At 35.8% G+C, this 144,179-nt stretch overlaps 2 protein-coding genes across 2 annotated transcripts; both read left to right on the forward strand.

The window, feature by feature from the left end:
* Positions 1–5,895: 5,895 nt before the first annotated feature.
* LOC149531768 (pentatricopeptide repeat-containing protein At1g59720, chloroplastic/mitochondrial-like) lies at positions 5,896–6,545 on the forward strand. The gene is made up of 2 exons (XM_089808393.1): positions 5,896–6,087; positions 6,228–6,545. The coding sequence occupies exons 1-2, from the start codon at positions 5,896–5,898 to the stop codon at positions 6,543–6,545; spliced, it is 510 nt and encodes a 169-aa protein (XP_089664519.1).
* An 18,683-nt stretch (positions 6,546–25,228) lies between these two features.
* On the forward strand, positions 25,229–91,778 carry LOC149531769 (exocyst complex component EXO70A1-like). Its single transcript, XM_089810534.1, has 12 exons — positions 25,229–25,515; positions 28,468–28,563; positions 30,589–30,794; positions 31,358–31,606; positions 38,366–38,504; positions 38,637–38,849; positions 61,796–62,001; positions 79,261–79,461; positions 79,627–79,726; positions 90,716–90,825; positions 91,179–91,325; positions 91,473–91,778. The coding sequence occupies exons 1-12, from the start codon at positions 25,315–25,317 to the stop codon at positions 91,588–91,590; spliced, it is 1,986 nt and encodes a 661-aa protein (XP_089666660.1). The 5' UTR covers positions 25,229–25,314; the 3' UTR covers positions 91,591–91,778.
* Positions 91,779–144,179: the final 52,401 nt, after the last annotated feature.

Here is a 144,179-nt window from a genome sequence, read left to right on the forward strand (position 1 = left end):
GATAGCATGAAGATGCAAACATCAACAAAAATAAATAAACAAATCCATATTTTAGACCTCAAAACATTAGTTAATCTTTTATACCATCTTCTAGAAGGAAAAGTTTGTCCATTGAAACCCCTATTTAGGCTTTTCAATGAGCTATTTTGTAGAGTAATTTAGTTTCTCCAATTTAGGTAGCTTTCTACCACCATATTCTATAAGAGTATTGCAAACCAGTCCACCACAAAGATAAAATTGTTCCATAGTAGCTTTGAGTTATTAGGGAAAAAGAGAGAGATAGACTAACTTCCACAATCTCATAAGCCAAAACTAAACAAATGAAGCAGAGATATAGAACAACTTTTAATGGCTCTATAAATGACTCTTAAATTGAAGTTTGCTATTGTTGGTTCCCATGAGAGAATCGACCTCTCTCTTATTCATGACCCTAAATTTGATTCACATAATTTCTCATTATTTTATTGGAGCTCTAATGGACAACTTTGTTGGATTTTAACATGTAGTTGTTTATCAACTCTTCACATTTCATCACTAGTCTAATAACATTTTATGTTAGAAAGTAAAGTTTGCCAATACAAGTGAGAGGAGGGGGTTAATCAACTGTATGTTTAGGCAAACTTTAACTTAACTTATCAAATCCAACTTTAAAAAAAATAAAATATGAATGATGCCAAGAGATAGAACATACACAATGACACAAAGATTTGTTAAGTAGGGAAACCCTTGATCAAAGGGAAAGCTCTGATGGGGATGGTACCCACAATATGATGTACTAATATGGAAATTCCTTGTAAGAGGATATGACCCTATTAGGAGAAAATTCAATACAATTAGTACACATGAGCCCTTTTTAGAAGACTTTGAATCCATGTCTAAAGATTCTAGCTTTGTTAGGAGAAATAAAGAAGATAACCGAATCCACTATTCAAATTGCTTCAAAACTATTACACAAAATGGATCTCTAGAATAACATGTATCCAAGTAATGAATTGACCAATACAATAACCTCTTTGCTAGTATATTTCCTTTAAAGTTCTCAAATCTGTATCAACATCACCTACTACTTTGTTCTAATCAAATTTGCATCCTCAACATTTGAAGATCAATTACACAATCAAAAAAACCACACTTACACTTACAACTCAAGGAAACAACCTTTCCTTTACATCTTGTCCTAATAACTAATTGATTCGATCTATGAGAGATTTCCCAATATACAATGAGTAATAAGGATCTCAATAAGATATTATAATTAAGTTCCACACACTACAACATACTTTACAACTTCCCAAATAAATTCTATCATAAGAGTCGGTTGCTAGTGAACGTATTGATGTGACACTTTGACTACCTTCATAGAATAATATCCAACATATGCTAGCATGAATATAGAATCATGGACATGTCTTAAACCATGATCTAAGATTGCTTCGCTGGATTCCACCTTGCTTATCAGTTACAACTGAGTTACTAGAAAACTATTTCGTGCATACTGGCCTACAACCAATCTCCACTAAATCAACTGAAACTCATTCAATACTTCATATTAACATGCACTAACATAGATGTAGCATATGAACACATCCATGAACATAAATCTAAGCCTGCATAACTTAACTCTTCGTACCCAAACCTCACTAATCAAATCTACCTTTGTGATGTACTAAAACTCTGTTTGTCACATGCCCAAACACGTGTATGTTGACATCAATGACAATCAAGTCATGAGTGTAACACATAAGCATCCAATCCAAGTGCCAACCACTCAACAATCTCCTCCTTTTGCATAGATGACAACATATGATGAAAAAGCATCAACCTAAAAAGAAAGTTTGCTCTTTGAACAATGTCCCGAAAACATAACTATCATCAATATTCTATAATACTCTCCTCCATAGGTCTTATTCCCCCTCATACACTATCCCCCATTCTTATACCATCCATATATGAGTTTTTCATGTATTACTCTTCCCTGTTGAAATCAATGACAAAGGTGTCAATATGCCAATCTAAGAATCTGAAGTGATCTCGTTATTTACCCGTCAAACAAATTTGCAAATAACAAGTGTCAACATACATTGTTGTACCAAAAAATTAGATAATATTTCTTGAATAACTCTGCCCAAAACAACTACTCCCCCATGGGAGAAGCATCAAGCATCCAATCTACAATGAACAATGCTATGGTTGTATTGGGTTGATGTTGTCATTGCATTAATTACTGTAAAATAGGTGGGGAAATTACCTAGAGCATACCTCTAAGGTACTCAACAGTATCCTTAGCCAAATGTTTTGAAAGATATTTATTATTTGTTCCTTTGTACAGACATACTCCAATTTGATTTCCTTTTCTACAACTTTCTCTCTTAGAAAATGATACTTTATAGCAATATGTTTTGTCTTTGAATGTAAAACTAGATTCTTTGACATGCTTATTGTACTTGTGTTGTTACAGTGAATAATAATAGGCTATGAAAACTCAGTACCTATACCCTTCAATATTTACTTCATTCATATGATCTTATTACAATTGTGTATTGCTGCTACATACTCTACTTTTGTTGTAGATTGTGAAATACAATCAAGTTTCTTGCTTAGCCAAGAAACCAATCTTCCTCCCAAGAAGAATGTACCCCCACTAGTACTCTTTCTCTCATCCTCATTACCTTCTCAATCTACATCAATGTATACACATAGAGTGAAATCATTCAACCTATCATACCATAATCCATACTTTGATATACCCTTCAAGTATCTGGATATTCTTTTTACTGCTATTAAGTGAGTTTCTTTAGGGTCTATCTAAAATCTTGCAACAATACCAACTACATTTGTTATATCTAGGCTTGTTTGAGTTAGATATTGCAGTCCTCCTATCATTGATTTGTACCTTGTCTGCATTGCACTAGGAGACTCATCCTTACTTGACAATTTGCATCTTGTAACCATAGGTGTGCCAACTGGCTTACAATTTTCCAATCCACATCTTACCAATATATCCTTAAGATAATTGATCCGTGATATGAAAATTTCATCCTTACTCTAATTTATTTTCAATCCCAAGAAAGATTTCATTTCACCAATCATACTCATTTCAAATTCATTCTTCATTTCTTCAGACAATTTCTCACTAGCGTCATCATCGCCTCCAAAGATAACACCATCAACAAATACTACAATGATCAATAAACCACTTAAATACTCCCTGGAGTACATGTTACTATCTACATTACCTTTCTTGAATCCAAAGCTTATCAAGTGCTTGTCCAATCTTGGATACCATGCTCTAGGAGCTTGTTTCAGTCCATACAATGCTTTCTTCAATATGCAAATACCAAATTCCAACATACACTGTTGTGCCGAAACATTACATAAGAGTTCTTGAATAATTTTGTCCAAAACCACACTTACACTTACACTCAACATTTTATACTTCTATGTTCAACTAATGTTAGAAGGTTTACTGTGCAAATTTGAATGAACATTTATAAAGTTTTTAATGGTACTATTATTGTCTCATAACATTTTAGCAAAATGTTAAAGGTTAATGTATGAAATAAAATTAAAATGCTACAAACCACCAAAGATAAACCATTGAGTCTAACCTATAATACCAAATAATGAATGGATTGAACTGATTTAAAGAAACATATCAATTATTTGATAGTAAAAGCTTTGCTGCTAAATATTTTATGAAAAAAATAAATACTGGCACAAAATGAATAAGCAGAGAAAAAGCGCATCAAGAAAGTGATTTAATGAAATGATAGATCTCAAAATACCTTCAAAGTTAAAGTGGTCTAGAGAAAAAACTACATGCATGATCTATTGAATCCATTATAATATAACATTCATCAATTGAATTGAATTCGCCCCTACACTGGAAAATAATCCAAAATATATTGCAAATACAAATGTTCAATAAATCCTCTATTGAAGCTTTGATAATTCTACCTCTCTTTACCACCACACACCCAAGAGTCTTTGCGGCCACTGAAGTACTCGTAAAGATCACAATGAGGCATCTCCCTCCATTCAAATCATTTTTCTGATAACAAAATTTTCATTTTCGTACATTTTCATTAAAGATTCAACAAATTGTAGAGCTTGGATGTCATCATATTGTCTTTCATAGGAAACTAATAATTTTTCATGACAAGAGCTTGTTGAACTAAGTATGTTAATAGAGGTGTAGGGTCATAAAAGGGTGGTCATATTTAGATGAACCCACTTTAAATATTTTTGAACATTGCAACATTCACATAAAATTTGAACTCCGACATTGAACAATACTCTCAACATGTTAACCCATCAATTGTACTTAGAAACACTTGCATAACACCATACCCCCAATGTAAGAATTCCATAATATTAAATCACAAAAATATAGAGAAAATATATTACTAATGTAATAAAAGAAGTGTGTCTATGCATATTTGTTCTAAATTAGGAAATTGGTTTAGGATCTTTATTTTACGCTCAAAAGTCATGTTCAAAAAATGACCAAAGATATAAAAAGTGCATCAATATTTAGGGCACATTATCTTAATGGAACACGATGGTCCCAATAAAATAAATAGGTTTAAAATCTCCCAAGGATAGAAGATGTCTCTATTCCAAAGAAAAGTGACTATTTGTAATCAGAAGTGTGTGCAAATGCAAAAGATTTGGAAACTCAACATGTCAAGAGATTATAGATAATAAGTAAAAATGACTTTTCCATACAAACCCAATAAATCATAGGAGGTTAAGTGATTAATACACAAAATACGAGGCTTGAAACACTACAAGTTTTATGATATTTGCAGCCAACCATGAGCACAATGTAGTTATCCCATATTTCCCCAATATTTTCCTTCTTAGGGCTCTTGCAAACCAAAGAAATATCAAAGTTGCAATTTGAGTGATATAATGACGAAAATCCATTTATTGGATTATTTTCCCATATGCTACCTATATTTGCTCAACATAACATTAGCCAAATGCTTGGCCAATTACTCCTCCATAGCAACCTTGTATTACAAATCTTCAAGCTCATGCTTCCTCTACCAAGACCTTATGCAAATGAGGGCTTCATTGGATTAAACTCAGCTAAGGTTTCTCAAAGTTAAAGGGAGCTCTAAAAATATTTTTGCAAAACATAGAAAATTCTATTGGAATCAACTAAGAGACATAATGAAAGTGGCTCTAGGCGGAGCTTTACTCATTGTCTTGCTATGCATGATTTTCTCCCACATGAAGAAAGAAAAAGTCACCATTAATAAACCCTGAACAAGACCACAAAGGAAAATGGAATTGTTGCTCGGCTATAGAATTTTGTTTCAATTTCGTGAGCCATGGCTAATATTTAAAACTTGCCCGATTTTAAACCTTAAATTGGCCATTCTATCTTTGAATTTGGCGAGTCTTTAAGCCTCCATGTCTCCTACTCATTAGCAGTTCCGCACAGCACTTGAGATCATTGAAATCCAACTTCTGAGCCTCGAGTTATAAAAGGTTAATGATCGCCACCCAAACACGTGTTTCTTAACCTTTAACTTCTCAATAGGTTAGTGTTAACCACTAAAAACATGTTTTTCCTAACCTCCCAATAGGTTAATGATAGCGTTCAAAAATACGTTTTTCTTAACCTCTTAAAAGGTTAATGATAACCTCCAAAAACATGTTTTTCTTAACCTCTTCAATGTGGGTGCCCAGATAGAAGGCATATTGAAGGTTACAGAAGAAAAGTAACATACTGGTGGATTTTGGAAATCTGTTTACCAACAGTATGGAATTGAATTATATTTATTAGGAGGAAAAAAAAAAAAAGTAATTCAGTTCGTTGGATTTAGTAATTTTGCTTCTTCAGAAGTAAGAGAAGAGGATACAAAACTCCATGAAAGTACCAAGATGAGCTTCGTCACTGCCGACGTAATTGCTGGTCTCTTGCACGGCTGCCCTAGAAAGATATCTTCGGCCGAAGGAAAACAAGTGCATGCCCAAGTCATCAAAACAGGTCTGTCCCTGGGCAATCATCTTCTCCACATGTATGCAAAATGTCAGTGTGTCGAGGATGCTCGCCTAGTGTTCGACAGAATGCAGGTTACGTGAAATGTGGGGTTCTGGGAGTTGCACGTGAACTATTTAACAAAATGCCTGAATGGGACACAGTTTCTTGGAATGCTATGATTGCAGGATATGCTAGAAATGGACTAGTGGATCAAGCCTTAATGCTCTACTAGGAAAGGTGGAGTTTAGGTTTCGAACAGGATAAGTATTTGACTGCCAGTGTGATCAGTGCTTGCACGGGATTGATCGATTTGGAACAGGGAAAGAGAATTCATGCTTCTGCTATTAAAATTGAACTCGCATCAGATTATTTTGTGGAGAGTGCCCTTGTTGATATGTATGTGAAATGTCGGTGTGTAGAGGATGCTCAACAGGTTTTCGAAAAAATGTCTGAACAAGATGTAGTGGCTTCGACAGCCATGATTTATGGCTATTCATGTTGTGGAAATGTCGTGGATGCACGTCGATTGTTCGACAAAATGCTCAAATGAAATGTGCAGCTTTGGGGTGGTATGACCTGGGAGTTCATGAATTATACCCAGGTGGAAGTCAAGCAATTTCACAGAGAGAAGGATTCTAATCGAGACATGTGTCTTAATTCCAAATTGATATTTTCATATGCTAAATGCGGCAGAATCAAGGAAGACGAGCCACGTTCTATGAAGAAAAGAACATTTTTAAAGAAGCAATCAAACACGTGCCACCTCATACCACGTTTGTAACTGATTCTCAAACTACGGCTTTCCTCCAGGATGGAAAACGTTTTCTGAACTAGAAGAAGTGGAGCTGCCAACATTCGTTGTGGATAATGGGCAATTCATAACCAACTCACCTTCATTATGAAAACTACGACCATGATAACATAATAATCGTTATCATATATTACCCTAGACAAAGTTCGTTTTCTTCTTCAAGTGCTGCGAACCTGTTCAAAGAGATTTATGTTCTTATCCACGCAAATAAGATAAATGATCTTGTTAAAGATCTCTCGTATATCGCATTGGGTGAATACAAATGCTTTCCACTTCTCCTTTGATTACTGCACACCACTGATAACGTGACTTCATATAATGCATTCACAATAGATTTTCATATTACCACAAAATGCACAAGGGAATGCGTTATTGTCTTTAAATTAGCAGGGCAAAGATAGTCTAAAGCAAAGCAAACTGAGCCTGCGTTTTCTTGAAGTATTTGTGTCGCCTGTTCATTCTATCACCCGATCTCAACCTTGAAAATGTCAATGGGAAAGGCTTCTTTAAGAGCTTTCATGATAGAAAGTTTTACATACTTGAGATTGCTCTTAATCTATTTGATACAATGCTCGAAATAAATGATAACGTTGGTGCCATAGCTTGATTGGTGGAAGGTGGCTGTCCAGTTCATAATTCAAAATGGGAGGAAAGCATGAGAGGACTGCGGCTTTGAGATGCTTTGGAAGCTTCACTCATTAAGTCACCCAAGTTTGAATCAACATTCTCATGTTCTTTGTAACTTGGCATATTTGAGAAAAGGATTGGAAATCAAACCATGAAGTACAAGTATCAGAGGCCGAATTATGCTCCTATTTTAAGAAGTACGCTTCCAGATATCGGTGATACCATTTTAGGAAATGTTTGCCTTCAAGACTTCTGGTCATCTCTTGTGAATGAAGAAAAGACTCCATTAGCTAGAAAGATATTGGAAAGTGGCTTGGCTCAAGCAGGCGGACATCCCATTTCTGTACAGTGCCTAGAATTAGTGTTGGAATGCATGAAGGCTTATCATCCCAACACTAGAGAAGTTCTTTCACCGAACAATAAAGCAATTGTCCGTCTGGACCCTGCCTCTATTGCTATCATTTTTCGATTGCCCACTAGAATGCAATATGCCAGCATTAATCTAAAAACTGCCAAGGAATCTTTTACTGCCAATCAAACTCAATGTTTAAATACTGTGGCAAGATCATGGTTCTTCCAACCAAGAAGAGGAAAGTCTCAACTAGGCAAATCCATTCACAGATCATCACTAAAAGAAGATGTGGCGAATATGGTAACTTTGTTGAGCAGGATTGTTGGTCTTCGGGATTCACACGAGTTCGAAGATTGGATGTTTCTATTCATTAATATGGTCTGCGAAGGAAAACAATACATTGATTGGGCTGAAATTATCAGCGACTCACTACATAGACAGCTCATGGGACTTCAAGAAAATGACTACTTTTATATGACTTCATACCTTTTCTATGCTATTGCAAGTACCAAAAGTTGGCCAGGACTTAGCCGGCAGGGCATTTATGATGACACAACCATCATTTATAATCATCTTCATCAAATTCAGTATGATAATAGCCTACACCATTTCAGAAGAGTGAATGATGCGTTCACCATGCTAACTGTAAGGGAAATTCAGGGGAATATTGGACTCAGGATTTCACCAGAAGCAGCGATGAAAGTACAAAAATATGGAAGTGTTTTTATACAATTTTCAAAGTTTACTTATATCCGGCTAGCTGCCTATGATGGATGTCCGTTGATGTTACCTAGATTTGTTGATGATAAATTAGTCTTAATTGAAATGTGCAGGCAAATTAGTCAAATCAATAAACTTTGCAAGAACAGGAGGATAGATGAAATAGCTTTTCCTATCGGCATCGAATATTATAGTTGTGACACTACATCAGATGCCAGGAACATTGAAAGATCTATTGCCACAATAAATTTGCACTCTTACACGATGCGTTTCCCTTATGATAGTAAGGGCTATGCGGTGAATGAATTAAAGTTAAATTCCAGTCTTGGTCACTTCCCAGCTCTAGAAGACTTTTGGGAGGATTGTGAAAATGACTTCGAAGTCAGGAAGAGAGATTGGATGTGGCTTACAGTATGACAGGTAATAGACTTCAAGTTGGACATTGATGTGACGGGCATAGATGACGATGAGGTTTCTTTGGTTGATCCTTACTATTACGAGAAAATTGAATTGCTAGAGCTCCCTCCTATTGATTGGTCAATTCCTGAATTGAAAAACTTGAAAGAGAGGTCTTCCTATGTTCTTAAAAGAACAAGAGACTAGATCAGTAAAGTCAGAGCTGAAAAAGCAATCGGTAAATCTCAAAATAAAGAGAAGAGAAATAATATAGGGGAATCGTCTCGAATGGCGATAGAGGCAACTTCTAGTGAGACGACACAAAAACTGGATACCGGTGCTCAAGATTGGGAAGAAGATCTGAATCAGCCGAATAAGTTTACAGTCACAAGAAAAAGGACAAGAATGAAAGGTAGAATGAATCAAGAATGGAATGAATCCAGTGAAAAAGATCAAAGAACTCCTCAAATTGTTGAATCGCATGTCCCTGTTACATCCCCTCATGATACAGTGATTCCTAATTTGAGTCTCCCTCCTCTTGATATGTCAATAATAGACATCACACAGTTAGATAACCCATTATCTAATTCAGAAGACTTAATGATGGTTGCTGAAAATGTAACAGGTGATGTACAAGCTTCAAAAATTACACATTCGTGGTTCCAGGATAGTCTTCAGAAGAGGAAGAAAGTTGTACAAATGGTTCCACCTCCATTTGATATGATCTCTAGCATTCTTCAGAAGCCTCCTAAGGCGAAAAAGACCAAGGTAATGTCCAAGTTAGCTATTGATAAAACTTCAGGCAATTTGTGTGTGGAATTAGCCAAGCCTATAATTGAAAAGAATGTTGATGAAGCATCTGAATCAGATGTCCTTCTAGAAAAGGTTGACCTTGGTCCTTCTAATGCAGAAAGAGAGTTTCAAAATTTTGAACTGATTGCCACTCAGATGTTGCAAAGGGTGAAGAAAGAGAAAAGAGCCAAAGAGCAACTCAAAGAACAAGTTCAGATGATGACAGCTTATATTAATTCAATCAGCAACACTTCTAATACCCAAGTCGTGGTCACTCCACTGGTTCTAACAGGTCTTGATGGTATTTTAGATCATACTGTTGTTCAAAGAATCGGCCAACAAAAGTCACATAGTATGATGATCGAGGCTTGGATAAACAGGATGATAGAAGATGCTTCAAAACTTATAACTGGAGTGAAAGAGATATATGGGAAAGCCATCACGCAGATATAGGAAATTTCTGAGGAGCTAGAAAATAGCAAAGAACATAAATCCAACTGGCAAAAAGTAGCTGATGAATTAAAAGAAATGGCCAAGCTGGATGCGAACACCCTACTTCTTGAGAAAATTATTGCTGATCCAAGTGACAATCAAATACGTGTCTGGAGTAAAAGTGTTGGTTGGAAGGTGATAAACATTAGCAAAGGGATCACTGAGTTCGAAAAGCTAATAGCTTCTTTGGAGCAACTAAAAATAAAGAGTAGAGACGAATTAATCTCTACTATCACAGGTGGGGTGCCAGTAAGTGATCTTCAGCATGTTGATTGTTGGTTTCTCCTTGATTCTTTTAGTGTTCAGATTCATTCAGAAATAGAGAACCGTGTATCAGATGCTGAAACTATGATGAAGCTTAGCCTGGTTGCAGTCACACTGGGAGATTGTAACATTTCAGCCTATCAACGGGAGTCAGAAGAAATTCAAGATAGATACTTCACAGCCAAACTCAGGATGGAAAACGTGTTCATTCCAAACTATGAATCCATGATGATCATCCTAGGTGCTTACAGGGCTTTTCGAAATAGATCAATTGTGTCCGGGTAGATAGAGTTAGTAGCTAGAAGAATCAGTGATTGTATATGTAAACATCTTTAGGAACTCTAGCCAAAGTTTTGTTTTTACAAGTTTCCTTGTATAGGTTAATTTTCTTGAGGTTAATTAACCTTCCAAAATTACGTATTTTGGAGGTGGTTATTAACCACGAAGAGGTAGTTATTAACCTCTATGTCTATATAAGGACACCTTTTGGCTTTGTAAGGTGACTTTTTGGTTGGAAAAATAAGGGAACACTATGCTGAAATTTTGATCTAGGGATAAATTTTGGAAAGTATGTACACTTTTTATCTCTGAATTGAAAAATCTCTATTACTTTTCTTGGTGCAAGGAAATGAAATGAGATCTGCTTTGGGTTTCTTATTTTAAAATCCAAATTGTTATACGTTGTAGTGGATATTCTCATGGTACTATGCGAATGTTTACGGATGATAATGAATGTGCTTAATAATACAGGTTGCTTTCAAGCGTAGTTCTTGAGCACCTCTGTTATTGATCTTGTTAACCACCGAAGGTTGTGAGGGCGTATGGTGCATTCGTCTTCCACGACTTTCTCTTGAACTTTGAAGTTTTAGATTCTTTAATCGAAAAACCTTTTAAAAATTATATCATACGAGGGAGCTGCCCCTCAAAACGCAAAGGAAGGCCGCATACCAAGGGCCTATCCAACTGTTGTGAATGGTTTGCCACACATTCCATTGGGCAATTCTACTATAAGAAATCTGTTTACCAACAGATTTTTGGTGACTCTACTGGGGAGACTGAACATATAGATTGGCAATCGCCTATAATGACGTGCAATGGTGCTTCCGCATGAGAACGTTTTTCCTGTTCTCCAACCGAACCTTGGCTTTCAAGACACCGAGGAAGATATCATCTCAAACTTGAATATTTTAGCTTGGAGGTGTAGATGAAGTGTACAGGAATATCATCAAGTTAATCGAGTTCTTGAAGAAGAAGAGGAATTCGGAGAAATCTTGAGAAGAGCCCCTATTGGTCAGGACATTGTAGTTATTGAAAGAATAGTGGTCATTCCAAGAAGAAACAGACAGAATCTTGGTCATATTCAAGGACAAATAAATAATAACAACTAAGCTGGCGGTTAAACCATACACCCGGGTTGATAGACAAAAGGGTTTGGTAAACGAAGATTTTGAAGCCCTTCGAAAGTTAGATTTTAAGCCAGTTACTCCTAAGAAGAAAAAAAATGTCAAGTCTGTTAGTAGGTCTTCTTCACCAACCAAGGCTACTGTTTCTCCTGTGGCTTTTCAAGCTTTGATTCTGCCAGGTACTCTTGTGCCTTTAGCTATAAATTTGCAACCCTTGAATATCATTCTTCCGACTATGGCACATCAAGCACCGCAGCCACCAGTCCCATGGGGAGCTGCTATCGGCCCTCTAGATTTAGAGAACCAATTACATGACATGCCCGTTGGTTCCCGAAAAATTCTTCCCAAGTTTTCTGGTGACGGAAAAGTCACTACTGATCAGCATATAAGTGCATTCTTTACAGCAAGTGGTGTTCTTGCAATCCAACATGAAGATGTTTCTGTTCATCTTTTTGTTGAAACACTCACCGAATCCGCAGCTGAATGGTTTGGACAGTTGCCAGCTGGATCAATTACGTCATGGGTAACTTTGATTCAAGCTTTCGAGAGGAGATTTAAGACTGCTGAAGATGAACATTTGCTCCTTTCCCAGTTGACTTCAATGAAGAAGGAAATTCATGAGCCCATGCGAGAATTCATTGCTCGTTTTAATCAGACGGTGAATCGAATTCCTGTCAACAAAAGACCCACTGAAGAAAATCAAATGACTTTCTTCATCAGTGCTCAACCTTCTGATGTAAGCTTTCAAATACGAAGGACAAGACCCGTTAATCTAGCGGCTGTGCAAACCTTGGCTATCGAGGTGGAAGGTGACTTGCTTAGTTCAGGAAAATGGAGTCGTGATCTACAAAAGGGAAAAGGTCAACAAGCTCCTGTCACTGCCACTGATCCTTTATACCAAAAACTGGCTAATGATATGTTACAACTCAAAAATCAGTTGCCTTATAATCCTCCACCTTTGTATCAAGATATTCCAAGGAGGAATTATATGCCATATCAACAAAATAGACAGACTAAGTGGCTACCCCAATCAACACCAAGATTAGCCATTGAACATCCCTCATCATCTGGTAAACAGGCTGCTATGTGTGATTTTCACCTAACAACAGATCATGATGGTGCAAGCTGTCCTGAGATGGCTAGATTCGTGCAAATGCATTTGACTGCGAAGAAGATAGAAGAATATGTGGCTCCTGAAGATGTAACAGAACCCACTATTGGCACCTCTTCTATTAACTTTTTGGAATATGAATCTGATGGTGACCAAACTGAAGATATCAACAATCATTCTTGCAATGCGGCTACACCAAGTTGGAGACAGAGATTGGAAGAAAAGTGGAGTAAACAAGCAAAATAAAAAGCTTCTGATGAGACTGCTAAGAGGATTCTGTCTCGTAAGCATACTCCAGAAGAGCCATCACAAACAAAGGAGATAGATAAGGGTAAAACTCCTCCTATCATTGAAGACTCTTTCGATTTTATTGATCATTGTAAGAAGACCAAAGTACAAATTTCTCAATTGGATTACCTAAAAGCCAACCCTCAGCAATTAGAAAGGTTGATCCAATGTGTTGGCAAAGGGAAACGTTCACCTGAATTCACTATCAACCATGAATCAGGAGTTTCTCTAAAAGCGAAAGATAATTTGGAAGGACCCATGACTGAGAAAGAATCTTTTGTCGCAGCATCTTTGTCAGACAAACCTGAGCCTTTCTATGTTTCTCTTTATATAGCGAGATGCAAGTTAAGTAATTGTATCATTGATTCTGGTGCATCTGACAATGTTATGCCTTCAAAGGTGGCACATGCCTTGGGTCTTTCTCTGAATAAACCTTCTGGAAAAGTGTATTCTATGGAGGCAAAACAAGTCCCGCTAGTTGGCCAGTTGAAAGATGCTCAAGTAGCACTTGCAGCACATCCTAAGAAGAAGTTAAAACTAAATATCTTGGTTGCTGATATTCCTGCTAGTTATGGGATGCTTTTGAGTAGAATTTTTTGCAAAGATCTTGGTGGTGAAATCAAGATGGACATGTCTCATGCTCTTATCCTGATTGGAAATAAGAAGGTTAAACTTGACCCTGAACCCAAAGCTAAATATACAGTGTTGAAATCAGATGATCCCAGAGCTGAAATATTATATGTTGATACTGGGCATGGAACGTACATGATGACGTCCAATGAAGAAGATGTAACTAAGCCTCTCATGCCTGATATAACCAATGAATTATGGTCAATGGAGTTCGACGGAAGTTCTTCTTCTTTTGGTTCAAGTGCTGGGATAGTGTTGACATCACTGAAAGGAAAGAGATTTCCAAAAGCTTATAAGCTAGCTTTTGAGACCACCAATAATACCACAGAATATGAAGCTCTCCTACTTGGTCTCGAGTATACAAAAGAAAAGGGAATCAAGCAACTCAAGGTATCAAGAGATGCAGAATTAATTGTAAATTAGGTGTGAAGACAATATCAAACAAAGAATGCAAAATTGAAGGCATATAGGAATAGAGTGTGGGATGAGATTGAGCATTTTGATGCTTTTTCTTTATTTTCTATCCCTCGCGAACAAAATTCTAAAGCAGATTGTCTTGCAGTCTCTGCATCTCTACTTATCCCTCATCCTGAGTTCAACAGAGATGTTTATACGGTAGAGATGATTCATAGACCCAGTGTGCCTGATAATGATCGACACTGGCAAGTTTTTGATGATGATGGGCAAATAATTGCATTTCTTGAGGGAAGGCCTCCATTTTCAGACCTGAAATTTGAAGGATCGCATAATCATGATGGAAAATTAGGAGATGATCCTGAGGTTATTCAATTAGAAAGTAATGTTATCCCGAGAGGATTAGTCACCCTAGAGAGTCTTTTTGATAGAGAAGATAAAAAGAAAGAGAAAGCTACAAACACTAAGCCTTCTAATTGTTCGGGTGATGAGAAAGTAAATATTGGTTCTGAGGAAAACCCAAAGATGGTTCTAATAGGGAAAGATTTGACATCTCAAGAGAGAGAAGAACTTACAAAGTTATTGAATGCTTACCAAGACGTTTTTGCTTGGGGTTATGAAGATCTAAAGGAATTCATGAATGGGAAATTTAAACATCAGATTCCCTTGAAACCTGGCTCGACTCCCTTTCGGCAAAAGCAAAGACAATTCAATCCCAAGGTAGCGGATGCTATTTTCAATGAAGTTGATAAGATGCTTAAATCAAAGATTATTTATCCCATTCACCACTCAACATGGGTAGCCAATATTGTTCCTGTTAGGAAGAAGAATGGTGAGATAAGAATATGTGTTGACTTCCGCAATTTGAATCAGGCGTCACCTAAGGATAATTATGGACTCCCTATCATGGATCATATTTTGCAGTTGGTATCTGGCTTAGAACTCATGTCAATGCTAGATGGCTTCTCTGGTTATAACCAGATCAGTGTTGCACCAGAAGATCAACACAAAACAGCTTTTACCACTCCATGGAGTACTTTTGCCTACAATCGTATGCCTTTTGGTTTGATAAATGCTGGGGCCACCTTCCAAAGGGCCATGGATCATTCATTCGAGGATTTCAAGAATAAGATAATTGTAATGTATCTTGATGATCTTACAGTGTTTTCAAAATAAAGAAGAGATCATGTGCATCACCTAGAAGCCATCTTACATCAATGTCGAACTCAAGGCATCTCACTGAATCCGAAGAAGTCTGTATTTGGGGTGACAGAAGGTAAACTACTGGGGCATATCGTCTCCAAAGAGGGTATTCAAATAGATCCTGAATGGGTGAAAGCTATCCAACAATTGTCACTTCCCATGAGTAAACCAGGAGTCAAATCTTTCTTTGGGCAGATAAACTTTATAAGAAGGTTCATACCAGACTTCTCTGAAATAACAAAGTCAATTGTGGATATGATGAAAGGGAATACAAATTTTAAGTGGACAAAAGAAGGTAAGGCTTATTTTGAACAAATCAAGGCTGAGATTGCAAATGCCCCTACCCTTTCTTATCCAAATTTTTTTAAAGATTTTCATTTGTATTGTTATGCATCTGAGAACACTTTATCTGCTATACTTACACAACCTGACAAAGACAATACTGAGGCCCCAATAGCATTCATGAGTATACCTCTTAAGAAACATGAATTGAAATACTCTTTGATCAAGAAGAATGCTTATGCTCTAGTTAGAGCAGTGAAACAATTCAGGTTTTACATTTTGAACTCTCACTCTAAGGTGTTTGTTCCTGATTCAGTAGTGAAAACTATTCTGACACAACAAGAAATTGGTGTGAACAAAAGGGCCTCCTGGATAGCTAAAGTACAAGAATATGATCTCGATATCAAACCTACAAAGCTTGTCAGGGGAAAAGGTTTGTGTAAGGCAATTGCAGAAGGATCTTCTAAAGGTGAAGAAGGGACAAAGGAAGAAACGCCTTTAGTTTTATTCATTAGCAATGTTGATGATTGGTTTTCAAATATTGCCTATTTTCTGACATATGGAGAATGTCCTACTCATTTGTCACCTAAAGAGAAGAGGACCTTAAAATTGAAATCTGCAAAATACATTCTCTGGGGTGATGCTTTATACAAGAAAGGGATAGATGGCACTTTTCTGAGATGTGTTGATTCTGAACAAAGAAAGGAGTTGCTCCAGTTATTTCATAACAAAGCATGTGGAGGTCATTACTCGGCATCGATAACGGCTTACAGAATTTTGAGAAATTGTTTTTACTGGCTCAGGATGTTCAAAGATGCAGAAGAATGGGTGAAGAAGTGTGATTCTTGTCAATACTTCAAAGGAAGAGTCCAATTGGCTGCACTGCCCTTGAAGCCAGTGGTGATCGAAGAACCCTTTCAACAATGGGGTTTGGATTTCATAGGTCCTATTCATCCTTCATCCACTGCTGGACACACTCACATTTTGATGGCAACTGACTATTTTACCAAGTGGGTGGAAGCGATCCCAGTCAAACAAACAACCTCAGAAGTGGTGTGCAATTTTATCAAACAAAACATTCTGGTTAGGTTTGGTGTCCCGAATAAAATTGTTATTGACAATGCTACCAACTTCTCTTCCCAAGAGATATCATCATTCTGCTATCAATACGGGATTATTCTCTCTCATTCCTCTGATTATTTTGCACAAGGAAATGGTCAAGCAGAATCAAGCAATAAAAATATTATGACCATTGTGCGAAAACTTATAGATGTTAATCAAAGATCCTGGCACAAGCACCTGTACGATGCACTGTGGGTAGATCGTACTACTAAAAAGAGAGCAACAGGATTTTCTCCCTTCGAGATCCTGTATGGAACTGAGCCAACTCCTCCTCTTCCTTTGGAGCTATCCACCTTGAAATTACAGAGTGCCATTGAGAATCTTGAATTCAAAGATGCTCTTGAAAAATGAACTTTGTATTTGACAAAGTTGGAAGAAGAAAGAGAGATGGTTGTAGATAGAATTCAGGAACATCAATCTCATGTCAAGAAGTTATTTGATAAAAAGGCTAAGCAGAGGATGTTTCAAGAAGGTGATCTTGTCTTGCTTTGGGATAAGCGCAGAGAGCCAAAAGGATTACATGGAAAATTTGACTCCTTATGGAGAGGCTCGTTCCAGATCAAAGAGGTATGCAGAAAGAACTCTTTTATTTTGTCATACCTGAGCGATACCCCATTGCCCTTACCTTATAATGGGCAACACCTAAAACATTATCATCAGTAGAAGGTGTTTGTACACCTTTTTGTATATAGGTTGTCCCATTTTTGGTGTGCTCCTATTGGTTGGTGTTGTTTTGGTCTTTCTTTCTGTTGTCTTGCTTTTGGTGTTCGTTCCCTCTTTTGTAAATCGGTCCCTCAATTCACTCTATTTTACAACTCAATGGATAAGGCACCACTTTATTCATTCTGGATTCGAGCTTAGTCCTTGTCAGTCCTTGTCCCCAGTTAGAGCCAGCGGTTGCCCGGTTATAGAATTTTGTTTCAATTTCGTGAGCCATGGCTAATATTTAAAACTTGCCCGATTTTAAACCTTAAATTGTCCATTCTATCTTTGAATTTGGCGAGTCTTTAAGCCTCCATTTCTCCTGCTCATTAGCAGTTCCGCACAACACTTGAGATCATTGAAATCCAACTTTTGAGCCTTGAGTTATAAAAGGTTAATGATCGCCACCCAAACACGTGTTTCTTAACCTTTAACTTCTCAATAGGTTAGTGTTAACCACTAAAAACATGTTTTTCCTAACCTCCCAATAGGTTAATGATAGCGTTCAAAAATACGTTTTTCTTAACCTCTCAAAAGGTTAATGATAACCTCCAAAAACATGTTTTTCTTAACCTCTTCAACGTGGGTGCCCAGATAGAAGGCATATTGAAGGTTACAGAAGAAAAGTAACATACTGGTGGATTTTGGAAATCTGTTTACCAACAGTATGGAATTGAATTATATTTATTAGGAGGAAAAAAAAAAAAGTAATTCAGTTCGTTGGATTTAGTAATTTTGCTTCTTCAGAAGTAAGAGAAGAGGATACAAAACTCCATGAAAGTACCAAGACGAGCTTCGTCACTGCCGACGTAATTGCTGGTCTCTTGTAGGGATGCACTAGAAAGATATCTTCGGCCGAAGGAAAACAAGTGCATGCCCAAGTCGTCAAAACAGGTCTGTCCCTGGGCAATCATCTTCTCCACATGTATGCGAAATGTCAATGTGTCGAGGATGCTCGCCTAGTGTTCGACAGAATGCAGGTTACGTGAAATGTGGGGTTCTGGGAGTTGCACGTGAACTGTTTAACAAAATGCCTGAACGGGACACGGTTTCTTGGAATGCTATGATTGTAGGATATGCTAGAAATGGACTGGCGGATCAAGCCTTGATGCTCTACTAGGAAAGGTGGAGTTTGGGTTTCGAACAGGATAAGTATTTGATTGCCAGTGTGATCAGTACTTGCGCGGGATTGATTGATTTGGAACAGGGAAAGAGAATTCATGCTTCTGCTATTAAAATTGAACTCGCAACATATGCTTTTGTGGAGAGTGCCCTTGTTGATATGTATGCGAAATGTTGGTGTGTAGAGGATGCTCAACAGGTTTTCGAAAAAATGTTTGAATGAGATGTAGTGGCTTGGACAGCCATGATTTTCGGCTATTCATGTTGTGGAAACGTCGTGGATGCACGCCGATTGTTTGACAAAATGCTCAAATGAAATGTGCAGCTTTGGGGTGGTATGACCTGGGAGTTCATGAATTATACCCAGGTGGAAGTCAAGCGATTTCACAGAGAGAAGGATTTTAATCGAGACATGTGTCTTAATTCCAAATTGATATTTTCATATGCTAAATGCGGCAGAATCAAGGAAGATGAGCCACGTTCTATGAAGAAAAGAACATTTTTAAAGAAGTAATCAAGCGCGTGCCACCTCATACCATGTTTGTAACTGATTCTCAAACTGCGGCTTTCCTCCAGGATGGAAAACATTTTCTGAACTGGAAGAAGTGGAGCTGCCGACATTTGTTGTGGATAATGGGCAATTCATAACCAACTCGCCTTCATTATGAAAACTACGACCATGATAACATAATAACCGTTATCATATATTACCCTAGACAAAGTTCGTTTTCTTCTTCAAGTGCTGCGAACCTCTTCAAAGAGATTTCTGTTCTTATCCATGCAAATAAGATAAATGATCTTGTTAAAGATCTCTCGTATATTGCATTGGGTGAATACAAATGCTTTCCACTTCTCCTTTGATTGCTGCACACCACTGATAACGTGACTTCATATAATGCATTCACAATAGATTTTCATATTACCGCAAAATGCACAAGGGAATGCGTTATTGTCTTTAAATTAGTAGGGAAAAGATAGTCTAAAGCAAAGCAAACTGAGCTTGCGGTTTCTTGAAGTATTTGTGTCGCCTGTTCATTCTATCACGCGATCTCAACCTTGAAAATGCCGATGGGAAAGGCTTCTTTAATAGCTTTCATGACAGAATGTTTTACATACTTGAGATTGCTCTTAATCTATTTGATACAATGCCCGAAATAAATGATAACGTTGGTGCCATAGCTTGATTGGTGGAAGGTGGTTGTCCAGTTCATAATTCAAAACGGGAGGAAAGCATGACAGGACTGCGGCTTTGAGATGCTTTGGAAGCTTCACTCATTAAGTCACCCAAGTTTGAATCAACATTCTCATGTTCTTTGTAACTTGGCATATTTGAGAAAGGATTGGAAATCAAACCATGAAGTACAAGTATCAGAGGCCGGATTATGCTCCTGTTTTAAGAAGTACGCTTCCAAATATCGGTGATACCATTTTAGGAAATGTTTGCCTTCAAGACTTCTGGTCATCTCTTGTGAATGAAGAAAAGACTCCATTAGCTAGGAAGATATTGGAAAGTGGCTTGGCTCAAGCAGGCGAACATCCCATTTATGTACAGTGCCCAGAATTAGTGTTGGAATGCATGAAGGCTTATCATCCCAACACTAGAGAAGTTCTTTCATCGAACAATGAAGCAATTGTCCCTCTGGACCCTGCCTCTATTGCTATCATTTTTCGATTGCCCACTAGGATGCAATATGCCAGCATTAATCTGAAAACTGCCAAGGAATCTTTTACTGCCAATCAAACTCAATGTTTAAATACTGTGGCAAGATCATGGTTCTTCCAACCAATAAGAGGAAAGTCTCAACTAGGAAAATCCATTCACAGATCATCACTGAAAGAAGATGTGGCGAATATGGTAACTTTGTTGAGCAGGATCGTTTGTCTTCGAGATTCACACGAGTTCGAAGGTTGGATGTTTCTATTCATTAATATGGTCTGCGAAGGAAAACAATACATTGATTGGGCTGAAATTATCATCGACTCACTGCATAGACAGTTCATGGGACTTCAAGAAAATGACTACTTTTATATGACTTCATATCTTTTCTATGCTATTGCAAGTACCAAAAGTTGGCCAGGACTTAATCGGCAGGGCATTTATGATGACACAACCATCATTTATAATCATCTTCCTCAAATTCAGTATGATAATAGCCTACACCATTTCAGAAGAGTGAATGATGCGTTCACCATGCTAACTGTAAGGGAAATTCAGGGGAACATTGGACTCAGGATTTCACCAGAAGCAGCGATGAAAGTACAAAAATATGGAAGTGTTTTTATACAATTTATGAAGTTTACTTATATCCGGCTAGCTGCCTATGATGGATGTCCGTTGATGTTACCTAGATTTGTTGATGATAAATTAGTCTTAATTGAAATGTGCAGGCAAATTAGTCAAATCAATAAACTTTGCAGGAACAGGAGGACAGATGAAATAGCTTTTCCTATCGGCATCGGATATTATAGTTGTGACACTACATCAGATGCCAGGAACATTGAAAGATCTATTGCCGCAATAAATTTGCACCCTTACACGATGTGTTTCCCTTATGATAGTAAGGGCTATGCGGTGAATGAATTAAAGTTAGATTCCAGTCTTGGTCACTTCCCGGCTCTAGAAGACTTTTGGGAGGATTGTGAAAATGACTTCGAAGTCAAGAAGAGAGATTGGATGCGGCTTACAGTATGACAGGTAATAGACTTCAAGTTGGACATTGATGTGACGGGCATAGATGACGATGAGGTTTCTTTGGTCGATCCTTACTATTACGAGAAAATTGAATTGCTAGAGCTCCCTACTATTGATTGGTCAATTCCTGAATTGAAAAACTTGAAGGAGAGGTCTTCCTATGTTCTTAAAAGAACAAGAGACTGGATTAGTAAAGTCAGAGCCGAAAAAGCAACCGGTAAATCTCAAAATAAAGAGAAGAGAAATAATATAGGGGAATCGTCTCAAATGGCGATAGAGGCAACTTCTAGTGAGACGACACAAAAACTGGATACCGGTGCTCAAGATTGGGAAGAAGATCTGAATCAGCCGAATAAGTTTACGATCACAAGAAAAAGGACAAGAATGAAAGGTAGAATGAATCAAGAATGGAATGAATCCAGTGAAAAAGATCAAAGAACTCCTCAAATTGTTGAATCGCATGTCCCTGTTACATCCCCTCATGATACAGTGATTCCTAATTTGAGTCTCCCTCCTCCTGATATGTCAATAATAGACATCACATAGTTAGATAACCCATTATCTAATTCAGAAGACTTAATGATGGTTGCTGAAAATGTAACAGGTGATGTACAAGCTTCAAAAATTACACATTCGTGGTTCTAGGATAGTCTTCAGAAGAGGAAGAAAGTTGTACAAATGGTTCCACCTCCATTTGATATGATCTCTAGCATTCTTCAGAAGCCTCCTAAGGCAAAAAAGACCAAGGTAATGTCCAGGTTAGCTATTGATAAAACTTCAGGCAATTTGTGTGTGGAATTAGCCAAGCCTATAGTTGAAAAGAATGTTGATGAAGCATCTGAATCAGATTTCATTCTAGAAAAGGTTGACCTTGGTCCTTCTAATGTGGAAAGAGAGTTTCAAAATTTTGAACTGATTGCCACTCAGATGTTGCAAAGGGCGAAGAAAGAGAAAAGAGCCAAAGAGCAACTCAAAGAAAAAGTTCAGATGATGACAGCTTATATTAATTCAATCAACAACATTTCTAATACCCAAGTCGTGGTCACTCCACCGGTTCTAACAGGTCTTGATGGTATTTTAGATCATACTATTGTTCAAAGAATCGACCAACAAAATTCACATAGTATGATGATCGAGGCTTGGATAAACAGGATGATAGAAGATGCTTCAAAACTTATAACTGGAGTGAAAGAGATATATGGGAAAGCCATCACGCAGATACAGGAAATTTCTGAGGAGCTGGAAAATAGCAAAGAACATAAATCCAACTGGCAAAAAGTAGCTGATGAATTAAAAGAAATGGCCAAGCTGGATGCGAACACCCTACTTCTTGAGAAAATTATTGCTGATCCAAGTGACAATCAAATACGTGTCTGGAGTAAAAGTGTTGGTTGGAAGGTGATAAACATTAGCAAAGGGATCACTGAGTTCGAAAAGCTAATAGCTTCTTTGGAGCAACTGAAAATAAAGAGTAGAGACGAATTAATCTCTACTATCACAGGTGGGGTGCCAGTAAGTGATCTTCAACATGTTGATTGTTGATTTCTCCTTGATTCTTTCAGTGTTCAGATTCATTCAAAAATAGAGAACCGTGTATCAGATGCTGAAACTATGATGAAGCTTAGCCTGGTTGCAGTCACGCTGAGAGATTGTAACATTTCAGCCTATCAATGGGAGTCAGAAGAAATTCAAGATAGATACTTCACAGCCAAACTCAGGATGGAAAACATGTTCATTCCAAACTATGAATCCATGATGATCATCCTAGGTGCTTACAAGGCTTTTCGAAATAGATCAATTGTGTCCGGGTAGATAGAGTTAGTAGCTAGAAGAATCAGTGATTCTATATGTAAACATCTTTAGGAACTCTAGCTAAAGTTTTGTTTTTACAAGTTTCCTTGTATAGGTTAATTTTCTTGAGGTTAATTAACCTTCCAAAATTACGCATTTTGGAGGTGGTTATTAACCACGAAGAGGTAGTTATTAACCTCTATGTCTATATAAGTACACCTTTTGGCTTTGTAAGGGGACTTTTTGGTTGGAAAAATAAGGGAACACTATGCTGAAATTTTGATCTAGGGATAAATTTTGGAAAGTATGTACACTTTTTATCTCTGAATTGAAAAATCTCTATTACTTTTCTTGGTGCAAGGAAATGAAATGAGATCTGCTTTGGGTTTCTTATTTTAAAATCCAAATTGTTATACGTTGTAGTGGACATTCTCATGGTACTATGCGAATGTTTACGGATGATAATGAATGTGCTTAATAATACAGGTTGCTTTCAAGCGTAGTTCTTGAGCACCTCTGTTATCGATCTTGTTAACCATCGAAGGTTGTGAGGGCGTATGGTGCATTCGTCTTCCACGACTTTCTCTTGAGCTTTGAAGTTTTAGATTCTTTAAACGAAAAACCTTTTAAAAATTATATCATACGAGGGAGCTGCCCCTCAAAACGCAGAGGAAGGCCGCATACCAAGGGCCTATCCAACTGTTGTGAACGGTTTGCCACACATTCCGTTGGGCAATTCTACTGTGACAAATCTGTTTACCAACAGGAATACAAAGACATTTGCCTTATGGAAGAGTTGCCAATTGTCAAGCTTCATGCAACATGCCCACATTTCCCGTATTTTTGCTCAAATTTCCTTAGCCAAAAAATAAAAAGACCATTCGGAAAAATGAAGAAACTCAATGAGAAAATATAAAAGAAAATACAATAATTTCGTTTAATGAGAAATTTTGGATCAACCATAATTTAAATTAGGAATTTAAGATTGTATACATTTATCAAAGCAAAAACCAATCTAAAATAGCGAATCAAAAACATTAGGCCCCGTTTGTTTGATGGAATTAACCTGGAATAGGGAAACGGGAATAGGAAAATTGGAATAAATCTATTCCAATTTTGGCCCAAAATGAGAATAAATCAAATTCCAAAAAAAAATTAGAATTCGATTTATTCTCATTTTGGGCCAAAATTGGAATAGATTTATTCCAATTTTCCTATTCCCATTTCCCTATTCCAGGTTAATTCCAACAAACAAACGGAGCCTTAGTTCCCACGGAAACATGAACTAAAAAATCAACAACAAGAAATCTAAGAAAATCTTTAAACTCTCCTTGTTTTAGTGTTACAGACACTAGTGCAATCCTCCATTTATTCATCAAAGGATCCTTAACCAATAAGAATGTTCCCCTATATTAAAAAAAACAAATAGATCATTGTCTCAAGATAATGCCGACTTTTCCACCAAACCTATTTAAAATAAAAAAAGAAGCATGCAACTAATTCTTTGTTTGCTTTAATATAAGCAAACAACATACAACGAATTTTGCTTACGAAGCAAGGAATCTAGGGAAGGTTTGCATATTCTAAAATCTAATCTTCACTAGAGCTTTCGATGAAACAATTTTGACTAGGTAACAAATCCTGAAAACATTATGACCGTATTTCTGTCTTTTAATTTAATAAAATCCTAGATAAATCTTTGCTAATTATTTTTAACATTAAAAAAATTAAAATCAACGCACACAGTCTCGTCCGTGTTTTCTTCATTAAACAGCGGGTGCTTTGCAATTTCCAATTTTCAATAAATCATTTATACCTTCATCAAAATTACAATGACATAAACATAGTAACAAACTTCAAGTAATCACCTTTTAATAAAATAAAAATTAAAAAAAGGTCAAAAAATCCAGACATCGAAAGAGTCCAGCCAAAGAGTGGCAAATGGACGGCGGCTCCACGTGGACAAATGACAGCGACGCGGTCCCTTCTCATAAATTGCTGTGTACCGCAATGGCAGCTGCTGCTATATGCCGGCAGAGGGAGAAAATAATGGTGTCGCAGGTTGGGCGTAGATGAAGAGCTAAGAGTATACATAAGCATTTCGTATGTGTCGTTTCTCTGAGGGTTGTGTAAATTTCATTCCAGAAATGGGGGCTCCCCTGGCAATGGAGGGCCTGGCGCAGCGAGCGCAGATGATGAGGGAAAGCTTGTACAAGAGCGAGAAGAACACGGAGAAAATAGTTTCGATCCTCGGATCTTTCGATCACCGCCTCTCCACGCTCGAAACAGCCATGCGCCCTACACAGGTCAGGAATACATGACTCTTATTTAACCCTTCTCGACCACATCTTTGTAATTTAGAGGGGCAGAAATGCCACAGATCGGAGATTTTGATAGGTTAGTAATGTCCGAGTTCTTGTGGACGATCCGCTCAGTAATTTGTTTTTTGTGATGATGAGTAAGGTAGTTTGCTTCAAATGCATAGCTCAAGGAATTATAACTCGAACTTGACCCTTTGAAATCGAGAAGCTTTTGATCGGTGCTTCTTGAGGGCGAATGTTTTCAAAAAATAAATTTCTCGTGGATCATCTGGTCTTTAATTTTGTTTTCCCGATGATGAGTGAGTTAGCTCAAACAACCGGTCAAAAACAATCATGCCAGGTCAACATAATGTTGCTCAAGCGTGGTCCTCAATCAAATCGTGATAATTTAGAGAAATAGGAAAATAAATTTGGATTGGAGCATTTCGCGGGCAGATATTCAAAATCATTAGGTTTTCGCAGTTCATATCAGCGAGTTGTAAAGCCTATGCACAAAAGTATGTTACAAACTTTATGTCGAAGTTTCTGATCGCACTCCATGATCAGTCATCAGAAGGAGTCAGGGAAGATTCGGGGATTGCTCGTTACAAATTTATCTGACGTTATTCCTATTTCACACCATTTGTTATTATTATCTTTGTTCGTACCAAGTTCCACTCTATAATCGCATTTACCTAGGTAACCTACGCTTCTTGGAATCTTGAATATCATTTAGGTGAACCTGCTGCATGCAATCTTCACTTTCTTGCCTGGGTAATCTTCTTAATGGATCTTCATGGTATAGCTTGGGACCGTGGGTTATGCTAAGGTATGAACTTATTAATCCTGGGAGGTACAGAGCCAGGCACCCCTGGTTTCTGGGATGTGTTTGGGTCCCAGGTTAGAATGAATTGATATAAGGAGAGGAAACGATAACATCATGCTCAAGAAAGCATTGTTAATTTTACCTCAACAGCATTTGTATTTTCTGCAATTATAACAATATCAACAGCATCTACGGTGAAGTAGTTTAGGATTTAAAGTGAGTTTGGCTTGGTGGCTGCTAAATTATTGGGATTACGTGAGGGAAGGGGTCATTGCCCCGCATTTGTGGTGCTTATGGGAATCCGTGCCCTATGACAGCTATGATTTTCTCGTCAAAATTAAATTATTTGATTTATATATCTATCTGATTTACATTATCTGCAGCATGCTTATGGCTTGTTTCGTGTTTTAAAAAAAAAACTTTCCTTGTATATTCTCACACATCTGTACTGAACCCACAATTTTTTTGTCAAATCACCATGCCTGAACCTGTTCCATAAAGAGCAACTTGGGTGGAGATGGGAGAGGACAGGGAAATGTGGAAGCCAATAAGTGAATGCCTAGTAATATCTATAAAATGGCAAAATCCTAAATATAATTTTTTGTTAGAAAAGTAGCACGAGGGCAGGAATGGAATTGGGAATGAAGCCAAGGGATGGGGATGCGTCACTTGGGACATGATTGTAGCCCATAATTGCTCCCTGGAGTCAAGGAACACCTGATTTGAACCTGGGTAGCAGACTTAGAAATGTCTTTCATTATGATGAGCCATAGGTACTTGATCTAGAAAAATCTTGATGACAAACTGCCACTTAGCACTAATTCTTCCTTTCTATCTAACCCTACTTTTAGTCAAGCCTCTTCTCCACTAGCTACTGAAATCTTCCCTCTTCAAAGTAGCTGCTTCCGTTTTCTTGTAAAAGTGGGGAGATCCAGTATATCATGTTTTGTAGAATCCATAACCTTTTTATGAGACCATCTGCAGCTCAAAAATTGGATCTGCAACAATGTTCTTTGGACCCATCTCATGGATACCAGGATTTAGGTTTGAGTTACATTCTGGTATACATTGTTCATGGGGTCGTGAGCAGCTAGATTGATTGACTTTCTTAGTAATTGCTTTCTTTGGCACTGTTGATGTAATTGAATTTCTGCTCCTTAACAAGCACTATGTTTTAGGAAGCAGTTTTTAAGTCATTTCATTCTTTGGTCCTTCCACTTTTCCTTTCTAAGATACTGGTCAGCATACCTTAGGCACAGTGCTTGTTGTTGTCATTCAATGTAACCAGACACAGTCTAGGCCAAATCTATTTGCCAAGACCACTCAAATTCAATTTGGATTTGGTACAAAAAACTGCATATTTTAAGTACTAAAATGCGGGGAAATGTTTATTGTTTTTTCTAAGATCATGAGCACAATCTGTCAATCTACTTATAATTGCCTACATATAGGTCTAAGGATTTTGCAGCTGAAAGTTAACATGAACAGAATTAATAGTTCAAGTTCAAGACAAAAAAGTTCTCTACAAAGTATAAACAACACTCATAAAAAAATAGGAACTAAGGAGGACAGATGCATCAACTAATACCAATGTAGCACTTAATTGAACCAACAACTGTGCCTTTAATGTTGTTGTCAATGTGTGCATACCAGAATTGGCAATACAAATACAAGTACTGCATATAATGGTTGTTTTGATAAGAAATGCATAATCTATTTGCTTGTTTGTACAATGCTTCATTGTAAGGGTCAATGGTTCAGGAATGTAAGAGTCGTTGTAGTTCCTGAGGTCATCATGCTTTCCATTGCTATCCGTTCCCTAATGAAGTAAATTATATGTTTTACAGTAAAACAAACAAACAAAGAAATAAATTATTGTTCGCCTCTGACACACATTTGACATATAATTTTTTTTAGAGATTGGTTACAATTTTTACATATATTCTACTATTATTTCTGGTGGACAATACTTGCACACTTATGTTTCCAAGATTTTCTTTGTCGTGTAAATTACTTTATTTGATTTTTATTGTCATCAGTGAGCACATGTTATGCATTTTTGGAAGGTATACTTTAGCAATTTTGCTCATTTACTAGTGATGTCATTTTAAGTGTTGCATTTCATTGCACAGGTGCGCACACATGCTATTAGAAAAGCACATGAGAACATTGACAAGACATTGAAGGCGGCCGATGTGATATTAACACAGTTTGATATATCTCGCCAGGTGAGTTCATATTGTATAAATATAAAACTGTGATCTTCTAGTGTTTCTTGTAATCATTTGGCAAAAGTAATGTTTTTTTTATTGTGTTGCCTAGTGGTAAAGTTGCTTTAAATTTTTTGGAAACTTCATATTGGAATGTTTAACGTCACATTCCTGCAATCGGAGTATGAATGGATCTCTTTTCAATGGCCCGTATGATATATTATCAATGCACATAGAGAAACAAAGCTCTTTATATATTATTCATGAGGAACTCTTTTCTGAGCCATATTACATACGATATTCCTAGAAGTGTTGAGTTGAAATCAGTTATGTGCATGGAGTTCTCTTTGTTGCGGGATGACATGATATGAATACATACATAGAAAAAAACTAATATATTATGTTACTAGGATTTTTTTCTACAATCTATTTAAGTATAATGTTGCTTGAAGTGGTGTATTGAAATCAAGTATTTAATAATTATTTTTGGAAACTTGATTTTAAAGTATCAGAGTTAATTTCACTCTCTTGCTATTGGAGTATGCATATAGCTTTCTTAATTGGCACATGATGATGAGGTATGGGAACACATGGAAAACAAAGCTCTCCATACATAATGTACTAGGACCTTTTTCGTAACTATGGTAATTATAACGTTCCTAGATTGAAATCAGTAGTTTATTTTCACATTTGTCAAACATTGTGAACAAAATGTAGAATATCAGTTTTAGGTACCTTTGTTGACAACATACAACATGTGGTTTGTAAGCCAGTGTGCTATGCATGCCCTTGATGTAGCATATGGTGTTTGATAAATAACTAGGTCTAATCAATTAATTGAATTTGTTTGATATGCCTACTAGGGACTCTTTTGAAGGGTCAATTGTTAAATAAGACATGGCATGATTATCCCATTGATTCATGCCATTCCTTTAATACTTTGTTTTTCAACATCATTTATTGCCAGTCATTTTCTTGACAATTTGATGTCTTATATGTTGGATCATAATTTGAGTTGTGCAAAGTACTGGTTTTGATGGAACATAAAGTGACCCACACTGTATTGACTATAGTGGTAACGAGATTTTTTGTATAGGGTGTTGCTCTAGCAGCACCTCATAATTGTCTCTCAAGGAATCTGCAATACCACAAAGTTAACTTATGGAAGGTGCTGCCCAGCTGATACTCATTTAAGGAAGTTAACTCCACCATTGGATCACTCTTAGGAAAATACATGAAAGTAAAAAAGAATTGATGCTTGATATCAATACCATGTGAAGATTATCTGGTTTCTGCAAGGTATTGTTACCACCACATTACAAAATCTGCAAGGTGACACTGTGCAATGTTAATTTTGATAGAATCATTAGGTTCCTCTTGAAAAAGTATGTGATTTAGAATGTATAGAATGACTGGACTATGAAATTTTCACTAGATACAATCCCTCATCTGGATGGCGAGAGCCACATGAGCCCAAAAGGGATGGTAATTGGCTCTTGTGTCTATTAGCATATTGTTACACTTCCAAGACAGTTTTTGTATATGCTTTGACACTTTTAAATGCTCAACAGTTATAAGATTCGCCTTTCAATATTATGCTGAACATCTTATTAGCTTTCACATTCTTCAATAAGCAATTTTAATAGTATAAAACAAAAAAATTGCACATCTATTGTTATCTCTCTATATGATAGGATTACTGTGTTGCTTGGCCAACTGACATAGATAAATGCCTTTCAATATTATGCTGAACATCTTTATTAGCTTTCACATTCTTCAATAAGCAATTTTAATATTATAAAACAAAAAAATTGCACATCTATTGTTATCTCTCTATATGATAGGATTACTGGGTTGCTTGGGCTCCTGATATAGATGCCCTTATCATTTAACATTGCTACTCCAGATATTTTTTCCATGTTATTGCATAATTTGCTGTATGATTTTTCTTCACTTGATTGTTATCTCTAACATGTTATTGTGAACTCTTATACACGTGGAGTTTTGGCTCATATGTTAACAATTTACTTCCTTGTTGTATAGGTGGAAGCCAAGATTATGAGAGGTCCTATGGAAGATCTTGAAAGTTATCTAGCTGCAGTTGATCAACTGCGTGATAATGTTGAATTTTTCAACTGCAACAAGAGCTTCAAGAGTAGTGATGGAGTTCTCACAAATGCAAACAGTTTACTTGCTAAGGCAATGCTAAAGCTTGAAGAAGAGTTTAAGCAACTTCTATCTGCTTACAGGTTGTATTCTCACTAGTTGTACTTCTAGGTTTTTTTTTCTTATGTTTATATTGGCTTTTCTACTCCTTTTGTCACATCTTTGAGTTGTTACATGTTTGCCAGGTGAAGTGATAATGATAGATTTCTGGCTATTCTATTTTCTTTATTTATACTTGTAGAATTTGCTGATTTGTCATTCCTACTAGTGCAATTGAACTATTCTGAATGTGGAGATTAAGTATATCAGGTCATGCTTTGGTGGCATGGAACAAGCTATGTAAATTTGAAATATATGGAGTTTGATTTTATTGGATGTCTAATGCACAATGCTTGCTGGATATACTGTAATATGAAAAGTATTTGAAAGATGTGCCATTTTAAACTGAAGAGCTCACAATGTATGTGTAAAACCAACATATAAGTAGAAGAAACATCACATAAGGAAAGGGACATTTATGACTTTAGGTTGTGAATATCTAAATCTAAATTCTTGCTATAAAAAAGTTGAGATATAGTTATGTTCTTTTTTTTTTAATCATGTGCTGACTTGAAGCGTGATTGTATATGTTGAACTCTTATCACAGCAAAGTCGTTGAACCAGAACGCTTGTTTGAATGCCTTCCAAATTCCTTGAGGCCTTCAACAGGTTCTCCTGGGAATCTTGGCGATCACAATGTTAAGAAAAATCATACTGAACAAATTGCAAGAGGCACAGAGGGATCTGCATATACGCTTCCCACATTGATTCCTCCTAGAATAATCCCACAGCTACATGATTTGGCCCAACGGATGGACGAGGCAGGACATGGTCAGCAGTGCTTAAAAATTTACAGGTAAGTCAAGCTGGACTTTTTATTTGTGTTTTCTATCCCTTTTTCCTTCTCAGTCTCTTCATGTTACCTGTTTTATCTGTCATATGCCCTCAAAATCTGAGGGCATAGTTTGGAAATGTTTGGTGCAACTCTTGCTTGCTTTACACCTATTTTGGAGTGATGCCAATATCTTTTATCATGATGATCTTTGTAAACAGTGGCTTAATTTTTATATAAATCATAACTAATATAGATTGGAAGTCAAGTGTGCATTATTTTGGCATAAGACAATAAAATGTAATTACGTTGATTTGACTTTGCAGGTAGAATTGTGTATGGGATAAGATTGAATGCTTCTTTTGTATAAACTTTGCAAAACTACTTCATGGTTCTAAAAGAACATAAGTCGTGACATTTTGTTTTCCTCTGCGTCAAGTGAGAATGTTGCTAAATGTCTTTTAAGCTCTAGCACCTGTCAGTAACTTCTTTGCTAGATCACATGCAACAATTGGTGAAGGAGACATACAAAGCTGGCATTGGAGTACCTGAGGTTCAGAGTATCTGGCTCTGGGTCTATGCACAAGAAGATTCCTAAATGATGAAGGATGCAGCGATAAATGTTGCAGATAAATCTAGCACTAGGCCAAAGACTCACAACAAGTCTTGTGAGGAAGTAAGCTTGGCTCTAATGTACATATTTATATAGAGTTCTGAATTATAAATCATGTAGCTAGCTCTTGAGTCACCACCTTGGAAAGATGCCGTAGATGTCTGATGCAAAATATGAGGCATTGCTTAGGAACAACACTTGGGAATTTATTGATATTCTAGCAGAGAGGAAAATTTATTGGGTGCAAATAGGCACGGGTAGATGAGTTGGCTTGAGGTTGTGGGTAGTTCCCCATGTTCTCGGGTTCAACTCTCTCCCAATATTGCATAGTGAGACATCTTGCAGGTGGCTGATTTCACCCTTGGGGGACTAATCTTGCCGTAGCTCGCATCGGCCGCTGGTTCATCCCTGGGCCAGGTCGTGGGGACACCCCCATGTAAAATAAAATAAAAACTATAAGGCATAAAATAGGATTGAAAAGTACAAAAGCGAACTTGTGGCTAAGGTTTATGCTTAAAAGCAAGGTACTGACTATGACGAAACTTTTTCATACATAGCAAAGATCAAAAGTATTTGAATGGTTCTGGCAAATGGCAACACACTTTTGTTGGCAAGTTCTCAGATGAATGCCAAGATTGCCTTTCTTAATGGAGATCCCAAAAAAAAGTCTACGTGACTCAACTTGAGGGGTGTTGCTGTATCTGCATAAGTAGAGTTGTGAAATCGTTCCAGTGTTTGAAGTAGGGCTCATTTAGCTTGATACATCAAGATATATGAGCTTCTTCTTTGATATAGATTAATGGGGACCCCATACGAATCTCATTTTTACCTCAAAGAGCAAAGGGGGCAGGTTTTAATAGTGGCTATATATCTAGTTACCATAAGGAGTTCTTTGCAGATGATTGCAACAACAAAAAATGATCTGAAAATGATAGTTCGACACGTTAGATCTTGGGTTCCTACATTTTTATCTTGGACTTCAAGTGTGAAAATAGAAGATTCATAGTTTTCTCCCATATGAAACATGCCAATACATTGTTTGAGAAATTCTTGATGGAAGATTGCAAGATTACGTCAATCCCCATGTAGAGAAGAGTGATCTTTTGCACAATGATCCATCACCTCAAGTGGATGCTACTCTTTATTATCATATTAATTGTCTCATATAAATGACTTGACCAAGTCTAATATTAGCAATGCTATGAACTATCTCATTAGGTTTATGAAGGAACCTAAGTTTGTCAATCTGAAAACAGGAAAGTGTGTTTTGTGATACATTTGTAGTATAGTGGAATATGGCATGAAATATAAACTAATTTGAAATATTTCTTTGTAAGGATACATGGATGTGGACTGTGCAAGTCCTGTGGATGATAGGAAGTCTATTTCTGGTTTTGTCTTCTTTATGGGATCTAGTTTGATATCATGGGGGAGCAAAAGCAAACCATTGTTGCTGGCTCTTTCAAAGAGGCAAAATAATGTTCTGCAAGTGGAGTTGTTTGTAAGGTGATATGGTTATGTCACATTTTCGCAAGCATTGGTGTTGTTGAAACACATTTCCTACAGCTTTGTTTGGCGACAATCAAATTCTGTTGAAGCTTGATTGGATACAACTAGTCATGAATATACTAGACCCATTGAGGCTTAGGGCTACATCATTTGGGAACATGTCCATGTTAGAAATATGGATATCAAAACTTAGCCTTAAACATGCATAAACAATTAAACTAAATGGTAATAATAAGCATCCCACAAAGAAATTCATAACACCTTATACCTTATCAACACGTTACCAAAACTTAATATTAATATCTGCTAGGTGAGGGTTAACATCTAGGATGTGGTCCCTTCATTCCTAAGTCCTTGAATTGACAAGTCAAGTCAATTCCTTAGCCAAAATGACCATGCTGTCCCATGTACTCTGTCTCTGTAATATCAAACAGTCAACTGGTTTTTCCTCCATAACTTGTGCCAACTGCAAAACTAACATGAGCAGCCTTAGATATGTCATGTAGTCTCTCCATACTACTATATTCCAAAATTGTAGGTCTGCAGGTGCTTCCAGTGAAGTTCGCTGACGAAATCTTTATGACTGCGCACTGTTTTCCTGGTTAGACAATTTGCTTCACTAAAATATATCAAATCATATATTTACCATAAGCAACCTTAACCTTGTATAATGTTGCCATTAATGGCAACGTCCATGATCTTACCTCAGCCTACTTGTCAACAGTCCAATAGCAGAATATCCAACTCTGGTATTGTTCCACTCAAAAGCAATGTGCAGACTTTTTTACCAAATCTCTTGCGGCAATGAAGTTTCAAGCTTTTCACAATTTTTTTAATTTTTTCTCTTGAGCATATGATGTAATAAGGGGTAATTTTTGCAATATAACAATATGCTATTACATCACTGTAACATATCGTGTATTAAATAGTTAATAATAACAATAATCAGGCATTCTATTTAACGTAAATTAGTTGGATGGGTAGATGATCAGTTTCCTCTTTGGAATTGTTTACTATCTATCTATCTATCTATCTATACTTCCTCTCAATAATATGCTGCTCTGTGCTCCCTGAAATTAATTTAGTAAAATAAAAACTTAGAAATGTAGAGGATCTTACTCAAGAAATCAGTAAGATATATATACTTTTTGGCCCCTGTGCTATGTAGGCATTGTGTCTTATTCTTATTAAATGAGATCAGATTGTTGTTCCTCAAAATTTAGTTCTTATGATTTCTATTACAAATTTCTAACTACATTCAATGCACAAATCTAATTCTTGATATATTCTACTATCAGCGACACCATTGCACCTCCTTTTGGTACAAGTGCTAGTTTAGTAAAATCAAAACTTAGTAACGTAGAGGATCTTACTCAAGAAATCAGTGAGATATCTATAGTTTTTGGCCCCTGTGCTATGTAGGCATTGTGTCTTATTCTTATTAAATGGTTTAATTTTTTATTATATGATAATTTTTTATTAAATGGTACAAGTGCCAGTTTAGTAAAATCAAAACTTAGTAATGTAGAGGATCTTTTTGGCCCCTGTGCTATGTAGGCATTGTGTCTTATTCTTATTAAATGGTTTAATTTTTTATTATATGATAATTCATTCTCTAGCTGATTGTGGGAAATACTTCACATGTTGGATATACCATTTAACAGAATAAAAAATATCTCCTACAAATGAGAATGCTTGCATTATAAATCTCCATAAATGATCTTCATCTAGATCAAATTAACATGTAAATTATCTACAATAATTTGAGAAGCTTGGTCCATGTGATTGATAACTAAAAAAAGATGGTCCACTCTTGTTTCATTTAGAATGACAATTAATGGATTGTTGTTTTCTCAAATCGTTGCAAATGTAGTTGTATTGCCTTCTTGGTATATACTTTACAAATGACAGCCATGTCGCTATATTAGATGAATATGGATAGACATGTCCTTTCCAACGACATGTCTATTCATTAGTATTTAATATAATAGTTTGTTATTTAACACACACATATATAATATTCTCATATATATATCTTTAGCGAGTTTTATTCAACTAAAACTACACTAACACTCCCTCTTAGTTAGGGAGGATAAACACAGGACCATATATTAGTTCAATGTAATATCTTTGATTAGAGGATACTTAACATTTTGATATCATATTTTATATCATAAGTATTGGTCGCTAGAATATCAACAAATGATATTCACCAAATACTCTGAGTAACGATATTGGGAATAATGGCCTTTTGAATGTCATCTCATATGACATTTACCATGTATTGTTTGAGCAATGGCCTCTTGAATGTCAAGTTGCAAGATATTCACCAAGTACTATGAGTAATAGCCTTTTGAATGTCATCTCATATGATATTAACCAAGTACTGTCAGTAATAGTCTCCTGAATGTCATCTCATAAGATATTAACCAAGTACTCTATGTAATGGCCTCCTGAACATCAATTTGCTTAACATTCACCATGTACTCAAAATGTTCATAAGGTATGTGCACATGCATTCTCATAATGCTTACTATATGAACATCCACTAGGCAAAGTATAATCTATCATGATCTGCATAGACATCATAAGATATTCATCATAATAGAAAATTAAGTTATTGTAAGGTTGTTACCTTTCAATAACTTTTGCAAATACAAGTGATGATCATTTGGAAGCCGTCAATTCCTCATGATGTACACAGGGGGCAGGCTCATTAAATCATGATACACATGATACCAAATGTTTACATGAAGTCAAAACTCCCTCCGATTCTGATATGATCAAGATCTTCAAAGATCAATTGAAACATATCCTCTATCTGCATCTTCAGACGAATGCATTACACTCCCTTTGAACATCAATCTTCTGAGCCTCTTATCCAAACTTGTCTTTAATTTAACAAAGCGTTAGACTCCCTCTGAATCTGATATTAATCATTTTTCCTTTCCACTTGTATGTGGGGTCTACCTTGTCTGAGTGTTCTTTGCCTAGGGGTTGACCATTCACCACTTGGCGGCTAAATTAGCTTTAACTATCGTTGGCATTTGCTCGACCTTGTCAATAACACGTGATTGATTTCAACTTACCAAATGAGACCAACATTTTATTGAATTCTCACTTTTGGCGTGCATGGACTTGTCAGCCGATTAACTCCATTATAGAGGCCAAGATGATTATGTAGATGATCATCCTTATGGTGATGTTGATCTGCAAACCCATGACTTCAATTTGGATTCCAATTCCTTCCCTAGCTTAGTTTGCATATGCCACTCACCGTTGACAGACATAGCCAACCTCTATATGCCACGACTAATTTATTTTTGTCTTATACTTCTTATTGTGCCAACGTGGATTTAATTTAATATTTGGGCACCCTTTTAATATCTTGGTTTTATAATATCAAATATAATTTGTTTTTGTAGTAATCATCCTTATGTCCTATGTCTTTTTCTGCGCCATTTCCTACTTGACATATGAAAGACCTTGCAAGTCTTTGGTGGTAGATTCCTTGCTAATACCTTCTCGCTTCCTTGCATTGAGTTCTTTTCAACTGATTGCGCAGGGTCCAAAGATTTGTCACACATCTTTGACTTATTCCTGCACTTCAACGTGGACCCTCCTTTTCAGGCATTATCTGTTTTGCCCGCTAGTGAATCTGGGCTCCATGTTGTACCAATTCGGGTGCCATGTGTACGTGTCGGAACTTCCGGAATATATTTGTTTTATTTTGCTCCATAGTCTCACAAAAATATTAATAATCCTTCGAGGTCTTTTTCAACAGGAGGTAATGGTTGTACCGCTTGAAACCTTTCTGCATGTCAATGATCTTCCCGTCAATGAGGATTTCTTCTTATTCGATATGATTTTTACTTATCTAATTTCCCGTGCGTATCGGGTTGTCTATGTTGACATGTATTTATTCATATCATTTTCAATATCACCTTTTCGATGCATTCCAATAGCAGTTTGTAGTTTATGGTTTATATGACTGCTGAAGATCCAATACTGGAAGCTTGATCGACTGGTGTTGATGAAGTCAGATCAAAATCTGCTGCTCACAATGTCTTGCGTGGCCTGGCTATTATTCATGCTGCAGATATCATTCTCGTCCCATAGTCATCATTTTCACTGCATACAACATTATCCTTACAGGAATCAGCTATTACCATGGCCACCAAACATATTAGCATTACTGTAATGCACAACAATTTCATATTTTCCTTTTCCATTAGTTTTCTCTTTCTTTTCTATGTTATTCTATTCATTTGCAGTCTGGCTCTGTACCATGTTGTTTTCTCAGATTGCCGCAAATGTAGTTGTATTGCCTTCTTGGTATATACTTTCCAAATGACAGCCATCTCTCTTAGATTAGATGAATATGTACAGGACATGTCTATTCATTAGTATTCAATATAATAGTTTGTTATTTAACACACACATATATTTGTATATATATAAATATCACATACATATTATATATTTGTTATGTATATGTAATATATCTAATTAAATGTATATCTCATATATATATATATATATCTTCAGTGAGTTTTATCTGACTGAAACTACACTAGCATTAACATGAATGTTTACATAATGTGTTTTTTAAGTGCTTGCCCGCTTTGAAATTTCTTTCTTAGAAGAAGTTGCTTATTCAGGGACACAAGAGCTTCTGTTCTGGAGCAAAGCCTTAGAAAACTTGGAGTAGAAAAGCTGAGTAAAGATGATGTGCAAAAGATGCAATGGGAAGTGCTAGAGGGGAAGATTGGTAATTGGATCCACTTTATGCGCATAGCTGTAAGTTGCTTTCCCATGTTGTGACATTTGAAGATCGAAATTTGGCTGTGAGAGATTTGTTTTTAGTGTTTTTGTTTTTTTCATAATACTAATAAATACTAATGTCTTTTGGTTAATATGAATTTCATACAGGTAAAGCTGTTATTTGCAGGGGAGCGGAAAGTTTGTGACCAAATATTTGAAGATTTAGATCCTTTGAAAGATCAGTGCTTTGCTGAAGTAACAACAAACAGTGTAATAACATTGTTGAGTTTTGGAGATGCCATTGCAAAAAGTAAGAGGTCGCCGGAAAAGTTATTTGTACTGCTTGACATGTATGAAACAATGCGAGAGCTATTACCAGAGGTATCATTACCAAAGCATCTTTTGTGTTTTACCTTTCTGGTACGAAACATATGCATATTTGGAATCAATATCTTTTTAGAAGCGAACTGTTATTGTAGTTATACATAAGCATTTTTTATTGTTTATAATCTGTACTTTCAATTATTAAGTGTTTTACATATGAGTATGCTTTTGTCAATTAATTATGATTATGAAGTATATGCAGCCTGTAGGTGTGTCATATACTCTGTTTGATTTATTATATGTCATTTAATATTTTGTCCCATTATTTGTTTTGCTTCAAATCTTGAATTGTGTGAAGACATATATTAAAAGTGTCATATGCCTAATTTTAGTAATTTCATTAACCCGTTTTAACTGAAACTTGGCTTAATCTGACTGTGTATCAAGCAATTTGAAATATACAATTCCTATTAGCTCACATTTCTCATTATTGTGAATCCCATTGTTTAGAATCCCTACTATACACATTGTTCAAGCAACCATTGACATTCCTTGGAATTGTTGTTCCATTCTTTTTCACATTTGTCTCAATCATGGTTGCTTGAATTGTTGTACCTTTGGATTGATAAAGTTTTGGATTACCCTTCTTTTAAGGTCGTATACTTGTGTTTATGCTAAAATTGATAGTTGACATTGGATATAAGCTGAATTTGAAGCTGCCTCTTTGTCTTTTGACAATTCCTTTTCTATTCTTTTTACCAAGGTGTAAAATATAAATTAATGACATTGACATGATTTAACACCGCGTCTTTGATGAATTTTTTTTCATTAATTGAAACAGTCTTTGGGTCTAATGTTTCTTCTGAAAATCCATTTTAAAAATAAAATCTTTTCTGCTTTGGCCAAATTAAAAATGATAACATCTGTTTTTGTATTTGAAAATGATCACGAAACCGCTGAAATGGTTGTCACAAAAATATGCCGTACAAATCCTCATCTCAGGCTTGGAAAATTAGCAATCATGGGAAATTGGCTCAAGAAAATTGCTAAAAATAAAGCCTCAAACCTTTGTGAAAGCATGTTAGCACTTGAATGCAGAGATATTTATGGTGTCAATCTGTATAAGACAAGCTGAAAACTGCCTGGTGTTCACATGAAGTTGTAAAAAATTGCAAAAAGCTCTTGGAGAACAGTTTAGCAACAACTTCTATTTATCGGTGAATCTTGGCATGAATCATTGTCTTTTCTTCCAATGCTTTACATGCCAAAGTACTTTAAATAAAATGAATTCTTCCTTCTCTGATTTGTAATGTTCCGCAACCACACCATTTCCTCATGGCACTTTTCATTTTCTTTTTATTTAAATTTCAACTTCAGTTTTGTTTATTAGTTTTATTTTTTCTTTTGAGTGGTAAGGAGTGATCAAGTGAGCATTTGGAAGTGGTCGACTGTACCATCAAATAGGTGAGATGTAACATACCAAAACTAATTTCCTAGAAGAATTAACAAATTGTTAATTTTGATTAATGGAAAGTTTTCAGAATTAAATTTTATCTTAACCATAAAGTAACTGCTATCCTTTTCACATGAACAGGAATAACTGATTTTATCAAGAACCTTCATCTGGTGATGCTCTAACCATGGTCATCACTGAAAATAGGGGAAGAAGTGTTGATAAAGGCAACAATTATAACCAGAGACAATCTACATCTGTGAAGAGATCGGAGTCGAGAGGCAGAAATGGCGAATGTTGGTTTTGTGGTAAGGTTGGCCACTCAAAGAGAAATTGCCGGTCTTACAAGAACACACAAAAGGTGCAAAATAGCAAAGCCAAATACAATCTATGAGAAGGATTATAGTATTTTAATCCTTTCAACATTTGACACCACTTCAAATTCTCGGGTGTTAGATTCTGGAGCTTCTTTTCATGCCACATCTTGTAGGGAATGTTTTACAAACTACCAAGAAGGGCAGTTTGGGAAAGTGTTTCTAGGAGATAATAAGGCATGTGAGATAGTCGACAAAGGTGAAGTTATTTTGCAGTTAAAAGGAGGCCAATGGTTGTTGAAAATTGTTCGTCATGTTCCCAAATTGAAAAGAAATCTGATTTCTGTTAGTCAGCTTTATACACAAGGCTACCATACCTTCTTTTTTGTGGATTCTTGGAAGGTAACCAAAGGCTCCATGGCTATTGCCAAGGGCAATAAGATTGGTAGCTTGTACCTTTTGGAGAGTTGTATTGATATGGGAACTCCTATTACTGTTGTTACATCCCAATTTTTGACCTAATTTAAAATGCTCATATAGCCGTTGAGGTTCACATAAAGTCAGTTGACAATTTAAATTGTTATGATCTCGCGAAATGGTAAGATGGTTAGTCGTTATAATTTCATATGAAGATAACATACTAGTTGATTATTTATCATGAATTCATGGAATTGAAAAGGTGGTTAGCCGTTAAGATTATTTATGATTAATAACTTGTTATGGTAATATGATTTAACTGCGGTGAATTTCCTTGTAGGAAGCACGTCAAAGGGGTGGAAGCATTGTTAGAAAAGAATTGGGCACAAGAGCATCACCATCACTGGGCAAATGGGTGTGAATCGTGAATCACCATGGTTGAGGACCTACTGACTTGAACATCAGGATACAATTGATAAACTGCATGAGCTATTAAATAAATAATTTAAAACATAAAATAATTTCATTAAAATATAATACGTACTTCCAAAGGATTTTAAATGATCTTTCACCATATTATTATAATATATATCTATGTACGTACACATAGAAATAAAAATGAAGTGACACCATCATATTATTTTCTTATAAAAAAATGATGCCGCCTTACTAATATATTTACATGTACGTATATAAATATAAATCATAACAATTTTCAGATTATAACGTTCCAACTCTTTTTCCATCTTTTATTCTTTTCCTTGTTTGAAATCGATTGAACACTTGGCGTTCTTATTTGACAAATATTCTTTAAGTTACGGAAGCCAAAGAGTCTTCTTTAAACCTTTTGATATCATGAGTCGAGAAAGAGGCAGGGAGATTATTTTCCAAGTATCCGACTTCTTACATTCACTCGACCACGATTTCCTAGCAATCAATATCCTTGCAGTATACTACATAGTAACGATGGTAGTGATCCCCTTCCATGATTTCTTGTTATACTAATGATCTACTGGAAATCGTGAACAATAATTACATTGAGAAATGCATTCAAGATCTCTCTTGTTTAACGTCCGATTTTTATATTCTTTCCAGGCACCAGACTTCCATATTTTCATGCACCTGACTTCTCCATATTAACAACCACGTCTATCTTGGCACCTGATAGCTTTGTCAATTAGTAATCTTTGCATTGTTTTTCCAACCACAATTTCTGGTTATTCAGAAGATCTGTAGAAAATGTGAGCAACATTCATACTGGAAACAGGCATTCAAGGCGGGTTGTTGAACTTTCAGCAAGACTCCATTCTTCTTTCAAAATATATTAGGTTATGTGATTAACCTATAACCAGACATTACAATATGATTTCCTTGATTCATTTGTTACAGCAAATTCAAATTGCATAGCAGTAAGCTACAACTTAAATCATGATGCAAAATATTTTGGTTGATATCATAGGTTAGACCGTCCTTAAATTAGAGTTCTTTATGGCAAATAAATGCCAAGTAACCATGTTATGAATTCATGATTTATTATGCCATTGGAGATTAAAATTCAAATGATATCTTCTACAAGTCTTAAAGAACACTTTAATCAAATCATAGATTGTGATAAGCTGGAACATATATTAATTATGGAACATTTGAGAATCAACAAAAAGAACTGGTTGTTTTGAGATTCGAACACCTGGGACTCACCTGACTGTATAGCCAAGGAAAAGGGTGAAGAGGGGAGAGAAAGGGACCTGCAATAACAAGAAAACATAATCAGATGTGATATAACAATGTTTATTATTTTTAGAAGGAATCATTTAATAGCTCATGCATGGTCATGTTTATTGTATTCTCCTACTGTCAAGTTGAGTGATGTGATTAGATACCAAGATGCTCAGTGGATGACAAGGTGTTCCATGTCTATTCCGGGTAGGGAGGGCCTTTCTCGTTAGAGATTGTGTGGGGATAAGTTATGGTCGGAAGTTGGGTGGTTAAGCCTCTGACAATGTTTTCCCCTCTCCACAAAATGTCAGATGTGCATCAGATAAAGATAAGTTGAGCAATTCAAACAATTGTCAGAGGCAAGTATTTTTACTTTTATGATGTATGCTCAAGTAGAAGGTAAGATTAATTGAGTTGTATCATCGTTACCGTTATTTCTTTAAATGAAAGCAACTCTTATCGTCAATATAATTGGCAACTGGTTAGATCGGTTGATCTTCTAACTGAATGTGGAATATATTTATTTGTGAGAGAGATTTATTTGCTGGATTGTTATTTCAATCTTTCATTTTTAAGAATAATTATTATGAGTATATTTTCTAATCTTATTGCCACAGTTAAGCAAATCGGAAGGAAAGGAATAATACAGTGGTATTTGAAGCCCTAAATGATATAGTGATATATGATGCCCTAAATTATCCAATGATAATTGATGCCCTAAATGATATAGTAGTATTTGAAGCCCTAAATAATACAGTGGTATTTAAAGCCCTAAATGATACAGTGGTATTGACGCCCCAAATGATACAGTGGTATCTAATGCCCTACACGATCCAATGTTTATTGATGTCCTAATTAACACGGAGGTATGTGATGCCTTAAATGATCCGACGATGATAGAAGCCTTAATTAACACGGAGGTATGTGATGCCCTAAATGATCCAATGATGATAGAAACCCAAATTGATGCTGTGGTATGTGATGCCCTAATTGATATAGTGGTAATTATTGATAATCGTCATTTGATTTTGATATAGTGGTATTTCTGGACTAACTTGGGTGATTGTAGAAGCATCCCTAGATTGATTTTGATCTCGAATTCCATGGTATGTAGATTTTAATTTCCATAGTAAATTCATTGATGGTGTTTTCAATTCTTAGTTATGAAATTTTGTTTAACTGATTTTAACCGTAAATCTCATTCACATGAACATGACTGATATAACTGTCTTCCTATGAAAATGAAGTAATATCTGTATTTCTTTGATATGTTAGTTGTTAATTAAGACCCAGGAAAAAGTGGATGTTACAATTGTTGTGGGTAGTGATGCGACGCTTTGGCATCAAAGGCTAGGCCACATGAGTAAGAAGGGACTTGAGATTATGCTCGAACGAGATCAACTCTTGGATCTTCAATCAAAAAATTTGTAGTTTTGCGACTTTTGTCTCTATAGCAAACAAAGACGGGTCAACTTCTTGAAGGATGAACATGACAAGAAGACCAAGCCATTGGAACCGGTGCACTCAAATGCCTTTGTTCCTACAGAGGTAGCTTTTTTAGGAGGTGCGAGCTACTTTGTTGCTTTCCTTGATGATTGTACTAGAAAAATGTGGTTTTATATGATTTCTAGAAAATCTAAAGTATTTTCAAAATTTAATGTTTTCCAAGCCCTTGTTGAAAACCAAAACAGTCACAAAATTAAATGCTTGAAAACAGATAGTGAAGGTGAATTTTGTTCCTTGGAGTTTGATAGTTTTTGTGCCGATAATGGCATTTGGAGGGTACAAGTTGTTTTGTTCACCCCTCAAGAAAATGGGGCAGCAGAGAGGCTCAAATTTCAATAGAACAATTCTTGAGAAAGCTAGGTGCATGCTTTCTAGTGCCAGTTTAGGTAAAGAATATTGCATTATATTTGGTTATCTAGAGTCCATCTCGCTTAGATTTTGGAATTTCAGAAGAGGAATCATTGGGAATAAGAATCTCCTACACACATTGTCGAGTTTTTGGTTGTCAAGCCTTTGCTCATGTTCCTAAGGAGAAGAGGAGCAAACTGGATCCAAAATCACAACAATGCATACTTCTTGGGCTAAGTTACTGATTCGGATGTAGAATCAAAAGCAGATACGGGATGCGGGTTTCTTTTTTTCCTGGGTAGGGATGCGTTTGGAAATGTCTATATATATATGTGCAAAGAATTTAAGAAACTTATAAATACAAGAGCTTACAGTTAGAAACTTAGAAATATACAAACATACATCATTTGATAGTATCATTAATCATATGATACTTCACCATTTATCAAGATTCAAGTTATTTCATATGTCAATTAAATAGTTCAAGCTTCAAATAAAACTTCATAGGCACAAATATTTATGTTCTAGACTGTAGACTCCATGTCCAAACTACAAAATAAAAAAACATAGTTCATGATTCAATGTTCACTAATTAGAATCATAAGGATTCTCAAAATAATCTAGATCCTCCTCATCTCCAACCGTTGCAAGGTCCATATCATTTGAGCCAAGAATGGTTCCACTTGTGCACTAGATGCACCATGTGTCATGCACCTATCATCACCATCACCCATCATCATAGTAAGATCATGAAGTGTTGCATCCAAGTTTGCACATTCAGGGAGTACATCCTAAAGTTTGGCTGCCCCATCCATGTATTCATCATCCATACGTGACAAAAGACACAAGTTGGTATGAATGTAGACCAAGTCCTCAACTTTCTTTGACCCTAACCGGTTGTGCTTCACTGAATGGATATAGGAGTATGTACTCCAATTCCTTTCAGCAGCAGAAGAACTTGCAACCTGCATTGTGTTCACAAAATTAATTTTTGAAATTAAACATACAAACGAGAAGTAAATGACAATATGACAGATGTTAAACACTAGATTGTACATAGTAGAATACAAGTTGTAATCTAAAAACAAAAGTCAAAACATGTGAGAGGATTTTAATTGCAAGAGGTTGTAGATGCATATGGCTGACCATACATGTACCACCATGTGATTGCTCCCATTTTATTTTGGTCATTAATTGCAAATGGAGTATGCTTTGCTCCGGAAGCAAAAAAGCCAAACTCTAGCCTCACCTTTTTCATGCATCTCATCATCTTGGAATATTCATGCAAAAGCTTTGGAACACTCGTTAGCAACCTCTTCATCAACATATGGTGCAATTCTATCTAGCATAGAAAGTACCGCCTTGTTATAATACCTCGGAGATAAAGCATATGCAAGGGGGTGCAATGGGGTAGTCATCTTTTCCCAAAGATGAATAATTATTGCTTTCACCTTATTGCATAAGGCTTGACATTTTGTAGGGCCACTCTCATGTGCTTGCATATAATGTTTTACTTTCTCAACCATGGTGTCCATGCCATCATATGCATCTCCCAAGCAAGGTGTATTTGTATCGGCAAAGCGAAGCATAGTCATGATGGGCTTGGGGATATCCAATACATATTGCACACAAACCCACCAACGTTCATCCAAGATCATAGCTCTAATCTTTAGGGCTCGTTTTGTATTTGAAGCCTTCCACGCACCCCATTGAGGATAAATGACCATTTGGCTCAAAGCATCTTTCACCTTGAGAAGTCGTCTCATAACAATAGTTTGAGATGCAAAACGGGTCTCAGCAACTTAAGCAAGTAAACAATATGTCAATTGACAATAAAATTATAATATAAACTAAAATACAAATCCATGAAAATTGATAGTTGCAAAAAATTAATTTACCTTCACCAATGCCAATTGTGAATATGTTCTAAAAATGTATTGTGACATGTTGTGATTAGTCACAAACATTTGGATGTCCTCTCCCTCTTCGTATATTTGCTTCACCCAATCTTTTTGAGTGCCAAATTGTTGCATAATGAAGTTGAGGGAGTGTATAGTGCATGGTGTCCAAAAAATATGGTCATACTGACCCTCAACCAAGGCACCAACTCTCTTGCAATTTTTGGCATTGTTTATAACAACCTGGGCCACACTCTCACTATCCACCATACCTATGGCCCCAATGGGAATATTAGAGATGAATTGTGAATCCTTTAATTGCCTTTAGAAACATTGCCCCTTTGGGGGACATTGCAATCACTTAATTAATGACATGTTTTTTGTATCTTTCCAATCATCAGACACAATTGTCACACCCGAAGTTTTCTAAGAATTTCTAATGGGTTGAAGTGCTTTTTCTATAGAATCTCTCTCCTTTTGCAACAATGTGGTACACATTTTTTCATACCCAAGACTTGAGTAATCATCTGGTGCTTCTTTGATGGCTCTTACCATTTCCTTCCAGTATGGTGATATTACTAGGTTGAAAGGAAGGCCATTAGCATAGAGGCAATGTGCAATGGCTTCATCAACACATTCTTGTCTCCATTTTAAATGTAGAGTGCAATGCGCCTCTTTTTTGAGCTGCTGCAAAATTTTCTACTTCATCATCCTCTTCTGATACAGATACTTGCATGAATGGATGTTTGGAAGATACAATTGGTTCCATTTCAGTGGTTGGTTGCATTTTGTTCTTTGAGGAAGGAGGTTGATAATAACTCTTTTTGATGTTTTAACCAAATGATTAGCAGTCTCTTGTTCTTTTACAAACGAAGCTCTTTGTGCATTAGACAACCCCTTCCCATCCACACCTTTGCACATTCCAAAACCTTTTCCAGCAGGGCCCATTAAATGAAGTTTTACCCGAGAATAAGAGCTATTGAAAGGCTTTTCCTTTGTTACTTTGACAATAATTACAACTCCAAATATAGGAGCCACCACCTGCAACTTGTGATATCCTTGTTGTATGTCTCCATAGAGGAGACCTTAAATCAATATTGAAATTATCCCCTCCTTTTCCTGCCACTGAACTCTTATTGTCTTCCCACTGAACTTTGACTACTGGTGGCAGCCATTTTTGCACAATACAATGTAGTTTCAATCTATAATAAGAAATTAAATAAATTTAAATCAATAAAAAACTATGAATATCAAGCATACAAGTAAAAAACAATGATACAAAACCTTTAAAATAGATGCCTAAACTTGTTTCCCAATTTCTTTCCTTTTTTCTTTTCTGAAACAAACTTGAAAAATTTCTTCGCAAACTTAAAAAAATTCATCAAAATCTCTAAAAAAAACATTGAAATGCTCAAGAATGGGATAAAATTCTTACCACTTAGTGTTTTAATGAACTTGTGGAAGCCCACTCTTGCCCTACGATATCCTCTTCGAAAATAATCAAGTTGCCTTCAAAATGCCTAAATGGAAGCCAAATGAGAAGAGCAAACCCAGCTGCAAACAAAATGATGGTTGAATCGTTGAAAGGCCTCTATTAGCACCGTTTTAGGGTTTGACAAACAAAAATAATATTATAAGCCTAAAAGGCACTTTTTTTTTTGAAAAAAACTTGAAAAATTTCTTCACAAACTAAAAAAAATTCATCAAAATCTCCAAAAAAAACATTGAAACACTCAAGAATGGGATAAAATGCTCACCTCTTAGTGTTTTAATGAACTTATGGAAGCCAACTCTTGCCCTACAATTGTTCCTCTTCAAAAATAATCTAGTTGCCTTCAAAATGCCAAAATGGAAGCAAAATGAGAAGAGCAATCCCAGCTGCAAACAAAATGATGGTTGGATGGTTGAAAGGCCTCTATTAGCGTTGTTTTAGGGTTTGGTAATCAAAAATGATATTATAAGCCTAAAAGGCACATGTTTTAAATGAAATTTAAGTCAAAAAAAGTTTTTTTTGTATTCTATTGGCATGCCTGCGGAGGCATCCAGATGCCATCCTCAGGCATCCAGATGCGGAGGGAAGCCTGCAGGTTGATAAGAAGATTATTTGAAGTGCACATGTGGTTTTCAATGAGATTGTGTTTCCAAATTTGAAGGAAGAAACATATGTCAAAGAATATATCCCATTATTTGATAGTGCAAACAATGACAAGAGTTCACCACTCATCTCCTTTCAAGATCACATAACCTCACCCACCTCTGTTTTAGTCTCAATTCCCATTTCATTTCCATCCTCTTTCAACTGTGCATCTTTAAGTGAGAATGACATCGCCAATACAAGCAATCGCCACAATACAGAAATTGGATTCTTTCCTGATGAAGCGACTGCACAAGAAGGGGGGCTAAGCATAATAATTGTCCCTGTAACTATGATGAAAATTTTGACTCGTAGAATGGACAGAATTACAACAGTTAATAATTCTTTGCCACATTGTCATTATTGTCAACAACCTCTGCTTGCTGGTTCTCCATTCTCTACATAGTATCTTCCAACGACAGTTCAAAGTTGGTTTTGCCAACCCATTTCCCCGTAGCATCATGGCAAAATGCATCGACAACTAGGAGCACAATGGACAACAATTCCCACTGTGCCAAGCATCCACTACTCTGTTTCATGATAGTAGTGAGGATGTACGAAGACCTGCCACGGTGAAACAATCTGTGGTGAATTCCATATGGTCAATGCACATGTCACATAACGATGGGGAAAGCAGTTCACATGTTATGGCCATTCAATTGCTAGGCAATGCTCACTAACGTGGGTCAACTAGTTTAGAAGGAGAAAATGTGAAAGTACCCAACACTGCTCTACCTCATACACAAGATGCCAATCATACATTGTTGGGGAAAGTGATTGCTCTTTGAATCATTCACAATCACTAATCTCTGAACAGGCCACTTCTTCAATTGAAATAGACGGAGTACCCACGTAGGATATTGTTACATCCCAATTTTTGACCTAGCTTGAAATATAGCCGTTGAGGTACGCATGAAGTCAGTGGGTAGTTTAATTTGATATAATTTGGCGAAATGGTAAGATAGTTGGTCATTATAATTTCAACTAAAGATGACATGTTAGTTGATTGTTAATTGCTAATTCATGGAATTATGAAAGGTCAACTGTTATGATTATTTATGATTATATAATTTATAATTTAATTATGGAGAAATTCCTTGTATCTCGTGAGCATGTCGAAGGGGTGGAAGCATTGTCAAAAAGGAATTAGGCAGGGCATCACCATTCACTGGGCAGAAGGGTAGAGGACCTAGTGACTTGGAACAAGATACGTCTGAGTAACCACATGAGTTATTTAATTAATTAATTTAACTAAAATAAATTGAGTTAGAATAAAAACATATTTCAAAGGATTTTAATATATCTTTCATCATATTATTTTAATGAATATTTATAAACGTTCATATAAGATTTTAATAACGTTCGAATTATAATAACATTTCAAATTATAACTTTCCAACTATATTCTTTCCGATTTAATATTCTTTGTTTTTAAATGATAGCGCTTTGCATAATTAATCAATTTAATATTTGGCATTCAAATAGTCTTATAACTTTCCAACTTCTTATTTTTTCTTTCTTCATAGTCGATTCAATAATTGGAATTCAAATGGTTTTCTTATAACTGATGGAAGCCGAAAGGTCTGGCTCATATCTTTAACATGAACCATCAAACGTAACTCGACACCATTTTCCCTAGCCTTTGGCGTCCATTACTGTTCTCAATCTTGCAAGCCATATCACATTCGAAACCTTCAGCTAGCTGACAAAATCCAGTGCAGAGGAAACAACAAGTAAATACAGAGCATATGGCTGAGTTTATTGCCGTGGGTTGGAGAACTATTTCAAGAACTCGAGTCACATAATCATAGGGCCATGTCATGTAAGACATCTTTTGTATTCCATAAAAACGTTTTCACTTCCTTTCCTTGTTTGATAATAAATATGCAATCATCCCTATAAGCAGACCTCATGGCGAATATTTTGTTTCTTTTGTGTCATCGAATTGTGCATAGAGCCAATCGTAATTCATTTTGCCTTTATTTCTTGCTATGATGTAAGACCCAAAAGAAGTCGTCCATAGTAATTCTTTCAAATTCATTATAACCTGTTGAAGATCAGTCAATTATCTTAACCATATTTTCTATTCAAATCAGTTAACTGATTGACATCCGAATAGGCAACTTCTTTGAATTTTTCTTAGAAGACTATCTTCTTTGTTAGCATATATTATGCAATTTGAAGTAATGTTTAAAACATAGATGAGTTAATAAATCAGAGTACCAATGAATTCACCAGGCTAAGAGCTAGAATATGGTGAAGAAGGTACAAGATATATCAGATCTTTGTTAAAAAGAAGTCATTTCCATATGTCTATGAGATAAGGGATAGTGCTCTCAAGAAGAACCAGTAAATAATTTAGAAAGCAATTTTATTCTTTGCTAAGCCATAGACCCAGGTCAGACACACTATAGCTGTGAATATAAAACGTATTTGTGTTCTTATGAAAAAAAAAAAGTATTATGAATCTTAGATTGAAGCCAAGAAAAAAACATTGTACGGATTCCATAACCTTACATCGTTTGGATATTAGACTTAAACAATCAAAATTCTGGAATCTTTAAAGAATATGTTTATGTAATCATAGATTGTGAAATGCTAGATGCATGTAATCTTCTTGTATAGTTGATAGAACCATCTGCTCTGAGAATTCCAATTACCTGAAACTCACCCGGCTATATAGCGAAGAAGATGGGTGACGAGGTGAGAGAAAGGAATCATCAATAATATGAATCAGAATTAGTTATGACATTTCAATATTTATCATTTAATATGAATTAATTAATAGCTCATGTATATTCTTGTTAATGTGATCTCCTGCTGCCAAGTCGTATAGTGAGTTAATTACTAGGAAGCCTAGAGGATGGCATGATGACTCCTGCCTATTCCGGGTAGGGAGGGCCTTTCTCGTTAGAGATCGTGTGGGGATATGTTGTGGTCTGAGGTTGGGTGGTTAAGCCCCTGACAATGTTTCACCTCTCTCAAGATGTCGGATTTGTGTTAGACAAATATAAGCTATGCATTCAATTGTTTATCGAAAACAGGTATTATCATTTTTAGTTATGTGGAGGTAAGATTAAATCAAGTTAATTTATTGTTACCGATATAGAATCGTGGATTGTTTTTCATATCAAATATAAGTATATCTCTAATCTTGAGTTACTGTCACAGTTAAGCAATCAGAAGGAAAGGAATTTGAAGCCCTAAATTGAATCCGTGGTCGTGGAAGCCCTAATTGAATTCCGTGGTCGTGGAAGCCCTAAATTGAATCCATTGTTGTGGAAGCCCTAAATTGAATCTGTGGTAGCGGAAGCCCTAAGTGATATAGCAGTATCAGAAGCCCTAAATGAACTGATGGTAAATGATGCCTTAATTGATACAGTGGTAAGCGATGCCCTAATTTAAATATAGTGGTATTTAGTTGAAATTATCATTTGATTTTGAGATAGCGGTTTTTAGATGTTAGTCATCATGTGAAATTGTTATAGCGTATTTGTGGACTAACTCGGGTGGTTGCAGAAGCATCACTAGTTTGATTTCAGTCTCAGTTTTCCAAGATATGTGGTTTTCAACTTCTGTAGTGATTTTAATTGATGATATTTCAAGTTTTTAGTTAAGAAATTTTGTATAACTGATTTTAACGGTAAATCTTATTCACATGAACCTGAATGATATAACTGTCTCCCTATGATACAAAGTAATAACTGAGTTCTTTTAGTATATTAGACGTTAATTTAGACTCGGGAAATTGGGATGTTACAGATACTCATAATAACCAAGGTGCACATAAACAGAGTACCCAAACTAGTAGTAATGGTGTCAATCAATAGAATACTCTTGCAAAGGCTCAAAGAGCCACCCAAAATTTTGAGACTAATCAAGAACCAAGGAGGTCTTCTAGACAAAGAAGAATGCTTGCAAAATATTCAAACTACGAATTATATTTCTCTTAGGAGGTTGAGCCTAAAATTTTGATTTCTAATGAAACCGAGCTTGCAACATATAAGGATGCTTGCAAGGATGTTGATTGTCAAAATGGAAGGAGGCAATGTAGGATAAAATGGAGTCTCTTCAAACAAATGGGACTTGGGACTTGGTCACTCTTCCACCAAATCAAAGACCACTTAAGAACAAGTGGATGTATCAATTGAAAGGAGGAGAAGGAGGCAGTAAATGCTACAAGGCCAAACTAGTAGTGAAAGGGCTTGATTAGAAAGAGGGGATTAATTTCAATGATCTTCTCACTGAGCGTTAAGGTGACAACAATCCAAACAATTATGGGATTGACAGCCCTATTCGATCTTGAACTGGAGCAATTTGATGTCAAGACAACATTCTTACATGGTGATGTGGATGAGGACCTGTATATGGAGAAGCCTCAAGGATTCATCAAATAGGGATAGGAACACTTTTATTGTAGATTGAGGTGGACTTTGTGTGGGCTCAAGCAAGCCCCAAGACAATGGTATATAAAATTTGATCGCTTCATGATTGAACAAAACTTCATAAGATACAAATCAGATCCATATGTTTATTAGAAGCAAATTCCTAATGGTGAGCTCATCATTCTTCTACTCTATGTTGATGCCATGTTGGTAGCTAGTACAAGTAGAAGGATTGTTCGTGAGTTAAGGCTCAATTGGCAAGTAGGTTTATTAAGGACTTAGGGGGCAGCTAAGAAGATTCTTGGCATGAAATCACTAGGGTTAGCCGAAAAGAGGAGATCATGTCGTCACAAAAGGAATACATTGGCAAAGTAGTAGATAGCTTTTGTATGGCTGATGCCAAGGTTGTTTCTACTCCTCTTGGTGCCCATTTTCATTTATCTTCTGATTTGTGTCCTTAAACACAAGAGGATAATGAATTTATGGAATGTATTCCCTATAAATCTGCAGTTGGTAGTATTATGTATGCTATGGTGTAGGTTCATGAGCAAACCCAAGAAGCCTTATTGAAAAGTAGTTAAATAGATATTAAGATATCTTAGAGGCACTTCTGATTATGCTTTATGTTTTGGTGGCAATACCCTACAATTGCAAGGTGTCACTGACTTTGATCTTGCTAGAAATTAGACAACAATTTTCTACTACTAGCTATGCTTTCATGTTTGTTGGAGGAACCCTTAGTTGGGTCTCGAGGCTGCAACATTCCATTGCTCTTTCTTTTGGTGAGGCTGAGTATTTGGCTCTTTTTGAAGGTGGTAGGGACATTATCTGGTGACGATGATTGTTTAGTGATTTGAAATGTAAGCAAAGCGATTACATTTTGTTTGGTGATAGTCGCAATGCCATTTTTATGGCTCATAATCATTCCTCTCAATGTTGTTCTAAACATATTGACATACATGCTCACTTTGTTTGTCATGTGGTTGAAGAAGGCAATTTGAGAGTTGCCAAGATAGACACAAAGGTCAATTTGGCATATATCTTGACTGAGATTGTTCCCAAAGAGAAGCTCAAGTGTGCCATGATTTCTTTTGGGCTTGTTAAGAAGAAGGGAAACACCATTTAGAGCTGGGGATTGTTTGATCAGTTGTGACATCCCGTTGGGCTTCAATGGGCGATTGTTGAGACAAGTTAAGGCCAATGAACACCTTATGCTTTCCTTCTAATTGACAATCCTTAACTTATTTTGTTGTTGGATGTCTTTATATAGCTGCTGCTATATCATTGTACTTATCCTTTTGTTCATGTATTATAATTCCTCTACTCACTGTGGATGTAGCCATATTAGTAGTGAACCACGATAAATCCCGTTGTCTTATTTTCTCATGTATATATTTCTGTTTTTCACTACTTTGGTTTTCATTCTTTTGTTAGGTTAACTACCACGAAATTGGTGATATGTAACATTAGAAGTGTGTGTCTTCAAGGTGTTTGTCACTTCACTGTTGGTCTTGAGTGGAGAAACATGCACTTGGAGATGTAATGTCACTTGAAAAGAATGCTTGGGAGTGTCACATGCCAACACATGCACTAGGAGTTCACTTGCCACATGAAACCTTGAGAGTAACTAGAGAGCTATGAGCTTTTGGATGCATTGGCACTTTTTTTATGATGGTAAAATTTCTTTCTTTTGGTCACCCACGTTTAAAATAAGTACGTGGAATCACTTTGTCATTTTTTGACATCCATAAGTGTACACTTCAAGGTCTTAACCAAAATGCAGACTTAGTCAATATTCATATCTGCCAAAGTGCACTTAGGATTCTTTTGCTATCTTTCCATGCTTCGACACATAGTTACACCGCCCTGGGGGATGAGAGGATGACAAAATGAGGGGACACGTTTCCGGGATGGGGGGACAAAGAGGCCTTAATTTGGGGATAGTGGGGGGACGGTAGTTGGGGATATGGGGTGGTTGTATATACTATACATGTGGTACTTAAAATGCTAGTTATGAAAATATGTATTGCAATATAAGATATAAACATGTAAAAGAGTAAATACTTGAACATTGCATTGAATTGGAACATCAAACATTGAACATAAGTTGTCAAATAAGAAAATAGTCAACACTGGGGCTTCCCCATCCTTGACGGAGGTGGCAGAATTTGGTGGCGCCGTTGGGGACTCTGTTCCTCTGTTTCAATAGGCAACATAATGTAGGTTACAATTGATGTAGGAGCATCTTGGGTGAAGACAATCTTGCATTATTCAAAAACATTTCTGGCTTGTCTTGTCAATAAGGGCTATCTCAATGCAAAGTTGCTATTTTAGGAAGCTTATATTTTTAGTAAGTTGGTCATTAGAGCTCAAAATGTTCTCATTTCTTGCTTGGAGGTTCACTTTGGACATATCAGCCTACCAACAAAGTTTCATTGCAAGATCAAGGCTAGTTATAAAGACATTGAAGTTTTTCATTATTGGTAGCAGGGTCCAAAAACTTTGAACTCAATTTTGAAGGCTTTTGAGGCTCAAAAAGGGGTCAAAGCTCGACTGATTAGAGTTTGCGCAAGATAGGCGCCGTAGAGCAGTTTGTGGCATTTCTAAAATGAGATCAAAATAGCCGATTAGAGCAACGACGAGTTGCGATCTCTGGTAGTTGGCCTACTTGAAATCGAAGAAAATGAAATTCTTTCAAAATTTCATTGGAGTTTTGAAAGTTGTTGGGGCCTACTCTAATGTAATATATTACAATTAATAATATTTTAGGGATGGTCGGTCTCAATGTTTAAGGTTAAAATTTCTAGAACCTTCTTGGGCGGTTAAAAATTGCCTATATAATGAAAGGCCCGTAGGGTTATCTGGACAATTTTGGGGATGTATATGGTGGCTTTGGCTTGCAAAATATTCTTCTTACAAGTTGCTATTATTTCTCTATTTTGTTGTGTGTGTTGGTGTTGATAAGGGGAGTAGCCTTCATCAAGTGGTATAAAGATGTCAAGTTAGCACATTTTGAGGATAGTGATAGAGGAGAAGTCCTAGTTACCAAAAGAGGCTTGCTAAGCGATGAGAATGAACTTGAGCAATGGAAGAATTTGTTCTGCACTAGGAACAAGTGTAAGGTAAAGTTCAAGATGGGGAACCATTTGATGAGGTACTGTGAGATATTATGCCTATGGATGTTTGCCATTTGTTGTGGGGGAGGCTTTGATAATTTGATCGCTGTGTGCTACATGATGGGTATGCAAATACCAATTCTTTGACAAAGGATGGAGTTCAATATAAGCTGAAGACTTTATAGAGTTGTAGAGTATGTTAGATGGCAAAACGAGCCAAGCAGAATACATAGTTATATCAGTCATTATCTATACCTAGAGAGGGCACGATTCAATTTTTGTGGTGGTGGCCATGTTTTCAAAGATGACACATTTCATTCCTTGCAAAAAGACTAATGATGCTGTTCATGTAGCAAAATTATTTTTCAAATAAGTTGTGAGACTATATGATCTACCGAAGAGCATAGTTTTAGACGGAGACACCAAGTTTGTTAGGTATTTTTGGAGAACATTGTGGAAGAAGTTAAAGATATATTTGAAGTTTAGCTCGACACATCATCCACAAACTAATGGACATACATGAGTGGTAAAAGGAGTTTGAGGAATTTGTTGCGATGTTTGGTTGGAGATAAACAAAATGAATACGATTTGATTTACCACAAACATAATTTGTGTACAATAATTTTGTTAATAGGAGCACTGGTAAACCGCCATTCTAGATAGTTTATGAAAGTAGTACCAGAAATGCTTCTGAATTAAGGAAGTTGGACAAAGGGGAGACAATTAGTGTCGAAGTTGAAGACTCAACAAAACACTTGAAGAATTTGCATGAGGAGGTGAGGAGGCACATTGATAAAAATGAGTACACAGTACAAGACTAAGGCGAATGTGAAAAAGGAGGCATAAGGAATTTCAGATTTGAGATGAAGTCATGTTTCATTTAAGGAAGTAAAGATTTCCAGTGCAAACATACAATAGTTTGAAGATGAAGAAGTTTGGACCATGCAATATACTGAAGAAGCATGATTTTGGAAATGCTTATGTAGTAGAGTTGTCCACTGAATTGAATATTTCACCATTGTTTAACATTTAAGATTTGACAAAGTATAATGAAGGAGGTGTTGAAGATGAGGTCATAAAAGCACAGTTGAATATTTCATCAAGTACTTCAACTATATGTTCATTTTATTGTTTGCTACCGTAATTGGTACAACCAATTGATCAATGATGTCTAGACATGTCTTGTATGCTAACTTTCCAATCACACATCCTAAATGTAAGAATGGTCTAAGTTATGGTTAATTTGGTGAACACAAGTAGATGGTTCATAGTGCAAGAAAAGTAGCAAGAACAAAGAAGATAATTTGATCAGTGTACTCTACTTGGTTACAATCATGTTGTTTAATTGAAGATATAGAATTTTGATAGTATTGGTGAGTTTTTGGATTCAGCACCATTGCTGGGAAATTGATAAATGACGTTATTGGATTCCGATGATTGACAAAGAAAGCAATGAAAAACAATGAAGGACAATCAGTTAGATTGTTGATTGGTGATGTCATTTTAGTTTGTGGAATTGATCAGTATTGAAAGGATACATGGTGATGTATCAATGTTGATGTGGAAATATAGTTATTCTACTGGTTGAGCTGATCTAAGATTCATGAGGAGGTGCATGAACCTAGGGAAATGTAACACATTTTGACTTTCTTGTCAAATTGATGTGTGATTGGATTATATTGTCTATGCATGGTGGAGATCGTTTCCAACTTGTTTGGAGGGCTTGTAAGGAGGGAAATTTGATTTTTCTTACAAAGTGGTAAGGCAGTGGAAAACCCTAATTAGGGGAATATATTAATAATAGATTATGTATGAAAGGAAAAAAAAAGTGTAGAAGAGGAGAAAAAGAAATCATGTGTGTGGTTGTAACAGATTGAGAATTAGGGAGAGTGATTTAGGATAGGAGTTAGTTTTCTTGTAAAAAGGGAGTACGAGCTTAACTGGATCTGTTCAAGAAAGACACTGTTGATATCTGTTAGATCACTCTACTTGTTGCTACCTAATAGTTGCAACAAGCTAAATCCCTTAATAGGGTCACGCTTTATTGTGTGAGTAGGATCTTTAACAGGATTTGAAGGTTTAGCAGGGTGACATAGTTGCTCATGTTTTAAATCTCTTAGTAGACTAGTCTTTAACAAGACTTTATAGGTCCTAACAGGGCTAAGATATTTCTAACATGGTATGCCTTTAACAAGGTGATTGTAATTGGTCCTAACATACCATATTTCATAGAGCTCAGTGGAATATTGGGGGTTCCATCCGCACCGTTTTCCTTCTAACAAGGGTTTCCATGATACCGAATATCTTGGGGTCTTGTGTCAAATTGTGTGGATGTTGGATGTGTGAGTAGGATCTTTAACAGGATTTGAAGGTTTAGCAGGGTGACATAGTTGCTCATGTTTTAAATCTCTTAGTAGACTAGTCTTTAACAAGACTTTATAGGTCCTAACAGGGCTAAGATATTTCTAACATGGTATGCCTTTAACAAGGTGATTGTAATTGGTCCTAACATACCATATTTCATAGAGCTCAGTGGAATATTGGGGGTTCCATCCGCACCGTTTTCCTTCTAACAAGGGTTTCCATGATACCGAATATCTTGGGGTCTTGTGTCAAATTGTGTGGATGTTGGATGTTGTAGTGTTTTATATTATTTTCAATTTGCATGTTGGTTATTTTGGAAGCTTTAAGTTTAGTTATCAAAATTGTTGGTTCACTAATTCACCCTCCATCTTATTGCCTATTCAACCTAATAGTTGGAGCTTAGATTGTTCTAATTTCTTCCTTGGAGGTTCATTGTGGATATATTTGTTATAGTGGGGTTGCCGTTGCACCAAAAGATCGATTTGTCAATGCCCAATACGACTCAACTTATAGTACATAGGAGGCCATTAAGCCCTTGTCATGAATCCGGAGGGGAGCGCTGAACAAATTTCTAACAATCAACCCCTCAATGTTACCCAAGGGTCTGAGGATTCAAATATGTGACCAAGCTCTGTTACCACTTGTCAGCGTGGGGTTGCTTTTGCACCAAAAGGCCGATCTGTCAATGCCTAATAGAACCACTCAATTTATAGTACATAGGAGGCGATTAAGCCCTTGTCACGAATCCCAAGGGACCGCTGAACAAATCTCTAACAATATCAGCTTGTCACTAAAGTTTTATTGCAAGATCAAGTCTAGTTTTAAAGATATTGAATTTTTTTTGGTATTTGGTAGTAGAGTACTAAAACTTTGAACTCAATTTTGAAGGCCGTAGAGGCTACAACATGGGATCGATCTCGACTGATTGAAGCTTTCGCGAGCAAGCGCTACTTTTCGTGGCCTAAAATGGGGTCATAATAGCCAATTAGAGCAACTAGCGATGAGTTGTGATCTCTTGAAATTGTGATACTTGAAATCGAAGAATATGAAATTCCTTCCAAATTTCTTTTTGAGTTCTGAAAGATGTTGGGGCCTACTTTAATGCATAAATTATGAATAATAATATTTTAGCGATGCTCGACCTTAAAGCTTAGGGTTAAAATTTCTTGAACCTTCTTGGGCAGTTAAAATTTGCCTATATAATGAAGGCTTGTAGGGTTATTTAGGATAGTTTTGGGGGATGTATACGGTGGCTCTAGCTTGGAAAATATTGTAAGGAAAACACCCATGTGGCTTTGCATGTCATATTTCTTAATATTGTAATTCCATTTGATTGGAGAAAACAAGAGGCCAATTTTGAATTTTTTGTTCTTGCAAATTTTTGTTATTTCTCTATTCTATTATGAGTGTTTGTGTTGATAAGGGGAGTACCCTTCATCAACAACAATATCAAAGCTCAATATTTAGGCATTGAGCAATGACTGATTTTGAACTATAGATTAGGGCTTAGACCACATATCCAGTTTGAGAAAGATTTTAGTCATATATTTTTCCTTATTAAAATTCTATGTGTATGCTTGCAAAGCCAAGCATAAATTCAAGAATATTGATTCGGAATCTTTAGCCAATTTTGTAGACGAGTCTCAAAGCATGAACTCCAAACATCAAACAAAACCTAAAGACCAAGAGGCAATCCAAGATTGGCAAGTGGTGGAGTTTACAAAATGACAAAACTGAGAAAGAATGTTGCTCTTGGAAAGTATTGCTTTTGTAAATCCAGTCACATATTCTATTGAAATGATACTAGACAAAGGCAAACAATTCATTTGAGCCTATAGCTATTGTAGCAATCGCTTAAGATGCCATCCTCTTTTAAATCAGTTTATGTAAAAGTAGAAAGATTACTTTATTCCAAGACTTGTCCTTGTAGATTATGCTAGTTAGAAGGATCCAATTTCATGTATAGCTATTTGGAGATTAAAATTAATAGTGATGCCTCACCCTTAACTACACACATTTTGTTCATCAGTGTCACTTGGTGTACACGATCAGTGCTTTTCCAGGATGGAGCCACTTTGTTGTTGTCTACCTACGTAATGTATCCATTTCTTAGTAGAACATAAGAAGGATATTTGATTCACATTGAACAAGTTCTTCACTTTTTGTGGTAGTACAAGTTGTATACAAATCTTGAAGTGCTCGTTAACAATAGGTGATACCATGTTAAAATTCAGTAAATGATTGGTAAATTCTATATTTTAGGGTCTGAAATGTAATTGTTTAACTTAATCTTCAATCAAATATGCAATTCTGAGTGCTCTAACATGTGTACACATATTTCTCAAAGAACAAAAAGTAAATCAACAAAACTGAAATAATAATTCAGTAGTAGTTGAAATAAATATTAAGGTAATATAACCCATAAACTTGATCCTCCTAATCAGAACAGAGCACCTTATTTGTAGAAAATATGCTAGCTGATTAGAGAAAATACAATAAAGTAATGCTTAAATATAGTACAAGATTAGTGCCTGAAAGAAACTATTACTTCTGTCTAAATATAATGTATTTCTGCATATAATATCATTAACTCTGGCTACTGAAAAGAGTCCTCAAATCTGTACTTAAAACCAAATACATAAACGAACCTGGATTTTGGTTGAGTGCATACCTAAATGTTTAGTTCAGTCCATGGGAGGAGAGAAGAGTGCATCTTGATATGGATTCCATTTGATTCCCAGGCATTCCTTCGTAAGCTTGATGTCATCCTTGCCTTCCTCCAACATAGCATTAGTCATCTTTTGTGAGTCATCACTGAGTGGTCTTGGTTGGTTGCTGAGTCATCAATCTGTAATATGACCATTGACAATTATTGTTTTTTGAAACTTTTTACACATACAATATTCTCCATGCTTCATTCACTTTTTCATAAGTTAATGCTCTCTCCCCCACCTCTCTCTCTCTCTCTCTATATATATATATATATATATATATATATACACACACACACACACACACACACAGAGATATATAGTATAGTTACCTAGATACATGGGACTATGGGGATATGGATGCTGTTCAAATCGTGGTACACGATTAAATGAATAACAATACCATGAGAAGTTTCTTCAATTTGGACTTGCTTGTGTATCTATTTTTAATGATTATGTATATTGATTGATTTTAATTTATAAGCCACTGTGTCATTCTCTTTTTATTGCCATTTCTTATGCAGATCAATATCTAATTTAATTGTTACCATTAATGCTTTCATTCATGGCTAGAATTTGATTGTGCATCATAGGAAAGTCCAGTAATGTAGGATGTTCAACTTTGTGATTGCTTCTGGCAGATTGAAGCAATATTTGGAGGCAAGGCTTCTGCTGAAATGCGGGAGGCAGCCTTAAGCTTGACAAAGAGATTAGCCCAAACTGCCGAAGAAACTTTTGGTGATTTTGAAGATGCGGTTGAGAAAGATGCCACAAAAACGTCTATATTGGATGGAACGGTTCATCCTTTGACAAGTTATGTTATCAATTATGTGAAGTTCTTATTCGAGTAAGTGCTATAAGAGTTTTTTCATTTCTTACCTTCAGAAATTATTTATATGTTTTGATGGTATAGTTACAATTTAAAAAGTTATTATCTGTGTTTTTTATCCCTTTATTTTTCTTGTTTAATTCAAAATATTCTGATTGATATGTGTGTTTGAAATTCAACGTCTTTGAAAGCAGATTGATATGATTTAGAGTTATTTTGTGAATCTTTGATTATTTTGTAAGTGCTTGCATCTAAAACTAGAGGAATACAGTTTGGTAACATATAAAAGCATTTTTCATTTGGAAACTGCACTTGGTTTAAAACTGGGTCTAAATATGATGTTTTTTAAGTTTTTGCTAATCAGTGGTACATCATCCTTTTTGGTGGGTAATTGGGCGAGATTATATTATACTTAATTGAAATGATGTTTCTTAAAGTGAAGAGGTGATAGTTTTGACTAATTTGGTTTACTATAAAAAATATGCACGCTAGAAAATGTATGCCAGAAATTGTTCCTACAATATGGCTGATTACATAAATGAGGTACTAGTTCAAGCCAGACTTTTTGGTATTGTTTTTTTTTTCTTATTTAGTTTTGTAGACTGGGATTAAGCCTATTTTGTACATGTTTGGGATTATAAAGGGTATTCATTGCATCTATATATTATGAGCAAATTATTTGTTGCATTGCTCTTGAAATCCAATAGGGGATTATTCATGAAGGTTTTTAACAGTATAATTTCAGGAGTTTCTTGTCTTTATGCTTAAGTATGCTTCATTGTATTAACAAGGATTGTGTTGTACATATTTATTAAAGTAGATGTATGCAAGAATCTTTGGGATGCCTTATCAGGATTGTTACATAGGAGAAACTGCTTTGACAGATGATTGATATTCACTTGTTTTTAATGTTTATGTTGACAGTCATTACAGAGGTTTGTGAGGATTTACATGTCTTGCCCACTTTCCATAGCCAATCTTACAGATCTATCATCTAGCTAATAGCTTTTCCTATAAGTAGTCCCATCAAATGTTCATAATTCTCATAGAGACTTATGTAATTTGTCTTTCCAATATTTCTGGAAAGACATTTATTTGCTAAAATATGTCACTACAAAGGCTTGATTTCCCTCTCGAATTTTTTAAGGTCATCTTTTACCCATACCAATTGTAGTCACTTTAGTGATTTGATTCTTGTGGAAATTGATGTACAGGGAGCTACAATCTGCACGTGCACTCATCACAGTATAGTTTTGGTGTACATTGTTTAGCATATAAGCATCCTTATTCAAGAGAGGGTTGGAGATTTGGTGTTGCATTTGGAATACTGAGCACTCGATTCTACATGTTGTAGTGGCATAAAACTCAAATCAAGAGGTAGCAAACCACTTGTTGAAGGGGGGAACGCACATCATTTCAAATTTTAATAAACAACATAATCATCCCCTTGATATTGGAACTCTTCTGAATCAACATGGTGTGTTGTTCAATAATGTATCTCTAGGATTGCTACCATGTAGAGGTTTCAAAAATGCCTTAAGTTATGTGAGATCAAGCTACCAACATATATTTGTTTGTAAGGAATATGGTCAACCTTTAGATGCTCTGCTGGATACATTGAGTATTTGGCATATTATTCAAGGTGAGTAATGCTTGAGCTACTTTCCAATTCAAGGTGGATTAGGTATTCAATGTTCAAATGTGACATTTGGTTTTGATGAATTTAATGGAATGTTAATATGTGAAAAGACATGGAAGGCTTTGTAAACAGGCCCAATTGTAAACAGAGACCCCCTCTGTTTTTTGGTTTGCTAGCTTACTTTTGTCTAGCTTGGCATGTATTGATGTAATTCTTATGATAGGGACTTCTTATCAACAGTTGTAAATTTCACCATTTTTGCTTCTCAAACTGAAATTGTGTATCCCATATAAGGGATTTATGTAATCCTTCTTTAAAAGTGATGACCTCAATTTATTGCAACTAAAATTATTCATCTTTGTTTTACTCCAGCAAACTATGCTTGATTGCATTCATCACAAATTTAGGGTTTGTCAATTTTTTGGCTCATAACCAATGATGGAGAGGGGGGTGCAAGTATTTTTTTAAGATTAATTTTTAATGCATTTGGGCATTTTTATTTAATGAAGTTTTTTTTTTTTGCAATATAACCACCCATTTTTGGGGGAAAATCTCGCTAAAAGCGTAATGATTCTTTTCCAAAAACTTTGTGTGTTTTATCGACTAGTTTTAAAAACTCATTGAGTACTTTGCGCGTTTTCCATCTATGATTGCCATGGCTCTAGTGAAAATATCTACTTCTTTTCTTTGTTGGTTTCAAGTCTACTTTGGATTTTAATTTTAATCTCTACCTAAGATTTTGCCCTCTATTCCAATTCTAGTGACTATTAGCCACACAAACTAACAACTAAACAAGCTCTTTCTTTCTTTTGCAATTTTCCCTCTAGATCAAGTTCTAAGTGTTATAGTCAATGTATTTAGCCATGTTCCATGATGTTTTTGGGATGAGGACCATAGGGAGGTAGGGGATGCGTTTCACAGATGATTATCTAGGGTAAGATTTTATAATAATGAATAGTAAAATAGCAACACCAACATAACATGGCAATATTAAAATGATGTTGGATGATGATGTTTGCAAAAGCCTACACGCTAACAATGTTCTAAAAAGTGTTCGTACTTTACGACATTTTTGGGGGGACAAAATAAACACACACACACACACACCAAGATTTTCACCTTTAATCGCTTTTGCAATTGAAAATTATTTGTGTGAAAGGGGCATTTTACGTAACAAGTTCATTTCATATGTCCTAATCACACATGTTTACATAGGTTACACATAGGTTTTAGGAATCTTTCTACTAGTCTTACACTTGTTATGTGATCTTGCTTGCCACATTTATTTCTTGATTCTCAGGTTCTCATGTTAGTTGTGAGAAGTCATAAGATTAAGACACATGTCATAATCTTATGCAATTCTATGTTCCTTGATAGAATGACATTATTCTTTTATTGCTATCTCTTGTGTGTTTCTATGAAGTGCCTAGATCTTGGGTGGCTATAATCTTCAACCAATCTTGTGTGGTATAGAGCATTCTATACGAATATGTTATCATAGCTTGTGGGATCGCTTCTTATTAGTCTTATTTGAGAGATCTAGTTAGCCAATCTTGGTGGATCTTGAAAAGTTGAGTATGCTCTTCTCTTGTATTGAATGATGTTATGGAGAATTAAAAAAACTTAATAGAAATATTGATATGGGGCTTTCCTTTTTATGGCTTTGCATTGCATGTCAAAATTAGAGCTTCTAGTCAAAATTTGTGCTCAATATTAGGATCAAAGGATATGAGAAAGTTTTTTGATTCTTTAAAATTGAACATTGGATGAAGGGTTTGAAATCAAGAGGTGGTTATCAAATTCAAAAGTTCTAGCTATTTTAGAGTATTTTCATCAAAATTGGCCCATCATGTTTAGAAGGCCCAAAAACCCTAAGATCGATTGTCAAATCATCATAATTAGAGTAGGACACTCAAAGCTAAGTAAGATTTTTTCCTCCATTCTTAAGATTGTTTGGCCATCATAATCGAAGGCTTAGGCCAAAATATAAAAGTTCAGGTAAAATAATTTATTTTTTGTTGCGTACATAGGCCTATGCTACAATGGAGTTGATAGTAGGTAAAATGTGTCATGCAACACAATTTAATTTGCTGGGGGACTTGTCTCGTCTAGTAACCCCACCATACTAGTGACCTCATGCCAAATTTCCAACGATAGAGAATCTTGTCAAAAATAATATCCTAGTACCATGTAGTAGACGAATATTCTAGAGAATAATGGGACAATAGGGATTAATCCATATTAATGTTAGTAGACTAAATTGTATTTGTCCCCTTCAATTTGCATTTTGGTTTTGAATGATTAAATTTCAAACAACCATAACAAAATCTTTTGACCTCCTTGTGAGCATTTTTTTTTAGTCGGTAATAAGATATTTGATTAATATACTAACAGAGTTACACAGAGTGGCTAATATAAACATAGTCTTCACACCACTATCACCTTACACTATTACTTCAAGTACAATCTTCACTTTTCAAGCAAATATGCTTCGCCTTCTATCCTCAATGCATGAGGTTCTTACAAAAACAAATAAGATCTATATTTTAACTTTCACCCTAGTTTCGTCTTGAAACAAAAAACTACATTGGCCTTGCCGATTTCCTAAGAACTTTTCGCCTTAGGGACGCCTTGCTTCATCCTTCCTAGCTCTAGGGTTTTCTTCTTGGTCTGTTCCATACCCTTGCTCATTCCCCTCTGTGGGCTTATCAAATGCTTATCCGAGGTTGGCCATGGCTGTCAAAACTCACGTTTCCATTCTGTCATTCCCTTTCATCCGCTGAATTCTTTATCCCATGATTACTTTACTAGAATCTTTACACACCCAAAAATTCTATCATCCATCTTGGAAATCTGTAAGACTATTTCTATTTAGGCAAAAAGCAAAAATTCGATCATTTTTCCATTCCCCCTTACACCGTCACTAGAAAGACTAACTTCACCACCATTCGCCTTTTATTACAGCCTGCAGTGCGACGACGTCGCGGGTGGGGAACTTGAAAACCTCTAACCCTTCTTCTTGCCCTCTCCTGGAAAGAGCAAATCTCCTCCTCCAGCTTGAGCCATTGTACTCTGTTTTTTCCCTTATAAGCTTCCTTATTCACATTGTTTGGCCACTAGAGGAAACCAAATTTCCCTTTTTCCTTCCCCTCTGCTTCATCCTCAAAACATTCACTATAATTAAAGCCCATCCCCGACATGCCCACTCTAATAGGGATTCCAAACCTACAATCAGGTATTTTGGAAACAATGATGTCATCACCCATTCAACCTTTGCGTCTAAAAAGGCTAACTCCAACCCCCATGCCATAACCACTGTTGCAATATCCACATTTATTTTCCAATGATGGGTTGAATTCTGAAACAACTCCCATGCTATTCCCTTCACCGCCTCCACTCTTTGTGTCGGGCAAAGAAGCAACAGGTTTTGGATGGGGCCATAAAGTGCTTTTTGTTGTCTAGTCATCTGAAAAGTAAAGGTAGCCTCCATTTCTTTCACTCTGTCGCTTTCCTTGCCAACGCTTTCCAAATAGTTCTGCACTTTCTAATTAAGACCTTTTCGACTGCAATGATTTATAACCAAGTCACCTACCAACTTGCTTAGATCGCATGTTTTGATCTGACACTTTATCCGTCACTCAACACTTCTTCGTCCTTTTCAGTTAAAACATCCCTTTTCATAATGAAGGCATTTATTACATAATTTCTATATCTCCTAATCATTTGTCAAATCTGACAGTTCATCTCAGTCGTCGCCTCCATTTATTCCTTTATTAATAACTTTTCTTGTTAAATTTATTAAATTCAACTACACACCTCATCCCAATGGCTGCAACATTCAAAACACCCTTTGTTTACCTCCAATAATTGCTGCCCATTTTGATAGTTAATCATCTTCACCATTTGATTCCGTGTAAACATGACATATTTTGAAATTTTCCAAAGATTCCAACTGCTTATTTACAGCTATCAATTTTTTTTCTAAATGCCATGCCAAGATCTGATTTCTTCTAATCGCCTCCACCACCACCATCGAATCTCCTTCCACAATCACTCTACCACCTCCCACTTTCTCTGCACACTGAATTGCTAATAAAGCTGCTTGGAACTCCACTTCATTATTAGTTCCATCGAATAATTGATTTGCCCCAAAGGCTAGAGTTTCCCCATTATGAACCCGAACTATAAAGCCCGCCCCTGATTTACCAAGATTACCTATTGCTGCACCATCAAAATTCACCTTGATCCAGCTCTCCTCCGGTGCTACCCACACTGACTTTTGTCTTTGTTCTTTCTTTGACTTATCCCTACTTAGAGTTCGAGCTTGTCTAATTTTAATCCCTGGCCATTCTTTTTGAATAGCTCTATCATCTTTCGTAAAAACACATTTCATTTGATCCTTTTTGAACACTACAACACTGGCCACTTCTTCTATGGAATGGTCAATCCTTTTCAAGAGTTTTTCCACAGGGTCCAACAACTCTTGAAAGATTCTCCTATTTCTTTCTCTCCAGACCTCCCAAATTACAGTTGATGGACTAATCCTTCACACACTTTCAAGCATATTTTTCTTTCCCATTTGTGGCCAAGGTGAAAAGAAATCCTTTAGAGAATTTCTCCAAGGCTCTTGCCAACCCACCTTAACTTGCGCATGTCTCCGACATTTGTCTACTACTTCACAATGGAACAACATATGATCTACTGATTCTTTTTCCTTCACACACATTACACATTGCGTTAGACCGTGAAACCCTAATCTCTTCCTTCTTTCCCTTGTCAGAATTTGACCTTGAATAGCTAACCAAGAAAAGGTCCCTGCTTTAGGCAAAATCTCCTTATGCCAACATAAATCTCCAGCTTCAAAACTATCTTCCATTCTATGTGACAGTAATTCATAGCCTAACCTAATAGAATATTCACCTGAAGAAGAAGCACACCATCTAATCTTGTCACTTCTTTCTATTAAGAAGACTTTTCTCTTAGAGAAAACATTTTTTAGAAAATGTTGTTGTTGGAGAGAAAGTCCCTCCACCCTCCTATCCTTCTAGACCCAAGATTTACCCAATAGTCCATCTGACTCTATCATGTAGTCTCTAACCTTACAGCCCCACAAGTTACACAATATATGTTTAAGATTCTCCCTTGCGAGCATTTTTTTATTTGGGGTAGAAATTTGAGCTTTTTATATGGTGCAATTGCTTGTTTTGCTTTGGGACATAGTTTTCCAAAAAATGCTAATTGTCACAAGTGTTCTTGAGCAATTCTCCTTTGGGGAGTATTAGGGGCTTTGTTCTTGCTCCCGTGGTAACATTTAGGAAGCCATTTTCTTTAAAGTGCATGAATTTTTTTATGTTGTCAGATTGCTCCCATTTTTTGATAGAATTGTACTTTGAGCTTGTGGCCTCATTTTGCATTTGTATGTACAAATATCCTTCCTATCTATTAAATTGGTCATGGTGGATTGCGAAAGAATGTTGAGCTTGTATCAAATTTTTTCATAATCCAAATATGCTAAACAAAGAGATAATTGTAGTTAGGGAGATTGATCACCAGTCTCGAGTCTAGACCTTACATTTTGTTCCTATTGTTCCTTTGACTGATGTACACACTATGGTATCTTGTGTGGACTTATTTGTGGACATTTAGTATTGTTGTTTGAATCTTGGAATGCTCTCGTCTTTTGGGGCTACTTGAGATGTGGCTTGATATTCCATCTCCTTTAGTCATGTACTGTTGCATCTTACTCTTGTGTTGCTATGGTTTTGGCTGCTTGTGATTCAATGCAGTATGAGTATGACTTTCATAGTCTTCCAGTTATGGCTACATGGGATGTTGTACATTCCAATTTGAGAGACACCATTGGTTGCATTCATCATCTCATTGATGGAGATGATCCTTCTTTAGTTGCTGTGAGGGAACACGTTGACCCTCTTGTTTATTCTCTACATGATCATTCCTTGCAGCTTGACATGAGTGTGGATACTTATGAGTAACGCTTGGACAAGGTGAGATATTTTTGTCTTTGAGATATTTCCACATTTGTTTTTAGGAGATCTGGGATTTTCATCTTCATAAGTGTGCCCTAGAGTGCCTGTTTGGATGGTGGCAACTTTCATCGTTGACATGGAGACACTTAAGCATACTTAAAGACATCACGTATCATCTATCTTCCCCTAAGGTATGGGATGACACCCTACACACCATCTTAGTTTTTTTTTTCCCTTCCTAAGGGGTGAAACATTATTCAATGAGATCGGATCATCTTCAACATTCAATGTCGAGCATCTACTATGTTTGCAAAGGACTTTACTTAAAGTGGGGGTAGGGGGATTGTATGGTTTCTTTTCTTTTCTCACATGGGGGGACGTTTTCCTTGCGTGGGGTTTTCTTTATCTCATTGTTCATTGAGAGCATTTTTTTTTCATATCTTTTGAGGATGAGTTTTATCCCTCTAGATTTTCTCCTTTTCTTTGTTTGTTAGGTTTTGCATTCCAACATGGGTATCTAACACAACCTAGTAGCTGGGACCCATCTTGCATCTTTGCATTTGTGTATGTTCTCCCTAAGTTGCACTCAAGGGGGTCTCTTGGTGTGAAAGGGATATTGCCTAACAAGTTCATCATGTAGGTCCTAGTTGCACATGTTAAGTTTATTGAGGGTACACACACAGGTCTTACAACTCTTTGTAGAAGTCTTAGTTGTCATGTGGTCTTATGTTATCAAAGGGATATTTAGCCTAGCGCTTAGTTCTTAATTGCACATGCTACTTAAGTTTACTTAGGGTACACACAGGTCCTAGGAATATTTCTAGGAGTCTAGTTGTCATGTGATCTTATGTTATCACATTTACTTCTTGCTTTCTAGGTTGTCATGTTAGCTGTCCCAAGTCAAATGACTAATACATGTCATCATTGTATGCAATCCTATGTTCACCTTGGCCTATGGAACCAAGGGCTTCTCTTTGTTATCTCATTTACTTTTTTTATAGAATAGCATTTTTCTTTCATTGTTGATCTCTCTTGCGCTTTCATGAAGTGCCTAGATCTTGGGTGGCTATAATCCTCAGCCAATCTTGCATGGTATAAAGTATTCTAGACCAACTCTTGCAACAAGGATAAATTTAATACATATCAATAATATTGAATTGATAAGTAGGAGATGATTTCCACAGCTAGTCAAATTGTGATGTGAATATCAGGATTTAACTGTGTGATTTTTGAGTCAAACTCGATGACTCATGTTTCATGAGTAGTAATTCAACATGAATCCATCTCTCATGAGAATAAATGGAACACTTAGCACTCATTGGATCTAGTTTGACTCAAAAATCACACAGTTAAATCCTGATATTCACATCACAATAATATTGAAGTTTGTTTTTGGACAATGAAATCAGAAAATCCAAATTATAACAGTTTTATTTATATAACTTATATCATTAACTTTGAATCTGAATCATGATATATTTATTGCAGTTATGCTATAGTTTGTGGTGTCCTGTCATGGTTAATATAATTTCTTTTATATTGCCTTTATATGCTGTCATGATATATTTATCGTTGCTGTTATAATGCTGTCATTATTTAACAGTCTTTTTTTAATGTTATGAATGATTTTCTTAAACATCATTTAAAATTGTTTTCCAACAGGATTCACTTGGCCATCCCCAGGGATGGTCAAGGTGTAATGTCCCCAATGAGGACTCTTACTCAATTTGCCCTAGAATTCCCAATGGGGTTTAAATTATGCTTGGGGATGTAATTGTCAACTTGATATTTGATTGAGAGCTGCAACCAGGTTAGTTAACCAAATAAACATATAATTGAATAATCTTAAAATAGAAATCTAGCTTTTAATAATATTCAAAATGTGCATGTGGGATTCCCTTAAAGCTTTCCCCAATAATCTATCGCCATTATGAAGCACCATGGGAGATCATATAAGGCACCTTGAGTTTGTCCATCAAGCCCAGGAACAGAGAATGACACCTGCCATTCAGCCTCCCAGCCCCACCCAGGTTTACCCAAACCGAATGCCTTATGCTTCTTGCTTTCCTCATATCCCCTACTTCCCCTCCATAATGGAATTGTAGATTGGATGAAAGTTTAAAGTAATCTTCATCCTCATTAGACATGCCTACTTCATTATTACTTATGCATACACATAACAATCGATCATCTACAGACATTTATACTTTTTAAATGAAGACGGAATAATTTAGCTAAATCATTTTACAATATATTATAGTCGTACCAAAATCTGACTAGCATGTAAACTGCTATTTGATATATTGATTTCTGAGTTTCTTAATCTTTATTAGGTCTAATGCTGATTGTGTCTTCTTCGATGTCCTGCCTCCAGCACTGAGTGGTGCTTCATCTCTCCAATGAGGAGCACGAGGTTGTGTCACTTCATCTAAATGGATCTCTTCTAAACAGTTGGCTCCTGACTCTTTCTCTTATGGGTTTCATCAGTTAAGCATATCTAATCACTGATTTGCTAGAGCAAAACATTTGTTGAATCATCACCCCTCTTAATTAATCTGTCATTGCCTTTAGGCTTTAGTTTGTCTTGTCTAGTATAGTCTTTGTTACTAATAGCAGTTGCTCGTCATACTGTGATAACTACTATTGCTGCTCATAATCATGTCAGAACAAGTACCACTCTGTCATTTATGCAGTAATAAAATCACTGCTTGCAATAATCACGTGCCCTTGTATTGTATTCATAGTGTGTATATCATCTTAAGCATCGTAGTTAATAGGATAGAACTAATATTTTATCTCTACTTGCCTTGGCATGATTACGTTATAGAAAATTGTGAAGTCTTACAGAGTAAGACAATTTCTCGAGTTTGTTTGATGATTAATGAGTTATAGCTAGGGTCGTGATACATGGGATATTGAAATGTCCTTTTCTGCATTAAGGATGACCACAGATCTAAATATGATGTATTTATTGCTATTATACATAGTTACACTGCCCTACGGGATAGGGGGATGGCGGGACGAGGGGAAAAGTTTCCGAGACAAGGGAGAGAGGGGCCTTGATTTGGGGACTGTGGGGAGGGGGAGTAGGGGTGTATATACTATACATACGGTACTTAAAATGCTAATTATGAAAAGATGTACTACAATTATACAATATAAGATATAAAGATGTAAAAAACTTAAACATTGAACATTGCATTGAAGTTTTGAACTGGAACATCATGATTCATGATCAAATGACAAACATTGAACATTGGACATCAGCAAATGAAAGAGCGTCAAATTATATAATTTTAAATTTATAATATATATTAGTCTTCAGATCAATAGTATGAGTATCTAGATTCTACTATTTAATAGTAATCAATGATCACATAAATCATGTCATAAAGATGATTACAATAAGTATCATGTGCCATGAATCATGATATCAAGATAAGTATATAATGCAAACAAAAACTACAAGTCTCCAAGAGTCCAAATCAAAATGCCAAATGGATGATCAATGATCATCCCCTAGAGACTGGAAGTTGAAACTCATAATTAGTGGAACTATCAGTCTCTCCAAGATCAAGAGCCGAAAAGGGAACACTAACTAGCCCTGTGGCTGGATCTAAAGCATCCTCATCAATTTGCGATGGCTCCTCATTCTCTACATCCCTTCGTGATGTTGGGCTCCTTGTACACACGTGTCTTGCTGTCATCAATATGCAAAACACTGTGTTTGAGAGATAAGTTTATTCCTCTTAAGAGAGTGGATGAAGCTATATGTAGACCAATTCCTCTCAGAAGCTGAGGAACTAGAAACCTGAGATGAAAATTAATTGGCCAATGTGAGACTCGGGAATTAGAAGTTGAACAATGATCATTGAAAACTTAAATAAGTTCAAGTTGAGGAACTAAGTACCTGGGACAGCAAACAAATAGCTAGTGTTGTGGTTGTAGATTTTGCTCCATAAGCTGACCACCACAAAATGGGATCGTCTTGTGCCATAGTCTTGATAATCGCGTTTGTCGCTTGATTGTAACCCCTAAGAGTAGCAAATTTGGTCCACTCAGTGCGAACCTTAGCTGCTGTCTCAAGGTCATACATCCTATCTACGCACTTGAAGAACCCTTCCTTCACCTGAAAAAATTAAAAAGTACAAATTATTAGCAAATAGAAGAATCAAGATGCTAATAATGTAAATGATTTTAATTTATAAAATGATACGAGTCTAAGAAAGTCTTAAAGATGATTAAAATGAGTAGTGTTATATAATAAGTTAATAATATAAATCACCTCATCATCGTGAAGTGGTGTAACTCTACCAGGCCTAGTCACGTACCGCTTCGGATTTGATGCATAGGCAACCATGTGTAAGGGTGTGTTAAGTTTGTCCCATTTATGCTGAATAATAGGCCAAATGTGATCATTGTAGAAGGTTAATGTGGGGTCCTTATCTCACACAACTGCCCTCATTTGCCCAAGCATAGAATCAATGCACTCATACACCTCTCCAAGTGTAGGTGCATCCCCATCACCATACTTGAATCCCTCGAAGATTGGTCTAATGATAGAGGCAATGTATTTGGCATCGCTCCAAAATACATCACTCTTAACTATTTCCTTCACTCTCATCCTCTGCTCTGACTTGGAACCATCCCACATATTCCATTCATTTGTCATAACCATTAGTTGTAGTGGTTCTTGCAACTCAAGCATTCTCTCCAAGTGAATGAAATAGGATGCATACCGTGTCTCAATTGGCTTTAGGAACTCCTCCTTGGTGAAGCTCCTAAATAGTGCATGTGAGGTGTGGTGGTTGCAGATATACATTTGCACATCTCTAGCATCACTCACCACTCCCTTTACCCAACTAATCTTCCCCATGTCGTTTAGAGCATTGTTCATAGCATGCACACAACAAGGAGTCCACCAAATATGTCGATATGTGGCCTCAACAAGCCTCCTTGCAGCTCTGCATATAGGAGCTGCATCTGTCACTACTTGGACCACATTTTGTGGCCCAATCTCCTCAATGGCTTCCCAAAGAATCTGAAACTGAAAATCAGCATCTTTTCGATGCCTTGAACAATCAACTGCCCTAAGAAAGAATGGGCCCTCTGTGCATGTGACTATGACATTGATGAGTGGATGGTGTCTAATGTCTGTCCACCCTTCCATGATAATTGTGCACCTTGAATCCTACCAAATAGCCCTCGTGCTCTCCATGGACTCACTAACCTTGGAATACTCATCATCCAAGATTTTAGTCCTCAATTTGTGCTCACTTGGTGGCACATATGATGGTAACCTTGCTTTTGCTGCATTCTGAAATGCCTCCTTAAAATAAGGAGACCGAGCAATACGAACTGGAATGCCATTGGCAAATAACATGCTCCCAATGCATGCATCTAACTTCTCTCTTGTCTGGGCTGCAAACAAATCTGCTATAGTGTTGTTGTTACTAGATTGTGCCCTGCGTTTTCCCTTGCTCGACTGGGCTGTTGCTACACCATAGAGCTATAAGTAGAGGAAGGTACGGAGGCTGCCCCTAACAATGTAGTAGCTGAAGCTCTATACTGTGGTCTAGAAGAAGACATGTGTCGGTGTTGTTGCTCGTGTATTTGTTGCTCATGCACTTGCTGTATAGTATGAACCTGCTGCCTACCAGCCAAGGTAGTAGGCACTGGAATGCCCAAGTCATTTGGAACTCCCCAAACCTTGTTGAATTCAATTCTCAAGTTCAAGTTTTTGGATTCACTCAAAAACTTACATGGTCCAACACCTTTACCTATCCAAAAGAGGAGGTGTGCATTCGCTCTAGTGATGCTACCATACCATTCATCACCACAAATATTGCATCTCCCCTTGTGCCACCTGATGCTGATCCGCTTGTTATTCTAGTGGCAACTTGTTTTAGAGGAGATTTTGTATCCAACTTACCCCTAGTCCACTGTGCCAAAGATGGGGAGGGGCAATTGATAGATGGAGTACTAGGTAGTTGAAATTCACTACCCATGGAAGTGGAACTAGTTTGGGCCCCTTGCTGATTTGGCCTAGACCCAATGTCACTAAGAGAATCATAGTGGGAGCTCATTTTGACACTGCATTTCACAAAATGAAAAAAATAAAATTAATTAACAAACTTTCAGCTTATGCCCTACTTTAAATTTTCTAAAATTTGAAACTAAATAACAAGAATTTGCAAAATGAAACATCAAGAATCTTAATCTATTATTTATAAATGATTCAATGAATGAATGATAACTATAACAAAATGAAACAACTCACATTTAGAACTAAAAACATTGAGCAATAATTTATAAACATGCATTTGAAAATAAAAAAAGAAGTTAAAAGACCTCTTTTGCTTGAAAAACTCCGTTAACAAGATGCTAAACCCTCGTCTTCTACTTTATACTCCTAGGCTCTCCTTTTTCACTTGCAAACACTTTCTACACTCTTGCACAAACCCTTATCTCAGCTCTTCACTCTTCTTCTTGCTGTTGCAAACAATGAGAAATGCAAATGTGAATAAAAATGAAGAATAAAAGGCATTTGAACAAAGGAGGAAGGAATGGGCCCCACATCCCATTATAACAAAAATAGAACCAAAAAAATTAAAATAATGCCTTATTTAAATTTTTTTTTAATGTCCCCCATCTTGTTGCCGCGGGAGACGTCTCAGTGTCCCCCCACACTTAAAGGGGACCACGTCCCCCCTCACCCACATGGGATGTGGAGACGTCTTGCCATCTCTAGTGGAGGTGGTGCTCTAGGTGGCGTTGCCTGAGATTTCGACCCCTTGTTTGGAGACGTCTCACCGTGTCCAACGGAGGTGGCGCTTTGAGTGGCGCCGCCCGAGATGCCGTCCCCCTATCTCGGGTGCAGCTTGGTTTTGGTGGGGGGATGTGTCACCATGTTACACTGCTATTATACGACAGTTATTGGTGTCATTTTTCGTGGTTAATTTAGTTTCTGTTATAGTGATGTCATGGTATATTTATTTCTGCTGTTATAATGCTGTCTTCGTAGACTTCACTGCCTTATTTTAATGTTATAAATGATTCTTTTTTCTTTCGAACATTATAAAAATTGCTTTCCAACTAGAGACAGACGGTCAAGTTTTATCTCTAGCTGCCTCGAGGATGATCGAGCGTCCCCAATGTGTTTCATGTCGTCCCCAATTTCAAGGACACGTTCTCAGACATTTCCACATGTTCTTAGTTTAAGGGAGACAGTTTGGGGACATCCCACCATCCCTAGAATGCTTTACGGGAAGGAGATTTGAAGGGTTGGGATGTACCCCGGTTTAACAGAGTTAATTGGTTATGTTTTCTTACATTCTCCCTTAACAAGTCAACATAACACATTATTAGCACTTGTACCTATAGAAGGTTCAAGAATATGTTGATAGGTAAAACGTAAATGTATTTTAGCATTGTATAATTTGTTAGATAATAATTAAAATCTATTATATTGATTATTGTAAGGTCAATATTGTGAATATGTTATTATTATTATATCTGTTAATATACTAATAATAATAAACTCATAAAATATAATATATTAAAATTATAATATACGTATAACAATTATATAGGATTGTTCATGATTATTACTATATTATCATTATGGTATTATTATATTTTAATAAATTTTGCATTATTATTATATCATCTTATTTTATATTATACTTGATCATAATCTTTGTAATCAATACAGGAACATTACCCAAAAATCAATTTTAAAAATTTTATAATACCTTAGTTACCGATTCGGGCATTCATGATTTCTTTTCCCATTAGGATTTGTGAGTATATATATAAAATTTATAGATATAGATATCTATGCATTAAATATATATATATATATATATATATATATATTTCAAGTTTGGCCTGTGGGTCCTTGGGGATTCATGACAGATTCGTGAGGATCTGAGTGGATTTGTGATAGATTCGTGCAGGATCCTTGTTTTGGACAGTGGATTCGTCCGGATTGGCGGTCGATGGATCCACAGTCCAAAACAAGGATCCTGTCCTAATCTGGACGAATCCTGCCACAAATCCGGATCTGGATAGATTCGAATCCGAATCCAACGTCCTGGGCACGAATCCGGTAACTAAGATACATCCTCTATCATATTTTGCAATTCAGCAGTTCTTTTATAAAACAAACCTTATAATGTAAAGAAATATATCTCTATATTCTTCGCAGTTTCATATGGTCCAGAAGACCACCTGTTGTATGACCATAGATTTATTTTTATTTTCCTTTTCACTTGTGCATCTTGCTTGCTGCTTCATTGGAGTAATAAATTTGATTTTCTAATGTCATTGTGATGTTTTTAGATTTCCATGTGACAATATCCACTTTTACTTTAGAGTGGAGCTGATATTAATCCAAGTTTTACGTGGTTCATTTATGGAACTAAATTTTTGCTCCATAGTATTTCCAGCAGTTTAACGGTGAGTTAAAACTTGTTTCAGGGAGATGGAAGATTGTATTACAATTATTGAATGAAATGTCCACAATAAAAGACTATAAGCTAATTAGTAGTCCTAAAATATATGAGTTTTTGAATTTTTCCATGTAAGAAGTCTTCCTGCAGGTACATAATAAGTAATATCTGTGAGAAGTTGGGTTAAGTGCTAATAGGTATAACAGACAAATTTAACATTGTTAGTTTGAGTTAACGCAATCAAGTCTTTAGGAAAAATTATGCCACTCAGAGGAAGCAACAAGAAAAGTGATGGGCATCTGAATTTCCACATTAACCAATCCTTCAGACATCATGTTGCAGTGCTTCTTCTCCGGCACAGTGCCTTTTATCATATCTTCTCAGTCCATTATCATCTCTTCTCAGTCCATTGACATTGTACCCCTAATTTCATCAATAGGAGGTGCTTTGCAACCTAAAATGGAGCCAAGAATTCTATGAAAAGTTTGATATTATTTAATTCAACAATGAACCCCGAAAAGTTGAAATTTGAAAAGATGGCAAATTTTGAATTATTTTATGTGCATTTTCAATAGTATGTCTAGGAAGAATAACTTTTTAGAAACTGCTTTTTTGTTGCTGCCTTATACTAGTCCCAAATCCAGCTTTAGGGGAGATTAGAATTGGGGGCTAAAATGAAACATTTTCCAACTCCCTAGGGTTGCTAGTAGAGGAATGAAGACGGAATTGCCAAATGACATTTATTATGTTTGTTAATATGGGAAATTTTTCCTTTTGCCAAGGAAGAGAAATGTAATTAAAATGATCACCTTTTTTTTAATCGGTGACCCAATTATCTGGGGGATTTAAGATTTATTGAAGATTCAACCGTGTGTTAAATAAAATTTATTTAAAACAGAAGCAGTGGATACTTAGTTGTTAAATTGCAAAAGTTTGGACCTTAAATATTTAAGAAAATTATATTAATCACGTCTCAGCAGTTGAGATATTAATAAAGTTTGTGGACATAAAAAGTCAACAAGCAATTGAACTACAAGTGTAATTTAAGCTTTAAGTTGAATTCCAGCTGTGAAGGATTATTTTGCATTTTTTTTTCTTCTAAATATTGTGTATTGGGAATCATATTTATGTTTATCTTGGAAGTAACATTTTGTGATCTTGTGGAAGCTACATGTTGTCACATTTCTGTATTTTGCAGTTACCAATCCACATTAAAGCAACTTTTTCAAGAAAATGAGAATGGAGGTCAGTCAAATTCTCAGTTAGCAGCTGCCACAATGCGAATAATGTCTGCACTTCAGACCAATCTGGATGGGAAATCAAAGCAGTATAAGGATCCTGCACTAACACAACTCTTTCTTATGAACAATATTCACTATATGGTTAGATCTGTAAGAAGGTGAGTGGATATCAAATTTCTGCAAATAATAGTAAGATCTTTATTGATTGAATATGTTTAATTTATTTTGTTGCAATTTAAGCTCATTGAAATGAATAGCACGTTGGGTGTTTTGATGCTTTGTTCTGTGGAAGCATTTAAAGTTTGTTTCCCTCTATTATAAAGGTCAGAAGCAAAGGATTTGCTGGGTGATGACTGGGTACAGAGACACCGTCGAATAGTACAGCAGCATGCCAACCAATATAGAAGAATTGCTTGGGGAAAGGTATGTTTCTGTGAATCAGGGTAGAAATTTCATATGATTTCTATACAATTTAAGCCTTTACATAGTTCATTATTTATAAATTCACAGGAAAAAGTAAGTACAGCAATGAATAGCTATGACAACTTTGGAATGTAGCTGGATTAGATTGTTAACTAATTAAACATGTATACAAACCTGCATTGTGGAACGCATTCAGATAAAAGTAGACATGAACAGGAGTGTGATTAAATAATAGCATTGTATTTTTTTTACAAATAGGAATCAGGTTTCTGTATTCAATTATTCTTGTTTTTAAAGAGAAGTGAGGTGATCTTAGGACATTTAGATGTCCTTGGAAGGAACTGGATGGAGACAATTCTATAAGTCATTGCTCTATAAAATTGCATTGTCCTAGACTCTAGACATATATTTTATTTTAGATCCACCAACTCCGCATGTAACATATTATTTTGAATCTGTTTAACATTGTAGGATGGTATGAATAAAATTATAAATAGTTTAGTTTTCTTGGCAGTTTTTCAATCCTTTTCTCAATATATATATTGTGCAAAACAGTGCATTAATTTTTTAGGAAGAAAGGCATCTTATATTACATCAAAGAAAAGAAATTATACCAACTAAAAGGAAAGGAACACAAAAGAGGTCTCTACATCTTACCTTATTTACATTACATGCTGTGTCTTATGCAGTTGCTTTATACTGCATTTTTTAAAGTGATTTCTTTGTGTATGTACTATTGTACCATGTTCTTATCAGATTTCACATATATATGAGTCAAGCCTTTTAGCCTTTGAAAATATAATGTGCTTGTAGCTTGTCATATTAATTGTTTGGAAAGATGCCATAGATAACGGTTACACTGCTAATAGAAATTCATAATAACTATTGAGGAACGATCGCTGCAGATTTAATAGCACTGCCTGTAGTTTCTGTGTGATCCAAAGGCAGCGATCTTTCTTGCATTTATACTGAGGATGAGCCAAGGAGAGACATGTCCCTTCATGGGACATGTCTATTGATTATTATGTGACTAATATAATGACAATTATTTATGACTGTGTATGTGTGTGTGTGTGCGCGTGTGTGCGCACATAATATCTCTTAGATCATTATATTAATTTCTTCAGCATTACATAATAATTATATTTTAGATATATATATTATATATGTTAAGTATATAAATCATATCTCACATATACTAAATATATATATGTATCTTCAATTGTTTTATCTCATAGGATTTATCTGACAAAAGCTATAGAAACATCAACGCCCCCTCTTGGCTAAAGAGGATAAACACATGATTTGATATTACCTCAATGTAATATCAAGAATGGCATGATTATGGATATCTTTGATCAGAAGATATTCTTTATAATGATATCATCTCATGATATCAGAAGTAATGGCCTCAGAATATCAAGTCGCATGATATTCACCAAATACTCAAAATGTTCATTAGGTATGTGCACACATATCACTCTATGATACTTACCATGGGAACATTATAATCATGGTTTGCTTACAAATGTTAATCTACCATGAGATATATAATTATACAATACATCACATATACATCAACCATATGATATCCATCATAATAGAAGGTTAGACTATTGTAAGATTGTCAGCTTACTATAGTAACCACAAGCAAACATCAATGAAAGATCATCACCTTCCATGATGTTTCTACAGAGTCATGTCATAAATCACATGACATCTACCATGAACATTTCCAAAAGTTGGAACAAAGGCTTTCACCTCAAACTCTCTCTCATAGAGAAGGCTGCATTAAAGTACATCTTAGGTGATCATTGATGTTGAGGGTCCCTCTCACTAAAGGCTCCGATCCATAACTCCAAGCTTGTCTTCAAGAATATACGAACTTCACTTTGGCAGAAGACTTAGAGAAAATATCAGTTGTGAGATCTTCAGTGATAATGTTCTTTGAATGAATAGTAGTCCAAGTATCCATCTATGGTTTAGGCATTAGCATAAAGACCTTTTAGTCTACACATATGGAACTTCATCTCATGAATCACAATCCTATAACTTCTACATTTATTGATCACTGGAGAATCTATCTCGACATGGTCTACTCCCTCTAGATAAATATGATCAAGATTTTTCAGAAGTCAACTGAAACATATCCTCCATCTGCTCCCTCTCTTTCCAAGGTTGCCTCTAATGAAATGTCAGGCTCCCTCTTGATATAGAAGGATACTCATAATCTCAATCATCAAAGATATTTGCTTCAAGAGCCTCACTTTATCTAGCATGATCATCAAATGACTAATGAATCCTAGATCAAAACTTCTTTGGAGCTACTATCATAAGATTGAGTCTTGCACAATTTTTGGTAGCATGCCTAATATACCATTCTTCTTTCCCCGCAAGAACATCTCCAAATACAAAGGAAAATATCACGGCAAATAGCTCTTTATAGTATGTATAGAAACACAAATAAGAGAGAGGCTACAACGAGTAGATAAATGTATTACTCAAGAATAATAAATACTTATCTGCACATCAGCATCTTTGATACAAGTTGCTCCAATGAAGGTCCATATGCAACAAATCCGAAAGTGCCTCCAAACAAGCATTTGTCAAACAATGAGAATGAAAAATTGATTATTATTCCCCCTACAATGTAAAATTCCTACTTCATTTTATATAGTTTTCAGTCACTATCAATTCCAAGGAGAGACAATCAATCATTTTCCACTCATTTCTGCAGCTGTATTAATGGCAGTAGTAGTTCTTGTATAATCCATAGTAATGTCCCCTCTCTCGTCTATCTTAAAAAGTTGGGACAAATACTTTGCAAGGTCAAGTACAAGATTATTTTGCTTTTGTATCTCACTATTATAATAGATTTGAGCTCTAACATCACTTAATGAGATAACCATTCATCTATGAGTGTCCACCAATCCTGATACTCGACTCATTACACACCGGATATAATACTCCTTTCTTATAATGCACACTCATGACTCTCATCGCAGTTATATGGCATGCTTCTATTTTCACACACCAACACCGACTTCAAATATTATATAAATACAACTCTATATCAAAATCAGTTGCTTACATCAGTTACAACTGTCCATGTCAGTTAGGAAGTTTCAATTTCAAGAGTTGCTGGACGGAATCATAAATGTCAGACTACAAGTTCTTTGAGAGTAGCTATTAGAGCATTCTTTATTTTATTTCCGTTTACAGATTAAGACTTCCATTAAACTGATCTTGTCCACTTTGCAGATTGTGATGCATAGATTGAAATATATATGACTAAGCTCAATACAAACCCAAATTGAATGCGTAGATATAGATTGAAGAAGTGTATATTCATTCTATTTGTTTGCCACCTTGCGGGAGTATGTAGTAGATAGCTATGACTGTAATATACTTTTGAATTGTAATGTCTCCTCAATGTATATAGCTTATCTATTCCCTTCTTTGTATTCCATGACTTTCTCTTCTTCCCAGTCGATAGTTGATAATCTACTTTATCATTGATTGAGATATTTTCGATATTGCCTAACCTTACACCACCTTGTTTCTTTCAATCATTACTGGCACTACTATAAACTTTCAATTTGCGGTACAATCACAATGCAAATACCATAATAAATATTAAATATTCTATTGGAAGCAACCAATTTATTATCTTTACTACCCTAATGGATGTGACCAGATTCTAGTTCATGACAAGTAATGCCAACTCAACTGATTATATACATTGTCGTGATCTTCCCATGAACTATGCAAAGGCGTGTTGGAGTAACAAGATCACTGCAAGTGTAATTGCATTGCCATGTTTTTGGTATATGTTTTTCAAATGCAGCTATCAATATATTTATATGGAGAAAGAGTTATGAATAGACATGTCTCTTCAAGGGCATGTCTTTTCATAATATTAAGTATTATAATTATATATACAAATAATATATTATCTCTTTCTCTAATATATATATATCTTCACTGGAGTTTATTAGACCCAAGCTACAAAACATTAACACTCCCTTTTAGCTAGGGAGAATAAACACAAGACATATATTACACAATTGGTAATAGTAGGAATGACAAATTTTAAGGATATCTCAAAAGTTTTCCACCATTTGATATTGCATTCAATATCATGAGTATTGGTCTTCTAGAATATCAATACCTGATATTGACCAAGTACTCAAATAAGATTTGATATCACATTTGATATCAAGTGTATTGGCCTCCTAGAATATCAATGATATTCACCAAGTACCCAAAAGGTTTTAACATCACATCTGATATCAAGAGTATTGGTCTCCCAAAATATCAATGATATTCACCAGTTACTCAAAATAAGGTTTGATATCACATCTGATATCAAGAGTATTGGCCTCCTACGATATCAATGATATTCACCAAATACGCTTTGAGTAATAGCCTTCTAGAATGTTGAGATGCAAGACATTCACCATATACTCAATTTGTTTGATCTCATAATACAAGTTATTGTAAGATTGTCACCTTACAATAACTTCTGCAAATACAAGTGACATCATTTGGAAGTCGTCACTTCCTCATGATGTACACAGGGGTAGGCCTGTTAAATCACAGTCATGAGATATATTCATGCATTACAGTCCTATTGACTGCTACAATTTATTGATCACTAGAGGATTCATATACGATCGAGATCAGCGAAGGTTGAATGAACATCTGCTCCCTCTCTTTTCAAGGCTGCCTTTGATGAACTGTCATACTCCCTGTGAATCTAATATAAATCATCATTTTTCTGCAATAAAATTCTCAGAGGAAAAGATCAAGGCAAATAGCTCTTATAGTAATAAAAATAACTTAAAAATGATTCTCAATAATAATATTATTGCATTTAACTATAAGAACATTAGAATTTTGATTCTTATACTCAATTCATGATGAGTTAATTCTATTCTAAGCTTCACCTTCTGTATATAGTGATGATCTTTTTAAGTAGAGTTGATCAAATGAGTAACAATACACGTCTCCCATACTGACACTAAGAGATGCATTCAACTCCATTGTTTCGGCCAAATGAGAATGTATCCATCTCTTATATTGACACTAGAAGCTTATAGTCATCGCTCTAATATTATCTTCTACATTCTTACGTCTCCATTACTAATTACGCATCTTCTCTTTATCAAAAAAACCCCTTATCTTCTACGTATGATAACTATAAGAATAAGGTGGAGTTGAGTCACGTTGATAGGCGGGTCCCCAACGTACCCAGGGCCTATGCATTTAATGTCCTTTTATGTCAGTGACTCTCCTATCACCTTGGCTAGGGGTATTGCCCCTATTCCACGTTGGCGGTGATGTGTTTGGCAATGGTTTTTATAGAGTATGATATGCTTCTTCTGCACCTTTGAAAACTCTCACTTCTTTCCAACCTACAGTGTTATCCATCATGCAAGGCAGTCTGGTTCATTGCTCTCCGTTCACTATTCTCTCACCAGATATGTATCGATTACCCTCCATGTCTCTGTTCCTTTGGGTTGATTCACTGCAACATGGTTATGATTGGTATGATAACGATGCTTTGCCCCAACACTTTTCCCAAACCCAAACAAATTAAAAATCTCATAAATCCCCAATGCCACCATTACAACCTCCATTCCGGAAGAGTAATGAAACATCTTCACCTTGCGGGCACAACTCCATTCCTCAAGGTGTTTCCCAGTGGCCGCTACAAAATTCTCTAGTGAATAGTATTTCACAATCCATACCGGGCATTTGCGACCAGCAAGGGCGCAGTCATGGAGGCATTACAAAAGGCATAGTCCATGAAATACACAGCCTGGCAGGTGTACATCATATTCGGGACTGCTTCCCAAAAGGAATGACAAACAATGTGGCAGCAAGGAGTAGGAATGAAATATGTTTGAATTCATGAAGGAAAGGTTTGACTTGGAACCCACATTCGATTTGAATCCAAAAAGGTTTGGCTGGTATCTGATCATGGTAAAACTTGTGACCCAATTTGCCTTCTTCGAGTAGTAACTCAAACTCTCTAGTTCAAACTTCAGCGAGGCTAGATATGGTCATGCAAATGTAGAAGGGATGACCTAATTTCACATCACGTTTGCAAGCTTCTATTTTTTAAATACTTGTTTACATTTGCAGGTGGCTCTAATACTATGTTGAGTAACAGGATCGCTGCAAGTGTAATTGCATTGCCATGTTTTTGGTATATGTTTTTTAAATGCAGCTATAAATATATTTAGATGGAGAAAGAGTTATGAATAGACATGTTTCTTCAGGGACATGTCTATTCATAATATTAAGCATTATAAATATATATGCATATTATATATTATCTCTTTCACTAATATATAAATAATAACAAAATACATATATCTATATATATACATCTCATATATATTAACTATATATACATATCTTCACGAGAGTTTATCAGACCGAAGCTACAAAACATTAACAAGACGTTTCATATTTCTTATTCCTTATAAATGTATATAATTTATATATCTTACTTTTCCTTCTGAGCCATATGTCTCACATGCTCTAGAGCCATGAATTGATTTCTCGTGAACTGAAAAGCAAGATGATCTATATATAATGTATATTATGGTTTTTTGATGAAACAAAGGATTGTTTCAATATAATCTTGATATTACAATTTGGTATTTCACTCTCAATAATATTTCTGTGACTATTTAATTGAACGGCTAGGATGCTCAGATTCTTCCTAGTGCCGACTGTTCTTCCTTGCAGATTTTTTCCATTCATGTCAATACTGGCCTCCAAATCACCTATTGTTATCTCAGTTATATGTTGGCCCTGTTGGTGGTATTACCTAGCAGAAAAAGATGACACCATGTATGAAACTGCTGATTAAGATGATGGTGAGGAAGTTGTTTATGTTCCTGTGAAAGACGATTCTGAAGAAGATGAAAGGTATGAATATGAAAGAGCTCTTATTGGAATCGATCGTTTTTGCTACTGACTGGACCATCTCTCTTCCATGTTTTTTTTGGGTCCATGCTCCTAGTCAAGGTAGGATGCTGTTCCTGTTCTGGAATGTAATATTCTGATTTTCTTCATATTTCTCCCATCATTATCGATGCTACGCTCTTTCCAAATTGTTTGTTGTCTTCTCTGTCCAAATCGGCTCCTCCAAGAAATATTCTATCATATATAACACTTCATCCTTGGTTGATTAGCAGCAAACATAATTTCCGCAATTTCTAATACAGAGACTTTCCAATTGTATTCTCCAATGGCCATTTCAACATAATTCTGAAGTCTCATAGGCCTGGTAAAAACCTGCTTTGATACCATGTTGAGGAATGATTGCTGCAGATGTAATAGCATTGCCTGAGTTTCTGTGTGTTCCAAAGGCAGCGATTTCTCTTGCATTTATATTGAGGAAGAGCCAAGGAGAGACAGGTGCCTTCATGGGACATGTCTATTGATTATTATGTGATTAATATAATGAGAATTATTATTTTAATTTCTCTCTTGCATCATTATATCAATTTCTCCAGCATTACATAATAATTATACTTTATGTATCTATATATTATGTGTATAGTATATAAATCTGATCTCATATTTACTAAATATATATATGTATCTTCAATAGTTTTGTGTCATAGGATTATCTGACAGAAGCTGCAAAAGCATCAACAATAATAGTGAATTGGTCAATTTTGGAATATTTAACTTGAAAGAAGTAAAAACCCTAGATGTTATTTTGAAGTTCTGAGATTTATCACACTGCACCATACCATATCACACTGTACCATACCATATACTTTACCATACCTTGGCCAATGCACCTTTAATCTCTTTTGCAACTGATGTTAATGACTCTTACCATATTGAAAATTACACAGTTTTGAGACTTTGGATGAAAGTTTGAACTATGAAATGAAATTCAAATTATTAATGTTAGTGTTAATTGTTACATAACTTTTATCATTAGTTATGAATCTGAATCACTTTTCTCATTAGCTATGAATCTGAATCATGTTTTCCTTTTTGCTGCCATACAGCTGACACTTTTGTCATTATTAATTTTATTGCTATTTTACTGTCATGAAATATTTATTTTTATACTTCTATCTCATTTTATTTGACAGTCTTTTTTAATTTTATGAATGATTTTGTTCTCTAAAATATTTAGAAACTTGTCTTACGGGGACAGTCAATTGCCTCTGCAGTGCTTCATATTACTGTAACATATTTTTGAAATGTTTTGAAAATTGCTGGGACGGACAAGGCACATAACCTGCCTTGCTGCTGTGCCTGAACTGCCATTAGTGATGGGGACAGCGGTTTGAGGGCCAGGACACCTGCATGAAACACAGCTTAAATATTTTTATATACCCCCATCCCTTGTGGTCTCTAAAAAATGGCTTCCCAGCACCACTATACTAGCAAGGAATAATTTATGTGACAACTTCTGATGGAAATTAAATGTTACCTATATGTGCCGTCATAGGCACACATATGGTACCAAGTTCAAATCACAATAAAAAAAAAAAAAAAAAAAGATCATTCTGAGATTCTCAATAAATACCGACTAACAGCTGTGCAAGTTTTCCTGCAATAACTCTCATTCCAAAGGACATCTGTTGCTGACAAATATTTACAAAAGGCTATTATCTGCCACTGAAAAGCAATGTTAGGTATGAAATATTACCTTTGGTCAATGAACTATAATCAGTTGAATAAACTATACAAAGCACACATAGACAAGTTAAGTAACCTCCTCTTTGGATAATCTACTCTTTTAGGAGGAGATACAGAAGGTGGTCAAAACATTAAAAAGTAAGAGTAGGCCAGAGATGCCCAACTGTGGAGATCTAGGCTTAATCTGTATCTTTGAGCGAAGGTCAGATATATGTGCAGTAATAAGGCAGATAAATATCCATCTTACTATCTGAGATATTGTCCAAGGTTGGGGATATTAATCAATAAATTTCTAATTAGGGCCCTTGGGATTATAATTTTGAATCAACATCCTTTTCGTGCTAGCTTTCTCTTGTTGCAACCTGCTATGATGAGCAAATCTAAGAAGGGGTTGTATATGAGGGATGCTGATCTTAAAGCTTCCAGCTTGGCCTTGGTTACTGGTATCCAAATAGCTATAAACTTAAATAATTTTGCACAATCTTGGTCTTGGTTACGGGTAATTGACATCCAAACAACTACAAACTTCAATAATCTTACAGAATCTTGGTCTTGGTTGTGCAGTGGTAAAATGGAAGTGCACTTTAATAGGATGTAGGTCTCCACTTTACGGGGCACTGAGCCATTCAAAATATACGCGTGAGCGAAAGAGGAGGATTTCCAAGTATGGTTCCACTTATGATCCAAATTAGATTAGCTAATACCCAAAAGGGAGAAGAGTGTTAATACTAAATCTGGGTTGTAAAGAGGAATGCAATATAAAGAAATACACTCTCTTAGACCCATAATAGGATAACGTGAATGCAAAATTGAACTAATTGCTTAAAGAATGTAAATCTAGATGCTATGTAAAGTCAATCAGCCCAATTAAGATGCAAATCTAGGGTAAAGATATGAAAGGAAATAAAATATGAAAGACTTATTGTAAAATGCATAGAGGAAGATGTATTTAAGCTTAATAACTTTCGATGATCTGAATCTTTTTCTGAACTTCTGATCAGAGATCTCAAAATAAAATAATGAAAGGAACAAAACCCAGAAATCTCCCTGGAATCCAGGACTAAAGGACTAGGTTGACTTGGAAAGACATCCTACAACCAAGTTGACGGAGTCAAAGACTCTGAAACTGACGACTCTAGAAAGCTTGCGAACTATAGGTTCCAGATCTGCAATTCTTTTTGCTCCCAACCTGCAAATCAACACAGAAAATAAAGGTTTGGGGTTTGGGTTTGATGAGGGCCCTTGGTCAAGCCCTAGGTTAAGGAATTAACCGTAATTGAGAAATGTAAATGTAATGACTGTAAAACAAGAAAAATGTTGAGATTCACATTGCTTTAATGTATGTAAATGTGTTATATTGTAGATCTTGAGTTCGGTATGAAGGATGTAGGATATTTCCACAATTGCAATGGATCTATCATAAACATATCATGGAGCCATGGATGTAAATGTGTATGAATGAACAAGATAATAAATGCTTCAATGTAGATTTCCTCCCTTGATGACCAACAATAAGCTAGATCTTGAAGAGGAAATGCTCTCAAAGAATCTGTGAATGCATGAAGAAAACTTGCTTGCTTGCTTGAGTGCTTGAACTCCTTGTCTTGAATGCTTGAACGCCTTGAGGATGAGATGTCATGAATGAGATGAGATATGAAAATGAAGCCCCCAAGCTTCCTTATATACTAGTTTTCGGGCGGCAAAACAACCAAGGCTGACCGGTGAGTATAATTAACTAATTAGCAAACTCGAGGACTTTTGGGCCCCAAACCCCTCAAACACTGGGGACTAGGTCGGCCTGGTCCTGGAGAACAGGTCAGACATGCCACAGAAAGTGCCATGAGAGGGTAGAAAGATAACAGACTGATATGGTCAAAAGGGTAGTGAGATAATACCTAGAAGACCATGTCAGAAAGAGAGAGATAAGAATAAGAGTGAAATGCAAGAGGAGAAGAGAAAAAGAGACATTGAGCACAGGTCCATCCATGGTCCAAGCGAGGAATTATGGAAAAGGGTACTAAAAAGTCTTAAAATGCAAGTGCGTCCATTTTAAGACAATACATTGGTTACTGGTAATTGGTATCTAAACAACTATATACCTCTAGAATCTTACACAATCTTGTTTGTTGGTAATTGCTAACCAAACAAGAAGGAAATTCAATATTCTTATACAATCTTGGTCTTTTTTGGAAGTAGATTTGATATCCAAACTATGAATTTGTTTTATGTTTTAAACAAGTTAACACAGTTCTGTGTAGTTTTAAGAGTCGGATTGGTTATGTTTACTAATTGATTTTTTTGCAGATTTTGCAAGCCCTTACCGTGCAAGGCTTGACTTCTTCTGGTAGTGGTGGACCTGGATCGGCTGATGGCAGCACTAGTAGTGGTGTTTCCAGAGCTCTATTGAAAGAAAGGTTCGTTATCAATTTTTGTTGGTCTTTCTAGGTGAATCATTTCAATGTTGCTTAGTAAATCGAATGTCATGAATATTTCATGTTCAAGATTTTGTCAGTTCTTTTCCTGGATACAAATTCCTAAGCTGATTCGTTCCATACACTTTGTTAATTTGTATTTTCTTGATTTGTAGAGGATTATTTTTCTCTTTCCTTTGAAAGCAAAACTCATTAAGAATGAATGAACAGGGCTACTGGATAAGTTCCAGAGGAACAGCCAATGGTTCCAGCATAATTTTGTCTGATTGGGTTGATGAAGTGTGTTTTGTTTGTGATGCAGTAACATGAATTGTCTTTTATTTTAATTTGTACAGATTCCGAGCTTTTAATGTACAATTTGAAGAGCTTCACTCACGGCAAATACAATGGACTGTTCCTGATAGTGAGTTGCGAGAGTCCCTACGTTTAGCAGTGGCTGAAATTATCTTACCAGCTTATCGCTCATTCATCAAGCGTTTTGGGTATGTTACTTTATGTTTGTGGCTAAGTCTATTAAATAAAATAGTTACTGGTTTTGTCTGAATTTGAGAGTTTGAAAACTATAATATTATGCACATTTAGATTAGCTAGATTGAAAAACTTATGATTCCATCTCAACTTTGGTTCAGGTCTTTGATAGACACTGGGAAAACTCCTCAGAAATACATAAAATATACTCCGGAGGATTTAGAGCGGATGCTAAGTGAATTATTTGAGGGAAAACCAAGGGCTGAACTAAGGCGATAGGTGGAACAGCAGTTTGTACATTTTTTGAATAAATTTTCATGTAAATTAATGTGCAATTAGACATTACTTGTACTATTTCCAGTTCAGGAGCTATGCTTGTAACACTAATTGATTATTTCGAGGTGGTTCTTTCCTCTGCTGTTATAAATAAAATCAATTCTGAGGAATTTGATCGTTTTTCATCAAAATTTGAGCATCACTATATCTAATTTGATCAATATTGTCTACCACATCTTGACGAATGCAACTTGATTGTATTTAATAATTTATTAAAAAAAATGTTGCAATGTCTACGACAAGATAATTTTTTTGAAGCTTTTGTAATATTGATCTTTGAAATAAATTGTTTTTCTAAAAGCTTCTCGTTAAAATGCTGTAGACTGCAATCAGAATCTTGAAAGTAAAATGTCAAGAGCACCGATTACTCTCTCTGGAGGGCTTTTTCTTACAAAATCTGGAATTTGACTATGAATCTAACTTCTCCTGGTTGGATTACTGCTTGTGGTTTGCCTTTTGTATGACTTGTACATTAACTTGATAAAATTTTAAATTAAGTACCATTCACAAAACAATGTGAGCAGAAGAAAATAAAAGCAGCCAGAAATGAACAAATGATTCTAATGACATTCGCAAGACTGACTTGTCGAAGGGACCAATGGATCAGTCTTCAGACTGTTTTCATATTCCTTTCAATGCCTGATCTCTTGCTTTGAATGTTGTCTAGAAAACTACCAGTTTGGTTGATCTTATCTTCGACAAATAAATAATGCATGTTGTCAGCCTCAAGATGGTTTCATACTGAACATGGATATTCTAAATTATAGAATATTGACAAGAAATATAGCATGTACTTACTAAAGACTGAGGGTTGTTCCCTATCAAACATTTGATGACACTATACATCTTACGAGCTTTTACAGTAATTAGAGCTGTCATTATTTTATTTCTAGGTGGTGGAAATGGGCAAAATAGAGCTTGACAAGCCACTTGTTAAATCTTAGTTTGCAAGAACATCCATATTTGTATGGCTTATGCTAAAAATAATTTATTAGAATATTATGTTTCTTTAAGTGGTCATCTTACTTAGTGTTCAGTTTATTATGTAGTTTCTATTATTGTCTTTAGTTTATGATTGTTTTTTAAGAAACATCATTTTTGTATATCTATATAAAGAACTTCATCTCCTCTGTTTAATAACACAACATTGATAACATGGTGTCAGAGTGGGTTGATGAGAGTTCATAAAATTTGGCCGCTTTTAAAAGAAAAAATTGAGCCTCTTTTGATCTGAATATTTTTTCCAGAATTTTGCTTCTTATTTTTAATTTTAAGTTTTTTTTTGTAAGTACTAATTTTTATTGATTCGAAAAGAAAAAATTTCATCTGCCAAAACAAGGCCTTAAGCCTAGATAATTCATTGCATAACCCATTCATAGCTGCCACCTAACATCTATCCCCCAACACATCATCAACCTTACACTATACAGAGACAAGCGACCAAACATAGCCCTACTAAGAAAAATGGGTATGCAGGTCATACAAAGTAACCATCATTCCATTATTGTTTGAACCAGCAATTTTGAGGTCGTAGAGCCCTCTTCATTGCATTAATGGCTCCGACTTCTCTTGGAGGTAGCATTAAACACAACTCATACTTCAGTAAAGCATTTACGCACAAAGATGTTCATGTGTCTGCTTCTTCCCTCGAGTTGAATCCGTTTGACAAACCCTCAACCCATGATGTTTGAACATCCAAAGTTGTAGCATTGAAGAACTCCAACCACGGACAACAATTTGTAATGCAAGAATAAGGAGCTAATCGAAGGTCCTTTAAGCAAGCACTCCAAGGTTCCAGAGATATCCCTTCTGGAGAATTTTTTTATCACGATACAGCCAAACACTGCCATTGCCGTCGCTGCCTAAAGGGACCGAATTGGATGTAAGAATGTAGCATGCACTAATCTCGTCATTAAGCCTAATGATCAACTGCAATTAGAGTTAGGGAGAAAGATAAACTTAGGAATTGTGCAATTTTTCTTTGGTAAGAGGGCAGTTATCTGCAACCTCAGCAGTTATTCAGGATTCTCCCTCTAGCAGTTGGGAATCGAGACAGGCTCCCAAGGTCTCATGACGCCCTCGAAAGCAATTGGTCAAGGATGGACCCTCCTTTAACTCCCTTCTTATCAACTGTTGGAATGGTAATGGCTCTTTGTGGTCCGACCCGGGTCTCTTACATGATGCTGTTGGTTCTGCGGATATCCTGGTAGTCACTGAGACACATGAGAGTCATGTTCGTCCTCTTCCAGGTTATGTTGGATATCAGTGGCTTTTAATTTGTAGGGAGAGGGTCCGCGCTTCTGAGGGTGTACAGGGCTATGGTGGCATTGCTTGTTTGATTAGAGATGATCTATTCAACACTAGGTCAGTGGTTCATTTTGATACTTATGCTAGATTTATGTGGATCCGCATTGGTCACACCAATTGCCATTAGAGAGATTTTCATTGCTGCTTGTTACTTCCTATCAGTTTCCTCGCCTTAGGCCTTGCACAATGTGGAGGATGGGGACCCTTTTACTGACTTATGTGACTTCATCTCCAAGTTTAGGGCTATAGGTGACGTCATCATCTTAGGGGACTTCAAAGTGCAAACTAGAGATCTTTAGACTCCTTAACACAACTGTGGTTTCAATTTGACTTGTACTTCGAAGAGAGATCTTACCAGTATGGGGCTTCAACACTTATTCGAGGATCACACTGGGCCTCTTTCCTAATCGCCATCTTCTCCATCTTTGTGAGTCCTCTGACCTGGTGATCCTAAACGACCTATCTTGTTTCTGAAGCTCAGAGACTTTTACCTATTGGCCTCATAGTGGGGGTGCGAGTGTGGTTGACTACATTCTTAGTTTTGCTTTCTTCATCCCTCTCATCCACAACTTTACTATCTCCCGCCTCCCCTTGGCCAATCACACTCTCCTCAGCCTCTCAATTCATGTGTCTTCTTCTTCTCACCCTCTACCTCCCATCTCTCCCTCCCCTAATGCTTTGCTCCACCCTCTACTCATTTCTGCTTCTATGAGAGTGACCAAGACCTTTTCATCCTCCTTGTGAGATGATTACTTTGCTCTGATAGCTTTACTGATCACAACTAGGTGTCCACAATGTTCCACATGCTTGCCTCCACGATTTGGGAGTCAACTCTCCTCTCTATCCCCCACCACCCCTCTTCCTCCACCCCCAGATCTACGGGGTGGAATACATGTTCCATGAACCAATGGTATGATGATACTTGTAAAACTTTCCATCGCTCCTTGCACTCGGCCTTTGATGCTCATTCCCCCACTTTCATGGACTTACGACTCTCTTACTATCATTTTCTTTGCCATAAGAAGTGGTCATTCATTACCTCGCAATGTAGGTCCCTCTGTGACAAGCTTACTCATTGTCCCAAGTTGTTTTGGTGCATCATGTTCCCTCGTCGCTCCCAACCCTCGTCCACCCCAGACCTTCGCTCCCTCGCCTCCCATGTTTCCATGCTTTATGACATCTCTAGTCAGCTTGCTCCCTGTCCCATCCCGCCTCCCCATTGTCACATGTTCTCCACCTCCAACATTTATCAGGCCATCAAACTTATGAGATGCAGCAAGGTGACTGATGAGGAGGGTTTTCAGGTTGAGCTCTTCAAGCTCGGTGCCTTAATCCTGGGTCATTTCCTCTCCACACTCTTTAATAGAGTGGTTTGTACTAGGTTTCTAGACTCTTGTTCGATGCACACTATCCACCTGATCCATAAGTCCGGGTTGGTTTCAAACCCCAACAACTACAAGACCATCATGATCGGGCATACCTTTGCCAAACTATATGCCACAACTTTGAGTACCATTGTATCTAGGGAGCTAGACATGAAGGGTGCAGGGCCAAGGGTCAGATAGGATTTCAGGCAAACTAATAGACCGTGGGCCATATCTTCACACTAAAGCTATTATTGGGGAGGTCTGCCATCGCAAGACGAATGTCTACTGCTATTTTGTGGACTTTCGTAAGGCTTTCGACTCCATCCCCCATGTAGCCCTTTTTTAGAGGCTTAGAAATATTGGTATTTCTGAGATCCTACTGACAGCGATCATGAGGTAATACGAGAAGGTGGTTGGTAGACTGAAGACCCCTGAGGGCCTCTCCGATCCTATCCAAAGCACCATAGGGTTGAAGCAAGGTTGCCCACACTCACCCACCTTGTTCGAGATTTACATTGATGAGCTCGAGACCTTTCTCAGTGATTGCTCTTCCTCAGGTGACAGCTGCCATCTACACTGGTTACTGATCTCCATCCTCCTTTTTGCTAATGATGTGGCTCTTTTAGCTTTTTCTCCTAAGGGGCTTCAAAGGCTCCTTGATAGACTTGCATCTTTTTGTGACTTGAGATAGTTGGTTGTGAACCTGGAGAAGACCTGTGTTATGGTCTTCAACGTTTTGAAGACCTCACATCTACATTTCCACCTCCAAGGTCGGGAAGTTGAGATTGCTTCATCTTATACATACCTTGGGGCTAAGTTCTCTGGGCCCCACTTCAGCTTGCGACCAACCATTCAGCCTCGGATTTGCAAAATATTTGGTTCCCTTGCCATGCTTGAGAGATAGTGCTTTACAGATCACTTCAAGGACACCTCGACTAAGTTATCCCTCCTGGATTCCTTAGTCAGACCCACAATGCTCTATGGCCTTTCCTTTTGGACTTAGATTGGGCCTTGATTGAGCATATCTAGATTTTGCTCCTTCGTCGAATTATCAGATGCTAGAGATCCACCCCCCACAATGTTATTTTGTTTGAGTTTGGTTCCCACCCTTTCAAATTGGCAACCATTTTTTACCTAATCTGGTTCCTCCACCTCCTTTGTGGCTTTGCGGACTCTGTTGAAGGCCAACACAGATACCCTCACTTGGCACATTGCTCTTCAGTTGCTATTACAGACTTTGATCCCGCATCTAGGGCCTGATGTTGGTACACTTAGGCTGCTATCCTACCGAGATTGGTCAGGATAGACATCAATCGTCTCCCTCCCTACCAATTCTCACTAGACACTCTAGCTCACCTCCTCCCCTCTCGGCAGGAGCTAAACAAATATATTAGACTTGACATCTATAGAGAATATATTATCCGGACTTGGGTCGATCCTCTGGGGGGTTTACGCCCAAGGATGGCATTCTATGCAGAACACTTCTTGGTTATTTGAGTCAGGATCATTTGGCACCCAGACTACTTAGATAGTGGGCCCATGCCCTACATATCTCTCTTGGCTCCTTCAAGGTGGGCTCTCATCGCTCCGGATTTAGATCAACCACCATATAGATAGAGAGGATCGGGTCTGTAGACTTTGTACCATGGCAGAGGCAAAATCTGAAACCTATTTCCTTTTCAGATGCCACATATACTACGAGATCAGAGGGAGATTCTATTGTTTGCTTAGAGAGTGCAGATCCCTCTCGGACTTTTTTAGTTACATAGATCGCGTTGCCTTGCACTCTATCTTCGTGAAGCCATACTGCTTCGTGAGCACACTTTGCAACTATCTTTTCCCACGGGTCGGACCCAGGTACAACTTATCACATCCTTCTTCTCGCCCTCATCTCCTACCTAGGGTATGAAGCGACCGTATAGTTTCCCTGACACTGACCACTCCAAATCATTGAAACCTCGTAGTGTTCCTCTTCGCCAGCGACACTCCTCCCGCATCACTCAGCAATAGAACAGAGCCCCTGGTCGTCCCTGTCCTTCTCATTCATTGTTGTCTTTCTTCCCTTTGAGGAAGGATCCCTAAACCCTAATCTTGTTCGGGGTGACTCTTGCTCTTTTCTTCATCTTCTATTTTAGGTTTTGTGCTTGCTCTTTTATTGGCACCGTTTGGTGCTATCTTCTTGGTTGTAAGCTCTCAGTCCCATAGACCCGCGTTGTTGTCTCTTGTTGGACATTAATATTATCTTATCTTATCTTATCTTGTTGCAATGGATCCATCTAACTTGCCTTCAAGGAATTTCTTGAATGATTGGCTTTTGAAGGTCTAAAGTTAGAAGTTTGGGTTACATTAGTCTTTTTGTCACATGATACAAAAAGGTCTCTTAGTTCTAATTTTCACTAACCTTGAATCCCAAAATGCGACAACAAATCAATTTTGGAAAATTGGTAGAAGTGAATTTAGAGCACTATGTTGGTCCAAAAATGTTGTTAATGAAGAAATTCTTTCCCTTTCAAGCCCAAGATGGGTTACAGTCAATAACCTCCCACTCTATATCTGGAATTTTGTTCCTCAACTACTGGAACCAGTTGGTCGGGTCTTGAGAATCGACCACTCTAACACATTAATACCTAATTCTGATGTTAGGGTTATGTTGTCTATCTACCTTGGTATAGATGCAGTTGATTGTATTTGCCTAGACATGGATAAAAACCCAGTTTTCTATCAAGTCTCGTACATGAGAGGCTTTAATGCTTGCTACCTATGTAGAAATGAGGGCCATAGAAGGAAGGACTACCATATTCTGAAGAAAAAAAATACTTGCTGCATGTTCCCCCCCCTTCCCACCAAAGCCCCCTCTGCTATGAAGGATCCCATGAAACTTAAATCTGAAATTTGCTTGGTTGATTTGTGTTATGACTCAAAACTCCCTTAGCATATCCTGACTAATAGAGATCAGATGAAAGAAGTAGGAGGTACCCACACCTCTATGGATAATCTCAAGTCTCAATTCGTTAAACCCTCTAGCAACCCAACTCCGCAAAATGAAAAGAACTCAATGGATAAGCAAGATATATTGCCTAAGATCTCAAATGTGGATTTCAAGCTTGGTTGTAAGCCCCATTGCCCTCATAACAATTGACTTAATGGTCAACAATTAGCACTCAAAAGCATCAATGAAAGAGCCCTGCTCCATAAGGCATCAAAAACTCTATAGTCTTCTTGTACTGCTTTGTGGGGGAATTCTCTCTGTGCTTCTCTTTCTTCTGATATCCTTGTGGAGGTTCATAATAACTGCTAGGGGGAGGAGGCTAACATTGATGCAGGGGAACCTCAAATCCCTAACGCTACAGATTGTCTTCTGCTTGATGAGAGGCTAAATGACTTTGATCTTATAGTTATTCCTGCTGCCCCTCCTATACCCCCCCCCAAATTTAGGGCATGCTCACCCTAATGGTGAATGTGTGAAACCTATTGCCAATACCAAATCCCCATGGAGGTGTCCATCAGACTAGGAAGGATGTGCAAACAACTAACCTCACAAATGGAAGTATAGAACTGGATCCTAAGGGAAGGAATTAGATGGAGCCAGGCTCTTTGACCTTCAAAACTGAGATTTTGGATACTAAAAGGAAGCAGCCTAGAAAGAGACACCCACTCTTACTTGTTAAAAGGGAAGCACTGAGAAGAAAAAGAGGAAGGCTTTGCCAATCTGAAGGGAACCCCAAGCCTTCCAAAGTTGCAAGAGAGAAACTCCCTAACTGCTATAGAGGCTCCCACTCCCTTATGGAAACTAATAAATAATAACCTATAATGGGTAAGTCAAAACTGGCTTCTTGGAATTTCAAAGGATTGGAATCCTCTGACAGGAGATACATTGTCAGGAGATTCTTGAGATGGGTGAAAGAGGTAGACATCTCATTTTACAAGAAGTTAAAGCCATAGGCTTTACTTTGGACATTGCTTTGAAATGTATTTGGAAAGATGCTTATGTCTTCTCTACTAAACACCCAAGAGGGAAAGGTGGTACCTCTATCCTAGTTGGCCCTAGATTGAAGAAGTATATTAGGTAGTGGGGATACTCTCCTTGCAATAGAGTAGGTTGGGTTTCCTTCAAGGTGGATGGCTTTGAATTTGGTATTTGTTTGATCTATGCCCCAAATGATCCCTTTGACAAAATTGAATGATGGCAATGGCTCCTATCTCTGCCTAAGCCTCCATGGATTGTGGTTGGGGATTTCAACATGGTAGAACAGACCCAAGATAAATGTGCAGGGATCAAATTTGATTGGAAAAGTAATGAAGAGTACATATGGAACATATATTTATCAGCAAACTGAATCTTATTGACCCTCTTGCTGTTATGAAGTCTCATTCAAAGGGCATATGGTATATATGGTCGAACTTGCAGAAAGGAGATAAAAGAATTTGTTGCTGACTTGATAGACTGTACTTTAATAAAGACTATTTTAGTTGCTCCAAACCTCAGGGAGACAATCCAGTACAAGTTATCCCATTTTCTCTTTTTGATCACCATCCCACAATAGTTGAAATCTTCAGAATTAGCCACCCAATTTTGCATAATAATAAATCCAACTCCAACTTCTTTTCTCTTAATAATTCCCTCCTTGAGGATGAAGATATATAGGTTGTAGTTAAGATCATTAATTGGTATAATTCTTCAGTTTGGCACCATAAGGACCCACTCAACAAATTGCACCATAACCTCCATTCTTGGCAGAAGTTGTTTAAGCTAGTAGGTAGGAAAAAAGCCAAAGACAAAAGGGCTCGTGAATACCAGTTGATCTCCTTTCTAAGTGAAGTTGAATATGCACTCAACTCCAACCCTTCAATAAGGAAGTTTTGGAATCTATGGCTAAAGCCATACATAATCTTAGAAAAGTTCAAACCAACAAAGCAAATGGAGCCAAAGTTAGATCTAGGCTTAATTGGTTAAAGGTCAAAGTTAGAGGTTCTATTTTTTTCTTTCAAATGTTAAAAACTAAAGAAACCAAAGTTAAAATTGATTGTCTATGTGAAGATGGTGAGAAAATTACCAATCTCAAGCCTATTCTTCGCTCCTTCACAAGTTACTACCAAACTTTGGTTCGATATGAAGATAATGTATGTAGCATGAAAAAGGCTAGAGAGGACATTTGATCCATCATACCCAAAAGACTATTCGAGGAAGACTCCTTGCCTCTTGAAGCCCCAATTAGTCTAGGAGAGATTAACAAGGATATACAAATCATGGCTAATGACAAGGCCCCAGGCCTCGATGGCCTTTCAACTGAATTCTTCAAAACTAATATTGATTGGATTAGTCAAGAGCTTAAACACCTATATGATTTTGCCCTAGACAAGAGATCTCTAGGAGTAGAGATCAATGTCAGTCTTATTAAGCTCATTCGAAAAAATGGAGACAAGACTCTAATTAATTATTGGAGGCCAATTACATTACTCGATGTAACCTACAAAATCCTAGCTAAAATTCTATCAGCTAGAGTGTAGGATATTTTCCCTAAGATCATTAACCCTACACAAACTAGTTTTGTCAAAGGAAGATATATATTGGAAAACTTAATTATATTCTAGGAAGCACTAGATTGGGCCAAATTCTTTGTGGGCAGAATATTGTTATGCTCCTTATTGACTATCAAAAAGCCTATAATAGAGTGGAATCGGAGTTCATTTTGATGATGCTAGGAGCCCTTGGTTTCCCTCACACATTCTGCCATATGGTTGCAACACTGATGAAAGATGCATCAACAACTGTTGAAGTTAATGGAGTGAGATCAAGGTCTTTTGAATTATCTATATCAATTAGACAAGGGTGCCCATTGACACCTTCTCTCTTTGTTATTGCTTCTTACTTGCTTCACTATCTTTTGAGAGATAACACTCTATCCCCTATGATCCATGACCCAGTTCTACCTAACAAAGAGGAAATTTCCAATGTTCAATTTGCTGATGGCACTGCTATTCTATTTGTGTTAGAAGAAGAAAACATCTTCTGCAATGATTTAGGCAGTAAGATTTCCATAAATAAATCTATACCACTAGAATGAGAAGAACACCCCCAATGTGGTGCAACAAGTTTAATATAGGGTGAGGAGGCCCAAATAATATTGTTAGATACTTAGGTATTCCTTTTGCAGTCAATCCCAACATTAGCAATATGTGGAGTTGGATCAAGGAGAAGGTTAATACAAAAATCAATACATGGATTTCTATCTCATTGTAGTTAGAAGAATCCAAGTGTGTCAGAAGATCCTCTCATCATATATAATATATTTTTTCACCAGCATGGTGGTTCAATATTGGTCATTTCAGATTCTTGCAGGAACTCATTCGGGACTTTTTGTGATCATATGAGAAAGGGAAGAAAAATGGTCATGTTGTTAGGTGGGACTGTGCATCAAAAGCAAAGAGAGTGGGGGCCTAGAGCTAAAAGACCTTAGAATTCAAGGTGTTGCCTTAGTAGTAAAATGGATTGCTAAAGCCCTCGAAGGAAATGAACCATGGAAGGTCCTCATTAGGAGTAATATCAATAGAAGATATCCTAGTCAAGCTTGTCTTTGGAATGGCTTGGATATGTTAGCTATTCTATCCCTCAATATCAAATTTTCTGTTAAGGGATCTAATGTATTCAAGTCATTATGGAAGAGATGGAGTAGTGTCAGATCACTAATAGGCGCTATAAAGAGATCAAATTTAGGTAATGTGTCATGTAGTAAGGGATCCATATGGTGGAATTTGAAGAAGAATGAAAAACCTCTTGCTTTGGTTTAGGGCTGCCCAACAAAGAAATGGGCTCAAGTTGGATTCTATGTTTTCAAAGACATATTCAAAGATGGTAATCTTATTCAATGGGATTACCTACAAACCATGTTTAATCTACCTTAATCCCATAGGTGAACCTATTGCCTTGTTAAGAAAGCTAGTCAAGAGGCAACAATAGCATATAAGTGTTGCTCTCTAGACTCCTGTTCTTACCAGTTACATTGGGTTGATTCTTCTCCCCTGCAGCTTGTCAAATCCAAGTCTATCTATTCCACCCTTACAACCAATTATGCCATCATTGAGCACCTTAACTCCAGTTGGAAATTCTCCCTTGAGCCAAAGACATGAAAAAAAATATCTCCTGCATCTATGGTCTAGCCTGGTAGAACCTAAAGTTTCTTGTTGTCTTTGGAGAATGCGGCTTCATAAACTTCCTTTTAAAAAACCAAGGGGAACCAACAATATTTGTTCAGTATGTCAATAGGATGAATATGTCTCTCATGTCTTTTTCCATTGCCCATTTGCTACGGAGATCTGGGAGTTATTTAGTTTTTTCCTTGATGGCAACTTTAGTTTTATCAAACATCATTTCTAGCGTGGTCTTATGCAACAATAAATTGTTCAATTCATTTTGATTCATTTTATCTTTTACATACTCTAGCTACTTTGGAAATTTAGGAGCAATGATGTTTTTCAAGGCAAAGCTAGGCTTTGTACTGAGTCTCAAAAGAGACTCATTGTTCTTTTTGTTGTTATGCAAGTCACAACGGTCTTCAAACTAAAAGAAAGGGACTTCCTTAAGATCCTCTAGGAAGGGAAAGGGATAGATGACATAAAAGATTTGGCTCATGGGTACACCTCACTGAAGAAGGTTGAGCAATTCAAATCCCACTAACTCAGCTAGTGCAAAAACTGAGAGATGGAGGGACTTGGAAGCCTAAGGAACAAAGCAAAATCATCACTAAGTCTCCTATCATACCATCTCTAGCCTAACATGCCACAACTGATTATAGTAGTGAAGAAGAAGATAATTAATTATCAGTCTTTAAAATGTTCAAAAATGTTGTATATAGATACTCTTCATTGTCACTTATGTGGCTGTAGTTTTTGATATTGGGTGGGTTGAACTGTTTTGCTAACTCCTTCGGGTAGATGTTAACATAGTCTATACTCTCGTTATTATTTAGTTGTATTGGTTGTTATCCTTCTTTTGGATTTCTTATATGCAATAGTATTATTGTTTGAAACCTCACTTAGCCATTATATCCTCATGAAATTCATTATGCATGATCCCACCAACGGTCTCCACCTTAGATTGCTTTTGTCCCAATAGAGGCAGTGACACTGTAATGTCCCCACTATTAGGGTTATCTTGGGACAAGTAATACCTCAAATTTGTGAACTCCTATAATTTTGGGTTCATTGTTTGGTGGTATCCACCTTATATGTGCTTTTAAAGATGGGATTAAACCTTTGATGGTATAATATTATTATGTCAATTGTATCTCCCTTGTTAGCATAGTCTCCTATTCCCTCTAAGCACGTGTAAGCTTACATTATGACTGGGTTTTCTTGCGTGAATGTCTTTTCATTTATTTATTGTGTGTTCTTTCTATATGTTTTCTTTCATCCTGATCCATATCTCGTATGCCTTGCATGATGCAGTATATGTATTGCTTATAATTTGGGTCGTGTCTTTTGACAAATTTATTATTTATTATTTATTAATAAACTTGTTTAGTAGTTAATTAGGTTGTTTAGGAAATAGTTATTTAGGTAAATTGTAATATATATAGTTATTAAATGATTAATATATTTTCTAAGGAATTATTTGACTTTATTTATCAAATAATTAAAGGTGGGATACATTATAATTGATTTATAATCAAAGATCTAATCATCATTTTTTAAAAAATTCAACAAATTACTTAAGAATATCAACTATTTGAATTTTATTATCAGAGGGTGATATTACAGTCCTACCCTCCCAAAATTGCTTGTCCTCAAGCAATCTAACAACTTCTATATATTTTTAATGAGATTATAGGGAATTCCCCAATTTATTAGGGTAGTGATCCCTTTGTCCTCTTACCCGGCTTCTCATCATCATTGGTTTCCTCTATTATGCTCATTTTTCCTCTTTTACGTTGATGACCGTGCCTCCATGGCTCCTTACATTTAAAACATTATTTTCCCTTGATTGACTCCTCTCTTTCTTGACATTGATGTTCCTTGCTCCATGGTTCTTTGCATGCATAATATGGTCTTTCTTGACGATCTCTTCTTGATCCTTCTTTTTGATAAAATATTTTAGATGTGCAGTTCTTGAATACATTGGATTCAACCTTCTTTGCCTTTTTGATATCTTCTTCCAAGTTTTGAGGTTCAAAAGGTTTTACTTGGGCTTTAATGGATTCTTTAAGTCCTTCCATGAATATTTACGCGAGTTTCCCTTGGGATAAATTTGGGACCATTATGGCTAGGCCTTGAAATTGATTAACAAAATCTTCTACTAACCCTTCTTGTTTGAGATAAGTTAGTTCTTGGTAATACAATTTAGGATCTTTTAGATCAAATCTTCTCATTAACTTTTGAGTGAATTCACTATAGGAGGTACTTTATTGAGCCCCAAGGAATTTTGGCCATAGTGCAACAATTGTGTGCTGATCCTCTCAGATGAAGTATGACAAACTTGATAACTCCTTTTTCCATCATAGGACTATAGGATATATATGTATCTAATTTTTGGACCCATGCTTGAGAAATTTCTTCTCCTAACCTGTCAAAATATGGTAAATTTACCTTATTTACTTTCTCTTGAAGGTTTTCATCTACATGATGTTTCTTTCTAATTTTCCAAGAGTTTAGATTCATATTATTCTTTAAAGGGAATAAGTTGTCGTAGATTGTGATCCAAGTTGGCATACATTTGTGCAATTTCTTCCACGCTACTACTGGTTGTTTCCTCCTTCGCAACAAGTGCTTCTCTTGGAATGATTAAAGGTAAAGTTTCTAATGGGACACTTTGTAACGAGGGCTCATTTCCCTCTAGAGTAGAATGATGGTCCCTTCGTGGGTTAAGTCTTTCATCCTAGTTATTATTATTGCTTAAATTTTGCATAGCTTCCAAAAGTATTTTATTGGAGTTTTCAAACCTTTTAAATCTCTCTTTAGTTTGTTCTATAAAGTTCCTTAGTTTTTGGGCTAATTGTTTGGCCATAGTTCCTTGGAGTAAACTTTTTACAAGATGGAAGGATTATGCTCTGATACCACTGTAATGTCCCCATTATTAGTGTTATCCTGGGAAAAGTACTACCTCAAATCTATGACCTCCTATAATGTTGGGACCTCCTATAATTTCAAGTTCATTGGCCCTTTCTTTGTATTTAGTGGTCCCACTTTATATGTGCTTTTAAAAATGGGCTTAAGCCTTCGATGACAATATTATTATGTCGATTGTATCTCCCTTGTCACTATAATCTCCTATTCCCTCTAAGCATGTGAAAGCTTACATTATGATTGGGTTTCCTTGCGTGAATGTCTTTTCATTTATTTATCTTGTGTTCTTCCTATATGTTTTATTTCATCCTGATCCATATCTCTTATGCCTTTCTCGATGCAGTATATGTACTGCTTATAATTTGGGTCGTGTCTTTTGACACATTTATTTGTTATTATTTATTTAAAAACATGTTTAGTAGTTAATTATGTTATTTAGGTAAATTGTAATATATATTAAATGATTAATATATTTTTAAAGAAGTTATTTGACTTTATTTATCAAATAATTAAAGGTGGGAGATATTATAATTGATTTATAATCGAAGATCTAATAATCATTTTATTTTATTCAATCAATTACTTAAGAATATCGACTATTTGGAATTTAGTATCAGAGGGAGATATTAGAGACACTCGCCAAGGAATCTCCCCAACATCTCGTTCATGAACCTTGTTGGGCGTGTGTTTGCACTTGCATTTTTTTTCCTTTTTCAACTGTCAATGGTCAGCTTCCCATTGGTTCATGTATGCCAACAACTCCATGCAAGTCATTCTAGCTTCATCCATACGTTGTACGATCAGTGTTAAAGTACCACACACCAGGAAGGGTTGATAGCCTTACCTTGAACCTCCCAATTTTTGCCATATCCAACCACCACATGAAACCCAGATGCAACTCAGAGTCTACACATAGTTCTACCTTACACAAAGCTTCTTCCTTATTTTGGGCAAGTATGAATGCCCACACAAAACAAGAAAGAGATGACCACATTTGTACATGGACAAAAGTATATTGCGATGAACTCCTTTTCAAATAGTTTATTCAAAAGGTGAATAAACTCATCCCCCTCTATCCTAAAAATGTTCCCCATCCTACGTGGTGTAATCTTAGATTGAAAACTAGGCATTTGCTTCTTCTTAGGGGTCTCCAAATAGAATTTTGTGTCCATGAATCACTCTCCAACCAAGCCAACAAATAGGTTATGCCAACATTTGCAAAACTTGTTTCATTTAAAGCACCTCCTATGTCTAGATAATTCACTCAAATTCATGAAGCATGGTATTTCAATCCTCCGTCATTCTCTGCTACCTAAGTAAATCATGTGCCCCACCTAGCCTTTCACCATATAGTGATTCCAAAAGTTCCTCACCATAATTACTAAATCATCCCAAATAACCAAGGGATTACAAAAGCAATTGGGAGAAATCATCCACCATCTCTATTTTTTCACTCATCCTAACTCCCACATTTGCTAATTTTTTTGCTAATTGGTTCCCTTTATATATTGTTTGAGAAACTACATAATCATCAAAGATTCCCAATAGCTTCTTGATGCATCTGATATGTTTGTTCAAAAACCATGTTTCCATATCGCCCTTTGCGAATCTCATTTATGACAATTTATGAATCTCCTTTAAGATCAATTTTTTGGCATCCTTTTCTCTTTGCCACTTGGAGTGTAAAGATGGTTGCATAACATTTTGCTACATTATTGGTCCCTTCCGGAAGAGTTTTGGCTCCAATTGATAGTATGTTATTTTCTAGATCTAGGATGAGACATCTCGCTCCACTCTTACCTGAGTTACCTTTTGATGTATCGCCGAACTACACTTTGACCCATCCATCTCCAACCTTTCCATAATACTCATGCATTTCTTCATATCCATCTAAAGGTTCAACAATTGGGAGCCCTTAAACGAGCCAATCTTTTAAAATAAAAATTGTTGAAGGTATTTTATTATAATTATTCTTCATCTTCGAAGATTATTGCTGAAAATCGCTAGCTTGATCGAGGGTTTTGATTGTGCAATTTCTTGGTTTGAGAAAAGTCTCCAATTTTCAAACGATACATGTACTTTTATATTTGTAAATACTTTAATTTTGCTTGCATGCACTTTTGTGAGTTGCATGTTCTTACATGTGTTGTTTTACCATGCGATGTCTAATGCTTTGTTGTACAAAGGTTTTTCTGTTGGGTTTTGTAATTTTTTCTTCAATAATTAATTGGCGAGTTTATAATTATTTCCTCAAAATTTATTTGATGGGTTTTCATAAAGAAATTTTGGATTTTTTGATAGCTTATAATAATTTTTTCTTAAAATTATTTGTCAAATTTTACAGTTTTTCCTCCAAAACAAGGTTTTGTGGCATCTTGCTCATTTGCAAAGTTTCTAGTGTTTCTCATTTTCCCTAAAAGTTCTCATTATGTCTCTGGCTATAGGGAAGGGAAACTCTATCATCTAATATCAAGTTGAAACTTTGTGATGATTTTTGGTAATAAGATTTGCTAATATTGAGAGCATTAGTAGTACACTCATCTCGGTGGTAGAGTTAGGGGTAGGCTCTTGTCTCTTTTTGTAGAGCATTTTGAAGAAGGGGAGATATTTGTCTATTTCTTTGTTTGGATGGCTTCTTGGTCATTAACATTTTGCAAATCTGAGGAGGACTTCAACAACAATAGTATCTTGAAGAATTTGTGACCAAAAGATATCAATTAGACAATAATCATTAAGGGAGGGTATTAGATAGTATAATGTTTCTTTAATGGTCATCCTAGTTAGTCTTTAGTTTATTAGATGGTTTCCATTATTGTCTTTAGTTAATGATTGTTTCATATAGAAACATCATCTTTGTAAATCTATATAAGGAAATTTTATCTCCTTTGTTAATAACACAACATCCATTTACTATAACATAATATTCATATATATTTGATTGATTTCAGATTAATTATATTTAAGAATAATGTAAAATTATTTAAAATTAAATTTATGGTTTACATGACAATTGTATACCACAATGAGAGATTTATAGAATGAAATTCATTTGATGCATGATGGAAATGAGTACTATTGCTGTGATCTACAGTTCTTGCTTGACAGGTTTTTCAAACACCAAACTTGATGGGAAGGCAAGCTCGAATGTGGCTGCTATTGGGTGTATGAAAATGTTGTTGTTGGGTCGTCAACTATCTTTAGGGTTTTTATGAAGGTTCTGGTGGTGTCCTTGCTCACGAGGCCTTCTACCCTACCTGTGGGGAACCCTTCTACAATTGAGATAATGGGTGTTGCACACGTTGCATAATATTGTTATATTGTATTATTTTATTTTATAATGTAATGTTGCACCTAGATGGACGTGCAACATGTAAAGATTCCCATGAGATATACTTGATGAGTTGTATTGTAACATTGTGATAATATTTCATGTAATTATTTAACATTGGGAAAAAGAATTAAATTTTCAATATTAAATGTGGAGTCAATGGGTTGGGTATCACATGGTTTATGTAATAACACTTGGTAATTTTGTGGGACTTGCTATTATATAAGCAACCACAAGGGTAGTTGTTGGTGTGAGAAGATAGAAGGAAAAAAGGGAAAGAGTCAAGTGGGACAAGGCTTGACAGGATAGCCAAGGGACCATTTGTGAAGGTTGGAAGCATGGCATGGGATGTGTGGATTCATGGTTGTTCACATGGATTGTGTGGTTGTGGCTATGGATTTGAAGGCTTCCATGGTTGTATTGCAATGATGTTTTTGCTAAATAATACATGGTGATGGATGCTTTTGGAGGTTGGGATTTTTTCCTCAATGAGGGTTTCCTAGAGTATATCTTGTGTCACATTTTTGTGGGTATATTGCTTATTCTCTTGCATGTGGATTTCAATTGCATATTTATTTCAGATCTATTATAGGTTATGTGGAAACAATTATATATTTCTTGTAAGTTTTCTTACAAGTGGTATCAGAACTATGGTTTTATTATTGTAACCCTAGATTGAATCCATGGGAATGCATGAGAGGATAAAAGAAAGGGCAAGATATATGAGTTGTTTATTGTAGATATGAGGGTTTTGGGTTTGTTGTTATGATGGGATATTGGTAGATTTTGGGCATGTGAAATTGTTGGTCAAATTTTTTTTTCCAAATGTTTCATTTGAATGAGGGTTTTAGAGGGAGCTTGTAGAAATGATCTCTTAGGTAAAAGCATACCTCACAATTGGATCCAGGTCAACGTTTTCATAAATTTTGATATATAATATCCCCTATTTTGGCCATGTTAAGAGGAAATGAAAGAGTTTTTTAGTTTCAACTCGTGATGGCTGTCAAATTTAATCCCATCAAAAATTTTCATCACAAAAATAAATAAAAATCACAGTGAAAATGGTTAAAAGACCATCTTAGTAAAATGGCCATAACTTTCTCTCAAGATATCAAATTTCAGACTTACAAGCATTGGAAAGCTAATTCAAAGCACTACAACTTGGTGTAGGTTTAGTTTTGTGATTTTGACATTTTGTCAAGTTTTAAGAGTTTGAAAGTTAGATGTCATTTATTTTGAGCATAGATGAGGGCATAACTTGGGCATACAAAGTCAAATTTTGGACTTCAAGTAGTCAACGGAAAGCTCTTGGAGAGCTCTACACATTGGTTTAGATTTGGTGTAGATTTGACTTGATTTATTTGGTGATATATTAATCTGAATATTTTATGGTATATATTGACTATGGTAGCATTGTGAATTTATGACATTGTATGTTTTGGAGATATAAGATTTGATGTCATTCTATATTCAGTTTATATTTCAAATTGGTCTCATGATGATATGATTATCAATGTTTTGTTTGGATATGTATGATAACTTGTTGGATCTAAAATAGTATATACTTACAAGTTGGATTTATAGCTTGGTTATAGGTTGTCTTTTCCCATTGATCTTTCATTATTGATGCATATTTAGATTGGTGACTTTGATTTGGGTTGTCTATGCCCTAAGTCACATGGTTTGTTGATTTTTTCTTCATATAGAAGGGATGAGACATTATTACCAAGTACAGTCATGGTGGAGGATTGTAGTTGACTATTTTATGCTGATAGGTTGGACATATTAAGAGCCAGATGCTCGGTTCATGGATGTGGTCATGGTGCCATAGATTTTGGCATGACATGATTGGATATACAGACTCAGAGGATCTTCATGTAGGAGATGGACTTTATGATGTCATTGGTGACTCAGTACCATGGTTCAGTGGGAGTTTTTGGCATTGATATATTTCTTGAGTGTTTGTAGATGTTGGAGATTTGTCTTAGATCCTATTGCTACAAAAGCATCTTTGACATTTTCATGGTGCACTTGTTTATCTTCATGGTGTGTGAAGATGGTTAGATATTGAGGACTCATGGGGTTCTTAGTTATCTTCATGGTGTGTGGAGATGGTTCTTCATGGTATGTGGAGATGGTTTTTCTTCATGGTGTGCACTGGAGATGGTTGCATCTTGAGAACTAATGAGGTTTTTGATAAAGGTGTGGTTTATGCTTTCATTTGACATGTTATCCTTGGAGTGAGGATAGTTTTATTATTATGTCATGGTATACTCTTGATACACGTTTAGAGTATTGACATGTTACAGTATGTTCAGATGGAGCATGTTATCTCTTTGGTTGAGATGGTAAGATCATGTTGTCATGTTTATCTTCCTGAAGCCATGGTTGGAACTTTGACATTGATCTTGGTTTAGTTTCTTGGTTTTGAGTACATTGATCATAAGTTGGATACTTCATGATATTACTATGTTACATCTGGAGTTGGCATGGATTGATTGATTACAGGTGCTCATGGATACTTAGAGACAGTGGTGATGTTGATTTCTCTTAGATTAGAGAAGTATTTGTTGTGACGGTTGATGGTTTCAATAGGAAGTCTGAGGGGCATTCACCTGAGAGGAGATTGTTCTTAGATGAGTCTTGGTTGGAGACTTAGATATCTTGGTGAATATTCTCATTCCCCACTCTTGGTCTACTTGGTGGTTTGCTACTTGAGAGGTATAGCACATTGTTTCTCTCAGTTGCATTATGTTTATTTTTGTCTTTCATGGATATGGATCTTGAGCTATGAAAAATGAGTTAGTTCTAAAGGATTTATTTGAGAGATGGTTTAGCATTGTTTATCTCTATTTTCATATGTTGTTATGTTGGTTTAGTTTGGGAGATGGTTTTATAATGGGCATATTCTTTGGATTAGGAATGGTTATTCTTTGATTTAGGAATGGTTTATGAGTTTGATCTTCTTGTGAGAGGCTTACATCCATGATTAGTTATATTGTATGGTTTGGGTTTTGTTGAGGCTTCTTGGTTTGGGTTTTAAGGAGGAGATCATACTTGCATAGTTTAATTCTAGAGGGGTGTGTAGAAGGACATGATATAGGTTATGATTTTCATGGTTTCTCTTTGGTCTTGGTTATCTTCCTGGATGATTGGTTTCACTTACATTGGATTTGAAATTGGTTAGAAATTGTGATAATTGTTTTGTGTTCATGTATGTCATGTGAGAGATGGCATGGTTATTCTTTTATCTCTTTCCTCTGTTGGTTGTGGAGAACTTGGGAGAAGTGTTAGAGACTTGTTATGGGAGTTGTTCTTGCAAGTTATTGGTTTATGTTTTGTGGATGTCCTTGATACTACATACATTCACTTCTTTGAGATGTGAGTGGATTGGTTATAGATTTGACATTATTTTTTGCAGTGGGAGATTTTTGGTATATATGTGGTAGGTATTTCTCTTGAGGCTTGTGATTGTAGGTTATATATTGGATATGTTGATTTTGTGAGATTCACTTGGTATACTTTGGGAGATATGGATAGTTGGATGGGTTTGACACTTTTTGTGGGTGCTATTTTAGCTATGGATATTTTTATAACTATGGATACATGTGAATACCTTTGGATCAAGTTTTTTTGTGCTTGGCATTTTAGTTGGTACAAGATTTTATGATCTTCTAATGTGACATGTTGGGTGGCTTTCTCTTTGGATGGCTTCTATGTATGTCCAGTGGTAGTGGCATAATAGGAGGTGACTTCATTCATGTTTGAGATGTTGGATACTTTGATTTTATTGTGGGTACCAAGATGGAGCACTTCATGTACTTCGATCCATGATGGTGGATGTTCTAGGAGGGATTGTTCCCTTGTTCATTTATGTGGCTACTGACTGACCCTATGCAATGCATACAACAAGTGGGAGATTGTTGAGATAATGGGTGTTGCACACATTGCATAATATTGTTATATTGTATTATTTTATTTTATTATGTAATGTTGTGCCTAAATGGACGTGAAACATATAAAGATTTCCATGGGATATATTTGATGAGTTGTATTGTAAAATTTGATAATATTTCATATAATTATTTAATATTGGAGAAAAGAAATAAATTTTCAATATTAAATGTGGGGTCAATGGGTTAGGTAGCACATGATTTATGTAATACCACTTGATATTTTGTGGGACTTGCTACTATATAAGCAGCCACAAGGGTAGTTGTTGGTGTGAGAAGATAGAAGAAAAAAAGGGAAAGAGTCTAGTGAGACCAGATTTGACAGGCTAGCCAAGGGAGAATTTGTGAAGGTTGGAAGCATGGCATGGGATGTGCAGATTCATGCTTGTTCACATGGATTGCTTGGTTATGGCTATGGATTTGAAGGCTTCCATGGTTGTATTACAATGATGTTCTTATTGAATAATACATGGTGATGGATGCTTTTGAAGGCTAGGTTTTTTCTCTCAATGAGGTTTTCTGAGGGTATATTTTGTATCACATTTTTGTGGGTATGTTGTCTATTCCCTCATATGTGGATTTAAATTGCATATTTATTTCAAATCTATTATGGGTTATGTGAAAACAACTATATTTTTCTTGTAGGTTTCCTTACATCTACTAGTGTGATGCTCCCTGTTCATAATGGAGAAAAGACTATTCCTGTCAGTGGTTTTTTGGTAACCAGTCGATTGAATGTTGGGATTGCAAATGTTTTCTCCTAGCAAGATCAACCTAGGTCATTTCTTATAGATAACAAGAAGATGGATTTAGGTGCATGTGCTAGGGTTTTGATAGTTTTTGAGATTGTTGCAAAGTAGGCTAGGAATGGTGCCCCTTCGCCTCTCTCTCTGTGTGGCAATGAGATTGGTGGTAATGATGTTTCTAGTGATTGTCCTTCCATTGTTGGAGGGAAACTGAAAGGTGTCATTTTTGAGGGTGCAAGTCCCTTGGGGGATTCTATAGAGAAGGGACCTATCCATAAGGTCTCCTCTATGTTGGTGCCTCCTGCAGTTTCTGTTAGACCTAGTTAGTTCCTTCACAAATCATGTTGCATCTAGCTAGAGAAAGGATTTTGTCTCTCTACCTTTCCTTTTTTGTAGGTCCATTGCCATTACTTTGGAAGTTGAGACAAAAGAAAAGATCAATGAGATTTCCCTTGATCTCTTCTTTCTTGCTATTGTGTGTTGGTTTAAGGGTTTTTGGCCTAACCTCATAGGTCTCCATGATTGGATATCCAATCATTCAAAACCATTCATTATAGATCATGTTTAAATTTTTCTTATGGATAAAGGATTCTTCATTTCCAAGTTTGGAAATATGAACGATAGGAAGACTATTCTTTGACATACCATTTTTTTTACTTGGGAGAATCGCTTCTCATTGATGATGATGAAACCTTGCCATGTAGATTTTAATGCTAGCTCTGAGTATTTGTGTAAAATGCATGTTTGGGTGATACTCTTGTTAGAAATAATAGATCACCAAGATAACTAAGGGGGGTGTGAATAAGTTATCCAATAATTAAACCACTTATCTTCATTAAAAAAACTTAGCCATTCAATCAAAGTAAACAACAACCATACAAAGATGCACATAGATAATTACACTAGATATCTTGACTAGGGAAATCTTTGATCAGAGGGAAAACCTCGGTGGGAATGATGCCCATAAGATGATGTACTAATATAAATATTCCTTGTTAGAGGATAGAGCCTGCTAGGAGTTTGTTACAACATTTAGTACAATGAGCCCCTGTTAGGAGACTTTGAATCCATATTAGGAGATACCAACCCTAGTAGGAGTTGTGGTATAATGTATGCAAGAAGAGCCCACTTCCTAAACATGCAATTTCAACTAGAAGAAGAGCTCACTTCTCAAACAAGTAATTTACTAGTATCTTCTTCTTTCCTTTGTAATTTTCTCGCTCCTATCAACTTGATCAATTACTATTAAACCTTGTAGACTAGGTCACAAACCTCAGATCCAAATACCAAACCTCAAATCACTCAGAATAACCTTGGCAATGAAGTTTCCTTCACTTTTGTACTGCTCAGCTCAACTTTGCATCCTCTACTACTTTCCAAACATTTACTCTTCGCATATCCTCATATCCACATATGTCATGATAAAGGAAAATGTCCTCCCTTTATATCAAGTCCACAAAATAATTCTTGAGTCAGTTGTTAGTCCTTCTCAACTAATTATTATAGGACCTCATTAAGAACACATTACACTTAGTGATAACACAAATATTTTTCCTTTCAACTTGAATAACTTTCTATACACACAATATTATGATGAGAAAGCTTAGCCACGATATCCTCTACATGTCATCTTCATGTCCTCAACCTCGATCATCAAGATATCAATTCTGCTAAGAGATATAACAAGTTTACTAGAACATGCCTCTATAAACTCTATCTCAGAACAAACATCACCAAAACTTACATAACTTCTTCTAGACTTGTCCTTTCTACTTCCAATGTTAACTATATATGCTAGATACTCAAAAATATCTCTCATAACCTTGGGTGGTTATCATGCTCAACTAGCCATCCATACCAACTTAATCTTTCCGTTGTTCTTCTATTAGATACCATAGAAGACATCAAACATGCTATGTTGACATCAATGAAAAACTCAGTCATGAGTGTAACATATCATCATCAAACCAATCTCTCCAATCTTGCCAATCTTCCAACAACTCCCTTACTTTCCACTTCATTTATGGGTGGACCATCTCCTTGTGGAGGTAGAACAAGCCTTGGGTGATTTTCTTATGGTTGATGCTAACTCTTCTAACATCCTTCATTCTACATTTGTGTGTATTTTGGTAGATATAGATGCCTTTAAGGGGTTTTTGGTGGAGATAAATATTTCCAGTCCCAAGTAATCTTGGATTCAACCTGTGGACTATGACGAAATTCCCTTTAATTGTAGAAGATGCTTCAAGACTAGACATGGTGCTGCTAAATGTAATTTACATAGAGACAAAACTATGAAGTCTTCGTCTTGGTGGAACAATGCCTCTTCTCAACATTAAAAAGTTAAAAGGGATAGAGAAGATCTTCTAGGACCTTTGGACCTTACTTCATATGGAACACTTGGTGATATTTTGAATGTCAGTATCCCTTTTGATAGTACACTAGAGAGAAGACCTTTACCTATTATTGCTAATGGGGAATCATATACTTTTTTTGGCATTACCCATGTTGTTGGTAGTGTTACGGCCCCTTATGTTAGTGTTGGACTAAATTCTATAAGTAAGATTTTTCTAAACTTGTTAATTTTGTCCCTAATGTGACTGATGTTGTTGTCCATATGGGGGATGATAATACTATTTCTGTTAGACCTATCTTACTTTCTCCTATTTCTGTTATACCTATTACTTTTGATCACCCTTGGAAACTCATTTTCCCTCCTAGGGACATCTAAAATATACCATGATGGAATGAAGTTTCTTCGATGCATGATGAAAATGAGTGCTATAGCTGCAATCGACAATTCTTGCCTGATAGGATTTTCAAACCCCAAATTGGATGGAAAGGCGAGCTTGAATGTGGATTCTATTGGGTGTGTGGAAATGTTGTTATTGGTCCATTGGCAACACTTATAGTTTCTACAAAGGCTTTGGTGGTGTCCTCTTTGCGAGGCCTTCTCCCCTACCTGTGAGGAAGCCTTCTACTAGAGTGATGCCCACTATTTGTAATGGAGCAAAGACTATTCTTGTCAGTGGCTTTTTGGTAGTTGGGTCATTGGATAGTCAACTTACAAATTATTTCCCCCAATAAGATCAACTTGGGTCATTTCTCGTAGATAACAAGAATATGTCTTCTAGCATGTCTTCTAGGGTTTTGGCAATTTCAAGGTTGTTGAATAGCAAGATGGGAATGGTGGCCCTCTCCACCTCTCTCTTTTTGTCAAGTGATGAGATTGATGGTAGTGATTTTTTTGGTGATTCTCCTTTCATTTTATAAGAAAAAATGAAAGTTTTTGTTTCTTAGGGTGCAAGTCCCTTGTGAGCTTCTATGGAGAAAAGACCTATTCTCAAGGTCTCCTCTATGTTGGTGTCTCCTGCAGTTTCTATTGGATCTGGTTAGTTCCTTCAAAAACTATGTTTCATCTAGAAAGAGTAAGGATTCTATCTCTTTGCCTTTCCCTATGTTCAAGTCTATTATCATTACTTTGGAAGTTGAGAGGATAGAATAGATTGATCAAATTGCCTTTGACCTCTCCTCTCTTGCTATTTTTGTCATTTTTTGGCCTAGCCTCCCAAGTCTCCATGAATGGATCTCCAAGAATGGGAAACCAATCACTACATATTCTATTGAGATTTTTCCTATATTGGTTAAAGGTTTCTTCATTACCAAGTTTGAAAGTGTGAATGATAAGAATGTTAGAAAGTAAAGTCCACCAAGATAACTGAGAGGGGGGGGGGGGGGTTAATCCATTATACAATCAAAACATTAACCTTATGAAATTTGAAACATGTAATCAAAAAGTGAAGTAACCACAAGAAGATAACCATAAACCTTAATACCAGATATGTTAACTAGGGAAACCCTTGATCAAAGGGAAAACCCCATGAGGATGGTACCCATAAAATGATGTACTAATATATATGTTCCTCACAATAGGATGGACTATGTTAGGAGATAATGAAATATGTTCAGTACATATCAATCCTTGTTAGGAGATTTTGAATCCCTGTGAGGAGATTACAACCCTGTTAGGACTTGTGGAAGGTAGAAGGACCCACTATCCAAACAATTTCAGGGGCAAGACCATCAAACTCACGTTCCAGCTAGCCTCTATATTATTCATTTTAGAACAATACCAAAAGATAAATTGTCCACTAGCAATCTTTGCCTAATATAATCACTTTTCTCTTTCATTGTGCCTTTGCTGCACCAAATGCTTCTCAAATCTCAATACCAAATCCATAAACTCACATCATACAAATCCCTTAGATCACTTACTTGCATGTAATTCACAGTTATAGTTCACTTGCTTTCTTTGTTTTCACATGTTCCACATAAATCTATAATCACAAGGAAAATAACTTTCCCTTATACTAAGTCTTAAAATTAATTTGTTAAGTTGTCCTTGAAGCTTTCTCAATTTACAATTAAAATAAGACCTTATTAAGATAAAACAATACACAATACATTACATCTTTTCACCATTGAATCATAATTTTCATAAATCTTCACATGTGTAGCCTCACATTTTGTACACTTAATCGCATCATTAATGTGATGTCTTCTATCTCTATCTAACTGTTCTTAACCATATTCTTTCCATGTTAGGATATATAATCCAATTACTAGAAACCACTTCTCAGAAACTCTATTTGTATATTGTCTTCTATAGATCTTGAATAAATGTCACCAGTATTTAACTTTCTGTATGTGCTCTTAATCATTACATTGGGACACTCTTTAAAACATGTCATTAATTGTACTTGATCTCATCTTCAATCCTCAAACCATACGACCTCAAATGCTATCTACTTCTCTGTTAGTGTTTAGTATATTGACATCAATGACATGTAATGCCATGAATGCAACACATGATCATACTAGAAATCTCCCAAATGCTCCAAAAATTCTAGGACACTCCCCCTTTGGAATTTATGGTAACATAGGTGAAAAAAATCTAAGTTCCAATTAGAATACCAAACATACCATTCTCCTGCAATTACTCCATTGTCATAGTGATCTTCTTTTCAAATCCTCTTCATCAATCAAATCAATCTCTTAGGTGAAACTCTCCATCAGTGTTGTTGCTCCCCTATTGATATATTTCCCAATGACATCAACATTTCCTCCAATTTTCCCCTTATCAAGGAGATTTTTTAATGTACATCCTCTCCCCATGACCAGAAGATGCATTTCATGTACTTCTCTCCCCCATTGACATCAATGAAAAATGCATCATTATGTCAATTCTTTTACGAAAATATATTCATCAAGCTCGAGTGTCCAAAGAAACTATTAAATACTAAGAGCCCTTCATGACTTGGCTCAAACACAAATACTCCCGCATAGAGGAAGCATCAACATTCAATCTAGATAAACAATAGTGCTCTATACCACTGGATTGATGCAATCTCTGCATTATCTAGTTAGAATTAGGCAGGGGCATAACCCCAAGCATACCTCTCAAATACTCAAATATCCTTCGGTAAAGACTTTTTAAATATATTTTTTATCCACTCCTTTGTACTTATATACTCTAGTCTGATTTCTTTCTCTACAACATTCTCTCTCAAAATATGATGCTTAATAGATATGTGCTTCATCTTAGAATGATACATAGGATTCTTAGACATGCTCGTTGTGCTTGTGTTATCACAATGTATGACAATAGGCTTTGCAAACTCAATTACAATGTCTTTCATCTACTTCATCCACATGATCTGATTGTAATTATTTACAACTAATACATACTCTCTTTTTTTGTGCTCTGTGAAATGTAATCTTGTTTCTTACTTAGTCAAGAAACCAATCTTCCTCCTACAAAAAATGTTCCACCCCTTGTACTCTTTATGTCATCTAAGCTACTTACCCAATCCACATTAGTATATGCACATAAGGTAAAGTCATTTGATTTGTCATGCCATAAAATCAGGTGTTCCCTTCAAATATTTGAAAATCCTCTTTACTGCTGCATAATGTGATTATTTAGGATTAGCTTGAAATCTTGCAAAAATGTCAAATACATTATATATATATCTATATATACATATATGTATATATACACATATATATATATACATATACATATATGTATATGTATATATACATATACATATATGTATATGTATATATACATATATACATATATACATAGATATATACATATATATATGTATATATCTATATATATGTATATATACATATGCATATATATATATATACATATACGTATACATATATATACATATATATATATGTATATATATATATCTATATATACATATATATACATATATATATATACATATATATACATATATACATATATATATATACATATATATATACATATATATATATACATATATATACATATACATATATATATACATATATATACATATACATATATATATATATACATATATATAAATATATATACATATATATAAATATATATACATATATATACATATATATATATATATATATATATATATATACATATATATATATATATACATATATATATATATATATATGTGTGTGTATATATATATATGAGTTAGATATTTCAATCCCCTAATTATAGATATGTACTTCTTTTTCTCAACAATAGGTGTCTCATCTTTGCTAGACAACTTATGACCAGTTACCATAGGTGTACCAACAGGTTTACAACTTTCCAAACCAAATCTCTTCAACAAGTCTTTCAAGTACTTAGTTTGTGATAAGAAGATACCATAATTGTTCTACATAATTTGCAAACCCAATAAATATTTCATCCGACCAATCATGATCATTTCAAATTCCTTCTTCATTTCACTAGCAAATTTCTCACTTTCTTTGCCACCACCTCCAAAGATTATATCATCCACAAACACTTCAATAATTAGTAAACAATTTTCAATTTCATTCAAATGCAAATTATTATTTGCAGTACCTTTAGCAAATCTCAATTTTGTCAAATACTTTTCCAACCTCGCATACTAAGCTCTAGGTGCTTGTTTTAATCTATATAGTGTTTTCTTTAACTTGCAAACCATATCTCCTTTATTTGTCCAAGGAAAACCTTCAAGTTTCTAAATGTAAACTTCTTCAAGTTCTCCATTTAGAAATGTTGACTTCACATCCATCTAATACACTTCAAATTTCTTGTTAGTCTCATATGCCAAAAATATTCTAACTGCCTCTATTCTAGCAATAGGTGCTAATGTTTCCTCATAATAAATACCTTCTTGCTTTGAATATCCCTTACATACTAGTATTTCTTTATTTATCACAATATCACCTTGTTCATTGATCTTATTCTTGAAAAACTAATTAGTCCCTATAAAATTATTGTCTTTAGGTCTAGGAACCAATTCCCATGTATCATTCTTCTCAATCTAATCTAGTTCTTCTTTCATAGTTTGAATCCAAAAGTCATCTTTACTAGCTTCATCTACACTTTTAGGTTCTACTTGAAAAATCAAAGATAGTTCTTCTCTTTGTGTCTTGTTTCTTATCATTACTCCTTCGTCCTTGCTACCAATTATCTAATCAATAAGATGATTCTTTATTAGGTTCTTATTTGGTGCCATTGTCTCAACTCTTACTTCAACTATAGATTCACTCCTTGGTTCTTCTCTCTGTTCCACAATCTATAAATCATTACGCAATTATGCATTAGTCTCATAAAAAAAATCAACATTCTCTTGGTAAACCTTTGGGCTAGTCTCTTTATCAGAATCATAATCAAGTATTTTTTATTGTATTCCAAACTTCTCATCAACTCTAACGTTTGCACTCTCAACAATAGTCTTAGTTCTTTAATTAAAAAAATTGTATGCTTTACTCTTCAATGAAGAGCCAAGAAATATACCTTCATCACATCTTGCATCAAACTTACCAATGTCGTCTTCTCTCTTAATGTAACACTTCCTTCCAAAAATTCTAAAATACTTAACTAAGGGTGCATGTCCAAACCAAAGCTCATAAGGGGTCTTACTAGTATCTTGATTTGTATGCTTTACTCTTCAATGAATAGCCAAGAAATATACCTTCATCACATCTTGCATCAAACTTACCAATGTCGTCTTCTCTCTTAATGTAACACTTCCTTCCAAAAATTCTAAAATACTTAATTGAGGGTGCATGTCCAAACCAAAGCTCATCAGAGGTCTTACTAGTATCTTGTCTTATCTAAGTTTTGTTCATTGTATATAGTACTATGTTAAATGCTTCTCTTCAAAATGTCTTTGATACATTATTCTTAAACATCATAAATCTTGTTGCCTCTGTTACTAACTATACCATTCTACTCAAGTGTCTTAGGGGCTGGAAATTGTCTTTTAATGCCATTTACTACAAAAAAGTTGTTAAAATCGTTCAAGGTAAACTCTCCACCTCCATCAAATCTTAATTACTTAATTTTTTATCCAAATTCATTCCCAACTTTGTTATTAAACACTTTAAACTTCTCAAATGCTTCATATTTCTCTCTAAGAAATGCTACCCACATCAACCTAGTGAAATCATCAACAAGAATCAAGAAGTACCATTCACCATAAAATGCTCTTGTCTTTGTAGGACCACTCACGTCCTTGTGTACTATCTCCAGCTTTTTTGATGTAGTAAACTTTTTCCTCAAAAAAGAAGTTTTCTTTTTCTTAACCATAACACATTCCTTGCATACCATGTTACATGTTAGTAGGATTTACTATTTTAGGTAAATATCTAACAAGTGTACTGCTCACTTTGACAATTTTATCAAAATTAATGTGACAAAACCTCTAGTACCATATCACCTCTGTAGGGTTCAACTAAAAAACATTACTTCTTGATCTTGTGCCTATACCAATTAGCTTACCATCTTTATCTTTGATGATACATGTCTTTTATGTGAACTGTAATTGATATCCATCATAGATGAACTGTCCAACACTCAAAAGATTATGCTTCAGACCATCAAAAAAATGAACATCATTAGTGTTAGTTTTACCATCAAGAGTAATAGATCCTATTCCCTTTATATAACAAGCTATGTTGTTTCCAACTCTGACAATTACTCCATCACAACTGTTGAACTCAACAAATTTATTCATATCACTAGTCACATGATGTGTACAACCATTGTCTATGATCCAATTAGATTTCTTCTTTTCAACTTGAGACACGAATGCCTTATCTTCTCTAATTTCTTCTTTTGAGGAATTTCTTCTTTAATTGCAACAAATCCTAGTTCATCATTTCATTATCACTTTCACTCAAGAACATTTCCACACTAGCTTCTAGATCTTTATCATTTGCATAAAGATATTCTTTAGGTCTCCTAGGCTTGAAATTCTACTTATACTTCTTTACCGTCTTAGGGAATTTAGAAGTGAAATGACCATATTCATTACAAGTCCAACATTTAGAGATTTTTTTACCTTCAGGTTCTCTTTTCACTAGTAGGAAAATTCCTACTTCAATATTTATGTCTTCTTCAGATCTTCCTCTACTACTGCTAGCATAATCTCCATTAGCGCTTGTGCTCCTTGTCAATGTAGGCCTAACATTCAATGTGATAAATGTTGTCTCAATTCTAGGAAAATCTCCACTCTATCTCAAACTTATCTTTGCTACTTTCAATCTTCCAAGAAGAATTTCTCTTGTGAAATTCTTTGTGCAAGGTATAACCTATTTAATCATTTGTGCTATCTACTTATATGAAGGTGTCAAAGTTTTTAAGATCTTCCATGCAATTTCATCTTCATCCTTCTTCCTATCACATGCTTTAATTCTTGTATTTTGATATTCAACCAAAATAACTTGCAGATTCATCTTCCATCACTTTAGCTTCTTGAAACAAACATATCCAATTTTGTAATCTTACCTTCTGAGCATTTTTATCACCTTCATAAGTAGATTCTAAAGCTTTCCAAATTTTATATGTTAATCTTAAAGATTTTACCTTATGAATGTTTTCCTTATTATTGCTAAGAGATGGAGAGGTTTCAATAGACAAAACAACTTGCTCTTTAGACTCCATGACCAATTTTTTAACAATATTTTGTTCTTGTTTTTTGATACAAAAACTTCCAAATCATCCCAAAAACCATCCTCCCCATCATCATTTCCAACCTTAGTAAAGATGAGATTATTACATAACTTAGTAGAACTATCCTGAATGGCTAAAATAATTAAATCATCATCACCTTCTTGTTGTCCTAAAGTTAATGTGAGCAAATTTTGATTTTCCTCTTCTTCAACATGAACCTCATCTTTTTCCTCACTCACAAAACCAAGAAGTTAATCAAACAATTCACATGAACATTGAAAATTGTCAGATTTTTCTATGTGAGATACTTCTTGTGAAGGATTAAAATTTTCAACTTCAACCTATTGTTTAGGAAGGAAATCATTAAAAATCAGAAAATAAAAATTACAAACCTATTTCACATGTTGAATTGGAACATCAAGAACTGTTTGTGCTTTTAGAATGAGTTTTTCATGTGGAAATATTTGTTGAAGTACATATTCCTCTTCCTGATTAGCCTTGATGAATCATGGGTAACTTGAATTTTGAGTCTGAGTCTCTTGCTTTAAGAAATCTTGCATGAAAATTAGAATTGTAGTTCTTGAATACAGTTCTTCAGTAAGATTTATCTTCATTTCTTCCTCATGTAAAGAATTATGGTTATCAAGATTCTATTAAATCTTATTTTATATACTTCATATTGTTGATCAAAAAATTGAACCAGCATTAAAAGGTGGTTGAACCTTTTCATGAGTAGGTTTAGGTTCCTAGACTTGCTTCTCATTAGGAGCTATAATGTTATTTTCTTCTTTGTGTTGATTTGAAACACCATTATCTACCTGAGCTTCTTTTAATTTTTTATATGACGTAGCTAACCTCCTAATTATCAATCTTTGATCTTGTAGCTCTTTCTCATGGACTTCCTCATGTGCTCTTGACTCATGTTGTGGTTTCACAATGCACGCCCCATTTCTTCTAGGAATGAGGACCCCTTAGTAATTTTTTGTCTAGGTCATTTTGGAACTCCACTCGAACGCTGGGTCTAGCCTTTGTCTCTAACTGAGGAAAATTGGGAGATTTTAAGTATTTTTAGTGAATAAATGTGTACTTGCACACTAGTGCACATGTACACCTATCCTAGGTACGTAGGTGCGCTGAATACACAAGTGGGCACCTACTTCCCTTTGGAGATGTGCACTTGCACATATGCGTAGGTGCGCACCTCCAAAGTGTGGGCATTGGGTCCGGGCCTATATAAGCCGAGGATCCCTCCACCTTTCTTCATTCTTCTCATGTGATCCCCAACTCCTGCACCTCCAAAAGTGTGCTCAACCCTACCTGCACCACACAAAACACAAGTTAGATTACACTAAAGGTGCACACATGCACAAGTGTGCATGTGTGCACCTTTGTTCAAAAACCACAAACCTAAAACCTAAGAGAAACCTTAAAATTAAGGCATCATGATTAGAAAAGGTGCACACGTGTACACCTATTCAAGTTGTGCATGTGCACACCTTTTTTTTTGTAACCTAAGCTAAGACTACACCAAACATCTAAGGAAAGGTGTGCATGTAAAGCCCCACCAAGGGATCCAAAAGAACTAACCTAAAGTTTTACTAAGTTTTCCAAAAAAAAATAAAAAATTTAAAAAGAATAACATGTACAACAATCATAAAGTAGTAGAAGCAATAACATACAATCATACATAAGCAAACATAATAGATTACATTCCTTAAGGATCCCAAGACATTGAGTCACATTTAAATTTAAATAGTGCTATGTCTAATAAATAACACATCCACATGACATAATAATTACAAGTCCAAGTCCATTTAAATAATATACATTTGTTCCAAATGCCACTTGGCAATAAAATTTGGAATGCTCAATCATCCATTGTACATGTCACAAGGTATGAAAGGCTGAAAGAATATACATTTATAAAAATAGATTACATCATCCCTTTTGGATCCATGAAACAAAGTACAATACACTAAGTGAAATCATCCATTAGAATACACAAAGATAGAATGAAAGGACATGCAAACAAGGAACTCCAGTAATGACATCAACAAACGAATCTCAATGGTAAAAGTAAAAAGCGCTACCACCCGACCTCGTGGTAACCCAAAAAGGTCCACTCCCACCATACTAAGGAGATAGTCTCAAGTCCCAAATAGGATATCAATCCCAAAATCAATAGTAATATCTATGTCTAGGAAACCCTAAAAGTAATCTAACTCAAAGGTTTCAAGATAAATCGACATCTAGACCCAAAGGCAAACATAAACACGTAGGAAATCTACTATGCAAGAAGGCAAGTGTCATTGCATGAATCAACTCTAGGGTTACCCAGCTAGTCTTTTAATCGTCTGGCCCCTTAGTGACTCTATGCGACACTAGTATCCTTTTGTACTAACAAGGCATACTAATGATGCATGGTCACAACCAAGCATCCTCTCTACTCCCATCCTAGTTTGTACAACACTTGAGGCATGGACGAAGAAAGACAAAGGCTCTTACTAGGTTCATTTTACTCTCATTTAGTGTAGTGTTTTCACTTATTAAACAACTTACAATGGGTCACCCTAGTAGCCACTTTGGGCCCCAGCCTTCATTGCAAGCCACTTTCCAACATTATATATAGATAACCTACCCTAAGCTCATAAAATCACAAATCCAAAGAATCATAGTAATTCACCTCAATCCTATACAAGTCACTAGAAAGCATCAAAGATAATCCACAATAACCCCTCAGTTCTCTACGAACAACTAAAAAGCATCCCAAAAAATAATTGATCAAAGACTCAAAGGTCAAGACAAGTATGTCATACCATTTATCTCATAATCATACACAGACATTGAAAGCAATAATGAACAATACAACAAAACTCATCATAGAACATACCAAACACATTACTATGGTTGAGTTTAAAAGATCCAAATCAAATCATCATAATATCACAAACACATAACTCACAAGCCTCTGATAGACGTCCTAAAACTGGTCAACACTCTAGTCAACCCAAACCCAAAACATAGACAACATATAGGTAACAGTGTAGTTTCATAGTTTGGTTTGATTTTGAAAACACATAGTTGAGTTGACAGTAAGGTAAAGTTTTCGTTTCAATGTATGTTTCAAGTAGAAGAGATTCACGGTTTACCCTTACAAATTAACCCATTTCTTATATTTGAATAAAATGCACAATTACCCTTATTTGATTATAAGTCAAATATTCTAAAATAATTTAAAAGTAATAATTTATTAAATTATTAAAATAATTATTATTGATTTTTAAATAAAATAATTACAATTTTATTAAAATCAATGTCATTAATAATAATAATAAAATAAATTTAAAACTTCATTAAATGATATTCATTATTAATCAAACTTAATTAAACTAAATTTAATTTAATTAATTAATAATTATGAAATAAATATCTTATTGATTATTGATTATTAATAATTAACAAAACTATTAATAAATTCATTAATTAAAATTAACTATATTTAAATATATATAAATTCATTAATAATTAATAAAAAACTTATTAATAAAATTGTTAATTAATAATTAAAGTAATAATTAATTTTTTTATAAAACAATATATCTAAAAAAATAAACCTGCGATTTAATAAAAAAGTCCACAGGCTTATTGCTGCCACGACAGCTCTATTACCGTGGCAATAGGCCAGCTCTATTACCGTGACAATAGGCGTACCTACTATTCATGGCAGTAGGCCTACAGTGCGGCCTTTAATGGTCGCCGAAAGCCTTTGCTGCTGCCGTGGGGGAGTTGGTGGGAGGTGGGGGTTTGGTGGCTCCGCCTCCCCACCACTATATATATATATATATTTTAAATAAATATTAATAAGAACCCTCCCCAATGAATATTCTTTTTAATGAACATATTAAATTTTTAAACAAAATTTCTATCCATATCCTGATAGGGAAAATATGGCAAATCATACAAATTTTCAATATAAAATTTCTATTTCTTTCAAAACCCTTTTCAGTTTAATTTTCAAATTTTAAATCTACTGAGAGATGGTTCTAATGATATTTTAATCTTCATGTATAAAGATGAAATCAATATGCATACCAATAATTTCAAAATAAAATATTGAAAGATACATCACAATGAAATTCAGATAAACAATTCACAGCCACGAAGAAGACAGGAATATTAAATTAACAGGGTGAAGATAACATAATATCTTTTCTCTCAAAACCTTCTCCCTGAAAATCTTCCTTCTCCAAAATTCCCGGGTCCTAGAAAATGAACCCTCAATTGCTAATAAGGAGTTCTCTCCTAAATTTGGGGCATTGATTGTGCGATCACCTAAGGGAACTCCTTGATCACAACCCTTTAACTCTTTGCTATCTTTTCTTTTATGTTTTCATGCACACTTTTTGCAATATAAAATATCTTTATTAAATTTACTTGTTTTCTCTTTTTAATTAATTTATTAGATTTTAATTAAAATAAAATTTATTAAATAATTTCTTTCTTTCTCTTATTAATTTTTGAAGTATTTTTTGATAAAATATTTATTAACTTAAGTAATAATAATATTTAGAATTTATTTTAAAATGATCACCTAAATATATTATTATTAAATTAAATAACTATTATTACGCTCTAAAACTATACTATAAGTTTCTCTTTAAATTTAATTAATTTCTCAATTAATTAAATATAATTAAATATTATCACTATAATAATAACTTTCCATTAAATTAAATCATTAATTAATCTTTTAATTTGACTTAATTAACAAAAAAATCACAAAAGACTTACTAGATAAAATATGAAAGCCCATCATAAAATACCACATACAAGATCAAACTCAAGGGTTATAATCCCTAATTTATGTCATATGACACATTCATAAGGGTAATCATCATAGATACTTGTCCTAATTTTCTAAGACAATTGGTTTAAAGGTTAGGATTTGGACTTAAGAATTTATCTTCCCTCTTACCATTGAGATATTGCAATAGGGTACACTCATCCTGGCAATTCAGGGAAGTCAATACCCGATACTTGTAATATGCATAAAATCTACACATGTACAAACAAATACATTCTAAACTAAATAGATAATGGCAATAAGTGGTGCATCACATAGATCCTGGTTGACAGGTGACTACGACTCCCTTCCTCAACCACATCAAAAATGTCATGCATAAAGAAAATATACACGCACACCATACACATGTAGTATGGGGTAAGTATTCATAAGAAAACACGTATAATAATCCATCTACCTAGTCATCACCAAATGACTGAAATCACTATAATAATCATCATCATCAAGGTATAATTATGCATACATGAAGTAAATAGTACCGAGTAGTCTCATCATAAAATCAACCAAGAGTGAAACAATATCCACTAATTTGGAAAATAATGCTACTAATCTTCACCCATAAACATAAACTAGCCTAAAAGAGTTGGGCAATAAAATCAAAAAAGTTAACTAGGGCTAGGCACTATAGTGCATGTGCACACCTTTTATAAAGAACTTAATGCAAAACATAAGGGTGTGCACATGTGCAACCTTTAAATAGAACATAAAGGACTTAGTTTCCTGCCCTTTTTGTACTGCCACATGTATATGTGCATGTGCACACCCTATCAAGGTGTACACATGTGCAATTGCGCATAAATTGACCAACTAGGGGTCATTGAGCGCACCTATGAAGGTGCACAATTTTGCATTCAAGGGCTATTTGGGGGGTTGAACTGGTTTTCCTCTATTTTGGTGATTTGGGTTTTTCTTGGGTGATATTTTTATCTCTCCTGACTAATGTCTTTCTTGTGTACAAATATAATGGCATCATTATCATCCTTAATGGCTAAAAAGATTGCTCTTAAGCCTGTAGTCTTCAAATACCAAGGAACATGAAAGAAATCCTGCTTCCGAGATGAACATACATAAATCAAACACACCAAGCTCAAACATATTGACTAGAATGCATTCCTCACCATATGCAAAAAGCCTAAAGAATGATCTGCAATGGTATCAACTATGATCAGGTCAGTGTTGGTAAATGCAACATCACATCTAACTTTTGTACAATCTTCAGAGTTAATTATAACATTGGAAGAACATTATGTGCCTAAAGAAAAGGTTGTCAAGTCTATCACAAGGGAGATAACTCTGGACCTTAGACCAAGGAATATTGAGAAGGTGTTTCGTCTCCCAAGGGCCAATTAATATGTAAAGACGACCTATGACCAAGAAGAAAGATGGTATAGGGAGAACCAAAAGGAAGCCAAAGAAATAATTCAATCTTCCTTCCTAATAGATAGAACACCAGTGGGCTGCAGAGCTGAAAGGGTAGAGATGACATAAAGTTATATGAAGGATGATATTGGATATGCCATAATGCTTTTGCGCAAAGTCATGGGCTTATCAATGATTGGACATCTTAATATCTAGATGGTGAACTTCATAGAGACCATTAGGATGGCCAAGATGCCAATGGATTGGGATACTATCCTCATTGATAATCTACATGAGTAGTTGGTAGACATAAAATCCGATCCAAGATTTTACATGACATCATACATGGTGTACTTACTAGTGGCTAGAAAAATTGTCTACCTAGGACTTTACAAAAGGGGTAACATGTAGGATGCAAATGCATGGCCGTATGTGTTTCACCCTCAACTGGTGAAGAAGAAGCTTTTGGATGAGAGAAAGGAGTACAGGATAGTGAATGATAGTTTTATATTCGCAATCAACTGATTCATAGAGGGTGATTATGTTAAAAGGATGTCAGTAGAGGCAAAAACCAGAATCATAGAGATTGGTGCCTCCTACATCTAGTTCAAAACATTCACATACCTAAGGGTAGTTGAAACATATGTGAACCCAATGAAGCTCCTGAGATATCCTTTTGATAGGCTCATTTTTTTGGAGATTGCCAAGAAACTCACATCTGCATATGACAGAGAGAGGAAACAACACAAGAAGACATGGGTGTGGTCAATCATCATAGGTGCCTTTGAGGTCAAGAAAAAGCAAGATATAATGACCTTTAATTCATAATGGGATTAGTATCCCTTGGAAGAGTTCAACTCCCCTCACCCATACTTTGATAATATTAGAAGGGTGCAACATCTGAGAGGAAAGTAGGTTATACATGAAGACGCACTAGAGGATCAGTGGATGAACACCATAGATGACTATGATATCCAAATTAGAGAGTATTGTAGGATGAATCTATATAGCAAAAGCCACACTTAAGATGAAGATCCCATTGAAGGTTGTCGATAAAGACACAAAATATGTCTTAGAACCACTGTACAATAGGGATAAGATATATGATAGGCACATAATGAATGTAAAAATTTTTAGGAATGAGAATGAAGACATCAACAATAAAGCTCAACATATTGTCTAGTTGACAAGGGAATGGATAAAAATACCATTCAAACTTGATCCAATTCCCTAGGCTATTCTTCTTCAAGCCACAACATGCCCAACTAGGGTTAAAGGTGCAAAAGTCATAGTACCAACCTTCCCATCTCAATCCCCAATGAGGCCAAAAATAATATATCAACATGAGAGGAAGGTTTAGTATTTTAGGGCGAATAAGGGAAAGAAAAAAAGGAAGAGAGTGACAAGGGTAGAAAACAAATGGATGAGGCCCAACCACCTCAACAACCAAAGCAAGATCCTTAACAAGCAGCTCCTTAAGATGAGAAGGCAACCCAAGTCCAAGAGCCTGAGCAAGTGCCTCCATTAGGATAGGAGCAAGAGTAAGAGCAAGAGGAAGAATAGAGGGTGTCATTGGTAGGTCAAGAGGAAGAAGCCTCCCCCTCAACATCTAAGAAGGCAAGGATTGAGTCTACTGTAGCAGGTTCATGTAGGAGAAAATTGAAGAAAAAGAATACTCCTCCTCCATAGGTTCCTTAAACCATTCTTGAAGCTAAAGAAGAAGAGGAGGAGAAGCTTGATAATGTTGCCTTAAGTCATAGGACTCAATCAACCAATTTATTGTAAAAGGAAAGAAGAAGGAGTTCCACTTTAATGCCACCATCTGATCCAAAAGAACTTATTCAGGTTACAACTTCCAAGGATGAGCAATAATAGTGGATCACTTATATGGAGGGTAATCAAATTGATTTCTTTGATCTATTAGATTTTGATTTCATGCTAGTAGGCACCGAGATGGTGGGGGAGAAGATATAGGATACTCCAACAAGTCAATCCCTAGGAGAGGACTAGAAACAATTACCACCTCTACCTCAAGGACCTTTGGGCCTACCCCCCATTACCATCTCAAGATATGTCAGTTATGGATAAAGGATCTATAACACCACTTCCTCTGTCTACTAAAGCAGAAGAAAAAGCATTGGAGGAAGATAAAGAGCCCTAACAAATGCAGGTTGATGAAGTATTAGAGAAGGGGAAAATACATGAGGAACCTCAAAAAACTCCTCATGATACTGAGGTTGGGACCTTAGTCCAAGTAGAAATAGAGACTCAAACTAATAATCTCTCTCAATGAGAAAGGACTCCAAAAAGGACTGATAAGGGAAATGGACATGCAGTGCAATCCTTCTCTTCAATCAAACATATGTCTCCAATGGGCACTATGCTTGCTTGGTTGAAGAGGGAGGTAACGGTTCGACACAAGAGGTAGTTGAATGTAACTGCTAAGGAGGGAATGGATGAGCTAGTTAGAGCCATCAAGAAACCTAAGCCACCTATGGGTGATGCACAACCATTGGCCTTCATCATGAAGAACCAAGATCAAGAATTTCTTGCACACATAGTCATCCCTCCTCCACATGTTGATACAGAAGATTTGACTCCTAGAAATTGCCAAATCAATGAGGTCTTGTAATAGAAGCCCACAGTAGATACTGCCAAATTTTTTATCACTACAAGCATAAAAGAACTATTCAAGCAGATAGATAGAAATGTGTCAGAGCTGCTAATGTTGAGGAAACAAAAATCATATTATGAGAGGATATATGAACTAAATAATGGGCCCAATACACCTAGATCATCCAGAAATCACTCTTATTGTGACATTAGAGAGGAAGGAAAATGGGACGGTTCACATGGATCCATTTTTGGGAGCATGTCAAAAATGGCATGATAATTTTGAACAGAATGGCATACAAATTAATATAGGGTAGTTTGAACCTATTACATTACATTTAGTCAAGTGCAGATAAACTGGTGTCCATAGAAAACCAGGATTTTGGGCTAATGGATGAGGTACATATCTAGGAAAAAGACCTACAAATTTTGATAACAATAAAGGGTCAAAGGTATCATGCACTCATGGAGGTGTATACAATAGAAGAGCTTGATTAATCTTAAAGATTGGGTTGAGAAAATAACTGTCGGCAATAAGGTCATGGATGAACTTCATGAAGATATTCAAAGGTTAAGTGACCAAACTCAAGAGCAGATTTTGGAAGCAAAGAAGTACTATGACGTTGTTGCCATTAAGATTTCTGAAGATGAGTCTAAAATAAAGCTCAATTGGGTGCAATTAGTTGTCTAATTACTTTGAAGAACTTTTGAGGAAGCTTCATCTGATGAAGATATCAAGCAAGCATTTAAGACTAAAGAGGTATTGTTGGAACTAGACACTAAATTGTAGAATTTTGTGGAGACTCGTATGGAGGTTAGTAACTACCGTTAGACAATTAAAGATAAGTATAAAGCATTGGATTTTTGGAAGCTTCCTAAGTAGCAAAGATTATAGGAAATTCAAGAGCAAACATCCAGACATCGCTCTGGTATAAAGGGGTACAAAACCCAAAAGCTAGAAATTCATTTTTTATGCAAGTTATTTGCTTTAACATTTCATTACCCTATCTTTATTATTTTCTTTGCTAACACTTGGTTAAATTAGGAATTCATATAGTTGCATTGATAAATTGCATTCATCATAAAACAAAAAATCCCAAAAATATATTGCTTTTATGGTTACTTTTCAAAATAGAAAATCAAACATCTTATTTGAATTGGTCCATACTAGCAAAGGCCTCCCATTGAAAAAATACATTTATCTTCAATTGAGCAGACTATAGTAGGTCGCAAGATAGCCTAGAACCTTGGAGTTGATCCTAGATTAACTTTTCAAGATAGGAATTTGAAAGGATTCTTTCTATTAAGCATCATGCAAAATAATAGCTCAACAAAAGTGGTGCTAGAGGGAGGGCCTCATACGATTCGAAACATTTTAAAAAATATTAATTTTGAAATTTTGAAGATTTTAGAAGGTTAGAAAATTTTCCATCTGAAACTATCAAAAGATGTGTAGGTGCACAAGGTGCAATGTTTTTGAGAAAGTGTGCTTCTACAGAGGAGCTCTTTTTCTAGAATTAATGCAAGCTTGAAGATCCTAATCCAACATCTCTATTTTAGTGAGCTTTAAGACCTTCAGATAGTGAGCCAGAGTTCCTAGAACTCAATCATTTTTGTAAGCCTCACAGTGACAAAGGATTTCCCAAAATTCTACCACTTCTATTCCAAATTTCATCATCTTCAGTTCCACTTCCGAACCAACCTCCACCCATTGTTTCACCAAATCCTCCATCGATGGCCTTCTTTGCAAATGTAGTAGATTCACCAATTAACTTGTAAGGTGTTCTTAATGACCTTCCCAAGAATCCTAAGAAATTCTACCTAAGGTTCATCTATGGAGAAACATGAACATCTAAGGACCATGTCAAATTTTTAAAATAAATATGCAATCAAAATCAAGTTCAACAAGAAAACGTGGTCCTCTATTTATTCCCATACTCATTATGAGAAGTTACATTTAACTGGTACATGAATTTGCCACCAGGATGTATCCAAAATTGGGTCACCTTTGAAAATTTGTTCCTCAAACAATTCAAAACATTCGTTAACCTATTTGTGATACATCATCAGTTCATATCAATAAAAAGGGATCCAACAGAGACTATTTCACACTTCAATCATCATTTTCATATGGCTTTTCATAAGTTGGAAATACCCTATACTATACCAGTTGAAGCTGCAATTTAGATTTATCTGAATGCTATGGACCATCTTACAACTATTTTTCTATGAAGACTCCCTGTTGTAAACATTGACACATTAGAAAAGGTCTTCGATGAATCAATTACCTTTACTAAGCAAGCCAATCCTAATGGATGAGGATTGATGGTCCCAACTCAAGAAGCTACAAAGATACCAACATATCCTACTGGAACACCACTAATTCCTAGTCACTTCATTCCAATGAATCTAGTCCTGCTACAACAAGCACCAGTTGTACCAATTCCAGCCATAACCTATCAAGGATATGAACCTCCAAAAGTTGCTTTCTTCAAGGAAAAGGTAGTATTTTAGTTGAACTAGAAAATAACATCAACTCTGAGATTGGTCAAATGAAGAAAATAATGTCTCAGATTACCAACAAATTAACCCACTTGAGGTTGTCACAAGGGTAGAACAAAAAATTTTAGAGAATGAATGCAACCGCTTACAACAACAATGAAGGTCAAAATTACAACAATAATTTCAATGGAAATAACAATGCAGGAAATAATAATGCAAGGAATAATTACAATCCTCCATATCACAAAAATGGCTTCCAAAGGTAGAATTGACAGTGGAATACTCGTCCTAACAATGGAAGCATTCCTGTTGATAATAACAACAATGCTCAGTATGTTGACATCAACCAGTATGACAATAATTAGAATATACCTAATGATGGTGGCTCATATTTTAATGGAATTCAAGAGATGAACTAGAATTCACAAGGCAATAATGGTGAGTCTCCTATGCAGTACAATGCTATGGCATTAGAATCTTATGATTCTCCACAAAATCCTCAAATGGAATAATCAACTAGTGAAGAATTTACTTTTCCATTCAGTCAAGAATTGGATCCCCAACCAGAAGAGATGCTAGCTTTTCAAAATGACAATCAGAATACCTACAACTTGCATAACAGAAGGGAACTCATGACTAATGTGATTTCTCTTGCCTTGCATCCAAAACCTCTTGATCCAAGAGCTAATAACAATCAAGTACCTACTAGAGTACCCTAAGTTGGTCAAAAAAATCAAAATCAAAGGAATGTACCTACAATCTTGAAAAACCTATGTGGGAAACTGAGAAGTACAATGCAATGGAAGATCTAAAGAGAACCAAGGCTAATATGTCCATGTTTGATATGCTACAAAATTGTCCTAATCAAAGGGAATCAATGATGATGAGTTTAGATCATGCAAAGACAATGCCAAATGCAAACACAGTCCCTCAAAAGACAACATTACAACAAGTCAATACTTTTGAGGCAATGTCTACAATGTATAAAGACAAGGCTGAAGTGCCTCCTTTCTTACTTAGTCTCAGAATTTTCAAAAAGGACCTCTACAATTGTCTTATAGATTCAGGAGCTTCTTGCAACAACATGTCACTTTCAATAGCTCAAAGGTTGGGAGTCACTCCTCAAACCTCAAATCAGATAGTGATACAACTTGACAAGACAGAAGTAAAAGTTATCAAGATATTGAAAGATGTTAGAATACAATTAACTATAGACCCCTAAATTCAAGACAGTATAGACATATATGTGGTTTAAATCCCTGAAACTTACAAATTATAGAGAAGTAGAGAATGGAAAAGGTGCTTGAGAGGATGGTTTTCAAATGATTTTACTCAATTATGGCTAGCTTGGAAGGGACTGAATAACCAAATCAAGGTTAATGCTTAACCAAAGTTGAAGACAATGATCATAGAATACAATGCACCAAATGAGGTAGCATTTTTTCAAGCAGAGTTAGGCTCCTATAAAGTGATGTCTCTTGACATAGGTGTAGCCGAGAAGTCTGACTAGCTGAATAAAGAATCTATGATTCCTAATCCAAAAGAAGAACTCATTACTTAGTTTATGGATATTATGGTTACAAACTTACAATGCTTAGGAGAGGAAGTAGACCTAAGTATTATGCTTCTTCTAGGATTCTATAAGCTACACAAAGTTATTCATTCAAAATTTGAATGCTCACATTGTCAAGAAGCAGTTGCTAGGGTACTCACTTAGATAATGCAATTGAAAAATGACCAAATACCAAATGAGGTGCAAAACAAAAGGTCAAGTTCTATAAGAAAATTTGAATTGATTTAGGTTTATGAAGAATAAAAAGAAGGTTCCAATGTGTCATATAGTGAGACTTCTTTAGATGGTGGGGGTTTATCCAATCCTCCACTTGGAATGATCAAAATCCAAAGGAGGAGACATTTTGTAAAAGGCAAGGGTTGGATCTCAGTGATCGTTCATCCAAAACCCAAGATTGATAAGATCACTAAATTGATTGAGGATATTCAAAGTCAACAAGAAAAACAAATGGAACTTGTATCCAAGATAAAATATGGAAATTCACCAAGTCTACCATGTAAAAGATTGCAATGGGTCACAAAGAAATAATCTTTTAAAACTCAAGTCAAGGAAAAGCTATGTACAAACAAGAACAAGATTGGATAGCCAAAAGAATAACCAATATGGACACTTAGGTTTGATGGCTCTAAATGCAAATTAGGAGCCAACACAAGTATTGAGCTAATTAATCCCAAAGGTAAGTCTTTTTATGCAACATATCATTTACATTTTAGATGTACTAACAATGTTGTGGAGAATGAAGACTTGATTCATAGACTCCTCTTCGCATTAGAAAAGGATGTCAAAGCTCTTGTAATTGAAGGAGACTCTCAATTAGTCATCAAACAGGTGAAATCAATCTACTCATGCAATGATAGGAGAATACTTGTGTACCGGAAAAGAGTTTGGGACTTATTGGAATATTTTGAGGCCCTGAACATAAGGTCCATCCCAAGGAAAAATAACATGGTACCTAATGTCCTTGCCATTTCAGCAATTGCATTGCAACCTATTGAAAGGACAAAACTAAAAGGATTTTCAGTTGAATTGGTTACTACCTCGTCTATTCCAGATAATATTACAAACTTCTAAGTCTATCAAGATGACCAACATATTCTTGAGTTTATCATGTGCAATGTCCTTTTCAAGGGACAAGATATTGATGATACTCTTGATGACAAACCTAAAGAATGAGCTAGAGGATGAAGATGGAATTATAAATTTGAAGACCAATACTATTCCCAAGCGGATGGTAGAGTTAGAATGCATCCTGATCGAAATGAATCAACATGTATTAGAAGAAATGTTGAAGAAAAGGGGGTTGAAGAATGTGATTCATATAATTTAGGCACAAAACAAGATCCAAAGATAGTCAGAATAAAAAAATATTTTAACTCTCAAGAATGAGAAAGTATGATTCAATTACTTACATAATACAAGGACATCATAGCATGGAGTTATGAAGAACTCAAGACCTATGATCCTGAGATCATAACTCATGACATTTTGTTGAAGCTAGATGCCAAACCCTTTTGTTAGAGACAAAGACCAGTGAATCCCATAATTGAGCCTTTGATAATGAAAAAAGAACAAAAGTTACTTGATGCTAAACTTTTCTTCTTGATCTGACATTCTACATGGGTTGCTAACTTGGTCCAAGTAAGGAAAAAGATTGGAGAAATTTTCCTTTGTGTGGATTTTTGAAATTTGAACTTAGCTTCCCAAAAAGATAATTACCCATTACCCTCACTCGATGAAGTGTTACAAATTGTGAATGAGTCTAAAATGATGTCTTTTCTAGATGGATATTTTGGATATAATCAAGTGATGGTAGATGAAGAAGATAGGTTGAAGACTACATTTACAACAAAATGGGGAACCTTTGCATATGGAAGGATGGCTTTTGGACTAATTAGTGCGAGAGTCACATTCCAAAGAGTGATGGAAAAAGCCTTCAAAGGATTGATAAACAAGTGCATAGTCATCTACATGGATGACCTTATTGTATTTTCTAAAGATAGGAGTACTCATATTGCAGACTTGAAACAAGTGTTCAACTGATGTCAGAGATATGGTATATCACTGAATCCCAAATAGTGTCCATTCGAGGTCACCAAAGGAAAACTTCTTGGTCATATCATTTTTGAAGTAGGGATATCTATTGATCCTAAAATGATAGAGGCCATTCTTAATCTGTCACCTCCTCATAGTCGTAAGAGCTGAAATCTTTCTTTGGCAAAATCAATTTCGTATGTAAGTCCATTAGTGGATTTGTTGAGATAGTACATCCTCTTAATGATTTGCTCAAGAAAGGAGCAGAGACTGAATGAGTTCCCAAAATAAAGAAATCTTTTGAAGACATTAAAATAGAAATCTTCATGGCCCTAGTGCTTGTAAATATAGATTATGACTTACCATTCAAAATCTACTCATTTGTGTCAGAATATCCACACGTTGGGATTCTTACTCAAAAGAAAGACAAAGAGGATGAGAGACCTATCACGTTCATGAGTTGCCCACTAAAGAATGCCAATTTGAACTATTCTAATCTTGAAAAATAGTCTTTCACATTGATAAAGGCAATTAATAAATTTTACCATTACATACTCAGAAGCAAGATATATGCAATTATGCCTGACCCCACAATTAATACATTGCTAATGTAGAATGAACTAGGCAAGAGATGAGGAAAATAGATGGTTATATTGCAAGAGTTTGATTTGGATATTCAACCAATGAAGTTAGTAAGAGGACAATTATTAACCAAGATGATAGTTGATAATGAGATTGGTAATGATAATGAAATCAAATTTGATGACAAAATCAACATTGATAATCAAAAAAAGATCATGGTGTCTCAAGTGGATATTGATCAAGGAATAATCACTGATGTTTGGTATTAAGATATTTTTTAATATCTTTTGCAAAACCAATACCCCAATGGGATGAATAGTTCCTAGTGTAGAGGACTCAAGATGAAATGTGAATCCTGCATGTTGCAAGATAGAAAACTTTACAAAAGGAACTACGAGAGAATTTATTTGAAATGCTTTGGACGTGAAGAAGTGAAAGAAGTTTTGGAACAATTTCATGATAGATATGGCATGGGACATGGATCAACAGAAGCTACAACGCATATAATTTTGAAATCAGGTCATTTTTAGCCTACCATCTTTAAGGATACATTTGAACATGTACGTTCTTGCCATATTTGTTAAACAAGTGCAAATAGAGAAAGGCATCTAGCTATGCCACTACAACTAGTGTTTGAGATATGGCCTTTTTCTAAGTGGGGGTTGGACTTTATTGGTCCAGTAAACCCACCATCATCTACATGACATATGTTCATCCTCACAACTAAAGGCTATTGCACACACTAGACAGAAGCTAAAGCTTTTAGAAATTGCGCAACCAAGGTGGTTACAGATTTCTTGGAAGAACACATTGTCACACAAGGTTTGGTATGTCATTCTTCCTAGTATGCAATAATGGATCATCATTTGCATTGATCTTCCTTGCTCAATGGGCACTAGATAATCATGTTATAATCAAGTTCTCTTCAAATTACTATCCCCAAGGGAATGGTGTAGCTGAGTCCACCAATAAGAACTTGATCACGGTGATAAAGAAATTGATACAGGAAAATCTAAAAGATTGGCACACTTAGCTAAAATATGCATTATGGACGAATAGAGTCATGATAAAAAATGCTTTGGGGACATCCCTCTATTTACTCATCTATGGACAAGAACCAATGTTCCCACTTAATCTCAAGATTCCAGTATTGAAATTTATGAAGGGGTATGCTAAGGACACAGATAGAGTTCAAATCATATTAATGAATCTCTTGGAACTAGATGAGAAAAGAACAACAACCTTAGATCATATAGTGAAACATTAGGCTATCATCAAATGGTAGTTTGACAAGCGGGCCATAATAAAATCTTTCATAATATTTGACCTTATTCTCCTATGGAATAAGGCGAAAGAAAAGTCAGGAAGTCGCACTAAGTTTCAATGCTTTTGGATTGGCCCTTATCAAATTGCAAAGATTTTGGGAGAAAATACTTTTAGGTTAAGTTCCTTATAATGGGAATTGGTCCCATTTCTTGTCAATGGCCAATTCCTAAAACATTACTTTAAGGCCTAAAAGTGGAAAACATTGGAAAAAATTTAACAAAAAAAAAAAAAAAAACTTCCCTTTCAGCAAGTGTGTTTATTTTCTGCAAGTGTGTTTACTTTAGTTGTGTTTTTAATTTCAATTTGTGTGTTTGCTTTCAAAGTCATGTCATTCTAGGGTTTAGGTGCAATCAAGACTCATTCTTGATGCATTTCATAAATCACTTCTTGTGGTTTCAAATTTTAGGAAGAGGTATTTCTTTGTCAAAGCATTCAAATGATTTTGTTTCTTATACCAACTGGAGAATGGATATTACTTTCAATCGTAAAAGACTTACTGTATACGTGAGTTGTTAGCATGTTAGGAGAAACCAAATTTAAATAAAGCTTCTACAAACTAAGAACAAACATAAACTTCAACATAGAAAAAAGAGGGTTCCTAATTGGGAATATGAGCCATTGAAAGACTCTCCCAATAGGAATGGCTCTTTGTTGATTCACTATGTCTAATTAAGGTTTGTGTTTTTGGGATGTATGCTCAAGATTGGTGCTCAAATTTGCTTCAATGGAGATTCTTGGATTTTGGATGTGGATAATGGATGTAGATGTAAAACTTGTTCTCAAAATGGCATTATGACTTTACTTGATGGATTGTGATTATTTGGCTTGGGAGGGGATTCCTTAAATAGGAAAAGGGCTTGAGGGATCGATGGCTAGGATGGAAGGAAAGGAGAAATCTTATGGAGGGCTCAGATTGAATGAGAGGAGAGCACATGGATTGTGCTTCCTTATAGCCAATCAGGGAGTGACACATGTCACAGGGTCATTGGTTAGAGAAAGATGGGTTGAGGGGTCAACAAAGGAGGCTCAAAGCTCATAAAGACCCTCATAATGGCTTGTAAGAGCAATAAATGGGCTTGTAAGAGTCATTTATGGCTTTGTGGGAGCATTTATGGCTTGGTGGTTGGGATATTTTGAGGGGATAGACTTTGGCTTGGCTTAGGAAAGTCTTAAGCTCATTTAGGATTGTGAAAATGATTAGGGGATGGGTTAGGCTTGGGTTAGGATTATATTAGGGATGTTAGAGATGTGCAAGTGGATGGTATTGATGAGGGTGGGTGAGTTAGTGGCTAAGCTTAGTTAGTATGGGTGAATGGGTTGGATTAGGGGTTAGGATAAGGTTTAGGAAGGCTTTTGGATTTTAGATATTTTATTAAATATTTTATTTAATAAAATGAGGAGTATGGAATTAAATTAAATAGATTTGATGATTTATTCAATTTAATAGGGGAAGAGGGATTTAATTGATAAATTGTTTTTGGGTGATCATTTGATTTTATCAATTGGACTATAGTTAATCAAATAAATTAATTAACTAGGGGATGACGATTAATTAATTAAATAGTAAATATTTAATCAATAATGTCCTAGGAGATGACTAAATATGATTACTTAGTGATGCAATCAGATTTAGGTGTCTACACTTACAATCTTGAAATCAAAATTGCATATCAATAGTTCTAAACACTTGGAAAATTTAAAGATTGACTATCTTGGAGTTTTCAAATTAAGGTTGACAATAACAAGGGATTGTCTGAAACTTGCCAATTCAGACAAAAGGTCTTTTCAAGGAATTGCTAAGGTCACTATTTGGCATGAGGGATTCCAAAAGTTCTTGAAAGAGTAACGCAGAGGTTATCAAACTAAGGAAAGAATCTAAGAAATGACACCAATGCATTGGCCACACAGTCTAAGCATGGTCAAGGTACAAAAAGAAGAAGAAGATGGTGTTAAGAATGAAAGATTTATAAAAGTTTTAAGGGTAATTTGACAATAGGGATATGCACTCAAAAAAGGCTATCTAGTATCTATACAAATCACTTCATGGAAGAATCACATGGAAACATTTGAGTTCCATGAAGTATAATCTAAAAGATTACTCAGGACCTAAAATACAAAAATGATAAACTATCAAGAGCCCTCTCAAAGGATTCTCTCATCTAGTTAGACCGTGATTGATACATATGATCTATGAGGATTCTCGATAAATGGACCTGCGAAGTGGAGCATTATTTTTGAGTTTTTACAGACTCGTGATAGATTTCATTTTGAAATATAAAAGGAAATCAATACATTCTACACACATTGAGCTTGAAAATTCAAGATTCTAAAGTTTTGACTATCAAGGAACTTGAAAGTTATTTGAAGTGTTTGCGATTTAGTTTTTATTTGACACATGTTAGATGAATGCTTGCTAGTGAAGAAATGCCTTTGTCATTTCTTCCTTTTTTGTTGGGGCTATTTTTTATTGTTGCACAACACAGGTCCCATTTCTCCTAGAAATGGGGACCCCTTAGTAAATTTCTATCTCCAAGACCCCTAGTTTAGGGCCAGGATCATTTTGGAACTCCACTCAGACTCTGGGTCCAACTTTTGTCTCTAATTGAGGAAAAATGAGAGATTTTAAGTGTTTTTAGTGCATAAATACTCACATATGCACCTATCCAAGGTGCGTAGGTGCTCTGAATGCACAAGTGTACACTTACTTCCCTTTGGAGATGTGCACATGTGCACATGTATAGGTGCGTACCTCCAAAGGGTGTGCACTAGGTCTGAACCTATATAAGCTTGGGACCCCACCACCTTTCTTCATTTTTCTCGCATGATCCCCAGATCTTGCACCTTCGCACCTCTGAAGGTGAGATCAACCCTACGTAAACACAAGTTAGATTACACCAAAGGTGTGAACATGCACACTTGTCCAAGGTGTGCATGTACACATCTTTATTCGCACAACACAAACCTAAAACCTAAGGGAAACCTAAAACTAAGGCATCAAGATTATTCTAGGTGTGCACATGTGCACCTATTCAAGATGCACATGTGCACACCTTTTATTTTGCAACCTAAGTTAAGACTACACAGAACATCTAAGGAAAGATGTGCATGTGTGCACCTCCCCAAGGTGCAAACATGCACACCTTTCATAAACAACTTAATGCAAAATATAAGGGTGTGGCACACATGTGCACCCCACTAAGGTGTGCATGTGTTTAACCTTTAAATAGAACATAAAGGAATTAATTTACCCCCTTTTTGCACTGCCACATGCAGATGTGTAGTAGCACACATGCGCATGTGCACACCCCATCAAGGTGCACAATTGCGCAAGTGCACAACTACACATAAATTGCCCAACTGGGGGTCATTAAGTGCACCTAGCACACTTTTAAAGGTGTGCAAGGTGTGTTATTTTGCATTCTAGGGCTATTAGGGGGAGTTGAACTGGTTTTCCTCTATTTTGGTGATTTAGGTTAAGTTTTTGGACAATTAGGGTTTGTTTTGGGTGATATTTTTATCTCTTTGGACTAATGTCTTTCTTGTGTGTAAAAATAATTGCATCACCATCATCCTCAATGGTTGAAAATATTTTTCTTAAGCCTATTGTTTTCAAATGCCAAGGAACACCAAAGAAATCCTACTTCCAAGATGGACATGCAGAAATTAGACACACTAAGCTTGGACATATTGACTGGAATGTGTTCCTCACCATAAGCAACAAGCCTAAAGAAAGGTCCACAATGGTATCAACTATGATCAGGGTAGGGCTAGTAAATACAACATCACATCCAAATTCTATACAATCTTCTAAGTTAATTATGACATTGGAAGAACATTATGTGCCTGAAGAAAAGGTTGTCAAGTCTATCACAGGGGAGATAGTTCTAGACCTCAGACCAAG

The sequence above is a fragment of the Cupressus sempervirens genome, chromosome 11 (genome assembly GCF_028749045.1).
Source record: "Cupressus sempervirens isolate cs-2001-9-10 chromosome 11, ASM2874904v1, whole genome shotgun sequence".
NCBI classification, from domain to species: Eukaryota; Viridiplantae; Streptophyta; class Pinopsida; order Cupressales; family Cupressaceae; genus Cupressus; species Cupressus sempervirens.

Coding starts and splice junctions, on each gene's coding strand:
- LOC149531768 (XM_089808393.1), top strand. CDS start 5,896: ATGAGCTTCGTCACTGCCGACGTAATTGCTGGTCTCTTGCACGGCTGC. Junction 6,088..6,227: donor TAGTGTTCGACAGAATGCAG/GTTACGTGAAAT, acceptor ATGCTCTACTAG/GAAAGGTGGAGTTTAGGTTT.
- LOC149531769 (XM_089810534.1), top strand. CDS start 25,315: ATGTGTCGTTTCTCTGAGGGTTGTGTAAATTTCATTCCAGAAATGGGG. Junction 79,727..90,715: donor GAAGAATTGCTTGGGGAAAG/GTATGTTTCTGT, acceptor ATTTTTTTGCAG/ATTTTGCAAGCCCTTACCGT. Junction 91,326..91,472: donor TCATTCATCAAGCGTTTTGG/GTATGTTACTTT, acceptor ACTTTGGTTCAG/GTCTTTGATAGACACTGGGA.